The sequence below is a fragment of the Saimiri boliviensis genome, chromosome X, assembly GCF_048565385.1.
Source record: "Saimiri boliviensis isolate mSaiBol1 chromosome X, mSaiBol1.pri, whole genome shotgun sequence".
Lineage (NCBI taxonomy): Eukaryota > Metazoa > Chordata > Mammalia > Primates > Cebidae > Saimiri > Saimiri boliviensis.
This window is the reverse complement of record NC_133470.1, coordinates 117297868-117442046: the sequence shown is the minus strand read 5'-3', so window position 1 is coordinate 117442046 and position 144179 is coordinate 117297868. Positions and strand designations below refer to the sequence as shown.

The 144179-nt window shown below is 38.7% G+C and overlaps 1 protein-coding gene across 1 annotated transcript; it reads left to right on the top strand.

The window, feature by feature from the left end:
• Window positions 1-49193: 49193 nt before the first annotated feature.
• On the top strand, window positions 49194-143917 carry WDR44 (WD repeat domain 44). The gene is made up of 20 exons (XM_003931059.3): window positions 49194-49684; window positions 79063-79096; window positions 87865-87939; window positions 93190-93826; window positions 94613-94743; window positions 95810-95905; window positions 97531-97667; window positions 98898-98981; window positions 104325-104431; window positions 106546-106697; window positions 109155-109293; window positions 110538-110602; window positions 125746-125859; window positions 129208-129330; window positions 134068-134259; window positions 134951-135052; window positions 135271-135386; window positions 136893-137020; window positions 137384-137518; window positions 141759-143917. The coding sequence occupies exons 1-20, from the start codon at window positions 49608-49610 to the stop codon at window positions 141851-141853; spliced, it is 2739 nt and encodes a 912-aa protein (XP_003931108.1). The 5' UTR covers window positions 49194-49607; the 3' UTR covers window positions 141854-143917.
• Window positions 143918-144179: the final 262 nt, after the last annotated feature.

Here is a 144179-nt window from a genome sequence, read left to right as displayed (position 1 = left end):
TAACTTTTACTGAGCATTCACTAAATACTAGACACTGTGTGAAGTGTTTTATATATATTAGTCACATTTCAAGCTGATGACACCCTATGAAGCAGAAAACATTATCATCTATATTTTAAAGAAGAAATAGACACAGAGAATCTAAGTAATTTGAACAAGATCACATAGCTAATAAGTGGTAGCACATGATATGAAATCACACTAATTTCAGAACCTGAACTCAACCACTATGCTGAGAAAGGAATTTGGCATTTCTGCTCGTGATAAATGCGGAAGTAGATAACAATAGCAGCAACTTCGTTTAAAAAAAAAAAAAAAGATTTGCTGTTTGTATTTTACTAAATGCATAAATTTCTTGATTTCAAAGTTTCTCTAAATCAATCACCATAAAATGAGAGACATCTAACTACTCAGGCTGGACTCAGTCACGATTCTCTGTAACTGTAAATGGCTTTTAATTAGATTGTAATTGAACCCTCCCCTCAATATAGTAGCTTTGATATCTTTATGGTAAGTGACCAAAGAATGCATTGCTATAGAGAAGGGCTAGGAAGAGAAATGAGAAAGATTGTTTTCCTGATGTTTGACTGAGAGATATGGCAAGGAAGGTCCAGAGGTACAATTACTAGGAGCACATGAGACCAGTGCTCTAAAGACTCAACTCTCTTTCGCATATAAATTATTTAAAATTTTCATACAATTGTAATAATAATCCTCATTCTATACTATATTCAACAGAACACAATTCCAACCAAATATGTTAATATACCTAACACTGATATTTAAGATTCTTATTTCATAGTTGAGAAGTCATATGAGAAATAAAGATTTCAAAATAGTAATCTTGATTTTTTTTTTTTGGGTGATGTACTAATAAAAATATGCTAAAAAATTGAGCTGGATCCTGACATCCTCTGAATTACACACAGATCCTGTCTTTTTTTTTTTTTTTCACATTCTCCCCAGTTTTCAAAATGATCTCTCCTCTCTGTATGATCTCTCAAAATCCCTCTTGAATAACAATAAACTGATTATCACAAAACCAATCTTACATCCTTTCCCTTAAACTATATGCAAATTACCTATTTTTCATTCTCACTCCAAAAGAAATAAATCTAGCTTCTACATCCCGAATCAGTTACTGCTTTTATGCTATTTCTTCTGATTTAAGGGCGGCAACAATTATTATTTCTAGTATTAGACATGGTCTTCTAGAGACTAGCAAGGCTATAATTCATGCTTTACTGCAATCGGTAAATCAGGCAAGTGAAAAACAGCAAGAGCCCATAATTTAAGTCCTCTCTGGGTTCTTAATCTAAGACTCTGGCATTTGAATTAGGATCAATAATACATGGGTAAAATTAAACCATGAAGCCAGCGTATATAAATTACTATAAAATCTATCACCCTGAAACTCGTAAATTAAGAATGGAGATGGAAATTCTACTTTTAATCCTTTGTATTAATCTTAATACTACAGCATACACTATACTACATAGATGTATATCTTGTTTTCATTTAAACTGCATGTTAACATAGATTTTGTCCTTTTTTTTTTTTTTTTTTTTTGAGACAGAGTTTCGCTCTTGTTACCCAGGCTGGAGTGCAATGGCACCATCTCGGCTCACCGCAACCTCCGCCTCCTGGGTTCAAGCAATTCTCCTGCCTCAGCCTCCTGAGTAGCTGGGATTACAGGCACGTGCCACCATGCCCAGCTAATGTTTTGTATTTTTAGTAGAGACGGGGTTTCACCATGTTCACCAGGATGGTCTCGATCTCTCGACCTCGTGATCCACCCGCCTCGGCCTCCCAAAGTGCTGGGATTACAGGCTTGAGCCACTGCGCCCGGCCGATTTTGTCCTTTTGATCTAAAACAAAAGCCAATAATGTGCAGATAACAAGTTATTCCTCTGAAAAAGATATTTTTCCAGTTAAAGAAATTCCAGAAACATTTTTATGTCATCAAATCTATATGCCATTAATTCTAAGCAATGGGAATGATATCCTATTTTCTCTTAGTTATGATTTAGTTCTGGACTCTTTTCATTCCCATCCTCTCCTTTTTCCCTTTGATTCCTGTTTTCAAAGAATTGTGTATAAACTAAAATTTTCAGATTGAAATACCGCTGAAAAACAGAAGAATGGCCAGCCTATTTCAGATGACACAAAGGAAAGTGATCTTTAATTATGTGTCCCCAAATTACCTATGAATGCCTGCTCCATGGGAATGGAAGTGAATATTCCTCTTTCCTTTCCTATATTACTAGAGTTCTCCTCCTCTATCTCTTTTTGTCCACCACTGTGTTTCCTTCCACTACCTAGTATCTCTTCTGCCCAGTCCTAGTCCAATTTTGTCTAAGTGCTGGCTTGCAAATGGAGACAGGAAAAAAAAAAAAAGAGGGGGGATGTTACCAAAGGAAAGGGAGGAACTAACATTCCTTCAACATCTTTTTTGTGCCAGACACTGAACCAAGCATTTTACACATGCCATCTCATTTAATTCTATCACAGGCCTGCAAAATTATGCTACTGTCTTCATTAGACAGATGATGAAACTAAGGTTGAAAGGCCTCAAGAAATGCACCCAACACTTACACAGCTAGCAAATGTCAAGAAGGAAATAAGAGGGATTGAAAAACTGAAGGGTAAGCAAACTCTGTTCACTTTACACTTTACTCCATCTCTCCAGCCCTCACCCTGGGTTCACCTTCATGGGAACAGGTGCCAGTTGCTGCCAGCCTAATATCTTCAATGAACCTTAAACAGTAACTCTTAATGTTATCTTAAACGTAATTCTCAAATGTTGTTTACAATAATGCCATACATACAGTCTCAGAGACAAAAGAAAGGATGAGAGTACCTTTGGACTTCCATTTCTGGGAATATGGAGCACTAGATCTTCTGAAAAATCTTCTGCTACAAAATAACTATAAATTCTGTAGGTTTATTTTTAATCTTTTTGATATATAACATAACACAGCCAGCAAAAGAGAGGAGAAAATCTCCAGAGATCAAAAAATGAAAAAGAAGCTGAGAACATAACTGTAATGGATGCTAATGCTTCAACAGCTCTAGGTGTTTATGCACTTGTCAGTAATCAATATTCAAAAAGATATTAGCAGAGAACTTAGAGAATTATGAAAGCTATAGATCTCCAAATTAAAAAAAACACAAATCTTGTAATAGAATTTTTAAAAGAAATTTTACATCTAAACACATTGATGTTAAATATCAAAACAAAATATTTTAAAGCAGCCAGAGAGAAAAGATAGATTATCTAAAAAGGAAAAACAATTAAACTGACGGCAGGCATCCCCACAGCACCAATAAAATAATATCTTCAAAGTGCTGAGAGAAAATAATTGCCAACTTAGAATTGTGAAACACAGCAAAATCATCTATCAAGAACTAGGGCAAAATAAAGACATTTTCAGACAGAAGAAAACTAAAAGTTTCATCAATAGAACCTCATCAAAGGAAATTCTAATGAATATACTTCAGAAAGAAGAAAAATGAACCCAGGACTAAGATACAAGAAGAAATGGCTTATAAAGAAATTAAAAACATGTGGTTAAAGCCAAACAATAATTGACTGCATAAAACAGTAATAATGATGTATAATTTGGATAAGGATGAGGTACAATATTGGACAGCAACAACAAATAAAATGAGAGGAGATTGAGTGAAGTTAATGCATTCTAAAGTTCTAGTTTTGTTTTAGAAGAGTAGAGATGTTTATTTCATTAGCAAAGAGACTTTATTCAATCAAATATGCATGTTAAAAATTTAAGAGTAATAGTAAAATTAAAAATGTTTGAAAATTAAAACCAAACAGCCTTCATCAAGCCAAAAATAGACCAGAAGAAAGAGAAGAAGGAAATGGGAAAAAAGCAGAACAAATAACATACAATAACACAGGGAAAATATATCCAAATATGTCAGCAAATATAGCAAATATAAATCAACTTCAAAATAAAGATTTTCGGGTCAGATTAAAAATAAATTCAGTCTATTTCTAGGAAGATAGGTAGATTTACTTGTTTTATATATATTACATTAAAGTATATATAAGGCTATGAAAGGAGGAGAAAAGAAAACAGAGGGGTTAGGAACATTGGGGTCTAAGATATGACATGATGCTAATTTCCTTGGGTGGTTTTTTTGCCTTATACATACCAGACTTCAAGCTGAAGAAGCCAAAAACCCAGAAACAAAAATGGGCAGAGACATAAAAAGCCCTAACAAAACACTGCTCTCTCTTTCTAAAGACCTAGGAAACCAGGCATGGTAGCTCACGCTTGTAATCCCAGCACTTTGGGAGACTGAGGTGGGTAGATCACAAGGTCAGGAGATTGAGACCATCCTAGCTAACACAGTGAAAATCCCATCTCTACTAATAATACAAAAAATTAGACCAGTGTGGTGGCATGTGCCTGTAGTCCCAGCTACTCGGGAGGCTTAGGCAGGAGAATTGCTTGAACTCAGGGAGCAGAGGTTGCAGTGAGCTAAGATCATGCCACTGCCCACCAGCCTGGGTAACAGATGAGACTTCATCTCAAAAATAAAATAAAATAATAAAAAATGGCTTCTGCAAGCAATTATGAACACAATTGAAACAAATAAAAAAGCAGGAAATTTTTAGCAAAGAAACAGAATATATAAAGAAGAACCAAATAGAAAACTTGGAACTGAAAAATGCAATAGCTGAAATTTAAAAATTCAATGGATGAGCTCAACAGCAGAATAGAAGGGATAGAAGGGAAAATATGGCTGGGCGCGGTGGCTCAAGCCTGTAATCCCAGCACTTTGGGAGGCTGAGGCGGGTGGATCACGAGGTCAAGAGATTGAGACCATCCTGGTCAACAAGGTGAAACCCCGCCTCTACTAAAAATACAAAAAGTTATCTGGGCATGGTGGCGTGTGCCTGTAATCCCAGCTACTCAGGAGGCTGAGGCAGGAGAATTGCCTGAACCCAGGAGGTGGAGGTTGCGGTGAGTCGAGATCGTGCCGTTGCACTCCAGCCTGGGTAACAAGAGTGAAACTCTGTCTCAAAAAAAAAAAAGAAGGGAAAATATAAATGACCTCAAAGATAGAACAATGAAAATTACCCAATGTAAACAAGAGTAAGAATAAAAATTGGGAAAAAATGGCTGGGCGCGGTGGCTCAAGCCTGTAATCCCAGCACTTTGGGAGGCCGAGGCGGGTGGATCACGAGGTCAAGAGATCAAGACCATCCTGGTCAACACGGTGAAACCCCGTCTCTACTAAAAATACAAAAAATTAGCTGGGCATGGTGGCACGTGTCTGTAATCCCAGCTACTCAGGAGGTTGAGGCAGGAGAATTGCCTGAACCCAGGAGGTGGAGGTTGCGGTGAGCCGAGATCGCGCCATTGCACTCCAGTCTGGGTAACAAGAGCGAAACTCCGTCTCAAAAAAAAAAAAAATTGGGAAAAAAATGAACAGAGGTTTATGGGAGTCTAACAAAAGGTGTAACATGTCATTAGAGCTCAAGAAAAAAAGGAGAAAGAGGGCAGGTTGTAAACTTCCCAAATTTGGCAAAAGACAAGCCTACAGATTCAAGAAGTGAGTGAGCCTCAAACAGGGTAAATTCAAAGAATTTCACACCAAGACACATCATGGTTAAATTTCTGAACATTGATAACAAAGAAAAAATTCTTGAAAGCAACAAGGGAGAAAAGATACTTTATCCAGAGGGGAAATATAATTTGAATAACAATGGTTTCTCATCTGAAACCATGCAGTTCAGAAGGAAGCAGCATGCTGAAAGAAAAGAATTGTTAACCCAGAATTCTATGTCCAGCAAAAATATCCTTAAGGAATAAGCGGAAATCAAGACTTTCTTACGTGAAGAAAAACTAAGAAAATTTATCACTAGCTGCCATACCCAAAAAGAACGGTGTTGCGAAGTTCTCTAAATAAAAAGGGAATAATTTTTTTTAAACAAATGAATCTTGGAACATGAGAAAGGAAGAAAAAATATGGGTAAGCAGAATTTTCTTCTGCGTCTTCCAAATTATGCTGAAAAATTTGACGCTCTTGAGTCTTCCAAATTATGCTGAAAAATTGAAGCAAAAATTATAATGCTGTCTGAATTAGTTCTAAATGTATGTAGAGAAAATATTTAAGACAAATTTATTGTAATGAAGACGTGTAAAAGAACATGAAGAGAAGTAAGGTTTCTATACTCCACTCAAACTGATAAAGTAATGACACCAGTAGTCTATGACAAGATATAGGATGATGATGATGATAGATAGATAGATAGATAGATAGATAGATAGATAGATAGATAGATGTATATATGTAATGTAATATCTAGAGCAGTGACTAAAACAGCTATACAAAGGGATACACTCACAAACACTGTATACACATTACAATGGAATTCTAAAAAATGTTCAAATAATCTATAGGAAGGCAGGAGAGAAAATGGAAAAAAGAAATAAAAGAGGGGAAGAATAAAATGGCAGCTTTAAGTTTAAAGTAGCAATAATTATATTAAATTTAAATTGTATAAATGCACCAATTAAAAAACAGAAACTGGCAGGTTGTGTTAAAAAACATGATCTAACTATATGCTATCTATAAGAAACTCACTTGAAATATAATGATATGATTAGATTGAAAGTAGAAGGATAGAAAAGTAATATCATGAAAACATTAAGCAAAAGAAAGCAATAGTGGCTACATTAGTATTAGAGTATATATAGAGACACCACATACACACAAATATATTAGCTATATATGTAATATGTCATTATATATAATCATATATATTTTATGTTGAATTAAATACATAACATACAAATAATAATAAACATATAGACAGAGTATACAATAAAATTCATTTCAGACCCCAAAGATTTACCCAAGACAAAGAGGGATATTACATAATGATAAAAGGGTCAGTTCATCATGACATGACAATCCTAAAGTATATACACCAAACAACAGAGCTGAAAAATATGTAAAGCAAAAACCAATTCCAGGAACAGAACAGGGACTCCAGAGAAGGAATGAGGGACTTGGCATTTCATTGTCTGGGTGTGATGATTTGGTGAGTTTCAGTTCTTTGATACTTTCGAGAGGCCTGAGGGTCCTTTCCTGAGGAAAGAACTTAGATAAAACAAATTTTCAATCTTTAAAACAAGAAGGGTTTTAATATTCCTTATAAAGGGTTGTAATATTCCTTGTAAAAGAAGGGTTGTAATATTCCTTATAAAACTCGTTTTAAAAAAAGAGCAGAAGGGTCAATTTCTGTGTTTCACCAAGAAAAAAAAATGTCTATGGGACTATTGTATTGGGTCAGTTTCATAACATTCATAGCATTTAGGTTGTTTCCAGATTTTCAAGTTTTAAAAACCTATGATGAATAATCGTAGTGCAGTGGGAAACTAGGGGATAATTTTTGCCCTCTTCCAACTTATTATGCCATCATACCATTTTTATTTATTTTATTTTATTTTATTTTTTCAGAGAGGGTCTCACTCTGTTGCCCAGGCTGGAGTTTAGTAGTGTGATCATGGCTCACTGCAGTCTCAACCTCTCCAGGCTCGGGTCACCATCCCACCTCAGCCTCCCAAGTTCCTGGGATTACAGGCACATGTCACCATGCCTGGCTGGTTTTGTATTTTTCTAGAGATGAGGTCTTACTATGTTGCTCAGGTGGTTCTCAAACTCTTGGGCTTGAAAGATCCACCTGTCTTGACCTCCCAAAGTACTGGGATTACAGACATGAGTCACTGCACCTGTCTACTGTACAATTTCGAATCTCTTATCTGGGTGGCATCATGTTGGATGTGGTACTTGTCCGGAGGAATTTATCATTTTCCCAGCCTGCACTTGGGGATGCAAGGAACTGGTTTTAGTGCTCTAAGAATCTACCAAACTTACTTGGAACCACCCCTTTCTCCTTCCTAGGCACCCTCCTTTAGGAACCAGAAAGGGCTATATATGACTCCCTCTTCCTATATAGATGAGATGAAATGTACCCTCCTTCTCAAGATGGCATTCACCTTCTCCATTCCCTGGTGCCTTAATAACGGAAAGTTATCAGATTACCAGAAGAAACACATTGAAAGTATTTGACAAATTATTCCTGCAAAATATGACACCAACTTAAACTCTCAGTGGCAGTATACAAAATGTTGTTTCCCATTGTCCTTCAACAGTGAGCACAAAACTTGGCCAACCTGTTGGGCAAAATCTTGTTATCTCAATCTTTTAATTTGCATTTCTTTGAGTTCAGTGAGGTTGATATTTTTGATAGGTTTATTTGTTTTGTAAATGTTCTATTCATAATCTTTGCTCATTATTCTTTTGGTCTTTTTATATTTTTCTTATTGATTTATGACAGCTCTATATAGTGTTACACTATTAACCCAAGTTTGCCTTTGTCTTTACATTTTACTTGTGACATTTTTTGCTTTTCAATTTTTAAAAAAATTTGTATGAAGTCAAATCTATTGGACTTTTTTTCCTTTTATGTTTTCTGGTTTTGTTTTCATGCTTAGAAGGGTCTTTCACATATAAATATGATATAAATATATATGTACATATCATTCTGTACTTAAATATTTTAATATTTTAAATTAAGTATTTAATATATTTGAAGTTTATTTTGGTGCAAGATATGAAGTAAGGTTCATTTTTCCCAAATGATTAACAAGTTGCCTAATGTCGTGGTGCCCTTTTGTAGGAAGAAAAATATTATGTTCTTAATTTTCCAGAACACTGTGACCTCAATATAGCAATTCTTTTTTTTTTTTTTTTTTTTTTTTTTTTTTTTTTTTTGAGACAAGAGTTTCACTCTTGTTACCCAGGCTGGAGTGCAAGGCGCGATCTCGGCTCACCGCAACCTCCGCCTCCTGGGTTCAGGCAATTCTCCTGCCTCAGCCTCCTGAGTAGCTGGGACTACAGGCACGCGCCACCATGCCCAGCTAATGTTTTGTATTTTTAGTAGAGACGGGGTTTCACCATATTGACCAGGATGGTCTTGATCTCTTGCCTCGTGATCCACCCGCCTCGGCCTCCCAAAGTGCCGGGATTACAGGCGTGAGCCACGGTGCCTGGCCCAATATAGCAATTCTAAATGACTAACATAAACTGCCCTTATTTTCTGACATTACGCCAACTCTGAGGAACCTAGATCTAACCAAACTAATCTAACCTTCTAGGCAGGCACACATTCATCTGGATTTAGGTGAGTGGTAAATAGAAAGGGCTCTTCCAAATTAATTTTAGAGAGGTGGAATATCTGATAATGCCCTTTGCCCTATGTAACACACCCTAATCAATCAATGGGATTCCTCACAACCTCCTAGTCAGAGTTTTACTAGTCCTGAAGAATATCTTGAGCCTCAGTTGTTATGATACAATCCCTGAGCCGAGCCACAGATGTTTCTTTTGGCTAGGTGCAGTGTCTCACACCTGTAATCCCAGCAATTTGGGAGGCCAATGTGGGCGAATCACTTGAGCCCAGAAATTCAAGACCAGCCTAGGTAACATGACGAAACCCTGTCTCTACAAAAAGAAAAAAAAATTAGCCAGGCATGGTGGTGAACTACCCAGGAGGCTGAGATGGGAGGGTCACACAAGCCTGGGAAGTCAGGTGCCACTGCACTCCAGCCTGGGCGACAGAGTAAGACCTTGTCTCAAAAAAAAAAAAAGATATTTCTTTTAGAAAACATAGAATTGCAAAAGACATTCAAGATACTGGACAATGTATCAATTATATTGAAGTGGAAACTTCCCTGAACTATTAACAACATCAATCAATTACTGGAGTTCCCCCTATTTTCCATCCTAATAACTCTTGTACTAGACCTATTAAAAAGGAAGGAGGGCTTTTTTTTTTTTTTTTTTTTTTTTTTTGAGACGGAGTTTCGCTCTTATTACCCAGGCTGGAGTGCAATGGCGCGATCTCGGCTCACCGCAACCTCCGCCTCCTGGGCTCAGGCAATTCTCCTGCCTCAGCCTCCTAAGTAGCTGGGATTACAGGCACACACCACCATGCCCAGCTAACTTTTTGTATTTTTAGTAGAGACGGGGTTTCACCTTGTTGACCAGGATGGTCTCGATCTCTCGACCTCGTGATCCACCCGCCTCGGCCTCCCAAAGTGCTGGGATTACAGGCTAGAGCCACCGCGCCCGGCCGAAAGGAGGGCTTTTGATGAGGACCCTGGCTGCAGCCACAGTATGCCAGCATCTGAAACCTCTGTTTATCTTTCCCTTTATCCTTGCCTAGCCTACACCAACATGGTCCTAAGTTATTAAAACCAAACTCTGATTCTATGGATAGAGCCATTTAATCCCTTAATTCCTCCAAAGTATATTATCTTACTCTTTCACCTGCTTTCTTCAGGAATCTGGCTTTGGTTGAAGTTAAGTACATGCTGTCTTCCAGGTAGAAATATACTACTTCAAAGTCCTCAAGTCCCTGTGATTCTAAGGTCAGACATCATTGATTAAGTAACTAGGCAAATCAGAAAACTCAGTTTTTGACAAACAGAGTAGTATTTGTAAAGATATTTGAGTTTCACATCTAATATAGGTGGAATCACTAAGCAAATGCCCTGTCACATAAGCCAAATTCAAGCTCCTTGGTTAGTTTGGCAACCAACATCCTTCACAATTGGGACACAATCTGTTTTCTTTCCAGGTCTGTCATTCTTCTCCAGGTCTCTCCCAGTAGGCACCACACTAGCCCATCCTACTCCCCAAAGACACCATGACTTTTCAGGTTTCGTCCCAAGCCGACTTCATATTTTAAATTTGCTCATTCAAATCTATCCTCAACATAGCTAACATAATGATTGCAAAATGCACATCTGATCATGTAGTTCCCCTCCTTTAAGGCTTTAAGCCTCTCCATGGTTCCCCTTCACTTGAAGGATGAGGTTCAAACTTTATTTCATGGTATGCAAGGCTGTCCATGATCTAATCTCTTACTTCGCTAATCTAATTTCTCACCATTATCTGCCTTGTATTTCACGAACTGGCAATTCAAACTGCTTGTAGTTCTCCACTTGCACCATACTACTCTTATTTCCCTGCCTTTGCTGGTGTTCTAAGAATGCTTCAGTCACCTATTCGCTTCAGTCACCTATTCCCTTCATCTGCCTAATTGCTATACATTCTTTAACACTCAGCTCAGATATCTCCTTTAGGAAATATTCCTTAGTACCTTCTCTGCAAAGGCTGGCTTCAGTATCTCTCATACATCCTCCAATAATATAAAATGTAAAATTCTATCACAGTTTTTAGATCATTATATTATGACTATGTTTTAGTATGCCAGTGAAACCATTTGATAGGTAGCTCTCTAAACGGAGAGATTTTATCTTATCTCTTGCTGTATTCCCAAGGTCTAACAATATATGGCACAGACCGTCAATAAATGCTCACTGATTAAATTAACACGTAAATGAACTGTCATTTGATAGGTAAATTAACAAAGAAATCCTACCATTTGATAGATAAACCAACCCCCCCCCCCAATCCAACAATAAAGTGCCTTGAGGGAAGAAAAAAGTCTGCTACAAACCCAGTCATAAACATGTTTTGAAAAACTTGTCAGCTGGGTGCAGTGGCTCACGCCTGTAATCCCAGCACTTTGGGACGCCAAGGTGAACTGATCACTATGTCAGGAAATTGAGACCAGCCTGGGCAAAATGGCAAAACCCCATCTCTACTAAAAATACAAAAATTAGCCAGACAGGGTGGCACGTGCCTGTAGTCTCAGCTATTCGGAAGGCTGAGGCAGGAGAATCGCTTGAACCTGGGAGGTGGAGTTGCAGTGAGTGGAGATCATGCCACTGCACTCCAGATTGGGCAACAGAGCAAGACTCTGTCTAAATAAATAAATAAAATAAACAAAACAAAACAAACTTGTCAAATTTGGCTAAGACTGTTTAGTATTGTACATATATAGCTTCCAACCCAAATACTTGGCCATAAGGACGTCTTCATCGCATGAAATTATGTAATGAAGAATAATTTGTGTTCTACCAAATTTCTTTTTCTTTTTTTTTTTTTTTTTTAGACCAAGTCTCACACTGTCGCCTGAGCTGGAGTGCAATGGCGCAATCTTGGCTCACTGCAACCTCCACCTCCCAGGTTCAAGCCATTCTTCTGCTTCCTGAGTAGCTGGGATTACAAGCGCCCGCCAACATGCCCAGCTGATTTTTTGTATTTTTAGTAGAGACAGGGTTTCACTATGTTGGCCAGGCTGGTCTCGAACTCATGACCTCGTGATCTGCCAGCCTCGGCCTTCTAAAGTGCTGGGATTACAAATGTGAGCCACTGCGCCTGGCCGCTACATAATTTCTTATTGTAATTATCTGTGTATGTGTCTACATTTCCCTCAAGAGACTTGGACCATAATCCCAAAAGACACAATCCTTGATGCCTTAATCTTGAATGTTAAAATCCTGAAAGATCAAAATCTCTAAAGTCCAAAATAAACAAACAAAAAATTTAAAAATAAAAATAACAAAATCTCCAAAGTCTAAAATCCCAAAAGACCAAAATCCTAAAAATCTAATTCCAGAAAAAATAATTTTTAAAAAATTATTTAAAAGACATTTATTTACATTTTCAAAAGATATTTATATTTTTTCTTTTCTTTTCTTTTCTTATCTTATCTTTTTTTGAAACAGGGTCTCACTCTGTCACCCCGGCTGGAGTGCAGTGGAGCAATCTCAGCTCACTGCAACCTCCACTTCCTGGGCTCAAGTAATCCTCCCACCTCAGCCTCCCAAGTAACTGAGACTACAGGCTTATACCACCATGCACCTCTGATTTTTGCATTTTTTGTAGTAACAGTTTTCACCATGTTGCCCAGGCTGGTCTCAAACTCCTGAACTGAAGCAATCCACCCACCTCAGCTTCCCAAAGTGCTGAGATTACAGGTATGAGCCATCGCACCTGGCCTAAAGAGGATTTGTCTCAGAAACATATAAAACCATGACAAAACACTTCAATAGGCAACAATAATAATACATCATTTAGCAAGCACACACACTCAGGCATACTAACAACAGTTACACGGGTATTAATTTTAAGCAGACAAACTGTGTTCATAAAGAAATCACTTATATAACTTCATTTAACTAAAATATCATGAGAGACAACCTGTCTTTTGATGAGATCTATCAAAAACTTCAAGAAGTCACCACTACATATTTAGTCACCCAAAGAGCTGAGATCTAGACAAACTATCTTTCACAAATGCAGATGTATTTAATACAAAAAGGATATCTCTTTATTTATTGAGGAAGCTTCAGCATTTTTATGTACATGCACAATGTGTACACATAAAGTCTATGTTGTGATAATGTACTTTCATGCAGTAAAATTTGCAAAAAAAAATGCAAAAAACAAACAAGAACTCTCTAAAGTCTTTACACAAGTTACACTTTCAATATTGGAAATGATGTGAAGATAAAACACATTGCATAATGAACTGTAAAAAAAAACACTGACAATTTAAAATAGTGGGGGGAAACTAAACTAAAAAGAAAACTTGACATATGAAGAAGTGTATTACAGGGAGAGATTATGGGCAATTGCATAAAGGTAGTCCATAAGAGCTGACCAACTTTCACAATCATTAATTATATTTTGAAGTCTTGCATGGCAATAAATAGCTGCTTTTTTTTTTCTTTTAGGGCATGACTATCTTCATAGAGAACATGGTAACATTCATTTTCTACATGGCACTGCTCTTTTTGAAATTCTTCTGTAACTCAACATACACCAACATGAGCATTCCCTATTAAATTCTGTGCCCTGCTGAAACGTTGTTCTGGGTATGAGGAAATTCACTCCACATGCATTCATTGGTGGAAACAACACCGTGGCATGTCTTTTTATCCTACCATGCACATAATTATGTTTTAATCAGTCAGTAACTGCTGCTTCTTCAGGCAAATGTGGCTTTAATTCATTGAATGCTCCCTGAATTTCATCAGCTGGCAGGAATGACAATGCAGACAAATGATACTTTTTTTTTATTGCATTTTAGGTTTTGGGGTACATGTGAAGAACATGCAAGATTGTTGCATAGGTACACACATGGCAGTGTGGTTTTCTGCCTTCTGTCCCCTCGCCTGTATCTGTCATTTCTCCCCATGCTATCTCTTCCCACCTCCCTACCCCCCCATCCCTCCCCCATTTCCACCCAATGGACCCCAGTGTGTAGTGCTCCCCTCCCTGTGTCCATGTGTTCTCATTGTTCAACACCCACCTATGAGTGAGAATATGCGGTGTTTGATTTTCTGCTCTTGTGTCAGTTTGCTGAGAATGATGGTTTCCAGGTTCATCCATGTCCCTACAAAGGACGTGAACTCATCGTTTTTGATGGCTGCGTAATATTCCATGGTGTATATGTATCACATTTTCCCTATCCAGTCTATCATCGTTGGGCATTTGGGTTGGTTCCAGGTCTTTGCTATTGTGAACAGTGCTGCAATGAACATTCGTGTGCACGTGTCCTTGTAGTAGAATGATTTATAATCCTTTGGATATATACCCAGTAATGGGATTGCTGGGTCAAATGGGATTTCTATTTTTAGGTCCTTGAGGAATCGCCACACTGTCTTCCACAATGGTTGAATTAATTTACATTCCCACCAACAGTGTAAAAGTGTTCCTATTTCTCCACATCCTCTCCAGCATCTGTTGTTTCCCGATTTTTTAATGATCGCCATTCTAACTGGTGTGAGATGGTATCTCAATGTGGTTTTGATTTGCATTTCTCTAATGACCAATGATGATGAGCATTTTTTCATATGTTTGTTGGCCTCCTGTACGTCTTCTTTTGTAAAGTATCTGTCATATCCTTCACCCATTTTTGAATGGGCTTGTTTGTTTTTTTCTTGTAGATCTGTTTTAGTTCTTTGTAGATTCTGGATATCAGCCCCTTGTCAGATGGGTAGACTGCAAAAATTTTTTCCCATTCTGTTGGTTGCCGATTCAATCTACTGACTGTTTCTTCTGCCATGCAGAAGCTGTGGAGTTTGATTAGGTCCCATTTGTCTATTTTGGCTTTTGTTGCCATTGCTTTTGGCATTCTGGTCATGAAGTCCTTGCCTACGCCTATGTCCTGAATGGTTTTGCCTAGATTTTCTTCTAGGGTTTTTATGGTATTAGGTCTGATGTTTAAGTCTTTAATCCATCTGGAGTTAATTTTGGTGTAAGGTGTCAGGAAAGGGTCCTGCTTCTGCTTTCTGCACATGGCTAGCCAGTTTTCCCAACACAATTTATTAAACAGGGAATCCTTTCCCCATTGCTTGTTTTTGTCAGGTTTGTCGAAGATCAGATGGTTGTGGGTATGTTGTATTTCCTCTGAGGCCTCTGTTCTGTTCCATTGATATATATCTCTGTTTTGGTACCAGTACCATGTTGTTTTGATTACTGTAGCCTTGTAGTATAGTTTGAAGTCCGGTAGTGTGATGCCTCCCACTTTGTTCTTTTTGCTTAGAATTGACTTGGCTATGCGGGCTCTCTTTTGGTTCCATATGAAGTTTAAGGTGTTTTTTTCCAGTTCTGTGAAGAAGGTCATTGGTAGCTTGATGGGAATAGCGTTGAATCTGTAAATTACTTTGGGCAGTATGGCCATTTTCACGATGTTGATTCTTCCTAACCATGAACATGGAATGTTTCTCCATCCGTTTGTGTCCTCTCTTATTTCGTTGAGCAGTGGCTTGTAGTTCTCCTTGAAGAGGTCCTTTACGTTCCTTGTTAGTTGTATTCCTAGGTATTTTATTCTCTTTGTAGCAATTGTGAATGGCAGTTCATCCTTGATTTAGCTCTCTTTAAGTCTGTTACTGGTGTATAGGAATGCTTGTGATTTTTGCACATTGATTTTGTATCCTGAGACTTTGCTGAAGTTGTTTATCAGTTTCAGGATATTTTGGGCTGAGATGATGGTGTCTTATAGATATACAATCATGTCATCTGCAAATAGAGACAATTTGATTTCCTCCTTTCCAATTTGAATACTCTTTATTTCTTTTTCTTGCCTGATTGCTCTGGCTAGAACTTCCAGTACTATATTGAATAGGAGTGGTGAGAGAGGGCATCCTTGTCTAGTGCCAGATTTCAAAGGGAATGCTTCCAGTTTTCGCCCATTCAGTATGATATTGGCTGTTGGTTTGTCATAAATAGCTTTTATTGTTTTGAGATACGTTCCATCAATACCTAGTTTGAGGGCTTTTAGCATAAAGGGCTGTTGAATTTTGTCAAAAGCCTTCTCTGCATCAATTGAGATAATCATGTGGTTTTTGTCTTTGGTTCTGTTTATGTGGTGAATTACGTTTATGGACTTGCGTATGTTGAAACAGCCTTGCATCCCTGGGATGAATCCTACTTGATCATGGTGGATGAGCTTTTTGATATGCTGTTGCAATTGGTTTGCCAGTATTTTATTGAAGATTTTTGCATCTATGTTCATCATGGATATTGGCCTGAAATTTTCTTTTCTTGTTGAGTCTCTGCCGGGTTTTGGTATCAGGATGATGTTTGTCTCATAAAATGATTTGGGAAGGATTCCTTCTTTTTGAATTGTCTGGAATAGTTTCAGAAGGAATGGTAGCAGCTCCTCTTTGTATATCTGGTAGAATTCGGCTGTGAACCCATCTGGACCTGGGCTTTTTTTGGGTGGTAGGCTCTTTATTGCTGCCTTGACTTCAGACCTTGTTATTGGTCTATTCACGGTTTTGGCTTCTTCTGGGTTTAGGCTTGGGAGGATGCAGGTGTCCAGGAATTTATCCATTTCTTCCAGGTTTACTAGTTTATGTGCATAGAGTTGTTTGTAATAATCTCTGATGATGGTTTGGATTTCTGTGGAATCTGTGGTGATATCCCCTTTATCGTTTTTTATTGCATCAATTTGGTTATTCTCTCTTTTTTTTTTTTATTAATCTGGCTAGTGGTCTGTCTATTTTGTTGATCTTTTTGAAAAATCAGCTCCTGGATTTATTGATTTTTTGAAGAGGTTTTTGTGTCTCTATTTCCTTCAGTTCTGCTCTGATCTTAGTTATTTCCTGTCTTCTGCAAGGTTTTGAGTTTTTTTGATCTTGCTCCTCTAGTTCTTTCAATTTTGATGATAGGGTGTCAGTTTTAGATCTCTCCTTTCTTCTCATGTGAGCACTCATTGCTATATGTTTTCCTCTAGAGACTGCTTTAAATGTGTCCCAGAGATTCTGGTATGTTGTGTCTTCGTTCTCATTGGTTTCGAAGAACATCTTTATTTCTGCCTTCTTTATTTCTTGCCCTTCTTGAGGAATATCTTTGTGGAGTTCTCTGTATTTTCCTGTATTTGAATATTGGCCTGCCTTGCTAGGTTGGGGAAGTTTTCCTGGATAATATCCTGAAGAGTATTTTCCAGCTTGGATTCATTTTCTTCATCACATTCAGGTACACCTATCAAACGTAGATTAGGTCTTTTCACATAGTCCCACATTTCTTGAAGATTTTGTTTATTCCTTTTTGCGCTTTTTTCTCTGTTCTTGCCTTCTCTTTTTATTTCATTGAGCTAATCTTCGACCTCTGATATCCTTTCTTCTGCTTGGTCAATTCGGCTGTTGAAGCTTGTGCATGCTTCACGAAGTTCTCATGTTGTATTTTTCAGCTTCATCAATTCACTTATATTCCTCTCTGTGCTGTCCATTCTCATTAGCATTTCGTCCAATCTTTCTTCAAGGTTCCTGGTTTCTTTGCGTTGGGTTAGAACATGTTCTTTTAGTTCACTGTAGTTTCTTACCACCCACCTTCTGAAGTCTGATTCTGTCATTTCATCACCCTCCTTCTCCATCTGATTTGGTTCCCTTGCTGGTGAGGAGTTGTGATCCCTTTTAGGAGGAGAGGTGTTCTGGTTTCGGGAGTTTTCATCCTTTTTGCACTGGTTTCTTCCCATTTTTGTGGGTTTATCCACCTGTTGTCTTTGTAGTTACTGTCTTTCAGATTGGGTCTCTGAGTGAGCTTCTAGTTCGTGGATGCTGAAGTTACTTCTTCTTTTTTTTTTTTAAGCTTTCCTTCTAACAGTCTGGCCCCTCTGCTGTAGGACTGCTGAGGTCCTCTCTGGACCCTGCTTGCCTGCAGCAGCTGCAGAACAGTAAGGGTTGCTACCAGTTTCCTCTTCTGCTATCTTTGTCCCAGAAGGATGCTCGCCTACTGTCAGTCCGTTCTCTCCTTTAAGAGGTGAGTCTTTGGATCTATGGGGGTCAGGGAGCTACTTGAGGAGACAGTCTATCTTCTATTGGGGCTTAAGTCCTGAGCTGTGAGCTCCATTGTTCATTCAGAGCTGCTGGGCAGGTACGTTTAGGTCTGCTGCAGCTGAACTCATAAAGCACTTTTTGTTCCCAGGTGCTCTGTCCTAGGGAGTTGGGGCTTTATGCGTTTCCGTTGCATTACTGCCTTTTTTGATTTTTCTTTCAGGTCTAACCCACCCAGCTAGCAGCACGCCTAGCCACTGCCTGCCCGCAGAGGCTTTGCTGAGCTGCTGTGGGCTCTGCCCAGCTGCCCTGTGCTCTTCCCTGCAGTCCTGTTTCTATGGGCGTAGTTAGAACTGTCTCTGCAACGGTGGCCCCGCCTCTGTTATGGCGGACTCTCTCTGTTGTTGCAGGTTGCCTCAGCAACGGCGGGTTGCCTCGGCAACGGCAGCCTGCCTCCGTAGTGGTGGAGAGTCTCAGTAATGGCGGACGCCCCTCCCCCACCGAGCGGAACCATCCCGAGTTCAGCTGTGCTTGGTTTGAAGGGCTCAACCCAGAGGGTTTCCATTTACTGTTTTTGTTTTCGTTGTTGTTGGGGGTGGGGGTGGGACCAACCGAGCCTGATCACCTGGCTCCCTGACTCAGAGTCTTTTAAGTTGAACGACCCCGCGTTCTGGTCGCTTGTTGAAAAGGCGCCGGGATCTCCCGTGCTGCGACTAAGTCGGCTCAAACAGCGGAGCCGGCTCCTGGCGGATTTTTTGCCTAGGAATCTCCTGGCCTGACTCGCTATTTCAGATGAATGGGCAACTCTGCCGTCTCAGGGCTCTGCTCGCCAGCTAAGAGGGCTCCCAGACCAGTGGCTTTTGTACGGAGAACCGCAGCAACAGGGTATGGTCACAGCAGCCGCGCGGGCGGAATCAGCCCCATGAGGGCCAAAACAGCCACACCGGCTGGGACTGCGACGCTGGCGACCCCTCTGCCTGGGTATCTCCTAGTCTGTGGGCAATAAAAATTTGTCTGGAAATGTGGCGTCCACTCACCCTCTGCACTTTCACTGGGAGCTGAAGTCCTGAGCTGTTCTTAGGCGGCCATCTTCCCAGCATTCCCTACTTTTTTTCTTTCTTTCTTTTTTTGAGGCAGCGTCTTGCTCTGTCGCCCAGACTGGAGTACAATGGCGCGTTCTCCTCTCAGTGTAACCTCTGCCTCCCAGGTTCAAGCAATTCTCCTGCTTCTGCCTTCCAAGTAGCTGGGACTATAGACGTGCACCACCATGCCCGACTAATTTTTGTATTTTTAGTAGAGACGGTGTTTCACCATGTTGGCCTGTCTGGCTTTGAACTTCTGACTTTGTGATCTACCCACCTCGGCTTCCCAAAGTGCTAGGATTACATGAGTGGGCCACCATGCCTGGCTGACAAATGATATATTTTCAAACTGGAGTTTTTGTTGTTGCTGTGTTGCATGGCCAATCCACTCATCTTTATTTGCTGCCAAATGCATTGGGCTGAACAGAAATAAAATCTATTGGTAACACCTTAAAATTCACTTTTAGAAGCCTTGATTGAACCTAATTTCAAATCTTCTGTTGTGTTTTGGGGATTCCATTAGATGTTAGAAATTTGACATTTTAGGAATTTAGGCTTTAGGAATGGTGTTTTTCAGATTACTATGGGCAATGCCCACAAGATTAGGAACTTCTTAAAGCTACACATTCAGTGCAATGCTTGACACATAGTAGGCACTCAATAAATGCTTGTTGAATGAATGTGTAAGACACACATTCACACTGTTTCCTCTACCACAGATGCCTCTTCTCCTACTTTAACCTGAAAAAAATTATACTTGTCTTTTAGGCTTCAGCTCAAATGTCAACCTTTCTAACTCAACAGAAACAAAACTAATTACTTCCTCCTCTGTGCTACCATAGTTCATTATACATATAGTTCTTGTAGCACCTATTACATTGAAGTATAGTTGAATTTAAAAACCATCACGCCTCTACTTGTGAACTCCTCAAGAGTGGGAACTTTGTTTACATTTGTATCTCTCTATACTATACCTAACACATAGAAGATCCTAAATAATAGTTTGTCAAATTAGATTGAAAGCAATGACAGTAGGAATAGAATGGAGGAGATATGTGTCATAACACTGGGAGAGAGACCAAATCAAGAATTTCTGAATGATGACTTAAGGTTTTGAACTTGAATAACTAGAATAATTGAGTCATTTGAGTCTGAGTAGCAGAAATAAACAAATGAGTACTTGGCACAAGTTTGGGCAGGTGTGGGCAATCAGGAGTTTACGTTCAATCTTGGACATGCTGAGTTCAAGGCTCCAGGAAACATCCAGCCAACATTGAAATATGGACCTGAATTTAAAGTGCTAGAAATGTAGGCTCAGAAGTCATCTATGGTTGGCACTATAGGAACTAAGAGACAAGAAAAAAAAATACCCACTTTCATTACATTGATCTAAGTAAAAATAATAAAAAGAAGAAAAAGAACTGAGTGCTGAATATTGGAAAGGAAGAGAATATGTATTTGCCGATAATATCATAGTCTAATTGGGAAAGTGAAAAGTCTAAAATGAAAACTATTACAATCACAAGAGTCAAGATGAATACACAAAAATATACTTCTTTCAGTATAACTAATTAGAAAATGCAACAAAAAATATTTGTGATAAAACTATAAAACACTTAGAGAAATGTGTAAAATCTATATTAGGAAAGCCATAGAACTTCACTGAAACACATAAAGGAACATGTTTTAAAATGGAAAAGCATAGGAGTTCCTGGAGGGGAAGATGCAATAGCCTAAATAAAACAATTCTTCAAAAATTAACGTGTGGAGATCGAGACCATCCTGGTCAACATGGTGAAACCCCGTCTCCACTAAAAATACAAAAAAATTAGCTGGGCATGGTGGCGCGTGCCTGTAATCCCAGTTACTCAGGAGGCTGAGGCAGGAGAATTGACTGAACCCAGGAGGTGGAGGTTGCAGTGAGCCAAGATCACGCCATTGCACTCCAGCCTGGGTAACAAGAGTGAAACTCCATCTCAAAAAAAAAAAAAAAAAAATTAAAAAAAAAAAAAAAATAACGTGAATCTAATGTAATTTTTATCAAAAACCTAAAGAACATTTTTGGAAACATGAAAAATTAATTCTAAAATTCATCTGTAAGAGTGTATTCCAGAAATTTTTTGGAAACAAAAAATATGATGAGAATGGGCTTGCTCTGCCAGAAAGCAAAACTTACGTAAGGCAACAACAATGAAAACAATCCAGAACATATCTATGTTTATCTGGAGGGTTTGTATGTGATAACAGTGAAGTTTCATATCTGAGAGAAGACAATGATTATTCAGTAAATGGAGTTAGAACAGTTTTTTATTCATTTGGAAAAAATTAAGATCTCTCCTTTAAACCATACACAAAAATGAATTCCGGATGAAGTGAAGATCTAAATGTAAAAAACGAAATACAGAAGGATAGAATACAGATGACTCATGACAATATTGAGGTAGGAAAAGCTTTCTAAACAACTCACAACACCTCAAGGCTATAAAGTGAAAAAAAAGATAACTCTCACTGCACAAAAATCTAAAATTGTAGGACAAATGACAGCATAAACAAAAATCAAGAGTTTTTAAAAAGTAAAAAAAAAAATCGGAGAGAAAATATTTTCACAAATTAAGGGATTTAAGATACATAAAAAATAGAGTTATTTCAAATCAATAGGAAAAGAGAATCCACATGAAAAACTACACAAACAGGCAATTCAAAGACAAGTACAAATTTTTCATAAAACATTTAAAAATATTCAGCCTTGCCAGTAATAAAAAATGCAAGTAGAAACAATGAGATCTTTTCGTTTTACTTGTTACTATTTTCTTTTTACTAAACACTAATTAATAACCAGTGCTCTTGATGAGGGTATAGAGAAATGGACTGCTTTAATCCCATTCCCTCCAGTCATGTTTCTGCAGGATGTTCAAAATCTGGTCTACACTGTAGCCTTGCCAAACATCCTGACCATTGTGAGTCCTGTGTTTCTTAGGACAAGTGATGTCAGGTTAGCTGGCTCTCCGAAAGTATTTTTTAATTAAAAGAAAAAGCCCTGGCCAGGTGTGGTTGCCCACACCTGTAATCTCAGCACTTTGGGAGGCTGAGACAGGAGGATTGCTTGAGCTCAGGAGTTCAAGACCAGCCTGGGCAACATGGTGAAACCCCGTGTCTACTAAAAATACAAAAATTAGCCAGGCCTGGTTGCACATGTCTGCAATCCCAGCTACTTGGGAGGCTGAGGCACAAGAATCACTTGAACTCAGTGGGTAGAGTTTGCAGTAAGCCAAGATCATGCCACTGCACTCCAGCCTGGGTGACAGAATGAAACTCTGTTTCAATAAAAAAAAGAAAGAAAGAAAGAAAGAAGGAAAAAAAGAAAGAAAGAAAGAAAGAGAGGGAGGGAGGGAGGAAGGGAGGAAAGAAGAAAGGAAGGAAGGAAAAGAAAGAGAAAGAGAGAGAAAGAAAGAAAAAGAAAGAAAGAAAGAAAGAGAAAGAAAGAAAGAAAGAAAGGAAATAAAAGCCCTTATTTTAGTTTGTCAATTTTAACGACATAAACATTTCCATTATGGGCAGTTTTTAAAATTTATTTTTTAATTGACAGACTAGTATATATGTATTATGTACAACATGATGTTTTGAAATATGTACACACTGTGGAGTGACTAAGTTTAGCTGATTTACATGTGCATTATCTCACATGCTTATCATTTTTGTGAGAATACTTACAATGTACTCTCAGCATTTTTTAAATATACAATACATTGTTATTAATTATAGTCACCATCCTGTACAACAGATCTCTTGAATTTATTCCTCCTGTCTAACTGAAATTTTGTATCCTTTGACCAACATTTCCCCATATCTAATCCCACCCTCACCCCATTCCCTGCTGTATGGGCGATTTCAAGCTGCTAATATAGCATCAGTTTCCTGAAACCATCAGCCACCTCCAGCACTCCACTGTGTGACACAGCAGCTCTCACAACTTTGCCCACTAATTTCCTTAGAAGGAATTCTCATAAACTCTCAGGGAAGCAGAAGACAAGCTGTGCCTGGGAGACTCTTCCTCTGGGATCCTTTATTTAATAGTGACAATATTGCCCTTTCCTACCACAGCAAGCTTGGTGCTTGAGACTCATTTTTTTTAAATAAAACAATATAATATACATATATAGTTAATACATAAAGAAAAAAACAGAAAGAAATGTTTAAAACAAAAGACAAGACATCAATTGCCTCTGCTGGTGATGGAGGGGGAAGTAACTGAGGAGGAGCTCACAGAGGCCTTCTAAGATACTGAAACTGTCCCATTTCTTAAGCTGTATGGTGGATACATAGGTGTTTATTTTATTATTATGCCTATATTATTTTTATGTGAGATAAGGTTAATACCTAAAAATAATAAAATAGAAAAAAGAAAGAAAACACAAGTGAAAAATTATGTATTAAAACAAAATAAAGTAGAATATTTTTATATAATCTTCAATTGCGAGGAACTTCCTTAGCAAGACTCCAAACCCACAATCCAAAAAATTAACAGATTTGATAACATAAAAATTTAAAACATCTGTACAACAAAAGATAACCAAAAGAAAGTTTGAGGGTTTTTAGTTACAGGGTCTCACTTTGTCACCCAGGCTGGAGTGCAGTGGCTCTGTCATAGCTCACTGAAGCCTCGAATTTCTGGGCTCAAGTGATCCATACCCCCGCCTCAGTTTCCCAAGTAGCATGTGCCACCGTGCCCAGCTAATTTTTTTAAGCTTTTGTAGAGACAGGGTCTCGCTGTGTTGCCCAGGCTAGTCTTGAAATCCTGGCTGCAAGCAATCTCTGTACGGCCTCCCACAGTGCTGGGATTACAGACATGAGCCACCACACCTATCCTAAACAAACTTAAAAGACAAGTAACAGAGTAGGAAGGAAGATTTTCTACTATGTGAGAAAATAAGTAACACTTTAAATATCTGACAAGACCCTATAAAGCAATGAGAAAAAGACCAAAAAAAAAAAAATCCATGAGAAAAATAAGTTAAAGAATATCAACAGACAATTCACAGAAAAATGTGCAAACCGTAAATATATTTTAAAATGGTTAATCTCATTAACATTAGGGAAAATACATTGAACAATAACGAAATGCCAAATTTCACCCATCTTGTTGGAAAACATAAAAAGGATCAATAAAATCGAGTGTTGGTGAGGGTGTAAAGAAACAGGGTATCTCAAACACCAGTGGCAGGAGTGTAATTGGGTACCTTCTTGGAGGACAATCTGGTTTTATTTCTAACAATATCTTAAATGCATTTTCAACCTGCTAGAATTCAGGTTGAAAATTCCCCTGCTAGAATGGTAGCCTTCAGATGCACTCAGAGAGGGGCACAAAGTATAGATGAAAAATAAAACTGAATGGCCCATCAACTGATTAAATGGATTGCAAAATATTCACACAATGAAATTCATGCATTCGCTTAAAAAAGAAGATGGGGTGGGTGCGGTGGCTTATGCCTGTAATCTCATCACTTTGGGAAGCCAAGACCAGGGGATCACTTGAGCCCAGGAGTTCGAGACCAGCCTGGGCAACACAGTGGCACCCAATCTCTACCAAAAAAAAAAAAGGTCTTAAATTAGCCAGGCATGGTGGTATGTGCCTATAGTCCCAGCTACTCTGGAGTCTGAGGTGGGAGGATCGTTTGAGTATGGGAGGTCGAGGCAGCAGTAAGCCATTATAGCACCACTGCACTCCAGCCTGGGAGACAGAGTCCCTGTCTCAAAAAGAAAAGAAAAGAAGAAAAGAAAAGAAAGGAGGGAGGGAAAGAAGATGCACAAACATGGAAAGACGCCTCTAGTTTATGGCTATATTTTTAGAAAGCGGCATGCAGATGAATACTTACAGTATGATTTAATGAAAAAAACTCTATATGAATATATGTGCATTTGTATGTATACATATGCATATATATAAAAGAAAAGAAAAATATTTTGAAGGAAACTCACTAAACTATTCATTATGGTTATCTCTTGTGGGGGAATGTGACTGCAGAAAGACTGTCAGTTGCCTACCGACACCCGACACAGTGGCTCATGTCTGTAATCCCAAAACTTTGAGAGGCCGAGGCAGGTGGATCTCTTGAGCTCAGGGGTTTAAGACTAGCCTGGGCAACATGGCGAAACGCTGACTCTGCAGAAAATATGACAAATTAGCTGGGCATAGGGTGTATGCCTGTAATCTCAGCTACTCCGGAGGCTGAGGTGGGAGAATCACTTCAGCCCAGGTGGTCAAGGCTGCAGGGAGTAGAGATCGCACCACTGTACTCCAGCTGGGATGACAGAGTGAGACCCTGTCTCAAAAAACTAAAGAAAATTGTAATATTTAACGTCTATATTGTTTGAATCTTTATCAACCTATATCTGAAGATTCTTTTTGTAATTTTAATTTTAAAATGTTTATATTTGCATAGCTGGGAAGGAATTTTTACCAAATAATGTATTTGACAATGTATAATTTGGTATACATTTGATTGGGACCTCTTTTGTGAGTAATCCAGATTACTTTTGTCAAAGTAGACTGGGGATAATATGAGATCACAATTATGACAAAATTACATATCTCTGACTCTGATCTGCTCTGCAGAAGTTATAAATAACCATTCTTAAGTTTTTCCCAAATATTTATAGGAATAAGCTCTTAGAGGTTATTTTACATGTGTTCTAAAATGAATCAGTTTGGCTGCTGTGTGGTGCCTGCCATTTCCTCCAATAACGGTGTCTCCTGTTCTTGTCATCACCAAGAGCAGCTAATATGTCAACAATGTCCATGAAGGCTTCATGGGCTGATGTCTGAGCTGAAGGCGCCAATGCTGTTTGTCAAAGTTCCTGAGGGTACTATTGCCATCAGAGTTACTTCCCTCAACAATGCCACTACCAATACTGCTGCCAACATCACTATAATCTGGGTACCTATTTCCCCTCATTCCGACATCCAATTTGTCTAAAAGTTCTATGGATTTAATCTCCAAAACATACCTCAAATATGCCAACTTATTTCCAAGTTCACTATAACCACCTTGGCTCAAGCCACTACCATATCATATTTGGGCTACTGCAATTATCCTATTAATTGATCTCCTTCTTTCTGCTCTTGCAGTAATCCAATACATTTTCCACAATAGTTATATGAATGATCCTTTAAAAGATAAATTAGGGCCTAGCATGGTGGTTCGTGCCTGTGGTTCCAGCACTTTGAGAGACCAAGGCAGGCAGGTTTCTCAAGCTTGGGAGTTTAAGACGAGCCTGGGCAACATGGTGAAAACCTGTCTCTACAAAAAACACAAAAATTAGCTGAGCGTGGTAGTATATGTCTGTGGACTCAGCTACTTAGGAGGCTGAGGTGGGAGGATTGCTTGAGCCTGGGAGGTCAAGTTTGCGGTAAGCCATGGTCGCACTACTGCACTTCAGACCAGGAGACAGAGCGAGACCCTATCTCTCTCTCTCTCTCTCTCTCTCTCTCTCTCTCTATATATATATATATATATATATATATATATATATATAACTTCCCTGTTCATATGGTCATATATATGGTCTTAACAGTTCTCCGCTCAAAACAATTCAGTGACTCTCTGTCATACTTAGATTAAAATTTAGGCTCCTTATCATGATATCCTTGGTTGTATATGATCTGCCCTGACTACCTCTAGAATCTCATCTTGTGCCACTCTCTCCTCAATCAATTTGGTCCAGCCACACTGGTTTCCTTTCTATTCCTCAGACATGCTAAGCTGTCTTCTACCTTGGGGTCATTGTATTTGAGTTTATTTGCCTAGAAAGTTATTCACCCTATTCTTCATGTGGTTGACTCCTTCTTGTCATTCATATCTTAACTCAAACATTACCTCTGCAGAGAGTAACTTTCCCTGACTTACCAATCCACATGGGCACCCACTCATTCTCTACCATATCACTCTATTCCAGGCTGTGCACAGCATTTAACACTGGCTGGCCTTGTTTTTGTTTATTCGTCCTTGTCTGTCAACAGACCCACTAGAGTCTGTGATCCAAGAAAACAAGAATCTTGTTTATCCTGTTTGCCACTGTATCTTCAGCACCTGTGTACCTGGTGCATGGCACAGGTTCTCAATAAAATTTGGCTAAATGAAGGGGTCATCATCACTGTGATGGTTAATACTGAGTGTCAACATGAGTAGATTGAAGGATGCAAAGTATTGTTCCTGGGTGTGTCTGGGAGAGTGTTGCCAAAAGAGATTAACATTTAAGTTGGTGGACTGGGAGAGGCAGACCCACCCTCAACCTGGGTGGCCACAATCTAATCAGCTTCCAGCACAGCTAGAATAAAAGCAGGCAGAAGAACGTGGAAGGACTAGACTGGCCGAGTCTTCCCATCTTCATCTTTCCCCTGTGCTAGATGCTTCCTACCCTTGAACATCAGACTCCAAGTTCTTCAGCTTTTGGACTCTTAGACTTACACTAGTGGTTTCCAGAGGCTCTCAGGCCTTCGACCACAGGCGGAAGGCTGCTGTACTGTCGGCTTCCCTACTTGTGAGGTTTTGGGACTTGGACTGGCTTTCTTGCTCCACAGCTTGCAGACAGTCTGTTAAGGGATTTCACCTTGTGATCATGTAAGTCAATACTCCTTAATAAACTCCCTTTCATATATACATTTATCCTATTAGTCTTGTCCCTCTAGAGAACCCCTGCTAATGCAATCACCAATACTGCCAGTGTTGTTGTCAATGCCAATGTCAAGCCTGGCTGCACATAGAATTACCTGAGGAAATTTAATAAATATTAATGCCTGGCCCGGTCCCACCCTAAGAGGTTCTCATTAATTGGTATGGGATGCATCCTGGGCATCAGGAGTCTCTAAAGTTCTCCAGGTGATTATGATGTGTAGCCAAGGTTGACAACCACTGCTTAAGAACAGATTCTTTCACAGGGGACTCTAATTCCTCATATAAATGGATTCCTCATATAAATAGTAGAGCGATGTTAAGTCCTCTTGACTCCCTTTGAATTACAACAAATAACAACTCTAGGCTCAAGCTGGAAACCTTGGTGGGTAGATGTGCCACCTCTCACTAATATGATTATTAATAATTATTAATACATTAATATTTTTTGAGATGAAGTTTCTCTCTTGTTGCCCAGGCTGGAGGGCAGTGGCATGATCTCGGCTCGCTGCAACCTCCGCTTCCCGGGTTCAAGCAATTTTCCTGCCTCAGTCTCCCAAGTAGCTGGGATTACAGGCATGTGCCACCACGCCCAGCTAATTTTGTATTTTCAGTAGAGACAGGGTTTCTCCATGTTGGTCAGGCTGGTCTTGAACTCCTGACTTCAGAGGATCCACCTGCCTCGGCCTCCCAAAGTGCTGGGATTACAGGCGTGAGCCACCGCGCCCAGCTTACATTAGTATTTTTACCAAACCCAGGGGCTTCAATATCTATTTCATAATCACATTAACTGAGATGGGGCACTTTATAGAAATGTAGTGTGTACTTGTCACTAGAGAGCTGTCAGGTAAGGTAAGCAAAAGTGCAAGTAAAGAAGAAAGTTTTCAAATTTGCAGAGAATTCATCCCCCACCCCCACCCCCACACACACCCGCCGTTAGTTCCTGTCATTTTGATGAGTACAAACCTAAATTTCCCATCTCAGCCCTGTCCACCATTTAAATCTACAGCAGTGGCTCATGCTTGCAATTCCAACACTTTGGGAGGTCGAGGCAGGTGGATCACCTGAGGTCAGGAGTTTGAAACTACCCTGACCGACATAGTGAAACCCCGACTCTACTGAAAACACAAAAAATTAGCTGGACGTGGTGGCGGGCGCCTGTAATCCCAGCTACTCGAGAGGCCGAGGCAGGAGAATCACTTGAATCCGGGAAGTGGAAGTTGCAATGAGCCGAGATGGCACCTTTGCACTACAACCTGGGCAACAAGAGCAACACTCCATCTCAAAAAAAAAAAAAAAAAAAAAAAATCTACAGCGTTGTATATTCAGATGCATCCTAGTGATGCCTTCCTGATTGCCATCACTCGCATTTAATCAAACACAACCCTCCCAAAACTTACTTCTGAATTCTATTTTTGTCCATGATGTTTTTATTCTTCCAGTCACCTAAATGGCAAACTCCGCATTCCTGTGCCTCTTTTTGCCATGTGCCTCCTCCCTCCATGCTTCAAGCTGATTTTATTTCCCAAGTATTTCTCACATCCATTTCTTCGCCTTTATCCCTATTGCTATGGTCTAAGTCCAGACCCCCAGCACTTTTCACCTGGATTATTGTAATAACCTCCTGAGTCTGTCTGACCCAGTTTGGGGTCATCTACTCCTTCCTTAATACTGCCACCAGAGTGAGCTTTTAAAACCTAAAAGTTGGCTGGCCACAATGGCTCACACCTGTAATCCCAGCCCTTTGAAAGACTGAGGCAGGCGGATCACCTGAGGTCAGGAGTTCAAGACCAGCCTGGCCAACATGGTGAAACCCCATCTCTAGTAAAAATACAAAAGTTAGCCAGGCATGGTGGTGGGCACCTCTAATTCCAGCTACCCAGGAGGCTGAGGCAGGAGAATCACTTGAAACCAGGAGGCGGAGGTTGCAGTGAGCCCAGATAGTGACACTGCACTCCAGCCTCCACAACAGAGTGAAACTCCATCAGAAGTAAACAAATAAAAGCAAAAAGTTGATTGCCCTGGAACTAAACATAAAATTTAATTTAATTTAAAAGTTGATCATGATTATGGCAGTCCATTGCTTACAACCCTTCACTGGCTCCATAAAAATACATAAAGTACAAATGCCTCTTCAGGGCCTTTTAAGATCTGGCTCCTGCCTACTTATTCAAACACATCTTTCATAGCCCCTTCTTTTGCATGCTAATATCTGACACTTCTGAACTTGCAGTTACTCCATCTATGCGTTTGCAAGTGCTACTTCCTCTGCCTATAATGCCCTTCCTCCTCTTTTCAGTCCGGTGAGCTACTCAGCATTCAAGATTCAGCTAACAGGGTTCCTTCTCTTTCCAGGCAAAAGTAGTCACTTTGGTGCTGCCTGGGCATCAGGATTTTAAAAAGGCCTCTAGGTGATTCTGATGTGCATCCCAGATTGAGAACCACAGTCACCATATATCTTTAACACTATATTGCATTTCAGCTAGTTTTTAGCATATCTGTCCTCCCTTCTAGACTATAAGGTCTTTGAGGGAAGAAACCATGTCATATTCAATTTTGCAATCCCAGTTCCTGTTGAGAATATATGATTGAGTGCATAGATTATACCAGTAATATAAAAGCACAAATTTCCTTTAATATTCTTGTTATATCATAAATATATATAATTCTCGTTTGTGAAATATGATGTAGCGTTACCTTATAAGAGTACAGGTATAGCAAGACAGTACTCTTGCTATACCTGTACTCTTATAAGGTAACGCTACATCATATTTTACAAAAAGTGTCTTTCTGATTTAGACTAAATACTGTCATCAATACTGTAAAAGAAATGGCTTTTCTCACTGACATCAACCTCAACCTGCTCAGAAACATACCCATAATAATTCCAACTTCCTGTAATAATTTATTATAAAACCATCATAAGTGAATTAATAAATCTATTCAGAAGCTATTTATAATTTCAGTTAGTCCTACTTCCTGGGGATAAATTTACTATTGGCATGCAGCAACATTCCAGGGCCTGGTAACAGATTCAGAGTGCAGTGAAGCCACCTAAAATTTTCTTTTTTAGACAGAGCTCAATCCTGGCACCAAGGACAATTTATCCCAATAGCAGTTTCCCTAGATGGCTTCATTACACCATCACATTCTTATCAACAGCTGCTTAGCTAAAAAGTTCTGAGGACAGTTCAGCCAGCCCAGCTCAAAAAACTTGAAGATATTTCTGGAATTATAAGAGAGATAGTTAGGAGGCCACAGAAATAGAGGACACCTGTTGTTGTCATTTCACAACAAAAAAAGACACTAGAAAACTTGATTCTTTATCCTATGTAGGAGTGCCTAACCATAGGTCGGAGGTCTTTGGCAATGGGGAAATGTGAAGATCTAGCTTGAGTTGAGTCTCAGACATGTATTCTTCAAACCTGCACCCTGCTTTGGCAGGGGTATCCTGTTAAAGAGCCCTCTCAACTCCTTTCACCACATTTACCCAGACACATATACGGTACATATGGGCCAGGACCGTTACCTCTTCCCAAAAGAACAGGGACCTGAATATTTTCTAGGGCCATGAGCTGGTAGCAAGAAAGTGCTTTGTTTACCTGTAGTCAGTTCAAGAAAGCCAGGGTTCAAAAGTTGGCTGGGTGTGGTGGCTCAATCCCAGCACTTTGGGAGGCCAAAGCAGGTGAATAACCTGAGGTCAGGAGTTCGAGACCAGCCTGGTCAACATGGTGAAATCCAATCTCTACTAAAAATACAAAAAAAGTAGCCAGGCACGGTGGCGCATGCCTGTAGTCCCAGCTTCTTGGGAGGCTGAGGCAGGAAGATCAGTTGAGCCCAGGAAGTGGAGGTTGCAGTGAGCTGAGATCACACCACTGCACTCCAGCCTGGGCAACAGAGAAAAAAAAATTAGTTGAAAAAAAAATTAGTTGAAATATATATCAACAAACTTTTATGTAGGAACATAGTCTTTTTTTTTTTTTTTTTTTTTTTTTTTTTGAGACAGAGGTTCGCTCTTGTTACCCAGGCTGGAGTGCAATGGCACGATCTCGGCTCACTGCAACCTCCACCTCCTGGGTTCAGGCAATTCTCCTGCCTCAGCCTCCCGAGTAGCTGGGATTATAGGCACGAGCCACCATGCCCAGGTAATTTTTTGTATTTTTAGTAGAGACGGGGTTTCACCATGTTGACCAGGATGGTCTCGACCTCTCGACCTCGTGATCCACCCGCCTCGGCCTCCCAAAGTGCTGGGATTACAGGCTTGAGCCACCGCGCCCGGCCTGGAACATAGTCTTAAGTTACAGATACAAGGAAGCTAGACTTTGCCTCAACAAAAGTCTAACAAGGACTCTTTGGGATAAAAATGACAAACATTCTTCCTATTTTCAGTACTTAAGGGGTAAGCATCTTCGTTCTTCAACTGAAAGCTTGATTGGGGTTGCAGATGCAGTGAAATGGACATGGACACCCTCTAGCTGACTCCAACTGGCTCCCTCAGTCTATTCCAGAACGTAACTAAACTGAAAGCAGTGAAAGGAGATTTTGGGGAAGAGCTACTTATATTTGTAGTGATGACAAATGATTGCTTAACTTTGCACAGGTGAGACTAGTAACAAAGTCTTTTGAATATTCACTGTTAACACTCCCTCTAATACAGTGACGATAGTCACTACACCTCAAACTTGAAGTTTTAGTTTTTCAAATTAATCTTCCCTACTTCCAATTTTCAGTTCCAGATTACAATACAGGCTTTAACTTCCTTTTTGGTCTCTCAAGAGGCAAAGTCCTTTGTTATCTGGTCTTCAACAGACACAGTTTTTTGGCTTCTGATTGAAAGAGCACTAACTTCCTGGCTACCTCTCATCACCCGCTTGACTAGTTTCCCTCTGGCTGCTCCTAGGATGTCCTGTTTCTCCCTATCTCCTCCTCCCTGCTTGTGATAGAGGCTCTGCTCCCACACTATTCCCGGTCGCTGTCCACAGGGTTATAACATACTGAATGTCTGCCACCATGCCTGGATCCTGCACTTTGCAGCCACACTCATATATTCTGTACCCAGCTCTCATAAGCTTCTTCCTGACCCTGATACTGATCATCTCATGTGTTTTTTGTCTCTTCCTTTTTTCCCAAAAACACTCTGGAATTTTGGATTTGATTTTTTTTTTTTTTTTTTTTTTTTTTTTTTTTTTTTTTTTTGAGACAGAGTCTCACTCTTGTCACCCAGGCTGGAGTGCAGTGGTGCAATCTTGGCTCACTGCAACCTCTGCCTCCCGGTTCAAGTGATTCTCTTGCCTCAGCCTCCTGAGTAGCTGGAATTGTAGGCCTGTGCCAGCACTCCCAGCTATTTTTAGTAGAGATGGGGTTTCGCCATGTTGGCCAGGTTGGTCTCGAACTCCTGACCTCAGGTGATCCACCTGCTGTAGCCTCCCAAAGTGCTGGGGTTACAGGCATGAGCCACTGCACCCCGCCTTGGATGTGATTTTTACAAGCCTACACCTATGAATCACTCACCTGCCATGTTGGGCTGCATGTCCTTACCTTCTTCCAGTTTATACTTTCCTCCCGTTCAAAAATTAACAATACACATCTTCAAAAGTATGCCCACCACAAGCATTTATAGATACTTAAGTTTCTTATGTTTATATTTTAGCACTTCCATTTTCTGAACTCTCCTCTCCAAATTTCACAGTCACTTGGAGGAAGGAAGGCATTTCTCCATAGATGTCTCTGAGTATTATGGCTGGAATCCTCAACCTGGCAATGAAATGGCAAATCTTCACATCACAAAAATACAATGCAATGATTCCTCAAATAAACTTTGTTTAAAGTGTTATCTAAGGACCACCTGCATCACAGTCATTTTGGGGACGCTTCTTAAAAATGCTGATTTGGGGGACCTCCCAGAGGTCAAAATTCACTAGATCTGGAGTGAGGTCCCAGAATCTGTATTCTAAAAGTCTCTCTAGTTGAGTATATAGTTTGAAAACCACTGTAATAAGAGATGCTGTTTATGTAGCTTTGTTTACTTTAGACATCAGGATCTTGACAGTGGTCAGCAGGCAATGCACCTGTGAGAGTGTGTGGTGTGTGGAAAGTTCTTTAACTTGAGACTTTATGAAGACAGAAGAGATATCTGTTGAGAGTAACTGAAACTGGCTGGGTGTGGTGGCATGTGCCTGTAATCCCAGATACTTGGGAGGCTAAGGCAGGAGAATTGCTTGAACCCAGGAGGCAGAGGTTGCAGTGGGGTGAGATTGCACCAGTGTGCTCCAGCCTAAATGATGAGCAAGACTTTGTTTCAAAAGAGAGAGAGAGAGAGAGAGAGAGAGAGAGAAAGAAACTAAACTCCAAGAACTAAATACTTGCTCATGTACACACACAGATACACACTACTTATTTACTTATTACATATATTTCAATAAAGCAAACTATAAAGGTCTGTGGTGGTTTTTTATATCAATCTCCAGGTCCTCTTTTCTCAGGAACAGACCCTGTATACATTTTTCTTTTAGAGTCTGGGAATCATCACCTATGTCTCCCAAGTTGTCATCCCAATGACTGATGTGGGAGATCCAATTCTCACTTCAGCGTGCTTATTAGGAATCCCCTGCACTTGCTCTAAGTATCAAAAATTTACGTATTCTGATATTAATCTTTATTTCCTTCTGATGCGCTCTGCAATTGGTGGGCTACCTGCTGTACCAGCTAATAGGAATTGGCAATAGTTTCAGTCGATGTCTAATCCAACAGTTCCAAAAGCAGGAATTGGCTGGAAGGGAAAATCATCTGAGGAGCTTTTTCAAGTGACACATGCTTTCTGCCCAGGATATATGAGATTTTGGCAAGACCCAAGTTTGTTGATGGGGAATGGGGGTCAAGAATCCCTGGTCTAACCAGCAATCTGCATTCTCTGAAGCTGTTACATTCTGTCATTTTTAAAATCAGCACTCTTCAAGGTGAAACCATGGGAGGTGCATTTTAAATTCCTTTTGCTTTTTTGTTTTTGTTGGAAAAGCCACTCCTGTTTGGAGTATAAGCTGAAAACAAAGTCTCCCATTTTCTTCACTACATAGGTCCATAACACAACACTTCCTGCATAACACCATAAACATTCCTCCACTACCATCCCAATCCTTACTCCTGGGGGAGCACCAGCTCAAGGTATTACTAATCACTTCTTGCCTTCTACCCCCTAATTTATAGAATGACTTCTGGATTTACAATAGGCATCCTCGGAGACGGATGGGTTGAAAGTCTTTCCCAGGGCTGGTATGATACATGGCCTAGACGTCAAGTTTCCTACCTATAATATATGACAAGGGGAAACTGGTTTCTGTTACTGGCCTCATTGACTTTCATTTGTCATTGAATGGCTGTCCACTAACAAATGTAGACTCAATGGAAGAAAACTTGGATTTCAAAACCATCAATGACACTTTTTATTCATTTATTTAAGACAACATAATTAATAGGTTCAGACTCCTTTTTAGACAGAAGTTATGGATCCTCAATAATAAATTAGCTCAGTTTCAAATGGATTGAAACTCTACCCTTTCTGGACAGACTAGATATCCTCACACTCTCTTGGGAAAAAAGAACTCTCACCTTTTACCCAAACAGTGTTTGATCCACTTTGTGCAGTTACCCAGCCCCAAGAGTAACTGGTCTCTTCAGGACCTGCTGCTAGTAGAAGTAGCTATCTGATCCAGGACTTCAAACACCGTTATTTCCAAATATATTTTATATAGTTTGGATCTGTGTCCCCACTCAAATCTCATGTTGAAATGTTATCCTCAAGGCTGGAGGTGTTGCCTGGTGAGAGGTGATTGGATCACAGGAGCGGTTTCTCACGAATGGTTTAGCACCATCTCCCTAGTGTTATTCTTCTGATAGAGTTCTCACAAGATCTGGTTATTTAAAAGTTTGTAGCACCTCCTCCCTCTCTCTCCCTCTCTTCCTCTTGTTCCAGGATGTGAAGTGCCAGCTCTACCTTAGCCTTCCACCATGATTGTAAGTTTCCTGAGGCTTCCCCAGAAGCTGATGCCAGCATGTTTCCTATACAGCCTGTGGAACTGCAAGCCAATTAAACTTCTTTTCTTTTCTTTTTTTGAGACGGAGTTTCACTCTTGTTACCCAGGCTGGAGTGCAATGGCACAATCTTGGCTCACTGCAACCTCCACCTCCTGGGTTCAAGCAATTCTCCTGCCTCAGCCTCCTGAGTAGCTGGGATTACAGGCACGTGCCACCATGCCCAGCTAATTTTTTGTATTTTTAGTAGAGACGGGGTTTCACCATGTTGACCAGGATAGTCTTGATCTCTCGACCTCGTGATCCACCCGCCTCGGCCTCCCAAAGTGCTGGGATTACAGGCTTGAGCCACCGCGCCCGGCCTAAACTTCTTTTCTTTGTAAATTATCCAGTTACAGATATTTCTTTATAGCAGTGTGAGAACAGATTAATACTACACTATAAATAATGACATATCCACTGCAACAACTATGTAATATCCTAATCAACATAGTCCCAAAGCAGAACTTTTACACAGTTTTACTTTCTGCCTAAAAGACTGCCTCCATGTCAACTCCATCAGAATTTAATTCAACCTATCCAAATCTCTTATCTTTTTGTGGAATAGAATTTAACTGAGGTTATATGGCAGAAGAAATAGCCAAAGAAATACCTCCCAATATAGCACATCTTAAAATGATGATAAATTATAGATAGTAGATAGATGAATATATAGATAGAATATATCCTTTTAAATGCATGACTGATAGCTGAGATGGTGAGAATAAGAGCCAGTAAGGATATGTTAATATTAATCCAGAAGGAAAAGGAAGCTATGAATCTGGCTTTTGCCTTTGGATAGCTACTGGTTCCTAGTAACCCTAGAGAGTAGTGTTGTATTGTGTTTTGTTTTGTTTTGTTTTGTTTTGTTTTGTTTTGTTTCATTTCGTTTTGTTTTGTTTTATGACCGAGTCTTGCTCTGTCGCCCAGGCTGGAGTGCAGTGGGGTGATCTCAGGTCACCAAAGCCTCCACCTGCCGGGTTCAAGCAGGTCCTGTCTCCACCTTGGTCCTGTCTCCACCTCCCAAGTAGCTGGAATTACAGGGATGCACCACCACAGCTGGGTAATTTTTGTATTCTTAATAGAGACAGGGTTTCACAGCATTGGCCAGGCTGGTCTCGAACTCCTGACTTCAGGTGATCCACCCACCTTGGCCTCCCAAGGTGCTGGGATTACAGGCATGAGCCACCACACCTGTCCCCAAGAGAGTAGTTTTAACGGATCACTCAAGTGCATAGGACAAAGGAGACAAATCCCAGAGCTCAAGCAAGGTTATACATTGGATCAGACACACACCATCCCTGTTCTTCTCTGGTTAAAATCAGACACCCAGATGGTAATGAATGAACGTGGAGTAAAACTACCACTCAGAGGCAGATGGTAGAGGTATGGGCATGCCTCAATTTTAGCTCTGTGAAGTATGGGAAAAAAATGCTTCATAACCCCAAACTTGTACTCAGGTCTAGGTTCAACTTTCACATTATCTGTATGGTCAAGACATTTCACATTGGAAATAAGGCTTAAAATCAATCTGGATTGATAGTATTCCCTAGTCACTAGTAGGGTTAAGTGCAACTCTTCTCTGGAAGTATACACTTTATTTATTTATTTATTTTGAGACAGAGTCTTGCTCTGTTGCCCAGGCTGGAGCACAGTAGCATGGTCTCAGCTCACTGCAACCTCTGTCTCCAGGGTTCAAGCAATTCTCCCTGCCTCAGCCTCCCAAGCAGCTGGGATTACAGGTGCCTGCCACCATGCCCAGCTAATTTTTTGTATTTTTAGTAGAGACAGGGTTTCATCATGTTGACCTGGCTGAACTCCTGACCTCAGGCAATATGCTCCCCTCAGCCTTTTGAAGTGCTGGGATTACAGGCATGAGCCACCATGCCCAGCAAAGAATACACTTTAAACCTTGGTCTCAAAGAGTTTCCAAAGAGGAAGTTCCAATGAATATATGTTCACAAATAAAGATCATAGTACACGTTTTAAAAATACAAAAGACAGGTTAAGGTATATGGGTGATATTATAATCTAATGTGTATCTAATGTGAGTTCCAGAAGAAAATATTAAGGAGAATAGGAGAAAGGCAATATCAAACAGTTAATGGCTGAGAGTTTTCCAAAATTAGCAAAATATACAAATCTTCAGATTCAGGCCATATTTAATTAGCATCCTCACTCTTTCTACTAAACTAATTAGGCTAATGCCAGCCCTTCATTAGCCTACATGAGAATGCTGGATTGACCACAGTCAAGGTACCAGTCATGATGTCAGCCTCTAAAAGAGCAAGGGACAATGAGTGCACTTGATTGAATAAGCCTCACGGGTTGTTTCAGAACACTAGAATTGAAATTACGTATGGTCAATGTAGACCTTCTTTTCAGAATCAGAAGCGGCATCTGGTAGGTGAACTCTTTTAATTCTAACTCCTAGCTCTAAATCTGCAATTTCCAAAAGGAAAAATGGAGATAAAAGCATGCATTTGGTGTGGTATACCAGGAAAAGCATGCACTTAAGGCTCAGGACTCACCTAAGTTCAAATTTTGACTCTGTCACTGTGCTTTAGATTCCTATCTACAAAATGAAAATAAAAATACAGTGGGGAAAGGTTTGAGAATTAAATGATTGAGATACCTTGTAAAATATTAGTTAGATCATAGGTACAGACTAAATTATTATTCCCTTTTTACCCTCATCCCTCTTCTTAGGTTATGACTTTCAGACTTTTGCCCAAGACTGAGGCCAGATCCATGTTTCATTTTTAAACAAGTTGTCTACTCTTTTGTTTTGTTTTGTTTTGTTTTGTTTTGTTTTGAGATGGAGTCTCGCTCTGTTGCCCAGGCTTGAGTGCAGTGGTGCAATCTCTGCTCACTGCAACCACTACCTCCCAGGTTCAATTCTCCTGCCTCGGCCTCCCAAGTAGCTGGATCTAGAGGTGTGTGCCACAATGCCTGGCTAATTTTTGTATTTTTAGTAGAAATAGCATCTCACGGCTGGGCGCGGTGGCTCAAGCCTGTAATCCCAGCACTTTGGGAGGCCGAGGTGGGTGGATCACGAGGTCGAGAGATCGAGACCATCCTGGTCAACATGGTGAAACCCCGTCTCTACTAAAAATACAAAAAACTAGCTGGGCGTGGTGGCGCATGCCTGTAATCCCAGCTACTCGGGAGGCTGAGGCAGGAGAATTGCCTGAACCCAGGAGGCGGAGGTTGCAGTGAGCCAAGATCGTGCCATTGCACTCCAGCCTGGGTAACAAGAGCAAAACTCTGTCTCAAAAAAAAAAAAAAAAAAAAAAAAAAAAAAAGAAAAAGAAATAGCGTTTCACCATGTTGGCCAGACTAGTCTTGAACTCCTGACCTCAAGTGATCTGCCTGTCTTGGCCTCCCAAATTACTGGAATTACAGGCATGGGTCACCGTACCTGGCTACAAAGAGTTGTCAACTCTTCACAAAATGATCATTCTTGGTATAAAACTTTGTCAGAAAAATTGAAAAACTAAAATTATGTCTACTGTTTCCCAACTTCAAGAGGTATATGGCAGGTCTAAAAGAATAGATATTCCTAACCATACCAGTCAGCCACTGTGACTTAGGTGGGCAGTGTGTAAAGGTGGACAGGATGATAGAAGAAGGCAAAAAAAAAAAAAAAATCCAGCAGGGCAAGCTAGGTTTCAAGTCCAGACTCAGTATTGGCCAGGGAACATAGGAAGACAATACTCATAGCAGTCTAATATGCAGAATATTTGGCTTCAAAGATGAGGAACACAGAAAAAACCATAAGTGAAAAGTTAGGGAATTCATTTTTCAGGGACTGGACAATGTCAAATTTTGGGTTTAAACAACAAAGATGAAAAGGTCAGTCAAGGACTGGGTCATACCACTGTTAACCCAATATGTAGTACAATACCTCGCATATAGTGAGCCCTTAATCTGTTGCTAATTCTGTTAAAGAAGGGATGAATGATAAGGCAACCACAGTGACATCAATTAATGACACCAGAAGGTTATTAGTAAGATTAACATTGAGGAATACTATTCAGCCTTTAAAAAGAAGGAAATATAGTCATTTGTGAAAACACAGATGAACCTGGAGTATATTACACTAAGCGAAATAAGCCAGGCACAGAAAGACAACTACCGCATGATCTCACTTACGTGTGAAATCTAAAAATGTCAAACTCATAGAGACAGAAAGTAGGATGACAGTTTCCAGGGCCTAGGAGGAGTAAGGGACCACAGCCAAGAAATGGGAAGATATTGGTCAAAAGATATAAAGTTTTAGTTAGGCAGAAGGCATAAGTTCTGGAGATGTATTGCACAACATGGTGAGTATGGTTAATAATAATATACTGTATACTTGAAAATTGCTTGTAGCCATAAAAAAGAATGCAATCATGTCAGGAACAGAAAACCAAATACTGCACATTCTCACTTATAAGCGGGAACTAAATGATGGGGACCATGGACACAGAGGGGAATAGCACACACTGGGGCCTATCAGAGTGTGAAGGTTCAGAGAAGGGAGAGGATCAGGAAAAACAGCTAGTGGGTACTAGGCTTAATATCTGGATGATGAAATAATCTGTACAACAGACCTCCATGACACAATTTTACCTATGTAACAACTTGTGTCAGCTAGGGGCACTTGTATCCCTGAGCTTAAAGCTAAACAAAGAAAAAGTGAAAATAAACATGGAAAATGAGACCAATGACTAATATAAATTACAGAAAAGAGAACAGAGAAAAATAGGAAGCGGGAAATTAGCAAACAAATAATGGAGAATTTGCCTGATTTGAAGGATGTGAGTTTTCAGTCTGAAAGAATTCTGCAAGTGTTCTGCATAACACACACACACACACACACACACACACACACACACACACACACAAGTACAACATTAGAAAGTCTAAGGTATGAAAAATAAAGAAAATTGCTAAAAGTAGATCTTAAATGTTCTCATCACAAATAGTGATATGTATGTGAGGTGATGGATGTGTTAATTCGCTTGATTTAATCATTTCACAATGTGTGTATGTATATTTAAAACATCACATTGTACGCCATAAATATATACAATTTTTGTTTGTCAATTATACCTTAAAATCTAAAAGTATCTGGAATGAAAAAAATAAAGATTAACATTGGAACTGAGCTCAAGTTCTAAAGGCAAGCGGATTCACCCAATGGGAAAAGACCTCAGAGGCAGGGATCAGACAGTCCTTAACATCATATGCGTAGCAGGATTGCTGGGGTTCTGGAGAAGGTTTTGTAAATGGGGTTGAATTTGGCGTACAGTGTGTGTAGTGTATATGACACTAAACATTTCTTTCATATCTTAAATGCATGTTAGGTTATTTTTTCTGAATTCACTGTTTCTCTCTTAAGAGAAACACACCATAATGTTCACTCCAGTGTTACATTTATTCCCAAGTGCACCCAAGGACTTCAGAAAGCAAACAGTCCATGTTGATGTATTACACGTGCTTTTACCATGACCTACCTAGATCTGTGGTTCTTAACCAGGAGAGAGGATAGGGACATGTACCCCTGCAGTAGTTTTCTATTGCTTCATAACAAATTACCACAAGGTTAGTGGCTTAAAACAATGCCAGTTTATTAGCTCACAGTTCTGTAAGCCAGAAATCTGAGTACAATGTGATTCGCAAGGCTGAAACCAAGGTGTCAGCCAGGCTGTATTCACATCTGGATCTTGGGGTCCTCTCTTAAGCTCCTGCTGGCTGTTGGCAGAATTCAGTTCCCTGCAGCCACAGGAATGAGGCTCCCATTTCCTTGCCGTCAGCTGGGGGTTCATTCTCAGCCCTTAGAGGTCACCCACAATCCACACCACATAGCCCTCATAGGCAGTTCATAGCATAGATGTTTGCTTTCTTCTAGGCCAGCAAGAGTGTACTTTTCTGACTTCCTCTTCACCATCGGCCAGAAAAAAAAAAATCTCTCTGCTTTTAAAGAACTCATGTAATTAGGTTAGATCCACCTATATAATCTACCTAACCTTAAAGTTAACTGATTTAGGACTTGAATCACATCTGACAAATCTCTTCACAACAGCGTCTAGATTAGTTTTGGATTGAGTAACTGGGAGATGTGTGTATACCAGGGGCTTGGAATCCTGGGGGCCATCCTAGAATTCTGCTTACCACAACCCTCCAATGTTGAGATGTACCCATTTAGATAAAACATATCATAAAAAATGAAAAAAGAAATATCAACCAATTGCTTTTTTACTTGTTGCAATATTATTATTTTAGATACTTTACTCATTAACATGGTTCATTTGCTGCAGGCTAATGAAACTCCAAACTCTGGAGAGGTAATGAAAAAAATAAAATAATAAAATCAAATCAAAGTGTAACCTTAGGCATATCATCACTTTCAACATCTCAGTTTTCACACTTGTAAAGGTGATACCACGATCTTTCCTACCCTCAAAGTGCTTAAGAGTTCAGGCTCTGCACTCAGAAGTCCTTGGGCTCAAATCCTGACGATTAAAAACTAGCTGTGAAACATAGGGCAAGTCACTTAACTCTTTTGAACTTCGATTTCTCTACCTGTAAAATAGGGAAAATAGTAGCATCTTCTTCAAATGGTGTATGAATTAAGCTAAATAATATATGCAAAGCACTTAATATGGTGCCTGTTACCTAGTAAGCAGTAATTTAATGATAGTGATTATATTATCATTAAATCATAGATGAAATTGTCTTAGAAAATAGTTTTGTAACATATTATTACTATGCACACATAGAGAATATACCATTATACAGGTACTGTTCACATATGGTGGACATATATAGTATCTACACATATTATTGCATGTTTATTTAATGCACCATCTTAATTGTATAGTCAAAATTCCCATTTATCTGTCTCTAAACACATTCAGTGTAAGCGTATCAGTATATATTACCAAGATAAGTATACTACAGAGACTTGATAATCATCTTTGAAAAAATGAAAGGTTTTGTATGGACTTAGTAACCAGAATCATAACCAGTGGATGAAAATTGCAGAAATGTAGATTTGGGTTAAATAAAATGAAGAAATCTGCTAACATTAGAAGTTATCAAAAAATTGATTGGATAAATACTAAACTCTATGTCATTGAATGACCATTTATTGGTGAAGTTTGTAGAAGGAGTTCATGTATGAGATATGAGGCTTGGACTAAGTAACCTTAGAAGTTCCTTCGCACTTCCAGATACCATCACATTGGGGATTAGATTTCAACACATGAATTTTGAGAAGTCACAGTCTGTAACACCAGAAAATTTTAGTTGTTGCTATTGAGTGTGTGTATGTGTATATTAGCCTGGTGATTGACGTTTCTATATAAATACTTGCCATTACATTGAGTTTCAAGCAATTAAAAAAATAAACAAAGATGCCATAGTGGTGGACAAAAGATGTCTTCTCCAGTTTGTGACCCAGAATAATTTTGTTGAAGACTAAAGTTCACATGTCTTTATTTATTTCTCTTTAGATCATGCCATGTATACTCAGTGTTTTGAAAAATAAAACTATGCTTAGTCCATATTGTTAGAAGTATACCTCCACCATTTTACCTTGCTGCAAAGAGCTACACATCTGTTTAACAGATTCACCATTTCTAGTTGCTTTAGAAATTACCATTACTTATTCTCTTTATGTATCAGGCTTGCAGTGCAGAAAACATGACTTTCGAGTGATAGACTAACTGCATTTCAAGATTTGCTTTGTGGGTATTTTTTCGAAGTTCAGCTTCTTGGTGGCATTTATTGAAGTGTTCCAGAAACCATTTTACATACAATAGGCTCAGCATTCATAGTTACGCACTATGTTGGAAATTAATTTTAGATCTTAATCCTCGATGCAAATCTACCTTGTAATATGATAGGTTATATATTTTCTTTTAATAATTCCCCCTTATTTACAAAGTAATACATATTCATTGTAGAAATTCAGTCATTACACAAAGGTACAAATAAGGCACAAACCTCATATTGTTATTTTAATCAGTAACCAAAGACAAAATAAATCTTTTGTGAATATTTTTCCAGAATTCTCCATACACATAGGTATACATATGTGCATAGATAAATGATTTACATGAATGGGATTTTTCTATACACAGTATTTTGTAACAACTGTTTTCATTTAACACTTTATGAGCTCTTTTCATGTCAATGAATATGAAGACTTACCCCTTAATAACTTATATAAACATGTTGTTACTGTCTGCTAGTATCCTTTGTGTCCTTTTGTTCGTTTGTTTGTTCGTTTTGCTAGTATCCTTTCCTTGAAAAAAACGTCCACTGACTATTCTACGCAGTCCTAGTAAGGAAGATAATCACAACAATCTCTCCTAATTTGGCAAGTGGCAAGGAATCAGCCGACCCAGACCCGAGCAAATGAGAGTTCTGTATGCTCCTAGTTAGATGGGCCTCCTAAGGACAATCAGTATCCTCTCTGAGATTTAATATATAAACACTGACAGAGAAAGTCTCCCTTCCTTTAGGACTGAGAGTTATTCATTATAAGCTAACATTTCTTGCAGCTGTCTTCACTAACTACAAGAAAGAAGTTGTTTGCAATAGGAAAATTGAAGTCAAAGCACAAAATGAAGGAGATGGACAGAAGGAAAGAGTATTGATATATCTTGGGCCCTGGATACAGCCATGCCTGAAGCTACCACTTCTGGACTACAATCAGTTCTGCTATAAAGCGACCTGGGCATTCCTAAAAATCACTCTGCTATGCAAATTTATTCAATAAAAACCACAAGGTTGCCGGGCGCGGTGGCTCAAGCCTGTAATCCCAGCACTTTGGGAGGCCGAGGCGGGTGGATCACGAGGTCGAGAGATCGAGACCATCCTGGTCAACATGGTGAAACCCCGTCTCTACTAAAAGTGCAAAAAATTAGCTGGGCATGGTGGCACGTGCCTGTAATCCCAGCTACTCAGGAGGCTGAGGCAGGAGAAGTGCCTGAGCCCAGGAGGCGGAGGTTGCGGTGAGCCGAGATCGCGCCATTGCACTCCAGCCTGGGTAACAAGGGCGAAACTCCGTCTCAATAAAAAAAAAAAAAAAGAAAAAAAAACCCACAAGGTTTATGGGGAAAATGGGTTAGGGGCACTACATTTAAAAATTTCATCAGTGATATCAACACAAAAAGATATGAACCTAATAAAAATGGTAGCACAGTTTTACATATGTAAAATGATTAGGAAATACATAAATGCTGCAATAAAGTCGGCACTTTATTTTCAAAAAGTCCTGAAATTTGCTTGTGGAAGTAGGTATCAGAAGGGTTGCAGGTTGTAGACCAGGCACAGTGGCTGACACCTGTAACCCCAACATTTTAGGAGGCCAAAGCAAGAGGATCACTTGAGGCCAGGAGTTCAAGACCAACTGGGCAACATACTGAGTAATATTAAATCTTTTATGTCAACATTGTGTCTCAAGTCACCTAACATTGTACATTAAAAAATATCTATTTTTCCTGAGTTATCACTTTAGCTCTTGTTTGTAACAAAAGGCTACACTTATTAGGATGTACTTGGAACACTGATGTTCTAAGTGATTGGTTATCCTTGGGGTTGGGGCAAAATTGGCCTCAAGGATGTTGCCAGTTTGTATTATTCTTGCCAAGAAGAGAGAATTAACATCCTACAGATAATTTTTCCACACAGTGGCTGTGACCTCTAGTCTTTGGAGGGTAGAGTATATGCTATGCAGATAAGGAATTTAGTTAAGCATAAAAATTTTCCTTAAACTCACCTTACCCTTAGATCTATGAATTTTTATAGTCATTGGGAATGAACCAGCAGGGAATGGTTTTATTCTTATTTTTATCTACACATATGATTTTGCAACATCATATGATCTGCTGAAACCATTTAATTTGAGGGTATTTTTAATTTTGAGGTACCCTAGAAAATAGTACCTTATGGACCAAGGATCTATTAAATTTTTCTGTAAAAAAAGCCTGATAGTAAATATTTTAGGTTTGGTGGGTCACACAGTCTCTGTCCCAGCTACTCAACTCTGCCATGATAGTGGCCATATACAATATATAAACGAATAGTCCTGGCTATGTTCCAACAACATGTCATTTACCAAAACAGAGAGTGGGATGGGTTTGTCCTGTGGAGTATAATTTGCCAAACCTCTGGTTTTCCATTTCTTCTTTTTCTATGAAGCCTTGGGACCGTCTCTGGAGATTCAAGGGAGGTGAAACAGACAGGGACCTCAACTTTGAAACCCTGTTCCAAACAGCAGTTTTTATTTGTATGATATATGAACTTTTGCATAAAATTAAGTTTGATTAAGGTTCCATTTCTAATACAGAGAAAAGCTTCAGAATTGCTGCCTTGGATGATACCTAAAATCTGCTGTTTTAAAACCCAAGAACTAATATTTCAGGCAAAATAAACACATCTTTTACATCTTCAAAAGTGATGCTAGGTGGTATTTATATGTGTTTTAATGTTCCAGCAATTCATTCTAGCAATTCACTTTCTCATACAACTGATAAAAGCATTTAAATCGGCAACTTTAAAAGCTCTAAAAATATTACCACTTTATCATTCTTATCCATTTTATCTTTTTCTAAGTATAATGTTTAAGGCAACTTAAAAGGTCCAAGAGATCTGATATGATATATTAAAAAATAAAAAAAGCACCAAACTAGGACTCCATATTTGTCTCCACTACTAGATTATTAGCTCCTGATAGGCAGAAACTGAAGTTTTCTTTCTCTGTTTTGTTTTTGTTGTTTTTGAGACAGAGTCTCACTCTGTCATCCAGCCTGGAGTACAGTGGCATGATCTTGGCTCACTGCAACCTCCGCCTCCCAGGTTCAAGGGCTTCTCCTGCCCCAGCCTCCTGAGTAGCCGGGACAACAGGCAAGTGCCACCATGCCTGGCTAACTTTTGAATTTTTAGTAGAGACAGGCTTTTGCCATGTTGGCCAGGCTGGTCTCGAACTCCTGACCTCAAGTGATCCATGTGCCTTAGCCTTCCAAGGTGCTGGGATTACAGGTGTGAGCCACTGCAGTGGGTCTACATTGCACCAAATTGTATATGTTTACTGAACTGAGTGACTAGTTTTCACACATGGCATTTGTGGGGTGTGTGTGTGTGTGTGTGTGTTTGTGAGAGAGAGAGAGATAGGGTGTGGCTCTGCTGCCCAGTGTGGAGTGCAGTGGCACTAGCTCAGCTCACTGAAGCCTCAATCTCCTGGGCTCAAGTGATCCTCCCACCTCAGCCTGCAGAGTAGTTGAGACCACAGGTACATGTCACCACACCCGGCTACATTTTGAACTTTTGTGTGGAGACAGGGTTTTGTCATGTTGCCCAGGCTGGTCTGAACCTCTTGAGTGCAAGATATCCACCTGCCTTGGCCTTCCAAATTGCAGGGATTACGAATGTGAGACACCGTGCCTGGAGCTAATACCTCTATCCTATAGAGAAAACTAACTTTTTTTCTTTTTCTTTTTTCTTTTTTTTTTTTTTTTTTTTTTTTTGCGAAACCATAAATTCACTATTAGATAACTAGGAAGAAAATATATTCAGGTAGCTATATCTTTCCGTAAATATATCTTTCTTTACCTTATACCGTGTATCTTTCCATAATCCAAAAAGAAAAAAAAAAACTATCTTAGTGAACAAAACGTTTTTAAAAGTTAGTATTCTGAGGTACATTTTTATATCTAGGAAGTGAATTAACATGTTTAAGACACATAAAACCTAATAATTTTTAGCTTTTGACAAAAGTCAAACTCTCACAAGGATCCACAAATCCCTTGTCTCCAATCCTGAAACCCAAAAAGCTCTGGAAACCAAGTTTTGGGTTTTTTTTGTTGTTGTTGTTTTAGTAATTTATTTGACAGTCAAATGGATCTATCCTAAACTTATTTCTGAATGAGGCTATTTACTAGCATTTATTTATCCCATATGAACGATCATATGTCTTGCTGCAAAAATATTAATATATTTGATTATGCGGTGTTTTCCCTAAACTCCCTGGAATATTATAGAATATACAGTATATGACATTTGGTTTTACCCAAGTCCAGCAGACCACAGCAGACCTTGTCCTGATTGCTTGACAAAGTCTAGTGCTCCTTTCCAGCCTGAGGCCATGCCCTTGGCTCCAATCCAGTCTTTTCTTGAGTAGTAATTGAGGCTGCACGAACAGCTCAAAATGCCTATTATAATGTCATTTGGAGAACTAAATATGCTTTGTGATCATATTGAGTCAATGCTATCACCTTGATGGTCAATTACCCGTGGTTTAAGAAGGAACATCTCGGTTTTTTCAAAAGTACCTTTCTATTTTTATCACCGGACACTGGGCAGTTGAGGATGAGAATTAAGCCATTAGCTCGTAGCCTTGCAATGATATCTGCTCAATAAATATTTACCATTTAGCTGACGCACATCTTGGGCAGTATGTAAGAACTTCTCTTACATCAAGTGTCGGCAGCGACAGAGATGTGCGGACAAAAAGTAACCGGAGGCCTTATACTGGCTCAGCTCCAGGAATAAATCCATCATTACTGCATGGAACTGGCACACTCCCCGTGTATATCTCAAGGACCCCACCTTCTGGCCGGCAGGATCGTATCTAGGGATCTCAATTATAACTCGTAGAGAATAAGGGCGAGTTATTCTTGCAATAGCTCGCTAGAGGTGGTGGACCTGCCGATGCCCTAGGGCGGGACATTCCGGGCTTGGATAGTAAGACATTGTAAATAGACGCCAAAATGTTCCCACTAACGTTTCCCGAGAGCATTTCTTTAGAAGAAAAAAAACCGACACAAAATCGTCCCTCTCAAAATGCGTCTCTTTGGAACTGCAGTTAGAGAGTAAGACGTTCTGCCCGACCGCACCTACGTCGGGCGCGCGCCCTCACAGTCCGGGCACCACGCTGCTCCTGCGCAGGTCCTAGACTCCTCCCATCGGGAGACTCACTCTCTCCCTTCTCGGCTACTTCCGGCCCTCACAGAGCGCCCTCAACGCGCTTGCGCTGTTTTGATAGGCTTCTCAGGCAGAAGTAATCGGAGCGCTGCCTCTCTGGAACCGCCCCCGCCACCTCTTCGCCCCGCCTACGTGTTACCGCCCCTCCCGAAATCTCGCGATGGTAGGTGCGCGTCGGTATTTTGCGGGCAACTGGCTTTCGCAGCTGCTGTAAATTGCTGCTGCGGGAGAAACTGGAGCCGCTGTCGCCGGCGCGCCCTCCCTCCCCCACTGCGAAGAGCCACCGCCTCTTTCGCGCTCCTTTTACACCTATCACTGGGAGCGGTGGCAGCAAGTCTCTGGACCCACCGCCGCCTCTTCAGGCGGTCGCTCTACGGGTTATTCCCGAAGCCCGGCAACTGAGGGCGGCCCCCTTTCCTTAACAGTCTCCTCGCCACAGATCGTCCGCTCCCTCAGCCTCGCCCGGGACCCACTTCCCCAGTCTCGCCCGGGCGGAGGTCGACTAGGAGAAGACGAGAGTCACCCTTCCTCCAGGCGGCGCCGGCCCCCTCACCCGCGGGTGTGTCCTATAAATGGCGTCGGAGAGCGACACCGAGGAATTCTATGATGCCCCTGAAGATGTGCACCTAGGGGGCGGCTACCTCGTGGGGTAAGTAACCGCAGCTATGTCCAGGAAGCCGTACATCCCTAGCCCCCTGCATCTTCTGTGCCTTCCCCTTACACCCCTCCCAGGTCCCGCTGTGTCCGCCACCGCTGTTCCTCTCCGTCTCACTGGAGCACTTCAGAACCCAGACCTTGGGCTTCTTAGGGCGGGGTGACTCGGAGAAATGGGAGTCGCCCACCTCGGGCAGCCTCCAGGCAGTTTCCCTACTGAACGGTCCCAGAGTCTCTCTCAGAGCCCGTTTCTCGTCTGGTCCAGCCTTCTGTGAGGGGAAACAGCTTACATGCCTGAGAGCCAGAGATTTGTATCTGTGGGGTTCCGAGCTTACCTTTCAAACATCCGTTTTGGCCTCGGGGACCGTAGATTAAAGGAGCGCTAGCAGGAGAAATGTAACTTGTAGTTTTTTATTCTCCCCTTTACCGCTAACTTACCTATTCATTTCAGAGGCGGCTGTAACTCTCCCCTATTTGCCTTGCACACAGCGAAAAGGAGCGGGGGAAAGGTTGGGTATTTGCTTAAGAAAGTCCTCTAGCTGATGTACTCTAGATCAACAGTGTTTTATTAAAGTAACACCTTGCCGTGAGATAAAGGAGATCGAATACACGGTCCCTATCATTAGGAAGAATGCGGTTTAAAAGGATGGCCAGACAGAAATGTACACAACTGACTACAGAGGGACAAACAAGTGCTGAGTAATCTGGTGATTGGAAGGAGAGCCCCAGCTTCGTGTTCTTTATCTAATTCTGCAGGATGTTTTAGTGGTGATTAATATGGGTGATTCTGAATAGGAAGTACAGTAGTTGGAATGCTCGCTTGACTAGGACTTATATTTACTTACCCACTTCTCCACTTTTCAAAGTTGAAGTAGTGCTTTAAAACGATTTCACCGAACTCCCCTGCGAATGTTCGTGGAATTAGAGGCAGTTAAATATGTTTTCATGCTGTAAGAACTTGAAGATTGGTAAAATTTGTATGTTAGTATAAATGACCTAATATGATTACAGAAGTGAACTGGCTTCAATTCTCGAACTTACTCCGTGGGAGAAATGCCCCCTCTGATGCAAGTACAGTTAGCCGTGCATGCCAGAAGTCATTCTAAAAACTAATGTATGTTTATACACAATATACACCAAAAAGTTACAGTACAAAATCAGAAAGCAGTGTACGTTGGTAGATTTCAGATGTGTGTCTTTCCACCAACCTTTGGATTTTGGGGTGGCAGTGGCCAATCTTGAGATGGCACTGAATCTCCTTCAAGTTCAATATCTGAGACAAGTTTAGAGCTAGGTAGTAGAGGACAGGAAATACATTTGGGTTTTGAAATACATTAGATTTCTGTGAAGTTTAACTTTTTTTCTGTGTGGTTTTCCCTTCAAAGTAATGAACTAACAATTCAGATTAAATGAGAGACCAAGTCCTTTGGTACTTTTGTGTGTGTGTATTGGGGTGGGGGAGGGAAATAATCAGTTTACGAGATGATCAATTTACGAGATGATCAGTTTAAAACTACTCTGTGGATGTTGTTTCTTTCCATTGAATAAGTTTAACTTCAAAGCACACAAGTTATATCAGGACCTGTGTAAACTGTCTAGTCTAGTACCTGGGCACAGAGAAAGCATTCAAAATGTTCATGATCTTCTCCTTCCTTTCTTGGCATTGGCAAATTCGTTAACATTACACAGAGCTTACTTTGGGAGATACAGAACTTGGAGCTATTTTAACTTATCTAAACCAGATGAGTCATTTTGATAGAACTGATAGTCACTTCTCTCGTAAGGTAATATAGTTTCTCAAGCACTTTGATCCTCTGATATTAAGTGAAAACTAAAAAAGTTGCTTGGAACTCAGCTTTCTAATTTTATCTTTAACCTGCCCAATTACTAAGTGTGTTGAGCTCTGTGGGTAAAACTACTACAAAGGGTCAGTTTGTGGGTTTCGGAGTTCCTTACTGTATTATAGGATTGGAAAGAGAATAGACTAATCTGGAGAATTGCATCTGAAAAGAACTGGCAGGACTGAGAGGGCAATAAAAGGTTAGCATCATTTACATTTTCCTCTATCCTTTGTGGAAGGTTTTATCATTTGCATAAGACACTGTGAGCAGATCTGGCTGGGCAACTTAGAACCTAGAAATGTAGTGAGAAATCTTGATTTGTGGAAACAGATTGCCTTACTAGATATTGGTCGTCAGAAATATGTTTTGTTCCAGCCGGGCGCGGTGGCTCAAACCTGTAATCCCAGCACTTTGGGAGGCCGAGGCGGGTGGATCACGAGGTCAAGAGATCGAGACCAGCCTGGTCAACATGGTGAAACCCCGTCTCTACTAAAAATACAAAAAATTAGCTGGGCATGGTGGCGTGTGCCTGTAATCCCAGCTACTCGGGAGGCTGAGGCAGGAGAATTGCCTGAGCCCAGGAGGCGGAGGTTGCGGTGAGCCGAGATCGCGCCATTGCACTCCAGCCTGGGTAACAAGAGCGAAACTCCGTCTCAAAAAAAAAAAAAAAAAAAAAAAATGTTTCGTTCCTTGATATGACCTGGAGTGGCAAACCATACAATTTTTAAAGTTAATAGACTGAATTTGGTCACTTAGAAATGTTCCTTGCTGTTGTGTGTTTGGGAGTACACAGACTATGCCATCAAATTGTACTAAACTGAGTAGGCAGTGGAGATTTGTCTCATGTGTTGTTAATTAGTGCAATCCTAATACACAGTCCATTTCCTAAAATTAATTTATTTCTTGCATTTCCCTACAGTGTTCAGCTTTATTAATCTACTCTTTGAAAGCAAATTTAATATGTTAAAAATCAGCCCAGTTTTTTATAGCGAGTTTTGATTACAATACAGCCTACTGTATTGTAGATCATCTTCACTTGCCCAACTTTGCAATATATACCATATTTATAATGCTTTTTTTAGTTTATATTTTAGGTCAGGTTTTCTTTATTCTTTTTTTTTTTTTTTTTTTTTTTTTTGAGACGGAGTTTCACTCTTGTTACCCAGGCTGGAGTGCAATGGCGCAATCTTGGCTCACCGCAACCTCCGCTTCCTGGGTTCAGGCAATTCTCCTGCCTCAGCCTCCTGAGTAGCTGGGACTACAGGCACGCGCCACCATGCCCAGCTAATTTTTTGTATTTTTAGTAGAGAGACGGGGTTTCACCATGTTGACCAGGATGGTCTCTTGACCTTGTGATCCACCCACCTCGGCCTCCCAAAGTGCTGGGATTACAGGTGTGAGCCACTGTGCCCGGCATTTTTTTTTTTTTTTTTTTAAGACGGGGTCTTGAAAAAAAAGCCTGTTGCCCAAACTGGAGTGGTGGCGAGATCATGGCTTACTGCAGCCTCAAACTCCTAAGCTCAAGTTATCTTCCCACAGGTGCACACCACCCTGCTTAGAGAAAGGTTTTTTAGAGATAGGATCTTGCTGTATTGCCCAGACGGGTCTCAAACTCCTGGCTTCAAGTGATCCTCCCACCTCAGCCTCCCAGGGCACTGGGATTACTGTTAGGCATGAGCTATCTCGCCAGGCCCAGGTTTTCTCATTCTTCATTTTTATGTGTGAGGAACCTTAGACTCAGAGACGGTTAAGTGAATTGCCCTAGGAGACACCTTTCAAGTGGCAGAACTGGGATTTGAAACAAGCTCTTCAGACTCCTAGTCCAGTATTTTTGTTTTGTTTTGTTTTGTTTTTTTCCTGTGGAGGGTGATGAGGGGAGTGATAAAGAGGTAGAGAGAGATCCTCTCTTAGTGGATTCTGGAGTTAAATGCTTTAGGACCAAATTGCTGAATTGAACTGATACATGTTCTTTAAAACCAGCAACCCAAACTCTTTCTCTTGGTTAAGAAATTCCATTTTCTTTCAGGAAAGTGTATTTTTGTTTTGTCAGGAGTTTTGTAAGATCATAGCCTATTGTAGCTAGAAGGTTCATCTAGTTAAACTCCTTCATGTAATACGTTGTGAAAACTGAAGCCTAGAGAAAGAAAGGAACTTGTAAAAGCTGCCACAGCAAATTAATGGTGGAACTAGGTCTAGAACCCGGTTCAGTTTGACAGTCTGGCGTTCTTTCTGCTACCGGGCTGTCTTTTGATACAGCAGGAAAGAGAGGAGGAACTGTGTGTTATGCTAGAAAAGAGCCCTGGAGTGTGAGTCATTTTATTTCCTCATCTTTAAATTGAGGGATTACACTCCTGAGAACCCTTCTAACTCTAAATGTCTTTATAGCGAGGTTTAATAGTGTGCTTGTATTGATAAGCTTTTGTTCTTGGTAAATCTCTCCGTGATTTTTTTTTAACCTTATAGTTTAACTTAATGGTGTTTGGTACATAGTTCAAGACTCATAAATTTGAAATAAAGTATTTACTGGGCAAATTATATATGAGACGAATGCCCCTGCTAACTCATGTGGTTTATACTTACACATACTAAAGGCAGGCATCGAGAACATGTTGTAAAAATAAATGTAACATTTTCAGCACTCTTTATTTTTTTAGTGGCAGCCAAAATATTTTTGAGACCTTGGAAGAAGGCTAGAATCATAACACTTTTAGAGTAGGAAGGGATTGGAGATCATTTTAGCCCAGCCTTCCTTTTTAACTGAAAGTGAAATTTAGCATCTGAGAGGGGAGGTGACACATTGCTAATAGGGGCAGACTTGGAACTAGACCGCAGGTCTCTTGATTCCTCACTTATACCACCTCCATCTGCGGAAGGAGGGAAAGTATTGCTGAGTATTCCTGTCATAGTTTTCTGGCGCCTACATTATTAGCTGGGCTCTTAAGATGGTCTGCTTGACTGTTTCTTCATACCTTGTCTATCAGAGACCTTTAACTGTTCTAGGATCCTAACTTTCGCTCTCTAGTTTTCTCCATGTCAGGGTGAAAAACAATGGCAAAATAGCTTGTCTAAGAACAGTGATTATTTGTATTATTTCACTTTATTCTTAAGGATTTAGTTGCTATTAACTGCAATCTACCATATTCAGACTGGAATAGTGATAAAATCTTAAATCATGGGAACCCAGACCAAACTGTCCTGAAGAACTGTTAGGTCTGAAAAATAAAAAGGTATGTAGCTGCCTTTGTTGAAAACTCAGCCTCTCACTTTACTTAGGTGTCAGAAACATTTCTCTCTGAATTGAACATTGATACAAGTTTTAATTTAAAAAATAGCTGTGCTATTTTTATTTCTTTAGGAAAGTTTCCTTAAAAATGGCTGTTGATGAGTTGACATTTAATCATATATATTTGATCACAATTAAATTTGATTAATGAAGACTTTGTGGAGTGATAGAAATATATTTACAAATGCTGTTTTATCACACTCATGTAACATATTGAAGTGAGAAAAAAATCCCTCTGCATATTAATTAGTAAATTCAAGTTCTAAATTTAGTGACATCTAGCTGAGCACTGTGGCTTATACCTGTAATCTCAGCACTTTGGGAGGGTGAGGTGGGTGGATCACCTGAGGTCAGGAGTTTGAGATCAGCCTGGCCAACCCCATCTCTACTAAAAATACAAAAATTAGCCGAGCATGGTGGCATGCACCCATAGTCCCAACTACTCAGGAGGCTGAGGCAGGAGAATTGCTTGAATCCGGGAGTCGGAGGTTGCACTCCAGCCTGGGTGACAGAGCAAGACTCCATCTCAAAATAAATAAATAAACAAACTATATTTAGTGACATCCAACTGTCAATTGGTAACTCATGGGGGCAAGACAGTCCATAGTGGCATGGCATTTGGGGGCTCAATTTGAATCTGTATAAACTCCTGTAAATTAAAAACTTTATTCTGTTCTTGTGATAATCTACTTCATAAGATAGGGCAGATAATTTTTTTTTTTTTTTTTTTTTTTTTTTTTTTTTTGAGACAAGGTCTCACTCTGTCACCCAGGCTGGAGTACAGTGGTGTAATCTTGGCTCACTGCAGCCTCAGCCTCCCCAGGCTCAGGTGATCCTCCCAAGTAGCTGGGACCACCATGCCCCGCAAGTTGTGTGTGTGTGTATGTGTGTATGTGTATTTTGTAGAGTTGGGATTTCACCATGTTGCCCAGGCTAGTCTCAAACTCCTGGGCTCAACTGATCCACCCAACCTCAGCCTACCAAAGTGCAGAGATGACAGGTATGCACCATTGTGCCTGGCCCTTGATTTTTAAAAATATTAAAATCCTAAATAGCCGGGCGCGGTGGCTCAAGCCTGTAATCCCAGCACTTTGGGAGGCCGAGGCGGGTGGATCACGAGGTCGAGAGTTTGAGACCATCCTGGTCGACATGGTGAAACCCTGTCTCTACTAAAAATACAAAAAATCAGCTGGGCATGGTGGCGTGTGCCTGTAATCCCAGCTACTCAGGAGGCTGAGGCAGGAGAATTGCCTGAACCCAGGAGGCGGAGGTTGCGGTGAGCCGAGATCGCGTCATTGCACTCCAGCCTGGGTAACAAGAGCAAAACTCCGTCACAAAAAAAACTATTTCTATAGGTTTTAGAAATAATGTTTGGCCTTTAGATTAATTCGTTTGAATTTGAGAAAACTGTTTAGAAAATTAATAGCAAGTGTTATCTTTCTTTTGTAGCCCTTGAATAAACAGGAAGAGAACAGTAAAGACTAAATAGTTGTATGGGTCTTTATTTTTTAAAAGCCATATGCCTTTAATATTTTTTATATTTATTTTCTCTTAAAAACCTCAGAATTCATATGACTAAAATAGTTTTAAATTATAATATGTTTACCTGTTTTCCTTAAAATAAGGATTGGCTAGGTACAGAAGCTCACACCTGTAATCTCAGTGCCATGAGAGGCTGAGTTGGGAGGATCACTTGAAGCCAGGAGTTCAAGACCAGTCTCGTCAATGTAGCAAGACCTCATCTCTACAAAAAGTTTTTAAAAATTAGCTGGGCATGATGGTGCATGCCTGTAGTCCTAGCTTTTTGGGAGATTGAGGCAGGAGGATTGCTTGAGCCCAGGAGGTTGCAGTTGCGGTGAGCTGTGATCACGCCACTGCAGCCAGACTCTGTCTCTTTTAAAAAACAAAAATAATGGGCTGGGCATGGTTCCTTACACCTGTAATCCCAGCACTTTGGGAGGCCAAGGTGGGCAGATCATGAGGTCAGGAGCTTGAGACCATCCTGGCTAACACGGTGAAATCCCCGTTTCTACTAAAAATAACAAAAATTAGCTGGGCATGATAGCATGCACCTGTAGTCCCAGCTACTCAGGAGGCTGAGGCAGGAGAATCACTTGAACCTGGGAGGCGGAGGTTGCAGTGAGCCAAGATTGTGCCATTGCACTTCCAGCCTGGGTGACAGAGCGAGACTCCATCTCAAAAAATAAATAAATAAAATAAAATAAAGTAAAAAAACTATAGTTAAATTCTGATAATGCTTCAAGGAAATCTTTAATTGTACAAACAGACTTAAGAGCAGTTTCAGTTTCTCCACAGAGTCCTGATCTTTAAAATTTTTAAAAGGAGGGGAGGGGTCAGCTTTTTAACAAATCTGAGGATGAAATATACGATTTTTTTGAAACTTCTGAGGGAAAACTTGAATGGTATTTTCTAATAGATATCCCATGCAGAACAAGCCATACCTGTAACAAGCTATCTATACCTGTATAAAACCTACTTGTCCACTACTAATCATGATAGACTATTCCAGTACAAAACTCAGTGAACCATGGGCATTTTTATGAACCACAGGTCAAACTTTCTGGAGAACCAATAAGTAGTATGTAGTGCTGTGTGCAAATTCACTGTCTCAAAAGCAAGCATCCTGATTACTAAGCAAGCTCAAGAGAAGAGGTGGGAGTGTTCTTTCTGACATTGTTCTTGAACTGGTAAGAATAGATGTGGATGAACTTAATATCCATAGTCCTCTTTTCATTCTGTACTTGAAAGTCTTTATTGAAATTGGAAGACTGAGGGAATCATTTTTCTGGTTATTAGCAGTACTGTTAACAATTGAATATTTTTTAAAAATCTGTCCTTTAAAATATGCTTACCTACCCATACCAAACTAAAATGGCAGGTGGACTGAACATTTCCCTCAGCCCCAACTCCACCCCTTTCACTGCCTAGCTTACCCAATGTCATTAGTACAGAGGTTTCCTAGTATAACTACTTATTGTTCCTTAAAACTGAAAATGGTCAGTGATGGATGGAAGAGACATAAAGGCTGGGAACTTTTGGAAGGAGTGAGGCAAAAATTGTTTAAATTGTATATGGTGAACAAGTTGGTAAAGATTGTTTAGTGTTACGGGGGTGGGAGGGTTACTCATTGAATTAGTGAAAGATGGGTGAGCAGAATGAACAGGTAGCTTGATAAAACTAGTACCTTTGTGAGTGAAAGGAGGTAGGTTTGTCTGTATTTTGCAATGGGTATTTTATCTTTATTAGCTTGGGTTAAGATTAATGATTGAGATCAGTCCTTTTTCCTTTGGGAGACTACCATGCCTATTATGTCCCAGATCATAGCCCTCAGCTGTTGACTTTTAACCTTTGCCTTATTTCCCAGCATAGTCCACAGTTATGTGTAGCAGTGCACAGAAGGTTTAGTTGGGGAGATGGGTGGTAAGTAAGCATGCTCTATGGCAGCTACTACTCTTCACAGTTTCTTCTGTTTTTGAACTTCCTGATTCTATCCAATCTCCAGTCATGTCTAACCACACACAGGTACTAGTTCCTATAAGAGGAGGGCGGTAAGGGAGCTGAGGCAAGGAGAGTGCTTTGGATGTATAGGATCTTCATAACTTGGGGAGATCCTATATCCAGTAAATATTAAATGTTAACAGTGAAACCTTGGGAGGTGTTGCCAGTTATCCTGTATTCATATCAGTTCCTTGTTACCAACTTTTTTTGGGGGGGGAATGAATGTATTCACAGTAAGAAAGAAGTATTATAGTGCTACATGTTACATGCAAAGAATGATAATGGCATAATGCTAACTAATGGTGGGCATTTGTTTTCAAAGTTCTTTTACTCATGTTATTGCTTCTGATTATTCTGCAGTTTTATAAGATGGTCAGGACAGTTTTTGTGAGATAAGTAGGGCAATTGTTGACAGCTCAAGGTGGGTAAAGCACAGCCATCAAGAGGTGATGCTTTGCAAACTTGTGGTACTTAAATGAATGGTTTTTAATGGAGATGTAAAATGTTAGGTTCCTCCCTACTTTTGTTTTCTAAACTGTAAACATTGTGTGATTCACATTTTAAATGTGAATCGTTAGAATGGCAATGCCAACCCTACCATTTAGGTATGTATAATTTACTGTTTAAAACAATAAAAAGCAGTATTTTTATGCCCCTTATTTTAAGTTTTGACATAATTGATTACAGTATGGTAGCCAGGTCAGAAAATGACCTTGCTACTGAAAGAGCTGGAATCCTAGACACTGCTCACTGAATTTCAAAGGGTTATTTATGTTCTTTGATCCTAAGGGAAACCCCCTCAGGATGTGAGCCATTGCTGAGTTGGGCTTCAATGCCATGTGAAAAAGTCTTAATCCCGGATTTTTTTTCCCCACTATACTTGTTTTATAGATTGTTGGCAGTTGCTTAGTTAGGCCACAATACTGTGTTGTGTTTTGTTTTTATTTTGGTATAACTGATTCATTTTTTTTGGCCACAAGCCACTAACTAGATACACAATGTTTCTTTTTCCCTTTCCCTTCAAATGTGTTTTGTAGCAATCGCGAAGAGTGTAGTTATTAACATTTTTCCCCCCAATCAAACCTCTATTGGCTATCAAACTAATAGGAAAAATGCATTTCTGACAGCTGGGTGATTATAATTTTAAATCATTAGTAATTACTATTTAAGTTTTAAATAAGATTGAATAATTTTTAATAATAAATAGTAAAGGACTTAAACTTGGCCTACATAATGTTTTCTGTAGGTAAGCATTCTAGATAATTTAACATTTTTGTAGAATATATATATCAATTCATTGATAAATATTTCATAAAAGAATATAGAAGTAGAAATTCAAGTGCGTAAACCATAGAAATTAAATTTAGAAAATAAAGTACTTAATAGTAAATTTTACAGAAATATCTTTGAGTTTCAATTATTCATGATATTGCAGGAAAACATGAATAATTAAAAGTTACCAGTTACACCAAAATCTCAGTTCAGTCATTAGTTTATAACTTTCTTTCCCATCAAAACTTTTATCAGAGACAGTAACAGTAGGTTTTCTTTACTTTTCAAAAATAAATAGTTTGGTTTGAATTTTGTTCCTCTGCTCATCTTTGGTGATGAGCAGTATATTCAGAAGAAGAAAAATAAGGAATCTTGAAGTCTGAGTAATCAGTTCACTGGTAATAGAATTTTTCAATTTAAATTTTTTAAAAGGGGACTTCGGATAGGTACTTTAGAATGCTAATTTTTATTTGGAAGTTACTGACACTTACTTTTTAAAATTAGTACCCCACCAGGTATACTCATGCCTGTAATCCCAGCTACTCCAGATGCTGAGGCAGGAAGACTCCTTGAGACTATGCTGGCCAACATAGTGAGACCCTGTATCTAAAAATACTTTTTCAAACTTAGCCAGGGATGGTGGTGCTTGCCTGTAGTCTCAGATAGGTGAACATGGGGAGGGGGGATCACGTGAGCCCAGGAATTCAAGTATATAGTGAACCATAATCCCACCGCTGCATTCTAGCCTGGACAACAGGCTCTTTATTAAAACACGCACACACACACACACACACACACACACACACACACATTAGCACTCCATTTAATGTTTTAGGTAACTTATAAAATTAATATGGCCAAGCACGATGTATCATACCTGTAATCCCAGCACTTTGGGAGGCCGAGGCTGGTGGGTCACTTGAGGTCAGGAGTTTGAGATCAGCCTGGCCAACATGATGAAACTCTGTCTGTAATAAAAATACAAAAAGTTAACCGGGCGTGGTGGTACACAGGAGCTCCTCCAGCTACTCGGTAGGCCGAGGCAGGAGAATCACTTGAACCAGGGAGACAAGAGGTTGCAGTGAGCCAAGATCACACCACTACACTCCAGCCTGGGCGACAGAGTGAGACTCTGTCTCAAAACAACAAAAAAATCTTATTAGCACTTTAACTTGATAAAGCTTTTATAATACAGCCTGTAGCCCAACATTTTGTTTACTTTTTAGAATGTAACCGTGATCTAGCATGATTGCATTAGATATTGATTTCTCTAGGCAGACATAAATTTAGCTATCTGTTTCTGTCTCGATTTTACTGGAAATTACGTCAATAATAGATTTGACTTTTATTCTAACCTACTTTGACAAATTGGGACATTGTGATATAGCTGCCTTACCTTGGACTTACATTTATGAAATGGTTTGTGAACGTGTAGAATAGAATGTTTAAAGTTTGGAATTCTTGAGTAGGCCCAGGAAAATGGTTTTCTGTTTATGTCAGTAAATATATTGTCGAGCTGTTCTTTTTTTATTTTTTTACAGTCCAGAGGTCTTTTATATTTTTAACACCTATTATGCCATGAATTCATAGCGAGTAGGTTCCAGCAGCTCAGGCTCCTTCCCATTGGTTCTCACAAAGTGTGCTTCTTTGGGTGGAGCAGGCTGGTGCTTCAGTTCAACCCAGGTCCCTTTCTCTTCGGCTTCTTTCTTTTTCTGATCATTTTCTTTCGCGTGTTTCAGGAAGCTATTTCGGCTCTTAGAATGCTTGACGTGCTCAATACGCACATTAATTCTCTTGGCAAGAGTCTTGCCCTTAACTTCTTTACAACAATGCTAACAGCATGCTGGGTAACATTGTAGACTCTTCCAGTTTTGCATGTGAGACATTCCTTTTTGAACAGTACCCATTCCCTTGATGTCTACAATATCACCTTTCTCATAGATTCGCATATGTGTGGCCAAAGGAACAACTCCATGTTTTCTAAAAGGCCTAGAGAACATATATTGAAGGCCTCTCCTCTTTCCCTTTGTGTTTGTCATTTTGGCAAATTACTGGAAGATGGCAGTTCTGGCCGAAAGGCTGTCAAGCTGTTCTTTTAGGAATATGGCATAAAACTGCACTACATATATCATTTTTTAAAAATCACGTCATTTTAGATAAGATAATAGTTGTTTAAAGGTCCACTTGAAGTTTTGTAATTACCCTGTATGTGAACAGATGTATATTTCCTAACAAAGTTTTTTTTTATTTCATTGAAGTTCATTTATAAATATTCATTGAAGATCATTTGCAAATATTGCCACAAAACCTTTCAAAAGACATACGGCCATTATGCCAAATTTTCTATCTATTTCTATTAATATCATTGATAAAATAATTATTAGTTATTTTTAGATATTTTCTTCTATGCTTTCATAGTATTTAAAATTTAAATGTCCTTTCAAAAGGTAGTAAAAGTCATAATTCACATCTTGAAGATTCAGTTAATTTCCTATTAGATAATTGTCATAACTATATTCTCAGCTTTTTGTGAATGTTGTTAATAAACCAGTATTGCTTTGTTTTCAAGGAAATTTGAGTGGTTTCTATTTTCTGCTGCCTAGTTTACATAACATTTTGGGATATACTAGGAAAATCAGACTAATTTATGATTGCCTAGCACTTTTTTTCCTGCTGTTTTTAGACTTTTCAGGTTTAGTTGGGATTATCACTTTTGGTAGTCAACTTAAAATATTTGTAGTCATCTTAAAACAGGACGGTGAAAATGAGAGTGGTACTGTTACAAATGATTTGGATTTGAAAGGCCAGCAGATGATTTTTCTCTTAGTTGCCATTTCTTCAATTTGAGTAGTACTGTCTTTAGGTTGAAGGTGCTTATATACATTTCAACTCCAGTGTACAGTATTACATACCAAACTTAAAAAACTGTGCACTTAGAGCAAGATTTAAGAACAAAGCAAAACAGTCCTCTTCTTCTCTAAACTTGAAATGTTTTTAATTTTTGGTTCAACCTAGGGTTAATTGCTTTATTTGTTTTTATTTTTGGTTTTTGCTTCATTTTTTGTGTCATTTTTCTGCCTGGCCTCAGTGGGCCCAAGAAAGAGTGCTTGTTAAGTGTTTTCTGAGCACCAAACATATCTGATTCCCTGTTTAGACTTAGCAATTCAGTGTTGGTCTTAGTTTGTTATCAGATCTTACTGTTTCAACTTGCTGGGCTTTGGAAATCAAAACCCTTAAATTAGTTGCTTACTTTAATGACTGGCTAAGTCCTTATCTATGCTCATGCCCTGTTCACCTCAAGGACCTTAGAATCCTGGCACCTTCTCTGTACAGGCAAGCTATTCTTTGCTCTGCTTGGTTCAGTTCCTTGGTGCACTGCTTAAGCTCATCTTACTTTTATATTTTCCTTATAACAAAGCATAGAGGGGATAAAAACAAAATCAAGCTGTAGGGTAATGCCCTGGTGAACCTTTTGTAGTCACTTTCATGTAAGAAAAATGTTTCCCAAGCAACCAGCTTTATTCTAGCTGACTCACTCCATACTCCCTCCTTCCATGTCATTGCTCCTTTTTACCTCTTTAGGAATCTGTTAGGAATTTTGCAACCTGACAAAAGGCTTCTACAGAGCCAACCACCTTTTTTTTTCCCCCCTCAGGGCCTGAAAAAAAAGTGAGTCTTCTTACTGTTAGAAAAAGACAAAGAGAGCTTGTTAGTCAATTTTTTTCTGTATGTTCATTTGTTCTGGTATATTCTTTTCATTGAGTATAATGAAAAGACTGAAAATAATGGTAAGCATGAGATTGCTCTCGTATTTCATTTTTGTACTTTAGGAGGTGGTTCTTTGAGTTTCTAGTTGTTCAGTTGAATTTGAAGCAGATGGCAAATGAAGATTTAGTCTACACACTGATTCCTTCCTATTCGCAGAAGGGTTTGTGTGTTTTTAGATAATCTTCAGGTAAGGAATAGAGAAACCCCAAGCCCAAGAGGCAGAAGGATCTGTCTATAGCGAATAAGTGAGAAACTGGTATATGGTCTCTGGCTCTTTGAAACCACAGAAATTTAAAGTTCTTTTTAAAAAGCAGACTTGGCTGGGCACAATGTCTCGTGCTTGTAATCCCAGAACTTTGGGACGCCAAGGCAGGCAGATTTCTCAAGCCCAAGAGTTCGAAACCAACCTAGGCAATGTGGCAAAACACCATATCTTCCACCCCCCAAAAAACTTAGCCAGATATGGTGGCACACGCCTGTCGTCCCAGCTATTCTGGAGGCTGAGGTGGGAGGATCGCTTGAGCCTGAGGGGCGAAGGTTGCAGTGACTTGAAATCATGCCACACTGCACTACAGTCTGGGCAACAGAGTGAGACCTTGTCTCAAATAAAAAAATTAAAAAATAAAGGAAAAAAAACTTGACTTAAGTACTTACACCATCATTTTAAGTCCTGAAGGCCATAACACGAGTGCTGAAGATCTGAGTTTAAAATTGGAAAAGGTGCTCTATAATTGCCTGGAGAAAACCAATAATTGCCTGTAGAAAAACCACTTGGAGAAGCTATAAAAAAACCAAGTTAGATTCCTACTGTAGTTGGCCATGTCAGTAGCTGATTTCAGAATATGAGTTTTGCAGTAAGCCAGGCAAGACAGTGCAAGTAGCTTCTATTTGGGGAATCTAATCTATACGGGTTGTTAATATATACTTACATCGATTGCCATTCAAATCTAGGAGCTATTCGTGCTTCAGTTGTGGGAAAATTATGTGAGATTATGCATTGACAGAATTGGGAAGCAAATTCTACTTCATACTGCAGAAAACTCATCAGGGTTTAGATTGATATAGAAATAATATAACTGAAATATTTCTAATACCCTTTTTGTAAAGTAAGGAAACTGTTCTAAAATGACTTTATATATGTAATAACTGAATCTCTTTTTAATGACAACTTTAATTGGCATTTATCTAGAAAGTTGGCTGTTGATGGTTATTTGACCTATATACGTTAACTTCATTTTGAACGTGTTGACTGAGGACAGTTTCAATGATTATAAGTCACTTCACATATCTAGAGATTTTGTCAATGTATTAGAATAGCCATCTTGTTTCTCTGGGGGCAGTCTAAGCCAAAAATAATAAAGCTGTTTATATACCTTCCTGGTTTTTGCTGAGCATTTTTGATGAATGTACATAATACTGTACATACAGTATTTGCAGGGTTGCTGGATAAAGTACAGGACACTCAGTTCAATTCCAATTTCAGATAAACATACTAAAAATGTATTCATTGTTTATCTGTAATTGGAATTGAACTGAGCATCCTATATTTTTAGTTGTTAAATCTGGCAACCCTAGATTGGGATGAAGCGGGAGACTAGTACATATAGGCACAGTTGTGAGACTTAAATACACCATGCAATGACAAGAGTAACCTTTACTCCCACAGGAATACTAAGTTTTGTGGGGGTTTTTTTAGTGCAGTGGTGTTTTAGTGTCCAACACTCTTTGTTTTTGAAAACGCATCAATGCTCAAAGCTCAAAAATAGTAAAATGTGGCTCACGCCTATAAACCTAGCACTTTAGGAAGCAGAGGCAGGAGGATCACCGTAGGTCAGGAGTTCAAGACCAGCCTGATCAACATGGCAAAAACCCATCTCTGCTAAAAATACAAAAATTAGTCGGGCATGGTGGTGGGTACCTGCAGTCTTAGCTACTCAGGAGGCTGAGGCAGGAGAATCGCTTGAACCTGGGAGGTGGAGATTGCGGTGAGCCGAGATTGCACCATTGCACTCCAGCCTGGGTAACAAGAGCGAAACTGTCTCAAAAAAAAAAAAAAGAAAAAAATTGTAAAATGTAGCAATATATTGTTTAGGGATACATGCATGTATGATGAAACTATTTTTGAAAACAAGTGACAGAACAATAAATGAAATTTCGGTTAGTGGTTACCTCTAAGGGAGCGGCAGGTAGATGGAATAGAGCACATAGTAACTGCACTGGTATTAATGCTAATTCTCAGGTAACGTGGTAAGTGACAGGATGTATTTTTTTATGCTATATAATTACATGTACACATTGCACATATCAAATACAGAATAACAGTTTAAAAGATAAATTAAAACAGAGACTTCAATAAGAAAATTAGCCTATGTGCAAAATTTAACTGTATATACTTTCCGAAAAGGTCAAAAGGCATTCCAAAATTTTACCAGTTTGCTAAAGATCATATTGAGTAATTCGTAGATTCTAGAATGATTACTTGTCTGCTGTAATACATGTAAAATAATTAAACTCTTTGGTTTGTGAAAATTTCATTTTTATTATTTGAACTCTACAGTGGTGAAGCTTCAGTTTTTGTCTTTACTTGGAAAGATTACTAATTGTTCAAATATATACCAAGTTAAAGGAAAGAAAAAAAAAACAGCTAGAGCCTGCATGATGTGATTAATTCAGATGAACTAGGCATAAGAATTAGGATTCCTAGAACAAAAAATCAGAAATCTCTGTTTTCCTTGATTAATTTTTAAAAATTAGATTTCTAACCCCTCCTTTGTAAAAACTATTATGACAGTCTACAAAATTCATCAGTAAGCAGAAAAAATCATCTTTAGCAAATGCCAGTTTAGAGCATTAAGCTGAAGTTAGCGTGTAGTGTATATTTATTTAGTGTTTTAAAGCACTTCTAGTTCTCTATATAGTCTTATACCATTTTCTCTTGTAGAAATAGTTGGAGTGTCTATTCCAGAAAGCCCGTCCAAGTATGTTTCCTTCCCCCACTTACATACACACTTAGGGGCCCCTCCTCTGTGCTTCAGGGTTATTGTGTGCTTCTGTCTCTCATTGCAATTGTTACATTATATTGAAATTATCTGTTATATTTTCCTCAACGTATCAGATTGTGACCTCTCTTTGGGCAAGGGCTGGATCTTTCTCACCCTTTTCATTTCAGTGCCTGAAAGTGCCTGACACATGGTAGATAACCAGAAAGGATTTGTTGACTGAATGAAGGGACCTAAAGGCTCAACTAATACACCTCCTTCATTTTACTGGTGTGGAAACTGAGGTTTAAGGAGATTGTGACTTTAGAAATAGAAACGAGACCACAGAGATTATCTGTTTCAGCCTTCTGCAATATCCCTGTTGGGACATCATTCAGTTTCTGTTTTAATACTTTGTCAGGGAAGCAGCTCGTTGCTTTTTCTAAACTCAGGTTGTTACTGAGATTGCTAGGTTGAACAAAAGCCTATTTCCTTGTAATTTCTACTCTTGGTCCTAGTTCTGCTGCATGGTGCTTCAAACATTTGAAAACAACTACTTTTCTTCCTTTTCTTCTTCTGATCTAGCCATCCTTAGTTCTTTATATCATTCCACTCAGTTTCTAGACCATTCACCAAATTGATTTCTGTCTTTTGGGTATGTTCCATTTCATCAATGTTCCTTTTAAAATGAATCTCAAAAAGTATATGATGTTCCTAAGTGTGCTTTTATCAGTGAGAAGTAGAATAGAATTTACCACTCCCCTCACTCTGGACATGATAGTTCTGAGAATTCAGCCTAAAAACAGTGGCTTGGGCAGCCATATCACAGTCTTTGTCTGAGCAATCAACCAAAATACCTAAATGTTTTCACATGATTTACTGTTAAGCTATGTCTCTCCCATGATGCATTTTACATTTATCTCTACTACATTTCATGCTGTTAAGATTTGACACATTGTTCTAGCCCATTGAAATATTTTTGTGGCTGGTTGCAGTGGCTCATGCCTGTAATCCCAGCACTTTTGGAAGGTCGAGGAGGAAGGATTGCTTGAGCCTGGGAGGTCGAGGCTGCAAGTGAACCATGATCGTGCCACTGCACTCCAGCCTGGGCAGCAGAGCAAGACCCTATATCCAAAAAAAGGGAAATATTTGCTGTCAGCCAGTATATTACCTGTCTCTCCCAACTTTGTGTTATCTGCAAATTTAGTAGATATGCTATCACTGTCCTCATCCAATAAATTAGTAAGAACATCAAGTAGGGTAGAAAATTTAGTGCTTAAAACCAAATTTTTGTGTGTGTGTACAATATTCCTTTTATATTCTAGGCCAGTAACCCTATCAGAAAAGGAAATTAGGTTATCTTGTATGATTGGCTTCTGTGAATGCTTGCTGACTCTTAATATCTTTTTCTCTTGCATAGGGCACTTAAACAATTAAACAGTGTTTAAAAAAATTGTTTGGAATTGACATCAAATCAATCTGTCTGTCGTTGGTGGCATCTAGGCATCTATGTGCTTTACACTGTTGACTATTAGTGTTTTCTTTACATCATCCCCTTCCATTCCCCTGATTCTTCAAAGGTTTTAGATGGAAATTGAGTTCTGTAAATTTTCAGATACACTGGGACATAATTTGGGAGGGTAGAATGGAAGTCACTTATAACATTAATAGTTACGTACTTTTATCTCCTTGAATGTTTTGGGATTCTGTTTCCTCATTCTACAATTTGTTTTTCCCTTTCTGGGGTTTTACTATCAGTAATCTTAACAGAAAAAATAATCTTAACAGAAAAAAAAGAATCGAGATAGCCTTTTACATTATAATAATTTATACTTATCCGCATATAAGTAGACCTGCACTTTATTTTTGTTGTGCTTGTTCTGAGTATAAATTAAAGAAAATCTTTGTCTCCAGTGTTTTTTAAAATCTCATTGCATTCTGAGTGCCAGCCTTTCTGATAATGTTCTTACAGGTTTTTGCAATTTTTCTTGGATATGTGCCTATTCCATCCCTCCAATCTCTCCTGCATGGTTTTTTTAAAAAAAATACTTCTTCTGACATGTCACCATGGAGATACAGTCAACAAAATTCAGACATGAGAATTTCTACAGGATGAGCAACCTACTTTCTTCAACACATGAAATGCAAGAAATAAGAGAGATTCAAGGGGAACCTGCTGATTTATTGAGAGAGAGACATATCAACTGATTGTAATATATGGACCTTATTTGATTGACATAAACCAAATGTAAAAAAATTAAGGCAGTCTGGGAAGTCTGAATGTTATATAACAGCATGTTATATATAATAAACATAATCTATTAATATAATATATTGTATATAGTAAGGAACTATTCGATTTTATAATAGTGTTGTGGTTATGTTTAAAGAGAAATCTTCATCCTTTTTAGATGCATACTGAAATGTTTATGTTTAAAAATGAAATCATTTCTGGGATTTGCTTCAAAATAATCTGACAGAGAAATAGAAGGGAAGTGCTGATATTGATCATTGTTGAATATGATCAATATATTGAATATGATCAATATATTTTCCCAATTTTGTATATGTTTGAGATATCCCTAAGTAAATGTTGGAAAAACTCCCCCTAAATATTTAGTCACGTGGATTGTTACTGGCAGACTTGGGAATAAAATTCAGGTCTCCTGATTCCAGCTCTTTAGTTTATTTTGTAGCTAAAATTACAGCTCTTGTACTTTCAGATTGATGTCATGTTGTCCTTTCAGTCTCCAGAACCCACAAGCTTTCCCTGAGAAATTTGTGGTGGTACTTCTAGATAAATTAAGGCCTTACTAAAGGTCCACAGTTTCACTTGACTGGCTACCTACCTATGTGAAACCATAAGGAACATTAGACTTCTTAGTGTAGGGAGGCTGCATGGGTTATTAGAACCAGCAAAGAAACTTGGGTCCTAGTCTTCACTAGGTCTTAGCATAAGTTCTGAGATGGCAGAGACCATGTCTGTTTTGTTTAGTACTTTATACCCAATACCTGGGACCATGCCTGGTACGTGGAAACCGTCAGTAAATGTTGAATCAATGGATTAATTTAACATCTGGCATCATTTCCCTCACATGTAAAATGAGACAGTTGGTCTAAATGATTCTTAAGTTTCCTTCAAATACTAGAATAAAAGTACTCTTGCCTTCTGACTAATTTTTTAAAAAGCCTTTTAGGATTTTGAAAAGGATTACTGTAAATTTAGCACTAGGTAACATCGGTAATATGCTCACTTTGAATAACTGTGATAGAAAAACCACAGTTGTTATATTACATCAAAATCTCTTTAAAAATAGACTACTGCTATGTATTTTCTGTTGGATTGGTATTTATTTCTCTAAAGTACATAGGTACTGTTCTCAACATACTAAATTAGAGTCAGGTTTAGCAAGTTCCAGAGCGCAGCCACCTAAGAGGGTTAATAAAATGTTGCCTTTGCTTACATATTTGTACTTTTTCTTCCAGTTGTATTGAATGCAGTACTATTATATCAGAGTTTATAAAGGATTTGAGATTTTGCTTCCCATGGAAAAATCAGTAGGCCGCTTTTGGTTAAGTTGCAGTTATTGTCATCACATCAGTGACTAGGCTCCTATCTTTGGGAGTAATGACCTTATTATGAAATTTTGCTTCAGGTATCTGAAGGTTATCACTAAATCAGGTCAGAGTTTATAAAAGAAAAATAATAAAACTACCGGAACAGTGTTTTGAAGCCATGTAAATTTTTTTGAAATAGTGACTTTCTGTGATTTTTTTTTTTTTTTTTTTTTTGAGATGCAGTCTTGCTCTGTCACCCAAGCTGGAATGCAGTGGCATGATCTCAGCTCACTGCAACCTTTGCCTCCCAGGTTCAAGCGATTCTCCTGCTTCAAATTCCCTAGTAGCTGGTACTACAGGTGTGCCATGGCTGGCTAATTTTATTTTTTATTTTTTTATTTTTAGTAGAGATGAGTTTCACCACATAGGCCAGGCTGTTCTCAAACTCCTGACCTCAGATGATCCATCCGCCTCAGCCTCCCAAAGTACTGGGATTATAGGCATAAGCCACCATGCCTGGCTATAAAAATTTCTGTAATTAAAATGCTAAATGAATAGAGACTGAAGAAAGCATGTAACAAATTATTTTATATTCAAACATGAGTTTTGTTAATATAAACTAAATGTAAGCTAGTGTATGAAGATAACTTTGCAATAGAAAACAGGATATAATACATTAAAATGTTCTATTTATATTGAAAGTTGCTAAAGTACTAATCGTAAAATTGCCTTTATATTCAAAACTTAAGTGGAAGACACATTAAATAATTTTAGTATTTGATCTGTAAGCCATGTGGGTTTTTAAATAGAATGTCAGTACTTATTTGAAGCAGAATTTATTTTGAAGCTGTTTCAGACATTGCTTTCTATGTTTAAATTCAATAACAGCATTGATAGACACCATCTTCAATTTCATAAATTATGCTGCAAAATTAAAAATTTGCTGTTTTTGACATTAGTCTAGGCAATGATTTTTTTTTTTTTTTTTATTTAACCCCAAAAGCACAGGCAACAAAAGGAAAAATACACAAATGGGATTATGTCAGACTAAAATTGGTCTGACAAAATTGTACAGCAAAGGAAACAACAGTGAAAAGATAACCCACAGATTGGGAGAAAATATTTGCAAAACATATGATACAGTTTAGATATTTTGTCCCCTCCAAATTTCATGTTGAAATGTGACCTTCAGCACTGGAGGTGGGCCCAGTGGGTGTTTCAGTCATGGAGAAGATCCCTCATGAATGTCTTGATGCTGTCCTCGCAGTGAATGAGTTCTTGCTCTGAGTTCATGCAAGATCTGGTTGTTTAAAAGTATGTGGCAAAGCCAGGCACAGTTGCTCACACCTGTAATCCCAGCATTGGGGAGGCTGAAGTGGGCAGATCATGAGGTCAGGAGTTTGAGAGCAGCCTGGCCAGCATGGTGAAACCCCATCTCTACTAAAAATACAAAAAAATAGCTGGCATGGTGGCTTGCCCCTATAATCCCAGCTACTTGGGAGGCTGACGCAGGAGAATTGCTTGAACTAGGAGGTGGAGTTCATATGGGTGAACCTAGAGGACATTATGTTAATTGAAATAAACCAGGCATAGGAAGACTACTACTGTATAATCTCACTTATATGTGGAATGTAAAAATGATGAACTCATAGAAGCAGAGAGTAGAATAGTGGTGCCAGGGGTTCGGGGAGTAGGGAGCACCTTGGAAATGGGAAAATATTGGTCAAATCGTACAAAGTTTTAGTTAGACGGGAGGAATAAGTTCTGGAGAACTATTGCACAGCATGATGACTATAATAATAATGTATATTTTGAAATTGCTGAGAGTAAATTTTGATTGTTCTCACCACAAAAAAGATCAGTATGTAAAGTGAAGAATATATTAATTCACTTGGTTTAAAGATTTACCATATTTATAATTGATTTGTTAGAAGTTTGAGTTTTGTTTTGTTTCTGCTATTAGGTGAGCGAGGAAGCCTAGCTCTTGAAAGTTACATTTTTGTTCAACTTTGTAAGTAGCATATTTATTATTTAAAGATTTATTGATACTAAATGCATCAGAAATACTTGATTTAAGGGCGTCCTATGTTGAAAGCTTTGGAAAGGAAAAGTGAACTTTTGAAGCTCTCATTTTGATTTGTCGCGTTTTCTTTAAAGTGGAACATATCACCAGTACTCAAATATGTCTACATGTATGTGTGGTGTAATAAAGTTATTTTATGTAGATATTTGAACTATTTCTGGGAAAAATTACTGACCTTAATATGTAAAAAGGATAAATCTAATTTACTCCATTTATTATCTACAGAATATTTTGAGAAAATATTTTTCTATGTTTCTTTTTTTAATTTCTTTTTTTAGCTCCCAACTATCACTGTAGAAAACATATTTTTCTAGTTAACTAGATATAGCGAAGTATTATTGGACATTTCTGGGTATGCGTGTGTGTGTCAGATTATATCCATGTTTAATATATTTCAAATATAGGGAAATTAGAGGACATAATATTTAGATCATTAATCATGGTGCAAATTTTATCTTCACTCTCAAACTAATGAAGGGTGTTAAGACAAAATTCTCTAAAATTACAGGAATTCTAAAACCCCTTGCTTAAGATCTTTCTGCTAGTTAGTGGGAGAGCCAGGGGTAGAACTTAATTTTCTTGACATCTAGTTACTCATTTCTCCCTCCCATCCCCAAACTTGAACATGAATAATTGTTTTCTCTAAGCATATAAACACTGAAATAGTCTACTGTTATTATCTCTACTTTGACATTAGAGACTTATTTACAGAGAATTGTTGAGTTGTCTAGGGATACTGAAGATTAATAACACCTCACTTATCTGGTGGCCACCTCTGTGGTAATGACAGTTCTCAAGATACAACTGAAAACAAGAAATAAGCATTTAAAAAGCCTCTGAATAGTTCAGTTTTTTTTTTTAAAGTTCCACAAAGTTCAAATAAGGTTATGTACATAAAGTCTTGTAGGAAGATCCTTAGGATCCCTAGATTCTTCATTCACCATACAATTTCATGTTAAGGAAATCTGGTTTCCTAGCTCAATGCGAATTTGAAGCACAAATGAGGACGGTGGGGAAAAAAGCTTTTAAATGCAGGCACATGGCTGACTTCTTTAAGAAGTGACCACTTATTGGCCAGGAGCGGTAGCTCATACCTGTAATCCCAGCACTTTGGGAGGCTGAGGCGAGCGTATCATCTGAGGTCAGGAGTTCAAGACCAACCTGGCCAATGTGGCGAAACCCCTTCTCTACCAAAAATACAAAAATGAGCCAGGCATGGGGCTGGGTGCCTGTAATCCCAGCTACTTGGGAGGCTGAGGCAGGAGAATAGCTTGAACCTGAGGGGTGGAGGTTGCAGTGAGCTGAGATTGCACCATTGCACTCCAGCCTGAGCAACAAGAGTGAAACTCCCTCTCAAAAAACAAAACAATGTTGACCACTTAAGTGAGGAAGGAAGTATAAAACTATAAAACACAGACATTCTAGGCCTAGGGTCCTTTACTGTGAAGGCAAATAAATCTGTACTTTAGGGTCCGTAAAGTGTATTAAAATATAGTATAGTATTTGAGCATGATAATTAAGAAGGAAAATTGTATATCCTTTGTTTAAGAATATATTTTCAGGGAAAGAGTACTGAAACTGCAAGGTTTAACCTACTCATGTACTTACTTACAAGTTGCTTTTGAGATTTTAAATTCAAAAATAGTTCAAATATTATCAAAAGTTTGGCACTTGAAAGCTTCATCTCTCTGGAAATTTTCCATATGGAACATTTCATTGTTTCATTCCCTAGCAGTGCCACAGCAATTGGGTGTTGATTGTAGCTGTTAAAGGCAGGTCAGGATTCAGAGCCTTTGACTTAATCAATTTAGTCCAATTAAAGAAGCAGTTCTAATTGCCTTTAGTTTGGTGCTGATATACAACACCAATTACAATGTTTTCATAATTATCTTTTAAATCCTTACCCAGAGAGAAGGCAATATTGCAAAGTGGTTGAGAGAATGGGCTCTGGAGTCAGACTGCCTAGGGTCAAAATTCTGGCCCAGCTGTTTACTAGCTGTACAGTGTAAATGATCTAATCTGACTCAAGCCAGTTTTTTGTTCTGTAAAATAGAGCAAGTAATATAAACACCTAATAGGAGGGCTATGAGGACCAAAGAAGCTTAAACATGTTAAGTGTTAATAGTTTTTGGCAAATCCTTAATAAATGATAGCCAGTTTTATTTATTTTTTTCTTTTTTTTAAATTACATTTTAAGTTCTTGGATATATGTGCAGAACGTGCAGGTTTGTTACATAGGTGTACCTGTGCCATGGTGGTTTGCTGCACCCATCAGCTGGTCATCTACATTAGGTATTTCTTCTAATACTGTATCTCCCCCTAACCCCAACCTGACGACAGGCCCCTGTATGTGATGTTCCCCTCCCTGTGCCCATATGTTCTCATTGTTCAGCTCCTACTTACGAGTGAGAACATGCAGTGTTTTATTATTTTTACAAGGCCCCTGTTAGGAAAGTTTGGTGTGGTAATACTAAATAATGTTTTTATTGCTTCTTAGGATGAAATGAATTGTTCTTTTTTCATCTTGGCACATGATACAAAGCATTTTAGTCAACTTTGCAAGTTATAAATATGCCTTTTTTTAAAATTAGTCATTAATGTTCTATAAATGGATTTAAAAATTTGACACAAAAGAATTCTCTTATAGACTATCCTGTTAAAGACATTTTTAGGCTTAATAAACTTGAAACTATAGTAGTTTGAAATGTTCCTACCTACCAAGGCCTTAAAAACTTTGTAACATTTAAAATACGCTTCAAACATGAGTGTCTTTTGTTACTAGTTTTTTATTTAGTGATGTCACCCAGTTGCAAGGAGGATCCCATTTTAATCACCAGCTCAATATGATTAGGCTTTTTCGTGTTCCCTGTTGTTAAATGTGCTGGAGTTTTACAGGCTGTAGGGAACCTTTTCTGTATTCCAGAAATTGGTCTCAGGCTCCCCACTACTGACAGACTGCCAAAGTGCCTTTAAGAAACTGAGCATTTCAGAGCTGCTGAAGAGGCTACACTATTGTGTGTCCCATGTACTCACTCACTTAATCCTCATAGCAGTTCTATGAAACAGATGGTTTTACCCCCTTTTGCAGAGGATGAGATTGAGGTTTGGAGAAATTAAATGATTTCATCACACATAGGATAAATGGTAGAAACAATATTCAAACAAGGTTCATCTGCTCAAAAACCTGTATTGTACTATCTCCTTGTCTCTTGAGAAGGAAATAATAAATTATTCTATATAGTTTGTATACAGTTATATGTAAAGCCCCACCAGAGTCAATCTAGAATATTTCCATACGTGTCAATAACTAGCCAGTAACTTTGATCCTATGAATCAACAGCCAGAGAGTGTTGTTTTTGAAGCCAGTGACATACAAGAAATGTGGTTTCCTGTTCTTTTTTTTGACAGACAGCTAAAAAGCCTGGTCAGATTTCTCAAGGCATGAGCGTTGCTAGAAAGGCCAAATTTCTTCCCATCTCTACCTCATATGGGGCATAATTTTAAAATATCTTACCCTTCTTGCCTGTATGCCTTTGTTACAGGTGATTGGCATTCTAAATTTGTACCACATGGAAATTTATGCCCCTTAAAGAATTTTTGGGCTAGGTGCAGTAGCTCATGCCTGTAATCCCTGTACTTTGGGAGACTGAGGTGGGAGGATTGCTTGAGGCTAGGAGTTCAAGACTAGCTTGGGCAGCAAAGTGAGACCCCATCTCAAAAAAAGAAAAAAAGGTTTTTCATTTTTACTTTTTAATATTTGTTGTTGTTTTGATTGCACTTGTATTATTTAAGACATCCATTTGTGTGGAATCTTTTAGTGAATATGGATTAGCCTCAGTCCTAACTAATCAACTCTAGATAAACAGGATTTTGATACATTGCAGTATAAGTTTGTTAGAGGACCCAAATAGTTAGCAATATAAGTTTTCATTTCTGAAAATTGACCTTTGTTAACACATATTTATGTTGACAGACATTGTAATTAAATGGGTACTATTTTATGACAACTACTTTTTTTTTTTGTTTTCTAAACAAACTTTAACCCCCTCCTGCAAACTAGAATTGTATCTAATTTATCTTTGTATCTCTAGTCTTGGTACATAGTAGGTAATTCATAAATGTTTGTTTTGGGGGTCTGGTTTTGTTTTTTGTTTTTAGACAAGGTCTCACTCTGTCACCCAGGCTAGAGTGCAGTGGCACAATCATGGCTCATGGCTTCTGGGCTCAAGTGATCCTCATACCTCAGCCTCCCAAGTAGCTAAGACTACAGGTGTTCAACCCCACGCCTGGCTGGCTTATTTTTATTTTGTAGAGATGGGGTGTCACTATATTGCCTAGGCTGGTCTCAAACTCCTGACATCAAGTGATCCTCCTGCCTTGGCCTCCCAAAGTGCTGGGATTACAGGTGTGAGTCACTGTGCCCAGCCCATAAATGTTTGTTGAATAAAGGAATTGATTTTCTGTTATTCAAAAGTAATTTTTTATCAAACTAAGTTTTTATTAGAGGTCAAGGATTCCTCTACCAAATGTCATTACCCAATGTGGCATATAAAAAACATGTTAGTAGGACTCGATGCTTTTCTTGGTTGTGCTCCAAAATATGACTTTGGGGAAAAGTGACTTAATCTCTCGGAATCTGTTTCTTTATTTGTAAAAAGAAGCTATGTGATTAGATCATCTTAAAGGTGCCTTTCAAGTCAAAGTTGCATCATGTAATCATTGGATTTTTAAAAAAAATTAGAAATGGTATATTATATAAAACTTTTTTATTGAGTAACTCCAAGGTATACTAAGTAGCCTTATGCTTTGAAGCAGATATCAGACTGTTTCTATTCAAAAAAAAAAAAAAATGCCAGGGAAGGGGTGAAAATAATTGGTGAAAAATTACTTTTAAATATCATTACATCCAGGCCATGCTCGGTGGCTCCCTCCTGTAATCTCAGCACTCTGGGAGGCCAAGGCAAGCAGACTACTTGAGCCCAGAAGTTCGAGACCACCCCTGAGCAATATGGCAAATCCTGTCTCTATAAAAAAAGGTACAAAAATCAGCTGGGTATGGTGGCATGTACTTGTAGTCGCAGTACTTGGGAGGTTGAGGTGGAAGGATTGCTTGAGCCTAGGAAGTTGAGGCTGCAGTGAGCCATGATCATGTCACTACACTCAAGCCTGGGTAACAGAGTGAGACCCTGTCTCAAAAATACATATATTACATCCAGAGTACTCTATGTTTCAGAACAGTCTTGCTCCAGTAGAAAAATGAGCTGAGAGCGGGGCACAGTGGCTCATTCCTGTAATCTCAGTACTTTGAGAGACTGAAGTGGGAGGATTGCTTGAGCCCAAGAGTTCAAGACCAGCAGGGGCAACATAGTGAGATGCCATCTCTACAAAAAAAAAAAAAAAAAAAAAAAAATACAAAATATTAGCTGGGTGTGGTGGTGCATGCTTGTAGTCCCAGCTACTTGGGAGACTGAGGCAGGAGGATCTCTTGAGACCGAGAGGTGAAGGCTGCAATGTGCCAAGATCACACCACTGCACTCCAGCCTGGGCAACGGCAAGATTCTGTCTTTAAAAAAAGAAAAGAAAAAGCTGAGAACAAAAATGATATCTCTCTTCAAAAGCAATGTAAATATCTAATACGTATGACAATTTTAATCTGCACTAGAAATTGAAGTATATATTAAAACACCAATGAGATATACTTTTGCCTGTCAATTTGGTAAAAAGTTTAAAATAACAGTTTTGGTGAGTGTATTAAGAAACAGGCATCCATAGAGCAGTAGGAGTGTAAACAGGTACAGCTGTTCTGGTTGGCATTTGAGAAAGTTTCTAAAAATTCTGGAAAGTTTGTATACTTCTGACTTCTAATCCCACTTCTAGAGAAATTTATTTCAAGGACATGTATTATGGAAATACACAAATTTTCATTTACAAGGATATTTGTTGTATGTAATATACAACTATACACACACACACACACACACACACACACGCACACATATATGAAGATGAAAGATACTCAAATCTCTAGGTGATAAGATTATATATGAATCACTTTAATTTCTTCTACTTCTCTCTCTCTCTCCTTTTTTTTTTTTTTTTTTTTTTTTTTTTTTTGAGACGGAGTTTTGCTCCTTACCCAGGCTGGAGTGCAATGGCGTGATCTCGGCTCACCGCAACCTCCGCCTCCTGGGTTCAGGCAATTCTCCTGCCTCAGCCTCCTGAGTAGCTGGGATTACAGGCATGTGCTACCGTGCCCAGCTAATTTTTTTTTTGTACTTTTAGTAGAGACGGGGTTTCACCATGTTGACCAGGATGGTCTCGATCTCTCGACCTTGTGATCCACCCGCCTCAGCCTCCCAAAGTGCTGGGATTACAGGCTTGAGCCACCGCGCCTGGCCCTCCTTCTTTTTAAGAGATGGGATCTTGCTCTCTCACCCAAGCTGGAGGGCGGTGGCACAATCATAGCTCACTGCAACCTTGAACTACTAGGCTAAAGCGATTCTCGTGCCTCAGCCTCCCAGGTAGCTGGGTCTACAGGCAATAGCCACCACACCTGGATAATTTTTAAGTTATTTATAGAGACAGGGTTTCACTCTGTTGACCAGACTGGTCTTCTCCATTTTTTTCATTTTTGAGATGGAGTCTTGCTCTGTTGACCGGGCGGGAGTGCAGTGGCATGATCTCAGCTTGCCGAAACCTTTGCCTCCTAATTCAAGTGATTCTCCTGCCTCAGCCTCCCAAGTAGCTGGGATTACAGGCATGCACCACCATGCCTGGCTAATTTTTGAAATTTTTGTGGAGGCAGAGTTTTGCCATGTTCAGGCTGGTCTTGAACTCCTGACCTCAGGTGACCCACCTGCCTCAGCCTCCCAAAGTGCTGGGGTTACAGGCGTGAGCCACTGCACCTGGCCTCTTCTCCACTTTTTAATGTTTTCTATACACACACAAGACTTTTCAATCCTAAAATATATACACGGTTTTTAAATGTGGACTTGTCTGTGATAAGTGTATAGAAGTATTTCTCTTCTCATCTCCTCTATTCAACACCTCCTTACTTTTATTTCTGAACAGGTCTCCAGGAAAAGTTGGGCTTTCAACATTCAAGGTAAGTTGTACTTTCTGAAAGTTATGTTTTTAGAAATTGTATCGTTTTCGTGTTTATATGTAATTCTTCATTTTCTTGGTTTTGCTTTCTTTTACTTATTTTGTGCTCAGTAATACTGTCATTATGTCCTACTTGGTATGAATAGATACTCTAAAAATACCAAACTAAATATTATGCTGTAAGGAAGGAACTGTAAGTATTTTTTATTTTAACTAATTTTTATTTGGTCTATAATATCTAGAATAAAAGAACACTATTTTCTATGTGTGTGTGTTTTATAATATCTAGAATAAAAGAACATGTGTGTGTGTGTGTGTGTGTGTGTGTGTGTGTATGTTGAAAAAGTAATACTTGGCCAGGTGCAGTGGCTCATGCCTGTAATCTCAGTACTTTGGGAGGCTGAGGTGGGCGGATCAGTTGAAGTCAGGAGTTCGAATCAACATGGTGAAACTCCCATCTCTACTAAAAAAACAAACAAACAAAAAACAACCACACACAAAAATTAGCTAGGTGTGGTGGCACACACCTGTAGTCCCAGCTACTTGGGAGAGTGAAGCAGGAGAATTGCTTGAACCCAGGAGATGGAAGCTGCGTTGAGCTGAGATCCTGCCACTACACTCCAGGCAGGGTGACAGAGCAAGACTCTGTCTCAAAAAGAAAGAAAAATTAATACTTGCATGACAAAAATGTACAGTAACTGAAACGCATGTATACTTCTTGTGGGTTCATGTACCATCATCACTATATTTAAAAATCAATTCCAGCTTATATTCAGGCAGAGGAGTTTGGTATTGAGACAATATGCCACTGAGAGCCCTTTTAAGTATATCACCAAACAGAATTATTTATATCAGATAGAGTATTTATTGTATATGTGTATATGTATATTCATATGTATTGTGTAATCTCAAACATGCTGTATTTTTTTTTCAGTTTCCAGTATACTGACCTTCTATTTATACACATTGGATACCAGTCTCTTTGATAAATTATGGTATATTATATGGAATATTCTACAGCAGTAGAAATGAATGAATTAGTTATATACAGTGACATGGATGAATTTCAGCACTAGACTGTTGAGTGGGGGGAACTACTCGTAGAAAAAATATACCGTAACATTCTATTTATATTAAGTTCAAAAGCATGCCAAACTAAAGAATATGTTGTTTAGAGAACAGATTGTTTAGAGATACAAGCATGGTAAAACTGAAGAATTACAAGGGAATGATAAACACAAAATTTAGGATATTGGTCATTCTTTGAGGGGGAGAGATTGTAATAGAAATGGAGAAGGATACACAAGAGACTTGAAAACTAGTAATAATGTTCTCTTTCTTAAATTGAGTGCTTAAGAAAGGTTATTCTTTTCCTACATTAAATAAAAATTATTTTGTATTTACTGAATATTTAATAAGAACAGTTTTAAAAGTAATATATGCATAGGGTTGAAATTTACTCAGGACAAAAGGTATATGGTTGAAAATGTAGCTTTCCCTCCACTTCTTATCCCCCACCTCTCAAACTTCATATCCATAGGCAATTACTGTTTATGCTTATAGATCTTAAAAGTCATTTAGCTCTAAGATATTTTTAGATGATAACAAATAGATTTGGAGAATTTACTTTCCCCAGTAATTATAGATTGTCCTTAACTTGAATAAAATTAGATAACGAGTATACATATTTAGTAAATAAATATGAAGTTGGATATTGTTCAGTGTTTTAACTTTTTATTTTGAAATAATTATTGGTTCACGGGAAGTTTTAAAGGTAATGCAGAAAGGTCCTGTATGTTCTGTATATTCTTCACCATTTCCCCAGTGGTTATATCTTAATTATAGTACAATTTTAAAATGAGGAATTTGACATGGCAATGTGAGTGTATAGTCTGCACCAATTTATCATATGTGTATGTGTAACAAACAGTCACATCAAGATGCAGAACTATTACATCATCACAAAGATCTCCCTTGTACAACCCCTTTATAATCACACCCACCACCTTCCCCATATCATCCCTAAATCTGTTTTCCATCTCTATTAATTTTCTTACTTGAGAAATGTTCTGTATATGGAATTATATACCATGTGACCTTATGGGATTGGCTGAAAGGATTGTGATCCATCCAAGTTGTTCAGTGGTTTGTTTCTTTTTACTGTCAAGTAGCATTCTGTGATAAAGCTGTACTGAGGGTATTGAGTGTATATTATGAATAACAATATATCTATTGATGCCTTAATATAAAGAAAGGCTTGATATAGTTCTGATTGTTTGTGATTTTACAGTCTGATGGAAGAGACATGTATACGAGAGGATGATTTATGAGGTCTCAATGTTTGTAAAATAGGTTAGACATGTTAAGTGCCACAAGGGGTTTGGAGAAGCAAGAGGAAGATAGAGTTGACATGAGAGCACTGTTACCTGGAATAGCAGAGAAAAGGGAAATAGAACTTTTGCTGAGCTTTGAAAACTGGGAGAGTTTTGTGTAGGTAGGTAGAGAAATATTGGGAAAGTATTGTAGTTAGGAAATGGTAGGGACTAATTAAGGTGTAAAATCATGGGATTTGCTAGGAGGATTGAAAGACTAGTGTGACCAATGTAAAAGCTTCAGTGGTAGAGTATTGGAAAAGTAAATTAAGGCCAGATTGTCATGAGCCTTGAATGTCAGGTTACCCGATTTGATCATAATACTATGTGTACATGCATTGAAACATCACATTGTACCCTGTAAATATGTATCATTATTATATGTCAATTACAAATTAAAAATTAAATAATTTAATTTTAGAAAATTAAATTTTAATTTAGAAAAGGGGCTGGGTGCGGTGGCTAACACCTGTAATCCCAGCACTTTGGGAGGCCAAGGCTGGCAGATCACCTGAGATTAGGAGTTAGAGACCATTCTGGCCAACATGGTGAAACCCTATCTCTACTAAAAATACAAAAATTAGCCAGGCGTGGTGGTACATGACTGTAATCCCAGCTACTTGGGAGGCTGAGGCAGGAGAATCACTTGGAGCTGTGAGGCTGACGTTGCAGTGAACCAAGATTGTGCCACTGTACTCCACCCTGGGCAATAGAGTGATACTTTGTCTCAAGTTTTAAAAAAATTTAGAAAAGTACTCTGATCTTTAAACTTTTGAAGCAGATTATTTTTGTGGATTTTTTGTTGTTGTTGTTTTTGTTTTGTTTTAAGATGGAGTCTCCCTCTTGTCACCCAGGCTGGAGTACAGTGGTGTAATCTTGACTCACTCCAACCTCCACCTCCCGGGTTCAAGTGATTCTCCTGCCTCAGCCTCCTGAGTAACTGGGATTATAAGCACCTGCCACCACACCCAGCTAAGTTTTGTATTTTTAGTAAAGAGAGGGTTTCACCATGTTGGCCAGGCTGGTCTCAAATGACCTCAAGTGATCCACCCTCCTTGGCATTCTAAGGTGCTCGGATTGCAGGTATGAGCCACTGGGCCCAACCAGGATATTTTTGTTTTTTGAAGGTCTCACTTTGTCACCCAGGCTAGAATGCAGTGACACAATCACAGCTCACTATATCCTCAAACTCCTGGTCTCAAAGACTCCTCCCACCTAATACTCCCAAGTAGCTAGGACTATAGACTCACAACCCCACACCTAGCTAGTTTATTTTATTTTTATTGCTTAGAGACAGGGTCTTGCTTGGTTGTCCAGACTGGCCTGAAACTCCTGACCTCAAGCGATCCTCCTGCATCAGCCTCCCGAAGCATTGGGATTACATGAATGAGTCACTGTGCCAGGCCTAAAATGGGACATTTAAAAAGTCGATTTTTATGTGTCTTACAACTGTGTTGCCCAAGGTTTTTTTTTTTGCTGGGCAATTAAGAAAACTGGTGGAAGGGTGGAATAAAGTTTGGAGGAAAAAGACTAAAGTGCAGAGAAAGCTGTCAAGAGGCAGTTAAAATGTCAAGACATAAGACTACAACAAAGGGAACAGCATTAAAAGGAATGGAAGTATGGATATGATAGCGATTTAAGAATTGTTTACTTTTTTAAACAATTGTATCAGCAAAAAGAGTAGAAGTCACATTTCTAGTTTTTGGTTTGTTTTTTTTTTTTTTAATTTTCACTTTAGTAGCTTCCCTTCCCTTACTACTAAAAATTACAAGTTACCTGAATTTTTCTGTAATTAATGTTTTTAGCTTAATGTTCTTTAGTAGGTAATAATGAAGATTTCTGTGAGTGTAGATCACTTTCCTACAAATACTTTATTGGGAGTGTTTATTAAAATTAAAAAGCTGAAATCTTATAACCAAATACTGCAAGGGGGTTACAAACAGCTCTCTACTATCTAACACAGATGGAGGTAACTGTGATATGAATTGCTGAAAATTGAATACGCTACCATACCTTTTAAGGAAGCAAACTTTTGATATTGTGATAGATAGGAGTTAAAGAAATGGCCTGCTAGTGGGGAAGCTGGGATTTAGTAAGTACTGCATTTTAATAATGGGTCAGCACATCACCAGAAGTAGGTAATGGACTGTCTCACATATAACTAAGTTGGCATTGCTTGTCTGTGCATTCTTGGCCTCCATTCCTTTGTCCCCAAAGCCTGATCAAAGTATTAGAAGGACCTGGATCTTATACATCACTGAAAGAGAATCATAGTTGACTATAAATCGTAAGTCTGATTTTATTAAGAAATCTCTGGAGATCAGGCCCTCTGGTAGGTGCCATATCACTCCTTTAAGCTTGTGACTTAAAACAAGAGTACCTTAAAGGAGTTGCTGTCTTTTAAAAGTTCAGACTCCAAGACAGTTTTGTTAAAGCCAAATAAAATAGAAGTCTAATCACTGCTTGACAGTTTTGGCCAGTGTGGGAATGTTAATCTTTTATAAGTAAAAAATTGAAACAAAATAGACCGGGTGCAGTGACAAATAGGCCAGGTGCAGTGACTCACACCTGTAATCCCAACACTTTGGGATGCTAAGGTGGGAGGAGCACTGCATTCCAGCCTGGGCAACTGGAATTGGGCAACTGAGACCCTGCCTCTAAAAATCAGTCAATTAATTAATCAAATTGAGGTCCAGAGATTATTAATGTGTAATTTTGTGTAGCTTAATTTAGAGAAAATAACCACAGAATTGTGTTGTATAATGCTTCTGATTTTCATACTGATAAACAGTTACTAGAAAATAATTGGATAAAAATAATTAGTAGGACAGCTGAAGATGTTTCTCTAATATGCGTCAACTGTTATTTTATTTTTTTATGGTTTCCTATGGACCCTGTTCTGCTGAGAGTATCAACTATTCTTACTGGTGATCAGCTTTCAAGTATTCTGCCTCCATCTTGTCAAGGTTATCTTACCAATTGGTATTGGTTAGATTTTTATTTCTTTTTTCTTTTTGGAGACAGGGTCTCGCTCTCTAGCCCAGGCTGAAATGCAGTGGCATGATCATAGCTCACTGCAGCCTCAAGCTCCTAGACTTAAGTAATCCTCCCGCCACAACCTCCCAAGTAGCTGGGATTGCAGATGTGTACCACTTTCCTTCACGTTTTTTTTTTAAGAGGCGGGGTCTCACTATGTTGCCCAGGCTGGTCTCTAACTCCAGGTTTCAGCCCATGCCTGGCCTTCTTTCATATAAAATCAGGATCCAATTAAAGCCTATATATACTTAAGATGTGTGTATTAACTGAAGAGAGAGCATGCATCATTCAACATTCATTCAGCAAATGATTATTTAGTATTGAACACTGTTTTAGGTACTGAACAAACTATAGCTAGAGCAAACAAGATCCATGCTCTCATGGAGCTTACATTCTAGTGGGACAGGGAATAGACAAAAAAATAGGCAAGTAAATAAGGTTATTTCAAACGATAAGTGCAATGAAGGAAAATAGGATAAGGTTATCCCAGCACCATTTATTGAATAGGGAAGCCTTTCCCCATTGTTTGTTTTTATAAGGTTTGTCAAAGATCAGATAGTTGTAGGTATGCGGTCTTATTTCTATATTTTCTATTCTGTTCCATTGGTCTATGTGTCTGTTTTTGTACCAGTATCATGCTGTTTGGTTACAGTAGCCCTGTAGCATAGTTTGAGGTTGGGTAGCATGATGCCTCCAGCTTTGTTCTTTTTTGCTTAGGATTTGCCTTGGCTGTTCAGGCTCTTTGTTGGTTCCTTATGAATTTTAAAATAAATTCTAGTTCTTTGAAGAATCTCAATGGTAGTTTAATAAAAATGTCACTAAATCTATAAATTGCCTTGGGCAATGTGGCCATTTTAACACTATTGATTCTTCCTATCCATGAATGTGGAATGTTTTTCCATTCGTTGTGTCATCTCTGGTTTCTTTGAGCAGTAGTTTGTAATTCTCCTTTCACCACCCTAGTTAGCTGTATTCATAGGTATTTTATTCTTTTTGTGGCAGTTGCGAATGGAAGTATGTTCCTGATTTGGCTCTCGGCTTGACTGTTATTAGTGTATAGGAATGCTAGTTATTTTTGCACATTGATTTTGTATCCTGAGACTTTGCTGAATTGTTTATCAAATTAAGAAGCTTTTGGGCTGAGACTATGGGTTATCTGGATATAAGATCATATGGTCTGCAAACAAGGATATTTTGACATCCTCTTTTCAATCCTATTATTTGGTATATACCAAAAGGAATATAAATCGTTCTGTTATAAAGACACATGCACACAAATGTTCATACAGCACTATTCAAAATAGCAAAGACATGCAATCAACCTGAATGCCCATCAGTGGTAGACTGGATAAAGAAAATGTGGATATATACCGTGGAATACTACACCGCTATGAAAAAGAAAGAGATCATGTCCTTTGCAGGCACATGGATGGAGCTGGAGGCCATTATCCTTAGCAAACTATGCAGGAATAGAAAGCCAAATACAGCATGTTCTCACTTATAAGTGGGAGCTAAATGATGTGGCACACATGAAGACATGGGGGGAACAACACATGTTGGGGCCTATAAGAAGGTGAACAGTGGAGGAGGGAGAAGATCAGGTTAAATGACTAATGTGTCCTAGGCTTAATACCTGGGTGATGAAATAATCTGTCCAACAAAACCCTATAACACAAGTTTACCTATGTAGCAAATCTGCACATGTACCCCTGAATTTAAAACTTAAAAAAAAAAAAAGAAAAATAGGATAGTATGATAGAAAGTTAAGGGGTTAGATAAGTCTGTTTTGAGATGGTTAAGGAAGTATTTTCTGATAAAATAGCACTTGAACTGGGACCCTGATGGCAAGGAACCATCCTATTGGCCAGAGTGTAATTGTGGGGGAGTAATGTGTGAGGGAGATGAGGAATGTAGAAGATATCAAAAATGTAGGCAGAGGCCATGTCTTGTTTGGGCCTTCATGGGCCTTGGTAGAGTTTGGATTTTATCTAACACTTAAGAGTCCTTGAAACAATTTTTTTCTGGAAAAATCTGTGTAAGATTGGTAGTATTCTCCAAATTATGAAGAGGAATTCAGTGCTTGAAGATATTGCAAGTTCTACAGAAATTTCACTGCCACGTTAAATCTTTAACATTTTAATAATCTCCGGAGTAATTTTATTAATGAGCCTGTCATGATTGTATCCTGATACTTGTATAAGTGTATAAATAATTACTTTGCCTTGGGTTCCTTATCGGTCTAAAATGGTTATAGTGACCTTCCTCTAACAAGCTCTGTGATGTGTACAAAGAATTATGATTTTTTTCTTATTATCAAGAGTAGCATTCAAATTGCTGTACTTCCATAAGTAGAAAGACAACTTAAGATTGAGTAGAGTATTGTATTGAGATTTGCAAATATGATTGCCTTATTTTACGGTATTTTTTTCCAGCAGAAATGCAGTACCAATTTCTAACCTCCCAAATATATATATATATGTACGTATGTGTATATAAATGTATACGTAGATATATATGTATTTTTGGTGGGTTTAATTTTTTTCATCTTTTTTCATACTTTTAGGGGCTTCATTTAACTTCTGGTTAAGTCTTGATTTCTTTTATCTAAAGTATGCAGAATGTTAGGAAAACTATTCCCTAAATGTGGTTTTCTGTGTTGCATACTTTTGTATTTGTGCATATTTTTGGAGCAATGCTTTGGGAAAAACAATAATTTTGATTCAACCCCTTGCTTAAATCCTTAATCCTTTTTAGCTACAAAGGTACTTAGAAGTGCTTATCTTCCATTACAGTTTTCTAATGTTAAAAAGTTGAGCAAGTTTTCACATTGAAAGGTAAATATCCTATTGCAGAATAATAGAATATTGCTGATTGATAACTTGCTTATGCAAATTACATGGGCCCATTTGGCATAAAATTTCTGGGCATCAATCAGTATTCAAAAATCTAAGCCCTTTAGGCTGGGCACAGTGGCTTACGCCTGTAATCCCAGCACTTTGGGAGGCTGAGGCGGGTAGATCACTTGAGGTCAGGAGTTTGAGACCAGCCTGGCCAATAAGGTTAAACCCTGTCTCTACTAAAAATACAAAAATTAGCCAGGTGTGGTAGCACATGCCTGTAATCCCAGCTACTCAGGAGGGTGAGACAAGAGGCAGAGGTTGCAGTGAGCAAAGATGGTGCCACTGCACTCCAGACTGGGTGACAGAGTGAAACTCCGTTCCCCCCCACCAAAAAGAAGAAATCTAAGCCCTTTAAGGGCCTTTGATTTATTAATGCAACATTTTCTCATTTGTCCCCCTTTAAAGCATATTTTTAAAGAAAAGATGTCATTTGGTCTCTATTTCTTTTCTTTTTCAAACAGGAAACAGAGAATACTGCATACAAAGTTGAAAATGAGTCACCTGTACAAGAATTGAAACCAGATGTGTCTAAAAAGGTTGGAAAGATATAATGTTAATATTAGTTTATAGCACACATATTTATATGGTATATTTCCAACAGTTTTTATATTCTTTTAGTATAGTGCTCTGTACATGGTTGATGTTCAGTAAATATTTCATGAATCTGTCAGATTTGTGGTTGAAGACATTTCAGGCTTTTTAGAAGTCCTTTTCATAGTCTAATTGGTAATTTATCCTTGTAACAGTATTTTGTAAAATATTTTATTTTTTATTGTATTTTCATCAGAATAAGCCCTAACTATTCCTGAGATTACTACCAGGAGTTATGGGTATTGAAAAGCTCAGAGCAGCAACATTCTGATGTCTTTAGGAATCAGAAGTTATAAGAAGTCCTTATTCTGATAGTACCTTTGATACCTTTTTAAAAATTGATGCTATGAAGCTTCAAAGGTTGGTTTACTAGAAGAGACCAAGCAAAAGATCAGTAATTTGAAAATGGGCAGTTCACAGTGTCAGAATAAAACTCAAGGAGAAAGACAGGATGGTGTGTTTTTATTCATTTATAAATGTTTTAAGTGTTTTTTGTGTCCTAGGCAATGTTCTAGCCAGTGGGTCTCCAGAGGCTAACAGAATGACACATTCTCCACCCCAGAGTTTCTCCAATAGTGTTACCTGACATTTTGGACTAATAGAGAGTAGGGCCTATTATGTGCATTTTAATATGTTTTAGCAATATCCCTGGCTTCTACTTACTAGATGCCAGTAGCATCCCCAACCCCCAATTATGACAACCAAATATATCTGCAGACATCAGCAAATGTCTGGGGAGGGGTATGGAACAAAATAACCCCTGATGGAAAATCATTGTTCTATCCTGATGGAATTTAGAAATTTAATGGACTGTGGGTTTTTTTGTTTTTTGTTTTGTTTTGTTTTGTTTTTTTGAGGCAGGATCTCACTCTCGCCCAAGCTAGAGTGCAGTGGCACGATCATGGCTCTCTGCAGCCTCTACCTCCTGGGCTTAAGTGATCCTCCCACCTGAGCTTCCCGAGTAGCTGGGACTACAGGTGTGTGCCACCACACCTGGCTAATTGTTGTATTTTATGTAGAGACAAGGTTTTGCCGTGCTTCCCAGGCTGGTCTCAAAATTCTGAGCTCAGGCAATCCACCCACCTCAGGCTCCCAAAGCACTGGGATTATAGGTATGCAACACTGTGACCAGCCAGACTACATATTTTAATATTGATCATACTTTTTCCTTTAAAAGAAAAATATTCCCTTTTGGAACAAATGGTGGATTGCTTGCCAGTGTACATTAACAGGAATTGAACCATTTTTAAAAAAAAATAAGAAATTGCCTACAGTTCTATGCTGTAACACACAATTGTCTTGATTTTTCAGCATTTCCTTCTGATTCTCACCCATTAGCATACATTTTTCTGCCTAATTATAGTGTAGGTAGAATTTTATATTCTGTCTTTTACTCTTACCATTTTTAGATTTTCCTCATATTACTATATGATTTCCATACTCAGATGCATCGATTTCCATCAAGTAAATGGATTACAATGTATCTAGCTATTTTTATTGTTGAAACTTAAAATATTCCTGTTTTTTCCACTATAGCTTTTCTCATCTTTTTAAAGAATGTTTTTCTTAGGAAAAATTACAAATGGGTAACTATTTCTAGTTAATGGAGAAAAAAGGGATTTTTTTTGTTTTTGTTTTTGTTTTTTGAGACAGAGTCTCGCCCTGTCGCACAGGCTGGAGTGTGGTGGCACAATCTCGGATCACCGCAACCTCCACCTCCCAGGTTCAAGCGATTCTCCTGCCTCAGCCTCCCGAGTAGCTGGGACTACAGGTGCGTGTCACCATGCCCGGCTAATTTTTTGTATTTTTAGTAGAGATGGTGTTTTACCATGTTAGCCAGGATGGTCTCGATCTCCTGACCTCATCATCTGCCTACCCCATCTCCCAAAGTGCTAGGATTACAGGCGTGAGTCACCATGCCCGGCCAAAAAGATGTTTTAAGGAGAGTTTAAAAGTTGAAAAAGCAGTGAGAAAACACTATGGAGAAGAGTGAGGTTTAAGATGCTAAATAATCGCTTTTTACGTTCTAGCCTTTTCAATTAAATTAAGTATGAATCGCTAATGATAAAAAGACTATGGGGATATACCCTGGATGACGGCACAGTCTGCTTTCAAGTAGCTTACATTTTAGTAGAGGAAATTGGATAAACACAAAACTAAATGCAGTGAGTGTTCAAATAAACTTACAAACTATTGTAAGAACACAAAGGAAAGGAGACTTCTTGCTTGGGGGTGGGAATGAGGATGACTTCATGGAGGAAGTAGCATCTGAGCTGTTTCTTAAGGAATACATAAGATTTGGACAGACCGAGATGGGAGAGGAAAGGCCTTTCTAAAGGCATGGAGGTAGGGAACGTGCAGAACATTTGAGGATGAGCTAGAGAGAAAAGTTAGGGCCAGATTATAGGAATGCCTTGTGTCATACTAAACTGCTTTTTACTTTGTAATCACTGGGAAAGCAGTGAGGTTTTTGTTTTTGTTTTGAGATTTGAGTCTCATTCTGTTCCCAGGCTGGAGTGCAATGGTGTGATCTCAGCTCACTGCAACCTCCACCTTCCAGTTTCAAGCGATTCTTCTGCCTCAGCCTCCCAAGTAGCTGGGATTACAGGCACACACCACCACGCCAGGCTAATTTTTTTTTTTTTTTTTTTTTTTTTTTTGGTACTTTAAGTCGAAACAGGGTTTCACCATGTTGGCCGGGCTGGTTTTGAACTCCTGACCTCAGGTGATCTGCCCACCTTGGCCTCTCAGAGTCCTGGGATTACAGGCGTGAGCCACTGTGCCTGGCTGCAGTGAGCTTTTGGAAGCAAACAGTGCTTTAGCATAATCATCTCTATGTATGTCTTGGTTCTCACTGTTCCTTAGTTTTAACTGCCTCCTAAAACCCAGAAAAAAATGACAGGGCCAGGCACCATAAGAAGGCATCGTGGAGCATATCAAGAAAACATGGACCTTGCTCTCCAGGAACTAATTATCTGGTGTAGAGAAAGTAAATAGAGCTAGCCCATATACTGCTCTGTATTTGTTTTATAGTTCATACTATACTGAACAGTAAGAAGAAAAATAGAAGTTCAGAGGAGGGAGAGATTGTTCTTAGATAAGGGATTGGGGAAGACAGGATTTTCAACCACATTTTAGACCCCTCTTATGGCACAGACATTTCCATTATGCGTAGTGATTATTTCAAGCCTTTATACTCTCCTCATGCTCACTGTACCCACTCATACCCCACCTTACTTTTGGCAGATAACCTTGTTTCCTACTCCACATAAATATTAGAGGCTAATAAGCCTGAACTCATTCCTTTCTATCATCTCTCACTTCCTTTACCTACATATTTATTTTCATTTCCTACCTCTTTTTCATGTCATCCATCACTGAAGATTTAGTATTCTTGTTTTCTGTCCAAAGTAGCATGGTATAATACAAAGATCGCTGGGTTTTTAAGAAAGACCTGGATTTCAGTCTTGGCTTTGTAGCTTATTAATTGTGGGATTGGCACAGTTCTTAATGCCTTTACCTCGGAGTCCTGCTTTTCTAGAAGGGAGGTAATCCAGCTACCTCACAAAGGCCTGTATGACAAATGAGAATGTGTATACTAGGTCTAATACACAGTAGGCCTTCTTTCCTTTCTTTTCCAGAACATTGCTCTGTTATCTTCTTTTCCAGTGGTTTCTTCCCTTCAGGTTATAAAAGTGCTAGGTCACTTTATTGAAGTCTTTTTGCATTTATAGCTAAGTTTTTTGAAAATGCAGACCGTGCTAATGTCTCTATATCTTTACCTCTTATTAATTCCCAAATCCATTGTGATACGACTTCAGCTATCACTGTTATCGTTGAGGTTCTCAGTGCTCAGTAACCACCTAATTGACAAATTAGTTGGACTCTGGTTAGTTCTGGTGAAAACAAGGTCATTTCTAAGGTTAACAATTTGAAGATTGAGAAAAACTAACATATCAAATATGCTAAGGAATTAAGGATGAATATTACTGAGCAGCAGTAATATCCAGTTCAAGTTTGCATGAAATTGTAGTAAACCAGATTAGGATGGTTCTGTGATACATCCCAACTTTCTGAAGCCAAGGAATTGAGAAAGCAGAAGTTATTCATGGTTGGACATAGTGGCAGGATAAGTGATCTGGGAGATTTAATGACAAGACGGGGGAGAAAATATCTTTTTTTCTAAATGTTAGTAGAAGATAATAGAAAGCTTGCTTATATTTTCAGCTACGTGTAAGAAATAAAGGGGGCCGGGCACAGTGGCTAATGCTTGTAATCGTAGCATGTTTGGAGGCCGAAGTGGGCAGATCACCTGAGGTCAGGAGTTCAAGACCAGCCTGACCAACATGGTAAAACCCCATCTCTACTGAAAATACAAAAATTAGCCAGGCATGGGGCACATGCCTGTAATCCCAGCTTCTTGGGAGGCTGAGGCAGGAGAATTAATTGCTTGAGGGGAGGCAGAGGTTGCAGTGAGCCGAGATCGTGCCACTATACTCCAGGCTGAGTAACAGAGTGAGACTCCATTTTAAAAAAAAAGAAAGAAAGAAAGAAAAGGAGGGATAAGACAAGGTTAACTGGGTCTTTGAACTCTTTTCATGGTCCTGCCATCACTCCAAATAGTGGAGTTTAGGTGTAGTCTGTTTAAGAATGTTAATCTCCCTGCATCTGCTGGTTTTTGCGTCATAAGCTTGAGTTCAGAGCTAAACAACTTGAATTCTTCTCCTAGGTGGATTTGGATTATCATGGTTTTATTAAGTAGGCTCAAACCAGTAGGCTGGTATTACAACTAGTTTCACATAAATATGTAAATGAATCAGGATATTGAGTCTTAATGTAAGTTTAGGATTGAACTTGATTTTATAGGGTTATTTGACCTTTTGTGCCTAAGTATTAACACAAATTTCTTATTATGAGGGTTAAGAGTATAGATTCTGGAATCAAACTCCCTGGGTTTATACCTGCTTCATCACTCACTTGCTTTGTGACCTTGGACAAATCATTTGATTAGTTCCCTCATTTGTAAAATGGTGACAGTAGGAGTGGAATCTCATAAGGTTGTTGTGAAGATTAAAATATGTAACATGTTAAGAACATTGCCTGGCATGTACTAACTACTATGCAAATGATTAGCTGTTATTATATTCTTATAAATAGCCTTCATTTTAAAAAACTGCTTTTAACCCTTTCATCAGATTATTGAAAGTATTATTGAGGAGAGTCAGAAAGTACTACAGCTTGAAGATGACTCTTTGGATTCCAAAGGAAAAGAACTCTCTGATCAGGCTACTGCCAGTCCTGTTGTGGCTAGAACAGATCTGAGCAATATACCCGGACTGTTAGCCATAGATCAAGTACTACAGGAAGAATCCCAAACAGCAGAGAGTCAGAATACATTTGAAGAGACTGAATTAGAATTAAAAAAATGTTTTCCTTCTGACGAAACCTGTGAGAAACCAATAGATGAAACCATGAAGTTAACTGAAGTAAGTTCAACTGAGCAGCTTAATGTGCCTGAAACTGAAACAGAATTATTGAACAAGGAAGCAGTGGAAGTCAAAGGAAGTGATGTTCTAGAGCCTGTGTCCTCAGACTCCTTATCTACTAAAGATTTTGCCACTGGGGAAGAAGTGGCCCCTGCCAAACCCCCAAGACACCTTACTCCAGAACCGGATATAGTGGCTAGTACAAAGAAGCCTGTTCCAGCACGCCCACCTCCTCCAACTAATTTCCCACCTCCTAGACCTCCACCTCCATCTCGACCTGCTCCACCACCAAGAAAAAAGAAAAGCGAACTGGAATTTGAGACTCTGAAAACGCCTGATCTAGATGGCAAGTATTAATTGAGAAATAACTGTTGGTTGGGCACAGTGGCTCACGCCTGTAATCCCAGCAATTTGGGAGGCCAAGGCAGGCAGATCGCTTGAGTTCAGTTTAAGACCAGCCTGGGCAACATGGCGAAACCCCATCTGAACAACAACAACAAAATACAAAAATTAGCCAGTCATGGTGGCACGTGCCTGTAGTCCCAGCTAGTTGGGAGACTGAGACAGGAGAATTTCTTGGGCCTGGGTGGCAGAGGTTGCAGTGAGCCAAGATTACGCCATTGCACTCCAGCCTTTGTGATCAGAGTGAAACCCTGTCTCAAAAAAGAGAGAAAGAGAGAGAAATAACTCTTTGTGGTGAAATTTTGGAGTTGAAACTATTTACCTTTCTGCTTTTATTTCAGTTTATTAAAAAAAAAACACTGGCAACCAAGTTATTAAAAGTATTTCTTTAGTAATAGACAAAGTGTAAAAATGTTTGCACTGGTGAAAGTTACTTTACTATAATTGAACACTTCAGCAGACTCAAACTTTCAAATCTATTGCCATCTGAGAGAGAGTGGCATGGTGACAAAAACATGGGATTTGGAGACCTAAAGTCTGAATTCAAGTCCTGCATCTTTTTTTGTATGAGCTGTCTAGTCTTGAGGAAGTTAAATAACTTGTTTGAACCATGGTTTCCCTGAATAGGAAATGAGAGTAATCAAGCCACTTTCCTCACAGGGTTGTTATAAGAATCAAACAAAAAAGGTTGTAATTGTTATTATTATTATTATTATCATTATCATTGCAGTTCCCAAAGAGAATATTACGTCTGATTCTCTCCTAACTGCAAACATGGCTTCAGAGAGTACGGTCAAGGATTCTCAGCCTTCTCTTGATTTGGCAAGTGCTACCAGTGGAGATAAAATAGTTACTGCCCAGGTTGGTGAATTAGTGTTCTATTCCACATAGGCTTTATCCGCTCTCTTCAACTGACTGGTTTATTGATTGTTGAGGCTTCTGTGTTCTGCATACCAAATATTTCTTTATTCCCCAAACCTGGCCTCCTTACTTCTCTTGATCAGCTCTGCTGCAAACTAACTGGGTGAGCCTAGCAAACTGTTTAGCATCTGGATCTCAGATGCTCCATCTATAACATGGAGGAAAAATCCTTCCTTGAGGGTTTGAAATGAGCTAAAATATGCCAAGTATCTAGCAGGTAATAGGTATTCCAAGAATGTCAGATGCTACTATTTGTAATATTGTTGGTACTAATAAACACCAACTGTAGTCTATATTTACCTGTCCTGTATTGCTCAAAATTGAAGACTTTTTTTTTTTATAATTTTCTTTTCCCAATCAGAAAAAACTTTATATATTGGCAGTGGGCTACACAAAAGACTTGATAACATTAGTTTTACCACAGCTAGATTCTGCATCTCAGAGCTACTTACTTGGTACCTATGGTGGGCCGGGTTACCGGACTAGAACGTATGACACTATACTCTTGTTATAGCCTTAGAGCAAGGATCAGTCGTGGCCTGCTTTGGTAGCGTCCCCAAGCTAAGAATGTTCTTTATATTGTTAAAAGTTGTTTAAAATAAGAATAATATTCAATAAAGACTCTATATGAACAAAAAAAGCCTAAAATATTTACTGTATGGCTATTTATAGAGAGAAGTTTTCTGACCCCTACATTTGAGATAGTGACATACAGTCCAGATTAATAGCACTCTTAGTAGAGAAATGCTTTTTTGGTCAGGTTCAAGTAGAATATTTATTTGTTTTCAAGAATACTAAGACATTATTTCATGGGCAGCAATAGTTTTGGTTCCTAATGTTTTTCAGCATGCTGGGAAAAATGAAGGACTGAAATGTAGTGTTCCATTTAGATTTTCAGCAGATTCCATTATCTGAATTATGATTCTTTAGAACTGTGTGTGGTAATAATTGAAAGTTTATAGAAATTGATTCAGTCTAATTTCTGTTTATAAAATTATATTTCCAGGAAAATGGAAAAGCACCTGATGGGCAGACGATAGCAGGTGAAGTGATGGGCCCTCAGAGACCTAGATCCAACTCTGGGAGAGAGCTTACCGATGAGGTAGAAATAGATTATTTTGTTCTTAAAACATGAAGTACAAAAGACATAATGGGAAGATGAAAATGTTCTGGAGATGGATGATAATAATGGTTACATAACAACGTGAATGTATTTAATGACCCAGAACCATACACTTAAAAATTGTTAAAATGTTAAACTTTATGTTATGTGTAGTTTATAACAATTTAAAAATTTTTTTTAAGTTTATTGCTTTTAGGCAAAAAAAAAAAATACAGAAGAAAAAAATGAAGATTGAAGATTGTCTTTGTTTTGTTAATATGTTGGATGTTGCATCTCTGACTTAAACTTGCCCTTTTTTTATATGGTAGAATAAACATATTAAAAGCAAGGTTCATATTTTATAGAAAGTGAGCTTTAAAAGAACATGATATTAAGGCCAGGTGCTATGGCTCACTCCTGTAATCCCAGCACTTTGGGAGGCTGAGGCAGGCAGGTCACTTGAGGTCAGGAGTTCGAGACCAGCCTGGCCAACATGGTGAAACCCTGTCTCTACTGAAAATACAAAAATTAGTCAGGCATGGTGGCGTGCGCCTGTAATCCCAGTTACTCAGAGGCTAAGGCAGGAGAATCACTTGAACCCGGGAGGCAGAGGTTGCGGTGAGCTGAGATTGTGCCACTGTACTCCAGCCTGGGTGACAGAGTGAGATTCTGTCTCAAGAAAAAAAAAATTGTTTAAATAATAATAATAAAAGAACTTGATATTATAAATACGTGTTATACCAACATAATTTTTTTAAATTATTTTAATGGTTTCTTACCATTAAAATTTAGTATGCACCTATTAGCCAACTTATTCAGAATTAAATTTTACAGTAAAATTTTAGTTTATGTTTCTTTAAAGCAATACATTTTTTTAAATATTGCACTTTGGAAAACAGTTTGGTAGTTCCTCAAAATGTTAAACATAGTATTACCATGACCCAGCAACTCCATTCTTTTGTATATACCAATGAGAAATGGAAACATATGTTTATACAGCAAATGTACACAAATATTCATGGCATCATTATTCATAACATCCAAAAAGTGGAAACAACCCAAATGTCCATCACTAATTAATGGATAAATAAAATGTAGTATATTCATACAATGTTATATTTTTCAGCAATTAAAAGGAATGAAGGAATAAAGTACTGGTACATGCTACAGCATGGATAAACCTTGGAAACGTCATGCTAAGTTAAAGAAACCAGATGTAAATAAAAGGCCGTATGATTTTATATGAAATGTCCCGAATAGGCAAATCTATAGAGACAGAAAGCAGATTAGTATTTGCCAGGGGCTAGGAGGAAAGGGAAATGAGGTGTGACTGCTGATGGGTAGTGAGTTTTCTTTTGGGGTGCAGAAAATGTTCTGACTTAGTGGCGATGGTTGTACAACTCTGTGAATATACTAAAAACCATTGAATTATATGCTTTAAATGAGTGCATTTTGTGGTATGTGAATTATATCTCAATAAAAATCTTAGAATTTATTGTGTGCAGTACTGAATGTATCTAAAAAGCCTTTAGCTTACATTTTGGGGGATTCTGTAGACTCAAAAAGATAATTAAATTATAGGTCATCTTGGTGTGTTTTTTTTTTTTTTTTTTTTTTAACTTCAGGAAATTTTAGCCAGTGTAATGATCAAGAACCTGGATACTGGAGAAGAAATACCTTTGAGTCTTGCAGAAGAGAAACTACCAACAGGCATTAATCCTCTCACTCTACACATCATGAGAAGGACAAAAGAATATGTAAGGTATGGCCTAATGTTGTTATTTGTCTTTTGTCATTTATAGTATTTCGGAGTCATTAAGATTTCTCTGTTAATGAACTATGACAATCCCTAATTTGGTTTCATTCACCCTTTTTTAAAATTCTGGAATTAAAATAGAGTTAGATAATGTATGTATTCTTTAACTTGGCTCTCCATTATGACTGTACAGTTACTTGGGAGAAATAGTATAAATATTAAATCCCATAGCACTTAGTTTCTTTTTTTTAATGATTTATATTATACCTGAGACAATAAAAAACAGTGAGGCAGCCAGGTGTCGTAGTTCACGTCTGTAATCCCAGCACTTTGGGAGGCTGAGGCAAGAGAATAACTTGAGTTCAGGAGTTAGAGAGGAGCCTGGGCAACATAGTGAGACCTCATATCTACTAAAAAAAAAAAAAAAAAAAAAAAAATCATAACAGCAACAACAACAAAAACACGTTGAGGCCAAAAAGCTGTGTAGAATGAACACTTAGTCTTCTGAAACCTTGCTTTAAGGATCATAAATTGTATAAATATTTGTACTGTTTTTGTAGGATCAGAAAATGGCTTTAAAGTGAAATGAGTGGCTTTCCTATGAGATGTATGTTGACCTAAGGAATCATTTCTGCAAAAGCAGGAGCTATTTTTATTAAATGTAATGTATGTTGTACCTAATGAGTAGCAAGGAAGACGCCCTCAAGTTACTTTATTATTTCTCTACAGCACATTTTGCCAAGCAAAAGCCTTGTTTGTAGGTTTTTCATTAAGTTTCTAAATTGCATTCATTTATATGTTGTACATTGTACCTTGCTTAAAGATTCTTTTCTTCAGTTTCTGAAGCCTTTCAGTTCTCAAGGTCCATCGTTTAAATTAAAATTATATAGGCCAGGCACAGTGGCTCACGCCTGTAATCCTAGCACTTTGGGAGGCCAAGGCGGGTAGATTGCCTGAGCTCAGGAGTTCGAGACCAGCCTGGGCAATACAGTGAAACCCTGTCTCTACTAAAATACAAAAAATTATCCCGGCATGGCAGCATGCTCCTGTAGTCCCAGCTTCTCAGGAGACTGAGCAGAAGAATTGTTTGAACCCAGGAGGCAGAGGTTGCAGTGAACCAAGATCACGCCACTGCACTCCAGCCTGGGCAATAGAGTGAGACTCCGTCTCAGGAAAAAAAAAAAAAAGAAGTGTAGAAGAAATGGTTTCTTGTAAAACAACTTCCTCTTCTTACAGTAATGACGCGGCACAGTCAGATGACGAAGAGAAGTTACAGTCTCAGCCAACAGATACTGATGGTGGAAGGTTAAAACAGAAAACGTGAGTTACAGTACATCCCTTTTCTTTATTTCAACTTTTTATTTTAAAAAAATGAGAACTACCATACTATTTTAAATCGTGCTCCATATAGTTTTTATGACTACCCACCACCAATCCTCCCTGCCCCTTGCCGATGGATTATGAAGTTGTATTAATTAGTTTTAAAACATCTGGGCCGGGCACGGTGGCTGACACCTGTAATCTCAGCACTTTGGGAGGCCAAGGCAGGCAGATCACCTGAGATCAGGAGTTCAAGACCAGCCTGTCCAACACGGTGAAACCCCATCTGTACTAAAAATACAAAAATTATCTGGGCATGGTGATGGGTGCCTATAATCCCAGCTACTCTGGAGGCTGAGGCAGGAGAATCACTTGAACCCGGGAGGTGGATTTCACTGCACTTCAGCCTGGGCGACAGAGCAAGACTCTGCCTCAAAAAGAAAATGTAATATAATAAAGCATCTGACATGCAGAAAATGACAAATAAGTGTTGCACAATACCTGTGTTGTCTTTCTACTGGTAGGTAGGTATCAGAAGTGTTAGTAGGGCCGGGCACAGTGGCTCAAGCCTGTAATCCCAGCACTTTGGGAGGCCGAGGCGGGTGGATCACGAGGTCGAGAGATCGAGACCATCCTGGTCAACATGGTGAAACCCCATCTCTACTAAAAATACAAAAAATGAGCTGGGCATGGTGGCACGTGCCTGTAATCCCAGCTACTCAGGAGGCTGAGGCAGGAGAATTGCCTGAACCCAGGAGGCGGAGGTTGCGGTGAGCTGAGATCGCGCCATTGCACTCCAGCCTGGGTAACAAGAGCGAAACTCCGTCTCAAAAAAAAAAAAAAAAAAAAAAAGTGTTAGTAGAAGAACATGATTGTCCTTAAGGTTGTCTTTTCTCTTTCTCTTCATCTCTGCAATCCTGTTTGTCTTTCTAAACCCAATTATAATGAGATTCTTCCTGACTACTCCAGTCCATAGCAATTTTCTTTCTTTTCTCAATTTTGACAATACCTGTAGTGTATAACTTACTTTTTCCCTTTATCATATATTATCTTAAACTGTTTTCAGACAAATACACATTAAAGAACCAAAGCGTATGTTGCAAAAGGATTGTGATTATGCCATCCTTCTGTTTCTCCTACAAACTTCTAGATCAATGACGGGCCTATACATTTTGTTTGATTATACGCAAGTCACTAAATTGATAATAATTAAGTCTAAGGTTCAAAGTAAATTCTCCACTTGAGTCTTATCTTTTCCTAGTGTGTATCAAAGAAAGCATTGAGAATTTTTAGGAAAGATGTACCTAAAATGTAGGCATATGATAGTACATCAGATATTTTGAACTTGGCCATCTAGTAGTTGCAGTTATTGGGAACCTGAGAATTAGGAATTACTATAATTATTCAGAGACAGGTAAACATCCAGGAGAGATGTCACATAGTCCATGCACTAAAACTCATTAATTTTCTAAGAGAAAAGTTCCTCAGGTTTATTCAAAGCCATTATTGCTTATTTCTTACATCATTTTTTGAAAACTCTGGTCATCTAGGGTCTGAGCTCACTGCAAAATAGAAGCAGTAAGCTGTAGCCGGGCACGGTAGCTCACACCTGTAATCCCAGCACTTTGGGAGGCCAAGGCGGGTGGATCACCTGAGGTCGGGAGTTCAAGACCAGCCTGACCAACATGGAGAAACCCCATCTCTACTAAAAACAAAAAACAAACAAAAAAAAAACACCAAAGAAAAAAGCAGCAGCAAACTGTGACAACATGTAAGTTGACACATAAGAATGTCAGGTAACCAGAAAAATGATAAAAGAACTCATAATATAGCCAGGCACAGTGGCTCATGCCTATAATCCCAGCATTTTGGGAGACCAAGATAGGAGGATCACTTTGAGAGCAGCCTAAGCAACATAGACTCACTCTTTACAAAGAATTTTTAAAAATTAGGCAGACATGGTGGCACACACTTGTGGTCTCAGCTACTCGGGAGGCTGAGATGAGAGAATCGCTTGAGCCTGGGGGTTATCGAGGCTGCAGTGAGCCATGATTTCATCCTGGACTCCAACCTGGGTGACCAAGCCAGACCTTGTCAGAAAGAAAGAGGAGAGAGAAGGCCGGGCGCGGTGGCTCAAGCCTGTAATCCCAGCACTTTGGGAGGCCGAGGCGGGTGGATCACGAGGTCAAGAGATCGAGACCATCCTGGTCAACATGGTGAAACCCCGTCTCTACTAAAGGTGCAAAAAATTAGCTGGGCTTGGTGGCGCATGCCTGTAATCCCAGCTACTCAGGAGGCTGAGGCAGGAGAATTGCCTGAACCCGGGAGGCGGAGGTTGCGGTGAGCTGAGATCGCGCCATTGCACTCCAGCCTGGGTAACAAGAGCGAAACTCCGTCTCAAAAAAAAAAAAAAAAAAAAAAAAAAAAGAGAGAGAGAGAGAGAGAGAGAGAAGGGAGGGAGGGAGGGAAAAAGAAAAGCAAGAATTCATAAGGAAGGAAGGAAGGAAAAGGAAAAAGAACTCATAATATAGCACAATCAGAAAGGAAGGAAGGAAGGAAAAAGGAAAGAAAGAGCTCATATCGCAACCAAAGGAAGGATGGAAAAGAAAGAACTCATAAGGAAGGAAGGAAAAAGAAAAGAAAGAACTCATAATATAGTACAGTCATTTTGTACCACAGTGCTTTTCAACCTTTTCTCATTCCATGACACACAGAGAACATAGTAGTATTGGCACTGAATGCTGGGGTAAGCTAATAAGACAACTGATGGCCAGAGAAGTTTGACCCAGGCTTCCCTGGGTCCTGCCCTGTTGCCTTGAAGGCTGAGTGGGGAACCAGTACAGTAGTATAGCCCACCTGCAATGCATTAGAAAGGCTCTGAATGTATTAACCAACCAAAAAGATGGTAACAATGATCTTATTCATCAAAGAATGAAATTTAGAGAACGTTAAGTGCCATTTAAGAAGGCATAAAAGTAGATATTTTAGAACTATTCTCATCTGAAATGATTAAAATGTCTGTTTTCTTGGCTTTTAAAGTGGTACTAAACCTATAATTTTCCAGAAAATACAGTTTCAATTATAGGTAGCAGAGACCTTATAATGGTTTTAAAAATGGTTTCTTTATCATCTATGTTTTCTGGTTATCAAAAGAAATACAAAAATATGTAAAATAGAAAATGAAAGTTTCTCATAACCTCAGCCCCAGAAATCAGTTTTAATAGCATGGTGTATTCTCCATAGAATTTTTTTTTTCTCACAAAAGCAGGGCTACTCTATGTCTATAGTTTGCCAACTTGCCTTTTTTTTTTTTTTTTTAAGAAAATCAAATATATTATGGACATCTCTTTATATTAGTACCAATAATATATATATTGCAGTCTTTCTGTGAGCCAGACATGAGAGTTAAGTGCTTGAGCTATAACAGTTAAGAAGACATTCAGGACAGGTGCAGTGGTTCATGCCTGTAATCTTAGCTCTTTGGGAGGCTGAAGCAGGCAGATCACTTGAGTCTAGGAGTTTAAGACCAGCCTGGGCAACATGGCAAGACCCTGTCTCTCAAAAACATACAAAAATTAGCTGCACATGGTGGTGTGCACCTCTATTCCGTTACTCAGGAGGCAGAGGCAGGTGGGTCCACTGAACCTGGGTGGTCAAGGCTGAAGTGAGCCGAAATTATGCCACTGCACTCTAATCTGGGCAAGAGAGCAAGACCCTGTCGCAATTAAAAAAAAAAAGACATTCATAGTCTCTGCCTTCATAGAACTTTCAGTTAAATGGGAGAAATAGGCATTAAACGCATAAATCTAGCTACAGATAAATCTAGTTACATTTGTAGTGATTGCTATAAAAGAAAAGTTTCAGGTGCTGTGGAAGTATTACAGTAGTCCCCTCTTATCCACGGGGTATACATTCCAAGATCCCCCGTGGATGCCTGAAATCATGGTTAGTACCAGACTCTGTATCTACTGTGTTTCTTTGATCTGATAACCAAGAAGGCTACTGAGTAACTAACGAATAGGTATCATATACAGTGTGGAAACACTGGACACGGGGATGATTCACATCCCAGGTAGGATGGAGCAGGATGGTGTGATATTTCATCATGCTACTCAGAATAGCATGCATTTTAAAACTTATGAATTGTTTTATTTCTGAGATGTTCCATTTAATATTTTTGGACCATGGTTGACTGGAGTAATTGAAACCATATAAAGTGAAACTTTGGATAAAGGAGGACTATGTAACAAAAACTCAGTCTAAAGTCAAAAAGGCCATTTTGAGAGAGAGCTGTTTGATCTGAGACCTAAAAAGTGAGTGGGAATTAGTCAAGGGAGAGGCGTTCAGGCAGAAATAACCACACATGCAAAGCCTCTGAGGTTGCTATAAGAGCTTGGCACATTTAAAAAGCTGAGGTTTGTTTCATTCATTTTATTGTATTTCATACGAGCACTTATTTATCTGTTCCTATATTGACAAAAATTTAGTTTATTTCCACTTTTTAACTATTTTAAACAGTGTTACATTGAACATCTTTGTATATACAACTTAACAACTTTTAAAAATCCTATCCCTCATGAGCTCCCATGAATCAGTAAAAATTTATTTCTGATTCATATTTCCTTTGGCTTTAAATATCATCATGTACTGTGTTTTGCTTTTTATAATCTTAATATATGAACTCTGAGACTTAGCTAATTGAAAAAGCAATAAATAAGTCCTATTTATGGAAGCTTGAGATGCATACTTGCATTACCTTGTGTTTGGGAATACCTGCCAGGAAAGCTCAGCCATGGGTAGCATTACACGCAACTACCCAAACTGAAAGGGAAGGGACAAGGGACCATCTTAAGCTACCAGAGCATCTGTTTTATAAGTAAATATCTCTTTGCCCTTTCTTTCTATTGGTAAAGTGTTTTTTTTAAGGACAGCTCTCTAAAGCAGTCTTCTCAAAGCAGTTCTCACTGTAGATTCCTGGCTTCACCCCCAGGCTCTCTAAATTGGATTATCTGGGGGTGGATCCCAGGTATCTACACTTTAAACACTTCCCTCCCCTCACTACCTCTGCCAATCAATTTTTATTTACCATTGAAAACCAAAGCTCTAGAATATATGAATATTATAAATTGGGGGAAAGGGCATGTGTTTCCTTTGCCATATTGACTTAAATCTGTTTATTCCATAGAATAAGGGATTTGGAACTCAAACACCTATTATTTATGGTTTAAAAAAAAAAGGTTATTTCAAAATAGTGTACTTTATCAGTCCGACCTGATACATTTATCTGCAAATTGATGAACTTTTACAGTTAACTGAGTTGATACCTTTTTCATTTTTGTTAAGGACTCAACTAAAGAAGTTTCTTGGAAAATCAGTAAAGAGAGCAAAGCACCTTGCTGAGGAATATGGTGAACGTGCTATAAATAAAGTTAAAAGTGTTAGAGATGAAGGTGAGTTAAAACAGAACATTTCAACTGAATATTCAATTAATTTGTAATCACCTAAATTTAGCCTGTAGTGTATAAAAAGCACTCTATTTTATTTAAAATAGTAAACCTTTATAGCTGACATCTGTTTCAATAAAAAAGGTATTCTAGCTCTTTATTTTATGAGTTTGAAGAAAAATGAATTGATGCATATTTTGTGACTTTGACAGTCTGAAAGGGTTGAGTGTTCAATAATCAGTTATAAATTAGTTTTTTAAGGCTATTTGGTTTCGGTTTTGGTTTTTTTGTTTTTGTTTTTTTTTGGTTTTTTTGAGACAGAGTCTCGCTCTGTTGCCCAGGCTGGAGTGCAATGGCATGATCTTGGCTCACTGCAACCTCCGCCTCCTGGGTTCAAGAGATTCTCCTGCCTCAGCTTCCCAAGTAGCTGGGATTACAGGCACACACCACCATACCTGGCTAATTTTTCTATTTTTTGTAAAGACAGGATTTCGCCTGGCTGATCTCAAACTCCTGGCCACCTCAGCCTCTCAAAGTGCTGGAATTACAGGCGTGAACCACCACGCCAGACCAAGGCTATTTTGTTATTGTTATTATGATTATTATTATTATTTTTGCGATGGAGTCTTACCTGTTTCCTAGGCTGGAGTACAGTGGCATGATCTTGGGTCACTGCAACCTCTGCCTCCCAGTTTCAAATGATTCTTCTGCCTCAGCCTCTGGAGTAGCTGGGATTATAGGCATCTGCCACCATTCCCGGCTAGTTTTTGTATTTTTAATAGAGATAGGGTTTCACCATGTTGCCCAAGGGGGTTTCAAATTCATGACCTCAGGTGATCTGCCTGCCTCAGCCTCCCAAAGTCCTGGGATTACAGGTGTGAGCCACTGTGCCCAGCCAGCTATTTGGTTTTTACAAATAAAGTCAGTCCTCCATATCCATGGGTTCCACATGCAGGGATTCAAACAACTGCAGATAGAAAACTATTCGGGGGGAAAAAACCATAAAAAATAATAATACAACAATAAAACATAATACAAAAAATAATAAAACAACTATTTATATCACAGTTACACTGCAGTATGTATTATAAGTAATCTAGAGATTATTTAAAGTATACGGGGTCAGGCATGGTGACTCATGCCTATAATCCCAGTACTTTGAGAGGCCAGGGCAGGAGAACCACTTGAGACCAGGAGTTCAAGACTAGCCTGGTCAAACATAGCGAGACCCTGTCTCTACTAAAAAATAAAAATTAGCTGGGTGTAGTGACATATGCCTATAGTCCCAGCTACTCAGAAGGCTGAGGAGCAGGATTGCTTGAGCCCAGGGGTTCAGGGCTACAGTGAACTATGATTGCACCACTGCACTCCAACCTGAGACCCTGTCTTTAAAAAAAGAAAGTACATGAAAGGATGTGCATAGGTCATATGCAAATACTGTTTTATGTTAGGGACTTGAGCATTCGTAGATTTTGGTGCCCATAGCAGGTCCTGCCATGGACACTAGGGAATTACTATATTTTCAAAATTAGGTAGGGCTGGGTATGGTGGCTCATGCTTATAATCCCAACACTTTGGGATTAAGGCTAAGGCAGGAGGATCACTTAAGCCATGGAGTTTGAGACCAGCTTGGGCTACGTAGTGAGACCCCCATTTGTATAAAAATAAATAAATAAATAAATAATTTTTAAAAATTAGGTAAATTTTCAAAATTTGTTAACCTCCTATGCCTTTGTCATTATTGTGCTCATTTGTTTAATAAAACATACATAGTACTTATTCAGTGCCTGGGACTATACCAGGCACTTTTACCTGTATTCATTTAATCTCATAAAAATCCTATGAGGTAAGTACCATCATAATCCCCATTTGATAGATAAGAAAACTAAGAGAAATCAAAAGTTAAGTAACTTGCCTGTGGTCACACAGATAATAACTGACAGCTGGATTTGAACCTGGCAACCTGGTATTAGACTCCATGTTTTTAACCAGTATGGTATATAATAAATAAATTTTGCTCTTCCATTTTATGAGTTTTCTTGGTAAGCAGGAAATATGAAAATATGATAGTAGCAGTATCTATATTAGCTAGTAGTGATTTCTGTTGCTTTTCTGTTCAGTGTTTCATACTGATCAAGATGATCCTTCATCAAGTGATGATGAAGGAATGCCATACACAAGACCAGTTAAATTCAAAGCAGCACACGGTTTCAAAGGACCTTATGATTTTGATCAGATCAAAGTGGTGCAAGATCTTAGTGGTGAACATATGGTAAGCAACTTTTTCATTTTTTAGGATTGATACTGTCTTTGTTAAGAGAAACGCTTTGGCTTCTACAAAACCGATCTCCTCCTATGTATGTAACTTTGCTAGCCTGACTCAAGAACAGTGAATTTATGTTAACATGATTTAATGAATGGGTAACACAGAGTCTGTCTCTAAATTATTCCAGAAGTGACTTATTGGGTCGGGTATGGTGGCTCACGCCTGTAATCCCAACACTTTGGGAGGCCAAGACAGGCAGATCACTTGAGGTCAGGAGTTTGAGACCAGCCTGGCCAATGTGGTGAAACCCCGTCTCTACTAAAAATACAAAAATTAGCCAGACATGGTGGCCTGTGCCTATAATCCCAGCTACTTGGGAGGCTGAGGCAGGAAAACTGCTTGAACCTAGGAAGTGGAGGTTGTGGTGAGCCAAGATCATGCCACTGCACTCCAGCCTGGGCTAAAGAGTAAGACTCTGTCTCAAAAAAAAAAAAAAAAAGTGTTATTGGTTATTGTGAAATTCTCAGCCTGTATCACTAAGAAGGCTATGCAAAGGCACCAGACTTTAAAGCAGTTAAATTAGAGGGTGGTCTGTAACTTCAGAAAAATGTTTAAAATGTTCCCAACCATATTTTAAATAATTTATAAAATATTTCAGAAGCTCAATATATGTTATAAAGTGAGATATTTAGCTAAAACAGGGAGAGAGGTAGAAGTTCAAGTTCTCCTTTAGATTTCAGATGTACCAATGTAGATGAAGTGCATGAACTATATTGCAATGAACCCCTGAAAATGCTAGGAACACAAGGAAGGCAGTGATAAAATTAAGAACTGAATAAATAATACTGTGCCCTTCATTAGGGAATCTATTTACATTTTAAGTCTAAAAGTTTGCTTAACTGAAAGGAAGCAACCATAAATATATTGGATGGCAACCAAATTCGAATTTAAATGTTGATACTTACAATCTACAGATATAATGTTTGAGTTGATTCTAGTATTTTCCTTAAGGAAATTGGTGAATTTCCTAGTACTGTATTTACTCGTTATTTCCTGTTTTTAAATAAAATCTCATTATAGTAGACTCTAAATGACTCATTTTTTAATGCACTTGAATTTTGCAGAAGTAAGTGGTTATTTCAATAAATGGGCTGTTGCATAATTTTTTGATACACCTGGATCTGTATATAATAGTATTTATTGTAATAAGATTTGCTCTTTCCAGTTTAAGGGGTTCATGTTCTTTCCCCCTGCTCCTCTACCCCCGCTATACACACATACTTTCCTACTGTTTTCAGTATCTAGAGATTCTGGCCATATACGATGAAACCTTGTTTATAGCGAGAGAAGTAGGATGAGACCACATCATTGCAATACTACTACCTTTTTTTTCTTTTAGAGGCAAGGTCTCGCTCTATCAACCAGGCTGGAGTGCAGGGGCGGGATCTTGGCTCACTGCAGCCTCATTTGCTCAAGCAGTCTTTCCACCTCAGCCTCCTGAGTAGCTGGGACCATAGGTGCACACCACTACGCCTGACTAATTTTTTGTATTTTTTGTAGAGATGGGATTTGGCCATGTTGCCCAGGCTAGTCTTGATCTCCTGAGCTCAAGTGATCTGCTTGCCTAGACCTCCCAAAGTACTGGATGGGATTACAGGCACGTGCCACCACACCCAGCCCACTGCAATACTGTAATACTTCTAAGTGCCTGATGCTGTGAGGGTCACTGCCAAGGTGGGCTTTAGTCTTCCTCAGTCCTGCTCAGTTGTTAGAGCTATGCTGAGGGCTCTGCCACCCGTCTTTACATTCAGCTAGGGCACTGAGATCCCCAACTAGGATTTGTGCTTTTCCAGTTAAGATTTCTGACCACTTTAGAACTCCCATTTTCATGAATATGTGGACAAGGTTTGAAATTGTTAGTTTATATTATGGAACACTACGACTATCTTATTCTGCCTTTCTTCTGGAAGTCTCCTTTTGTGGTATCATAGCACCACTGAACCAAAAGCCTTAAGTACCTGTTAGCAATGTGAGTATTATCTTAGTATGTATAATTTGGCATAATTTTAAACTTTGGCTGTAAAGTAATGGCTTTATTTTATTTTATTTATTTATTTTTTTTAGATAGAGTTTTGTTCTTGTTGCCCAGGCTGGAGTTTAATGGCATGGTATCAGCTCACTGCAACCTCCACCTCCTGGATTCAAGTGATTCTCGTGCCTCAGCCTCCCAAGTAGCTGGGATTACAGGCACCTGCCACCATGCCCAGCTAATTTTTATATTTTTAGTAGAGACTGGGTTTCACCATGTTGGCCAGGCTGGTCTCAAACCCCTGACCTCAGGTGATTTGCCTGCCTCAGCCTACCAAAGGGCTGGGATTACAGACATGAGCCACTGCGCCCAGCCAAAAGTAATGTCTCTAAAGTTGTAAAGTATTAACTTTGAACCTTCTTTTGTTTTCATAGGGAGCTGTTTGGACCATGAAATTTTCTCACTGTGGCCGATTACTTGCCTCAGCTGGACAAGACAACGTAGTGAGAATATGGGCCTTAAAAAATGCTTTTGACTATTTCAACAATATGCGAATGAAATACAATACTGAAGGTATTTTTCATGTATTTAAAAATTTACAGCAATCTGAAATTTTTGCATTTTAGGTATACTAATGCCCTACTTTTCTGGCAGTCATTTGCAGCAACCATTACTTACATAATAGCCAAAAACTTGAAAGTAAGACAGACATCAACAGCAAAAGTCTCTAAACCCAATGAAAAGAGTTTCCACAAAGCTTTTGATTTATCCCTTTCAGGTGTAGTAAGTAGTTAATTTCATCAACTATTGAGAACATATTATTTGGTTTCCTAGGTTAAAATAGAATTGCTAATTAAACTAGAAAAAGAATGAAAATCATATATATATCCAGTAAGTAAAAATGATTAAGGAAAGTCATGGAAAATAAATGTGACTTGTCAGTCTATCAAGGGATATATGAAAAAAATGTTGAAAAGAGAAGGCTCAGAGCATTCTGTATATACACACTGATTACAGCTATGTACAGATATCTTTGTATCATGATGTTATCGGGAAAATATGTAGAACTGATGTAAATTTGGGCTTTAAGTTTATGGGATTCTTTTCTAATAACTACTTAACCATGTAATAAGTTTTTTCCACACCCTCTCCACTATCAAGTAAGGCTGCAAACAAGAAGTAAGGCATAGGAGAAAGGAGAAAAAAGGTGGCCTTGAGTGAAAGTATATAGTCCAAGCACCAATTTGAGGAGCATAGAAGTCTAGGGAGATTCACTAAACTGGCAAGCTAGGCCTCATATACTTGAGTAAACCCTGTGAGTAGTGCTTGCATTATGTTGCAGTACTTAGTTGAAGATGATGGTGATTTGACAAGAAGTTAACCCATGTTTATTATATGGTGAATTTTTCTAGTCCTAGCTATTTGTCATTTCTTTTACTGCCCTGCCAGGAGCAAAAAGACTATTTTCAGTGGCCCTTGAGACTAACCCCAGCCCTGACCCTTTCTGCCCCTTTATTGTTCCTCTTCCTACTTGTTATGATTAATAAGAATGTATTCTATTTGAATACTGAGAATTTAGTGGTATTTTGTTTATTAAATTAGGGAAATAGTTAAGCCATTTTATGAAGTTTTTGTGTAAAAATGATCGAAACAAATATTTTGGTTCTTACAGGGTTATGCCTCCCTTGTTAGTGTTTTTCAAGAATACTATGTTCTCTAACTATTAGACATTGCCGTATCATTACTTTTGAATGCTGTATGTTGGTGGGTCTTTGTGTGTACATACATGCCTTTTTTTATAATTATGTTGGTTTTAGGACGTGTGTCTCCATCACCCTCTCAGGAAAGTCTAAGTTCATCAAAATCGGATACAGATACCGGGGTATGTTTATTGTTTTATGGTTACTACGTGAAATGGTATGATTTAATTTGTTTACCGTAAAGTATTTTTATTTATCAGAAATTATAGTTGCATAAAGACACCTTATTAAAATTAAGATGTATCACTAGAAACAAGAGTTTCTTCAATTAGAATAAATTGACAAATAAAAATTTTTATGTTTAAACATTGCCAGACAGTGAGTAATATTCCTCAGGGTACTATACCACTAATGAAAACTTAAATAATACAAAACCCCCTCCCCTTAAATCCATGTTAGATATTTTTAAAATAAGGATAATAGATACCCAAATAAGAGGTAATTAAGGAAAGAAAAAAGATATTTAAGCATTTTAATTTTCTAATCTTCTTGGTTTAATAAACACTTTATCACAGTTTCAGATAAGGTAACTTAATGATTTTCATTTGGTTTTAGAGCTGGAAGGTTAAACAAAACCAATTTTAAACCTAAAAAGCAGAATACACAATATTGTGCTAAGTTGTCACCTGTGCCTCTTGTGTATTACATTCGGTAAGGGTGATATAAATAAGAGAATCTAAAACGTCTACCTGCTTAACAGTATTTTCCTGATATTTCATTGGCTCCAGTATTTGACGCTAGCTTTGCCCCTTTTCCTGGCTTTCCATGGTTCTCTTTTCCCTTGTTCTCTTATATTCCCACTGTTTCTTCTTCCACCTCCTTACGTTTACTGTTTCTCAGGGTCTGTTCTTGGCCATTCTCAATAGACATATTTGTGTGCTGCTTCTAGTCCTAAGCTGGCTTTAGATCTGTAATTCTTTGTTTACTTTCAGTAACTTTATAATTTTTAAACAAGAATATTATTGTGCTTGCTGCCTTTTCACATAGCAGTATATAGGATCTCTCCACCTACATATAATTCAAGCATATCAACTGATAGGTCCAAAAATAAACTCCTTCAACATACATTTTTTGAGTGTCTGATATATGTGGCAGACACTGCTACATGCTGTAAAATCAAATGAGACATATTCTCTGTTCTCAGGGATCTTGTGGACTAGTGAAATGGGTAAACTCACAATTACAGTGTTAGATGGTGATACTCTACAGAAGGCACTACACAAGTATAGGTTAGCCTTGACAGAAATCACAGTGTCAGGAATAGTTTCCTGGAAGCTTGTTATGTAAGCTAGGACTTAGCCATATGAGAGAAGAAAGGAAGGAGCGTATCAGACGCAGAGAATAGCAAGTGCAAAGGTATGGAGAATAAAGTAGCATGGTAAGTTAAAGGTATTACAAGGAATTACACATGACTGGAAAAGTTGCATGTGTGAGATTGGTGGGAGAGGTAGGCAGGAGTGGGATTTAAAATGGCTTTTTGTGTTAAACCAAGACATTGGAACTTTATCCTGCAAACTACTGGGAGCAGGGTGGGGCTTCGAAGGATTTCACTCAGAGATGTAATTACCATGTTCAGATTTTTGTTTTAGAAAGACTATTCATAGCTACTTAGGAGGCTGAAGCAGGAGAATCACTTGAACCTGGGAGGCAGAGGTTGCAGTGAGCCAAGATCACGCCACTACACTCCAGTCTGTCACACAGTAAGACTCCATCTCAAGAAAAAAAAAATAAGAAGAATATTCTGGTAGTATTGTGAAGGAATAGACTAGATGGGGGCTTCAGGTTAGAGACAGGGAGACCATGTAAGAGGCTAATAACCCAGAGAAATGGCTAATTCCAGTATAATGATTATGATAGCAATAGAGCTAGAAACTGTAAAGATAAGCTAAATTGAGAGATGTAAAAGAAGTCTAATTTCTAGGACTTGGCGACTGGCTAGCTGGGGTAGTAAAAGTGAATCGCCTAGGATGAATCACAGGTATCTGACTTGAGTAGTTAGCTGAATGGTAACGGTCATTCATAGAAATATTTTTTTATTTTAATTTTTCTGTAAGTTATTGGGGTACAGGTGGTATTTGGTTACATGAATAAGTTATTTAGCGGTGATTTGTGAGATTCTGGTGCACCCATCACCTGAGCAGTATACACTGCACTTATTTGTAGTGTTTTATTCCTTCCCCCACCGACTCTTCCTCCCAAGTCCCCAAAGTCCATTGTATCATTCTTATGCCTTTGCGTCCTCGTAGCTTAGCTCTCACATATCAGTGAGAATATACAATTTTTGGTTTCCCATTCCTGAGTTACTCTTCTTAGAATGATAATATCCAGTCTTGCTGCAAATGCCATTAATTCATTCCTTTTATGGCTGAGTAGTATTCCATCATATGTATATACCAGTTTCTTTACCCACTTGTTGGTTGATGGGCATTTGGGTTGGATCCATGTCTTTGCAATTGCGAACTGTGCTACTATAAACATGTATGTGCAAGTATCTTTTTCGAATAATGACTTATTTTCCTCTGGGTAGATACCCAATAGTGGGATTGATGGATCAAATGGTAGTTCTGCTTTTAGTTCTTTAAGGAATCTCCACACTGTTTTCCATGGTGTTAGTAATAGTTTACATTTCCACTAGCAATGTAGAAGTGTTCCTTGATCACTGCATCCATGCCAACATCGACTGTCTTTTGTTTTTTTATTATGGTCATTCTTGCAGGAATAAGATGGTATCACGTTGTGATTTTGATTTGCATTTCCCTGATTATTAGTGATGTTGATGATTTTTTCGTATGTATGTCTGTTGCGATTTGTATATTTTTGTTGAGAATTGTCTGTTTATGTCCTTAGCCCACTTTTTGATTGACTGTTTTTTTCTTACTGATTTATTTGAGTTTGTTGTTGATTCTGGGTATTAGTTAGTCCTTTGTTGGATGTATAGATTGTGAAGATTTTCTTCCACTCTGTGGGTTGTCTGTTTACTCTGCTGACTGTTCCTTTTGCTGTGCAAAAGCTCTTTACTTTAATTAAGTCCCAACTATTTATCTTTATTATTAGTGCAGTTCCTTTTGGGTTCTTGGTCATGAAATCCTTGCCTAAGCCAATGTCTAGAAGGGTTTTTCTAATGTTATTATCTAGAATTTTTATGGTTTCAGGTCTTAGATTTGAGTCCTTAATCCCTTTTGAGCTGATTTTTATATAAGGTGAGAGATGAGGATCCAGTTTCATTCTCCCACATGTGGCTCACCAATTATCCCAGCACCATTTGTTGAAAAGGGTATCCTTTCCCCACTTTATGTTTTTGTTTGTCTTGTCAAAGATCGGTTGGCTGTAAGCATTTGGATTTATTTCTTGGTTCTCTATTCTGTTCCATTGCTGTATGTGCCTATGTTTATACCAGTACCATGCTGTTTTTGTACTGTGGCCTTATAGTATAGTTTGAAATCAGATAATGTGATGCCTCCAGATTTGTTCTTTTTGCTTAGTCTTGCTTTGGCTATGTGGGCTCTTTTTTGGTTCCACATGAATTTTAAAATTGTTTTTTCTAATTCTGTGAAGAATGATAGTGGTATTTTGATGGGGATTACATTGAACTTGTAGATTGCTTTCGGCAGTATGGCCATTTTCACAATACTGATTCTATCCATCCATGAGCATGGGATGTGTTTCATTTATTGGTGTCATCTGTGATTTCTTTCAGCAGTGTTTTGTAGTTTTCCTTGTAGAGGTCTTTCGCCTCCTTGGTTAGGTATATTCCTGCATATTATATTTTTTGCAGCTATTGTAAAAAGGATTGAGTTATTGATTTGATTCTCCATTTGGTTAATGTTGGTATATAGAAGAGCTACTGATTTCCATACATTAATCTCGTGTCTGGAAACTTTGCTGAATTATTTTCTCATTTCTAGGAGCTTTCTGGAGGAGTCTTTTCGAAGTAAACGATCATATTGTCAGCAAACAGTGACATTTTGACTCTCTACCAATTTGGATGCCCTTTCTTTCTTTCTCTTGTCTGATTGCTCTGGCTAGGACTTCCAGTACTATGTTGAAGAGAAATGCTAAGAGTGGGAATCCTTGTCTTGTTCCAGTTCTCAGAAGGAATGCTTTCAGCTTTTCCCCATTCAGTATTATGTTGGTTGTGGGTTTATCATAGATGGCTTTTATTACATTGAGGTATGTCCCCTGTATGCTGATTTTGCTGAGTTTTTATCACAAAGGGATACTGGATTTTGTTGAATGCTTTTTCTGCATCTATTGAGATGATCATGTGATTTTTGTTTTTAATTCTCTTTATGTGGTGTATTACATTTATTGACTTGCATATGTTAAACAATCCCTGCATCTCTGCTGTGAAACCCATTTGATCTTGGTAGATTATCTTTTTGATGTTTTGTTGATTTGGTTAGCTCATATTTTGTTAAGGATTTTAGCATCAATGTTCATCAGGGATATTGGTCTGTAGTTCTATTTTTTTGTTATGTCCTTTCCTCAATTGGATATTAGGATGATGCTGGCTTCATAGAATGAATTAAGGAGGATTCCTTCTTTCTCTATCTTGTGAAATAATGTCAAAAGGATTGGTAACAATTCTTTGAATGTGTAGTAGAATTCTGCTGTGGATCCATCTGGTCCTGGACTCTTTTTTTTTTTTTTTTTTTTTTTTTTTTTTGAGACAGAGTCTCACTCTTTTGCCTTGACTGGAGTGCAGTGGCGCGATCTCAGCTCACTGCAACTTCAACCTCCTGGGTTCAAGGGATTCTCCTGCCTCAGCCTCCCAAGTAACTGGGATTATAGGCACTCACCACCACACCCAGCTAATTGTGTTTTTAGTAGAGGTGGAGTTTCCCCATGTTGGCCAGGCTGGTCTTGAACTCCTGACATCAAGTGATTTACCCACCTCAGCCTCCCAAAGTGCTGAGATTACAGGCATGAACCATCACGCCCAGCCTTGTGGTTTAAAATCTTTTGATGGCCCTTTATTGCCTCCACAACACAGTTCTTCACTATATTGCCTAATCTTAACTTTCAACTCAGTTCTAACTCCGTAGTGCCTGTGCATCCTATCTGCATGCCTGATACAGGTCTGTGCACTAAACACTTTCACCTTCATGTCTCTGCCACTGCTGTTTGCTTTGCCACAGATGCCCTGTGTTTCCTTCACAGGGCAAAGCCCTACTTACCCTTCAAGATTCAACTCAAACATATTATTTCCCCTGAGTCCAGCAGGTAAAATTGTCCTTCATTTGTATTCTAATAGTGCATAATAGGTACTTTTGTACTGATATCGCCATGTCTTTCTTGTTAGTCTCCCTGGCTAGGCTGTGGGCTGACTTAAGGCAAAGAACTGTACTTCACAGATTTTAGTACCCTTTGAATCTAACTCCATTCCTGACTGTACTAGGCCTGTAATCATGTTGAATTCCTGCCTGTGGACCTTTATTCCTGTTGTTCCCCTTATTTGGATGCCTTGCTCTTCTTTCTATTCAAAGCATGCCCATTCTTCATGGCCCACTTCCTCCATAAAGCCTCACTGACTAATGTAGCGATGATAATTTTAACTGCTTTGCTTTAGGGAAAAGGGCTTACTTTTATTAGTTTAATTTACCATATAGTTTCCAGGCATTGATTACTCTTAAAAGTAGAGACTATCTGTACTAGCTTTAATTGTGCTTATTTCAGCAGTCCTACTTACAGATTCTTAACTATGTCTGTCTAACCCCAAACAAACCTAAGTACTTCCAATTTTATTGAATACAAAGCCTTTTAAGTGAGAAATAACATTTATATCCATGGTTTTTGGGAAGAGATCATTTGGGGTTTGTTTCCCTTCTGTCATTTTATTTGGGGACAGTTAAAAGAGGCTTCTATTGCACATACCATTAGAGTTTGCCACCAGGAATTATCTTTTAACCTAGTGCTAGCCACAGTGAGGCACAGTAAACACAATGGAGTTTATTTTCCTAATGTGTATATTCCTTTTTTCCTTGTGATAGTGATATATTTTTCATCTCTTTTGAAGCACTTTTTCCCTCTTTTGCCTTAGCATCTGTGTGAAATATAATATATAAAAGTATTATGCCACTGAACATACAGATTGATGTACCCAAGATTGCTCACCTACGCATTGGTAATGCCAAGCCTAGAATTCTGGCTATTCTCTGTTTCTGTTAATTTTCAAAATTAGCTCAATAAATGTCAGAAGACAGGAAGAATTTGCTTCATTATCATAGGGACTTAACAAAGTAGGGATTTTTTAAATAGTTGCCTCTTCCAGAGACTGTTAGACCTCATGGTTTATAAGAATTGATAATTACATCAGATTGCAAATATCAATACTATATCCATTTTAATAAGTATAAATTTTCTTTTTGATACTAGAAGCTGTAAGTATGCTCTTTACCTAGCAATGTTTTTCTTGCAAATTTATGTTTAATGTGCATGATTAGGGGAACATCAGCATAAGTGTTAATAGCATTTAACTGCTGCTTAAAATTTTTGAGAAGAGGCCAGGTGCATTGGCTCATACCTATAATCCCAGCTCTTTGGGAGGCCCAGACAGAAGGATCACTTGAGGCCAGGAGTTTGAGACCAGCCTGGGTAACATAACAAGACTGTCTCTATTTTTTAAAAAAATACTCAAGCCTGTAATCCCAGCACTTTGGGAGGCCGAGGCTGGCAGATCACAGGGTCAGGAGATCGAGACCATCCTGGCCAACATGGTGAAACCCCGTTTCTACTAAAAATACAAAAATTAGTTGGGCATGGTGGCACGTGCCTGTAATCCCAGCTACTCGGGAGGCTAAGGCAGGAGAATTGCTTGAACCCAGGAGGCGGAGGTTGCAGTGAGCCGAGATTGCGCCACTGCACTCCAGTCTGGCACCTGGCGATGGAGTCAGACTCTGTCTCAAAAAAAAAGAAAAAATAGCCAAGCATGGTGGCATGCTCCTGTAGTCCCAGCTACTTGAGAGGCTGAGGCAGGAGGATCACCTGAGCTGAGGAGTTTTAGATTACAGTGAACTGTGATCACCATTGCACTCCAGCCTGGGCAGCAAGAGTGAAACTCCATTTCAAAAAAAAAAAATAACCTGTATTACAAAATTTACTTAATTTTCTGTCTTCTTCCACTATAATGTGTGCTCCATTCTGTTTTTGTCTCTTTTGTTCACAGGTATTTTTGTCTCTTTTGTTTACTTACTATATGTCTAGCTCCTGGAACAGTGATTAATAAAAAATAGTAGTCACTTAATAAATATCTGTAGACTGAATGAAGACATAGTCCCAGACTTTGAGATGTCAACTATTGAAGCATAATGGTTAAGAACATAAGCTCTAGAGACAGAGCTGGGTTCTAATTCTGATGCTATGACTGTGTGAAATTGTCGAGTTACCTAACATCTCTAAACCTTCATTTGTAAAATGGAGCTGTTAATAGTACCAAGACAAATCTGTATCAAATGCTGCATACCTACATTTCACAAAAATACTCTGTCTCATTCCCTTATAGTTAGCTTCCTTTACCCAAGTTCTAGAGTCTAATGATCTCTTCTCAAAAAACAAAAAATTTTTTGAAACGGAGTTTGGCTTTTGTCACCCAGGCCTGGAGTGCAGTGGCGAGATCTCTGCTCACTGCAGCCTCCGCCTCCCGTGTTCAAGAAATTCTCCTCTCCCAACCTTCTGAGTAGCTAGGTTTACAAGCACACACCACCATGCCTGGCTAATTTTTGTATTTTTAGTACACGTGGGGTTTCAACATGTTGGCCAGGCTGGTCTCAAGCACCTGACCTCAGGTGATCCACCTGCCGTGGCCTCCCAAAGTGCTGGGATTACAGCAGTGAGCTACCACGCCTGACTTTAATTTTTTAAACTACTTTATTGAGGTATTACTGGTGTACGAAAAGCTGTATATATTTATTGTATATAACTTAATGAGTTTGGAGATAAGTATACAAACATAAAACCAGCACCACAATCTGTACCATAACCCAAGCATCACATGTAAAAGTTTCTTCTTATCCTCTTATTTATTAAGTATATGATACAGTATTGTAAACTGTAGGCACTGTGCTATATAATAGATCTCTCAAACTTAATGATTTTGAAAGTGAAACTTTGGACCTTTTGACTAATACCACCTTTTTCTCCAGCCCCCAGGCCCTGGCAGTCACTGTTCTACTCTGCTTTGATTTTTCTAGATTCATCACATACATGGTATTATGTAGTATTTGTCCAAAAAGTATCTGGATTAATTTCACTTAGCATAATGTCTTCCAGTTTCATTCATGTTATCACAAATGCCAGGATTTCCTTTACTGAATAATATTCCATTGTGTGTATATGCCACATTTTCTTTATCCATTCATCTGTCAGTGGACATTTAGGTTGTTTCCATGTCTAGGCTATTGTGAATACTGCTGCTCTGAACATGGGATTTCAGATACCTCTTTGACATACTGATTTTATTTACTTTAAATATATACCCAGAAGTGGAATTGCAGGATCATATGGTAGTTCTATTTTAAATTTTTTCAGGAACTTTCATCCTGCTTTTCATAGTAGGTGCACCAATGTATATTCCCATCAACAATGTACAGGGTTCCCTTTTATCCACATCTTAACTAATAATTGTTTGTTTTTTTAGTATAATGGTCATCCTAACAGGTGTGAGGTGATACATGATTGTGGTTTTGATTTGCAGTGCAAATCAAATTACCTGGATAATTGGTGATGTTGAGCACCTTTTCATTTCCCATTGGCCATTTTTTTTGTCTTCTGTGGAGAAATGTCTATTTAGGTCCTTTGCCTATTTTAAAAAATGTGTTATTTGTTTGAGTTTTGGGGGTTTTGGCATTCAGTTGTAGGAGTTTCTTATGTATTTTAGATATTAACCATCCATTCATAAGTTATAAGGTTTGCAAATATTTTCTCCCATTCTTTAAGTTGCCTTTTCATGTTGTTGGTTGTTTCTTTTGTTGTGCAGAAGCTTTTTAGTTTGATACAGTCCCATTTGTCTATTTTTGCTTTTGTTTATGGTGCTTGTGGTGTCATATCCAACAAATCATTGCCAAGGCCAATGTCAAGAAGCTTTTCCCCTGTTTTCTTCTAGGAGTTTTACAGCTTCAGGCCTTATATTTAAGTATTTAATCCATTTTGAGTTTATTTTTGTATATGGTGTAATATAGGAGTCCAATTTCATTTTCTTGCATGTATATCTCCAAAAGTAATCCGTTTTGTTAAGAAAAATAAAGTGTACAAAGTGGGATGGCAGGGAGTAAATAAGGTGGGTGAGCAAAGCTTCATTGAGAAGTTGTTTGAGCAAAGTATGAAGGAGGTAAGGAAATGATCATATGATAAGACTGTTCCAGGTAGTAAGAACAGCAAGTGAAGGTGCTATAAGGCAGGAGTTCAGGTGTGCTCAAGAAACAGCAGCAAGGCCTGGGCAGCTGGAGCCAGTGAGTAAAAAGGAGAGGAAAATATAAAGGGAGAACACAGAGGTGTGGAAGCGGGAATCAGAACATATGGGCCATTGCAAGAATTTTGGCTTTTGCTCTGAGTAAGATGGGAATCAATGGGTTTTCAAACAGAGAATGACATAATCTGATATATTTTAAAAGGATCATTCTGACTTCTATACTAAGAACAAATCATAAAAAGATAAGGGCCGGGCATGGTGGCTCACGCCTATAATCCCAGCACTTTGGGAGGCCAAGGCAGGAAGATCACCTGAGGTCAGGAGTTGAAGACCAGCCTGTCCAACATGGTGAAATCCCATCTCTACTAAAAATATAAAAAGTTAGCTGGGCATGGTGGTGTGTGCCTATAGTCCCAGCTACTCAGGAGGCTGAGGCAGGAGAATCGCTTGAACCCAGGAGGTGGAAGTTGCAGTGAGTCGAGATCACACCACTGTACTCCAGCCTGAGTGACAGAGCAATACTCCATCTCGTGTATGTGTGTGTGTGTGTGTGTGTGTGTGTGTGTACATATATATCTTTAGATGATCAGGATATTTGAGTATGGATTAGATACTAGATGATATAAATGGTATTTTTAAGTATGAGAATGGCATGGTAATCATATTTAAAAGAAAGGTTATCAGTTGGAGGTATATATAGCAGTATCTGCTGGTAAAATTATTAATATCTAGATCTTGTTTTCAGTGCTGCAACAAAAATAAACAAAAATGGGAGGACTGATAAAGCAGGTAAAATGTTGATAATTGTTAAAGCAGGTGATGGATGCATGGGATTCATTATATTATTATATGGAGTTCATTATACTCTTCCATCTACTTTTGTATATATTTGAAATGCCCATAATAAAAAGTAGACAGTGGCCGGGCATGGTGGCTCATACCCATAATCCCAGCACTTTGATAGGCCAAGGCAGGAGGATCACTTGAGCCCAGGAGTTCAAGACCAGCCCAGGCAACAAAGAGAGACCCTCTCTCTACAAACAAACAAAAAAAATTAGCTGAGTGTGGTGGCACATGGCTGTGGTCCCAGGTATTCAGGAGGCTGGGGTGGGAGGCTCGCTAGAGCCCAGGAGGCAAAGGTTACAGTGAGCCAAGGTCGTGTGAATGCATTCTAGCCTGGGCGACAAAACAAGACCTTATCTCAAAAAAAATGTAGAGAGAAAAAAAAATGTATATAACATTTTACTTAGTAATTCTACATTCAATAATTTATCGTAAAGGAATAATCAAGAAAAAATAACAAAATAAATACCAAAAAAATAGAACAAAACCCAAAAACAAACCAAAAAATTATTAGATATTCTGAAAGATAAGTAAAAAGATTCTCATCTTAGTGTTCTCATAATAGCTAAAATTTGAATAACCTAAATTTCTAACAGTTGGAAAATAAAAACTGTGGTATAACCCATGCGGTAAAATACATGCAGTCCTTAAATTGTTTTCAAAGACAATTTAATGTTGTTAAAAATTGTCACAATAAAACATAAATTGAAAAAAGCAGAATGGAAAATTGGATACAATTTTATCACAATTTTGACTAAAAAGTATCTATAAATATACGTATGTATTCTAAGGAATAAGAGTCTCACTCTGTCACCTATACTGAAGTGTTGTGGCACCATCATAGCACATTGTGACCTCAAACTTCTGGATTCAAGCAGTCCTCCCACCTCAGCCTCCTGGGTAGCTTGGACTACAGGCAAGCACCACCATGCCTGGCTATTTTTTTTAATTAAAAAAATAACTTTTGGGCTAGGCATGGTGACTCACACCTGTGATCCTAGTACTTTGGGAGGCTGAGGTGAGTGGATCACATGAGATCAGGAGTTTGAGACCAGCCTGACCAACATGGTGAAACCCTGTCTCTACTAAAAATACAAAAGGTAGTCGGGTGTGGTGGCAGGCACCTGTAATCTCAGCTGCTCAGGAGGCTGAAGTAGGAAAATCATTTGAACCCAAAAGTCAGAGGTTACAGTGAACCGGGATCACACCACTGCATTCCAGCCTGGGCGACAGAGTGAGACTCCATCTCAAAAAATAATAATAATTTTTCGTAGAGACAGTCTCACTATGTTGTCCAGGCTGGTCTCAAACTCCTGGCCTCAAGCAATCCTCCCACCTCAGCCCCCAAAGCACTAGGATTACGGGGGTGAACTACCATGCCTGGCCCTACAAATATTTATAGATAAAAGACATTAAGGAAATATGCTAAATGATTAATAATATTCTTTATCTCTAAGTGATAAAATTTTAGATCTTTTGATCCTTTATACTCTTTCTAAAATTTTCTTTGATATACTTAACCCGTTTTATTAAAACAAACAGAAGAGGGGAATGTAAATTAGTTCAACCTTTGTGGAAGACAGCGTGGCAATTCCTCAAAGACCTAGAACCAGAAATACCATTTGACCCAGCAATCCCATTACTGGGTATATACCCAAAGGAATATAAATCATTCTATTATAAAGATAGCATGCACGCACATGTTCATTGCAGCACTGTTCCCAATAGCAAAGACATGAGGTCAACGCAAATGCCTGTCGATGATAGAATGGATAAAGAAAACGTGGTACATGTACATCATGGAATACTATGTAACCATAAAAAGGAATGAGAAGATGTCCTTTGCAGGGACGTGGATGGAGCTGGAAGCCATTATCCTCAACAAACTAATGCAAGAACAGAAAACCAAACACCACATGTTATCACTTATAAGTAGGAGCTGAACAGTGAGAACACATGGACACAAGGAGGGAGAGCATCAGGAAAAATAGCTGATGCATGTGGGGCTTAATAGCTAGGTGATGGATTGATAGGTGCAGCAGACCACCCTGGCACACGTTTACCTATGTAACAAACCTGCACATTCTGCATATGTATCCTGGAACTTAAGAAGTATTATTTTTTAAATTCAGGACATCAAAAAAAAAAAACAAAAAACAAGAGAGACTGTAAAAGTTTCAGGTTTAAACCTTTTGATCCAGTAATAAACCTAATATAAGGATAAGGAAATAGGCCAGGCGCAGTGGCTCACAACTGTAATCCCAGCACTTTGGAAGGCTGAGGCAGGTGGATCACTTGAGGTCAGGAGTTCAACACCAGCCAGGCCAACATAGTGAAACCCTGTCTCTACTAAAATACAAAAATTAGCCGGGTGTGGTGGCGCATGCCTATATTCCCAGCTACTTGGGAAGCTGAGACAAGAGGATCACTTGAACCCAGGAGGCAGAGGTTACAGTGAGCCAAGATCGTGCCTCTGCACCTCAGCCTGGGCAATAGAGCAAGACTTAGTCTCAAAAAAGCAAACAAACAAAGGAAATAGTCAAATATGGATAAAGATTCCAAGATTCATGTTCCAGGGCATTCACTGAATTGCCGGGTTTTATTTGTTTGTTTGTTTTTCGAGTTCCAGTGATTCTCCTGCCTCAGCCTCCCAAGTAGCTGAGATTACAGGCACACACCACCATTCCGGCTAATTTTTGTATTTTTGGTAGAGAAAGGGTTTCATCATGTTGGCCAGGCTGGTCTTGAACTCCTGACATCAGGTGATCCGGCTGCCTCAGCCTCCCAAAGTGCTGGGATTACAGGGATGAGCCACCTTGCCGGGCTGAATTGCTGTTTTTATTAGCAGAAAAGTTGGAAATGTCTAAGTGACCAACAAAGGAAGAATGATTAATTGTGATCCATCTATATTATGCAACTACTAAACGTTTTCAAAGTATGAAATACAGAAAATGCTCACGGTATAATAAAAAGAAAGCTTGGTAAATTACATGTTCAATATGATTTCAAATACATTTTTTAAAAATGAAAGATTGGAGACAGACAAAATGTGAGCAGGTTTGTGGTGATTTTAATTTTTCTGTTTTTTATTTCTGAATTGTCTACACTGATCATATATTAACTTTATAATTTAAAAAATTTAGTCTGATCGTGGTGGTGCATGCCTGTAATCCCAGCACTTTGGGAGGCCAAAGCCGGTGGATCACCTGAGGTCAGGAGTTCAAGACCAGCCTGGCCAACATGGTGAAACCCAGTGTCTACTAAAAATACAAAAAATTAGCTGGGCGTGATAGCATGCATCTGTAATCTCAGCTACTCGGGGGGCTGAGGCAGGAGAATGGCCTGAACCTGGGAGGTGGAGATTGCAGTGAGCCGAGATTATGCCATTGCATTCCAGCCTGGGCAATATGAAACTCCGAATCTGATTTGTATATAATGAGGGAAGCCTTTTTAGCTGTATGTCTCCTGGCAGTGCTCACTAGTCTGGTAGCAAAATTGGGCAGTAGGGGATGGTAGTCATCTAGCATTAGATGTGCTTGGCAAAGGTTACAGGAATCCGTGTTGCTCATCTACTTCCATGGTCAGCGTGAAGATGTTTTTTTTATAAACTGTAAAGTTCTACACAAATAGTAGTGGTAGTTTTTGATCTATCCCCATGCCACTGTCCTAATTCAAACCCTCATTATTCTTACCTGAACTTATTGACTGCTCTTCCTGCCTTCACTCTCTCTCCAAATCGTCTTTTACATTACTGCCCAGAGTTCTTTTTCTGAAGCACTGGTAAGATGGTGGTGATTCTTTTTTCCCCCTTCAGAAACCTGCGTTGGCTATCTATGTCTGAACTTTTAAGCCACAAATTTGAGGCCTTTTGAAATGTGATCTCAAACTACCTTTCTACCTTAATTTCCTACTACATCTCCATGTACTGTTTGCTTTGTCCTCATCATCCTGCCTACCTTTCCCTAAATATGCAAGGCTTAGCTAACACTCTGTTCTTGCTCATGCTACATCGTGTAAAACATGTGAAGGACAAACTTTGGACTTAGAGTTAAGATGATTTGTATTACTGCTTTGATTCTGCTGTTCATAGGTGGCTATGTGGCTTTTATTATTTTAACCTCTTTGAGCCTCAGGGTTTTTTTAAATTAATTTCTTCATCTTTATAGTGTTAATACCTACCTCAAAGAATTGTTAGAATTCATTCAGATAATGAATACAAACGCATGTTGTAAGTAGATGCACAGTACATATCTATAGCATTATTTTCTACCTACCTCTGTCAGTATGCTTTTGACCTCAAATAACAGAAATCCAACTGAAAATGACTTAAACGATGAGGAAGCAACTCTGGAGGTAAGGCAGTTCCAGGGTTTTTTAATTCAGCAGCTCATAGCATCGTCCTACTATCTTCCTGCTTTGTACTCTTTGTTTTGTTCTTTTGGGCTTGTTACGCTCATGGTCCTAAGATGGCTGCTAATACTCTTAGTTGTCACATGAAGACAGCAATGTTCAGGTACAGGAAAGGAGAAGTCCCATTAGTATGCCCTTTTTTAAGAGTGAGGAAATCTCTCTAGAAGCCTTTCCCCCACCCCCCACCCCATAAACTTTGCCTGATGTCTAATTCATGGAAATTGTACCAACGCCTAACCAGTCATCAAATCAGCTAATCTTCATTAGCTTAGACCAATCATGATTCACCCCCTGGTACTGGCCCTCACCTCTCCTGAAGGAACAGATGCTCAGGAAAAGGACAAAGTGGGGGCTTTGTTAGGGAGGGAAAAGATTACGATAGCATGATGTCTTCGGGGTTGACCCAGGTTTGTTAGGGCAAGGAGATGAAAGGAAGAAGTGCTAAGTAGTAAATCAGCATAAAGGGGAGCTTGCTTTTGGTGACTCAAGATTTCACTTAGGCATCATACAAAATGATGAAAGAACAGACGGGGTGGGAATAATGTGAACCTTTGGTTTCACTAGCTTTACATTGCAGTTTCAAAGTTTATCTTTATGTCCAAGTAGGTATGCGGTGGAACTGATGAAGACCCTGATGATAAAAATGCACCCTTTCGGCAACGGCCATTTTGCAAATATAAAGGACATACTGCCGATCTCCTTGATCTTTCATGGTCTAAAGTAAGAAATTCTTATTTGAATCATATTTTAATTCTGTTTATAAGGAGCTGATGCTGTAGTCTCAAAGCACAATTTCTTCTCTGGGAAACGTCAGATTTTTTATCTTACGGCCTTCAACTGATTGGATGATGATCATCATCATCATTATCACTATCTGCCAAGTAGCATTTTAGGCACTGAGGACACAGACAAAAGTTGAGTACTTGACACGTGCCCTGTTTATACCCTCAAAACAACCTTATGAGATTGTTGATGTTTCCTTATCAAGGATTTAAAAAACCAAGGATCATACATGTTAAGAAACATGCCTAAAGCCGTATAGCTACAGTTAGGGGATTTTAGGTTCAAACCATGTGACTTTGGAGCATTACTCTGTAGCCCATTCCAGTGTCACAACAGTTAATCACTACAAGGAAACAGGATGACAAAAATAACAAATGTGGTGGCATACGCCTATAATCTCGGCTATTCGGGAGTATATTTTCTTTCCTGATGTTCTTTCCATTCTATCTCTTAGGACACAACAGTAATATGATCTAGTATCTATCCAGCTACCTAATTGTCTCAAGTGAGTAATGTGCATTTTTAAGGACTGGTGCCAGCCTATAAACAACCTGGTCTTTCTGGTCCCTGATGATATGAATATAGAACACCAGTCTGTGAAGGGATAAGTACAGACACCAAGAGTAAACTGTTTAGAAGTGTTTATGGCAGTTTTTCAGAATAAGTTTATGCCTGTTTAATCTTTTAAAACCTAGGCTTCTATTTTATATAATAATTATAAAATGGGGCTTATATTTTATATGCCTTTTATTTTTATTTCATTTTTGTAGTAATTGTTTTCTGTATTTTAAAATAGTTTCAGTCCACAACTCATTGGAAATTTAAAAAAAAAAAAAAAAAAAACAGTCCTTCACCAGTCTGAGAAGCCCCAGTCTAGATGAGTTATTTCAATGAGGTGCTGCCTCATACAGGAATGGTTCCTAAGGATCTATCCTAGTATCCCCAGCCCCTCCACCCCACCCCCATCCAGAGGAAAGGAACAAAATTTCTGCAGCAAGATTCTAAGCCCCTCCAGAGTAGGAACCAGATACTATTTTACTGTTTGTTTGTTTTTAAACACCAACTCAAACCAGATATTGTTTCTCTTTAATGTCTAGCACAGTGTTTATAGTCAGTTTTTCTTTGTCGAAGATGTATTTTGTGCCATTAACAATAATTATTACCCTGTTAATTCTTACAGTAACAACCCCATGAGGCAGACAAGCTTTGATTTTTGTCTCGATGAAGAGATTGAGCCCCTGTGACCTATCTAAAATCACAAAACTAGTTATGGGTAGAACTTAGGTTTTAATCTAATTTATCTGACTTCCAAAACCAGTGCTTAGTTTAAGAAAATTATTTAATTTTGTTTATTTAATAAGTATTAAATTATTATAAAAGAACAAGTCTTTCTTAAAGAATACTTATTAAGAACAAGTCTTAACATGTCTTCTGCCCCTTCACTTAATATTTTAGGGATGTCCACGTACCTCTTTCATATGCTCAAAGCAGTGAACTTTCGCAGGAATTTAATACAGTCAGTTTTTGGTTTTTTGTTTTGTTTTATTTTGTTTTGTTTTTGTTTTTTTTGTTTGTTTGTTTGTTTTTTTGAGACGGAGTTTCGCTCTTGTTACCCAGGCTGGAGTGCAATGGCGCGATCTTGGCTCAACGCAACCTCCGCCTCCTGGGTTCAGGCAATTCTCCTGCCTCAGCCTCCTGAGTAGCTCGGATTACAGGCATGTGCCACCATGCCCAGCTACTTTTTTTTGTATTTTTAGTAGAGACGGGGTTTCACCATATTGACCAGGACGGTCTTGATCTCTTGACCTGGTGATCCACCCGCCTCGGCCTCCCAAAGTGCTGGGATTACAGGCTTGAGCCACCGCGCCCGGCCTTGTTTTGTTTTTTGAGATGGAATCTCACTCTGTCTTTAGGCTGGAGTGCAATGGTGCGATCTCAGCTCACTGCAACCTCCATCTCCTGGGTTCAAGCAATTCCCTGCCTCAGTCTCCCGCAGTAGCTAGGATAACAGGCATGGGCCACCACACCCAGCTAATTTTTTTGTATTTATAGTAGAGACGGGGGTTTCACCATGTTGGCCAGACTGGTCTCAAACTCATGACCTCAAATGATCCACCTGCGTTGGCCTCCCAAAGTACTAGGACTACAGGCATAGACCACCACGCCTAGCCAAATAAAGTCAGTTTTCATGAACATAAGTTCATAACTGTTTTTATACAGTTGTTATTAACCAACAGGAAATTATAAGGCAGACTGCATTTATTCTTCAAAACTTTTCTGGAACTGAGTGGATCTTGAAAATTAAAGTTATTATTATTATTTCAAAGATTATTATAGATCTTCTAAATTCTATTTTTTAATTCCTTATTTTTAATCATAAAGTATACCATCTATTTGAAAACAGGTATACCACATAAAATGTGTCTACCTCACAGGGTTGCTATATAATGTGAAGAACAATGCTTTACACATCGTAAGTATGTAATAAATGTCATCATTGCCTTGATTTGTTTAGCACCTTTAGGCACATCAAAGAATACAGGGGTGTCAGTTGAGTTTTCTCATTCAGTATAACTCATAGTTCTCCTCCTTAAATAGATTATGTTTAGGAATTAATGAGCTTCTGCCAGCTGAAAGCTTTTGATAGATAGATGGTTGGTTCCTGGACAATGGGCCCATCACAGTGCCTAAGTCAGTTACACTACCATCTTCTAGCCTTGAACATTCTATAATCTATTCTGAAAGATTTGACAATTGCTCTTCTCTAATTTTCTTGCCTAGGGTTTGACAGGTACACGATAACTTTTCATTTCCATGCTGCATTATAGGATAATCTTTTGAAGACATTTTAAATGACAATTAGAGATCTTTATGAGTTAAAATTCACCAGTGCTATCAATGTGAAAACAACTGAACTAAAGTGACAATAAAATGAATAGATGCCTTATACGGATAGCTAAGTTCCAGTTTATGCAGGCAATAATAACTGAGGCACACCATAGTTCTCTGCTGCTGCCTGGCAAATTTCTTTAGACATTGACAAGATCCATCCTAATTTCAGAACAGGTAATGTGAAAAAGTTTTACAATCAGTGAAATATGGTATTTAACTGTTTGCGAGAAAATAGGATCATCCAAGTGAATTTGATAATCTTTTGTTCTTTCTAATGCTGCATTTAACAATAACAAAACTGTTGGGATACAAAAACCAAAAGTTCACTTTTATTGTATAAATAGGGTTCTTTTTCATATAGTGATAACCTAATCAGTGTCATTTTCTTCATAGAACTACTTTCTTCTTTCTTCTTCAATGGATAAAACAGTCAGATTGTGGCACATTTCTAGAAGAGAATGCCTTTGCTGTTTTCAACATATAGATTTTGTCACTGCCATAGCTTTCCATCCAAGAGTAAGTAACTGTTTATACATGTTTTTGTTACCCTATAAGGAAGGTGAGAGAACCTGGTTTCTCTAGAGGGCAATTGGATTACAGGAAAAAAAATTATTAACAGCTACATAGTTATGAGCAATTTAATTTTGTGTTTCATTTTGCTTTAGAAATGAGAAAGTAAATATTCTGCTGATCTACAGTAGAAAAACTGGGGATGTTATATTCTAAATGTAACAGTAAAAAGTTATCCTAAATCTTTATTAAGACATGCAAAGTATAAATAATGAAATTAAGTATCCTGTTAAAGATGAGAGATATTGCAGATGGAGGAAGAAGAGACAGCAGATGGATAAATGAGAAAGGGAAGTACCTCAGCAGAAATAGAAGACTGGGGAGGGAAGAGACAGAGGAAAAAACTGAAAGAGGCAAAGACCAAAATACAAGGCATACTGAATTTGTATTGTTGGTCTTGATATCTCTTCTTTATTCCTTTTCATTATGAAAATTATTTCATATCTTTCCCCCAGAAAGCAAGCATTTCATATGATTTCAACCAAAGAAGAAAAATCTGCTGTCATGGAATTGCAGACCTATTATATGCCCTTAGAGGAGAGAGCCACCAAATGCTTAAGGCTAAATTAGTTATAGTTTTTTGCAACTGTAAGCAAAAAGGAAATCACATGTTGGTGCTGACTACACTAGCTTGATTAAAATAAGCAGAGGTCTCAAGCTGACCCTAGTGACAAGTTTCCCTCACCTATGTTGATGTTACGGTCACATTTCCAGTGGTGTCCTGAACTTTATATGTTTAACACCCATTATCTTTTTAATCATATTCACATTTCTTCATCTTTTCCCCCAGATGAAGGAGAAGACTGACTTGTTTTCAATATGCTTTCCTTCCCTGAGCAGGCTTATAACATAAGCAGTGATAATTCTGAACCCTTAGAAGACTTAGTTAAAGATTTTTGAAATTTACAAACATTTAATCTAGGCCTGGCATGGTGGCTCACGCCTATAATCCCAGCACTTTGGAAGGCTAAGGTGGCTGGATGGCTTAAGGCTAGGAGTTCAAGACCAGCCTGGGCAACACAGTGAGACTCCACCTCTTATCACATACATACACAATTATGTTAATACTTACCAGTTTTGATGATCGAGTCATTAGAATCTTCTTTCTGAAAAACACCCCCATCCCTGTCCCCTATACATATAACAAAAGGATGCATTTACCCCGTCAGCCACTGTGAGCAAAATCTTTCTATCCATAAATCTTTCCTAACTCTGTTTTAACTATAAAGTATCAGGGTGGAAAGAGATATTTGGTTGTGATCGTTTTCTTTCTCATTCTTTTTCTTTTCTTTTTTGTTTGAGACATGGTCTCACTTTGTCACCCAAGCTGTAATTAAGTGGTGCAGTCTTGGCTCACTCCCACCTCAACTTCCCAGGCTCAAGCGATCCTCCTGCCTCAGCTCCCCAGGTAGCTGGCACTACAGGCATGCACCACTATGCCTGGATAATTTTTGTATTTTTAGTAGAGACAGGGTATTGTCATGTTGCTCAGGCTGGTCTCAGATTCCTGGACTCCAGCAATCTGCCCATCTCAGCCTCCCAAAGTGCTGGGATTACAAGCGTGAGCCACCCCACCCATCTGACTGTTTTCCATGCAGTATTTTATTATTTATTAAAGTTTCTGTTCAGCCAGGTTTTTGTTATTGTTGTTGTTGTTGTTTTTGAGACAGAGTCTCTAGACTGGAGTGCAGTGGTGAAATCTCAGCTCACTGCAGCCTCAGCCTCCTGTGTTCAAGCAGTTCTACCTCAGCCTCCTGAGTAGCTGGGATGACAGACATGCACCACCACACCCAGTTAATTTTTGTATTTTTATTAGAGACAGAGGTTCACCATGTTGGCCAGGCTGGTCTCCAACTCCTGACCTCAAGTGATCTGCCCACCTCGACCTCACAAAGTGCTGGGATTACAGGCATGAGCCACTGCACCCAGCCCAGCCAATGATTTTTCACAGTGCTTTTATTTGATTTTATTTTGGAAACTATAAAGCCCTATTTCTAAAAATTTTACTGACCTGGAGTGTTTTTAAGAAGGGCTGGGATTAGCCAGGCGTGGTGACACATGCCTGTAATCCCAGCTACTTGGGAAGCTGAGGCAGGAGAATCTCTTGAACTTGGGAGGTGGAGGTTGCAGTGAGCCGAGATTCTGCCATTGCACTCCAGCCTGGGCAACAAGCAAAACTCTGCTTTAAAAAAAAAAAGGCAGCGGTGGCAGGGGAGCTGGGAAAGAATAGGGTAGTGATGAGTTGTTTTTTTTTTTTTTTTTAGGAAATAATATGACTCTTACTATAATGTCAAAGGAAGCAAAGTAGCAGAGGTATAAAAGAAATAGCAAATCAGGCCGGGCATGGTGGCTCACGCCTGTAATCCCAGCACTTTGGGAAGCTGAGGCAGGTGGATCACCCGAGGTCAGGAGTTCAAGACCAGCCTGCAACATGGTGAAAACGCATCTCTAATAAAAAGACAAAAATTAGCTGGGCATGGTGGTGCCTACCTATAATCCCAGCTACTCAGGAGCCTGAGGCAGGAGAATTGCTTGAGCCCGGGGAGGTGGAGGTTGCAGTGAGCCAAAATCCCGCCACTGTATTAGCAAAATGGAGACACAGACACAGACACACACACACACACACACACACACACACACACACACACACGTAAAAATTCTGAATTAGAAGACTAAAGTATTTTTACCTGTTTGGCTCTTCTACTGGCAGACATTGAATAGAGCCTACTATACGATAACACGGAAATGTCCATTATTTATAGCTTCTCTTAGACAGGTTTCAGAGATGGGTAAGAATAATAATCTTTTGCAAAGAACAGAAACTCTTAGGGTGGAGGGAAAGGGGAAAAAAAAGAATAATCTTGGCTGGGTATGGTGGCTTACTCCTGTAATCCCAGCACTTTGGGAGTTTGAGGCAAGAGGATTACTTGAGGCCAGGAATTCGAGACCAACTTGAGCAACATAGGGAGACCCCATTTCTTTCTTTCTTTCTTTCTTTTTTTTTTTTTTTAGATGGAGTTTTGTGTGCTTGTTGCCAGGCTGGAGTGCAATGGCATGATCTTGGCTCACCAAAACCTCTGCCTCCCAGGCTCAAGTGATTCTCCTGCCTCAGCCTCCTGAGTAGCTGGGATTACAGGCATGCACCACCATGCCCAGCTAATTCTGTATTTTTAATAGAGATGGGATTTCTCCATGTTGGTCAGGCTGGTCTCGAACTGCCAACCTCAGGTTATCCACTTGCCTCGGCCTCCCAAAGTGCTGGGATTAAAGGTATGAGCCACAGCACCCGGCCAGGGAGACCCCATTTCTATAAAAATTTTAAACATTAGCCAGGTATGGTGGTGTGCTTCTGTTATCCCAACTACTTGGGAGGCTGAGGTGAGAGGATCACTTGAGCCCAAGAGGTTTTGGCTGCAGTAAGCCGTAATCAAGCCTCTGTACTCCAGCCTGGGCAACAAACGGAGACCCCATCACCAAAAAAAATACATGTATATATATATATCTTATGTTGCCAAAATCAGAACAAGCTTAGTGGTAGGACTGATTTAGTTTAAAGCAGGTGTCTCAACCCTAGTACTATTGACATTCTTTGTTATAGGAGGAGTAGGCTGTGCGTTATAGGATGTTTAGCAGCATCTGGCCTCTCTACCCACTAGATACTGGTAACATCCTGATCCTCCCACCAGTTGTGACAACCAAAATGTCTCCAGATAATGCCAGATGTCCCCTTTGTGATCAAATTGCCACAGGTTGAAAATCCCTGGTTTGAGAGCAGAATTTGAATAATGAAGCAATTATCCGTTGACATGGTGTTAGAGTTCCAAAAATGACTGGTTTTGGGGGCCACTAACCGATGTTGCTCTTTTATCCAAACATTACATGTATCCCAGAGGAAGGTATAATATAGGATAGATTTCCCATAGCATGTTCCTGAAAGGTATAGCGCCTCCCCTAACACGCCCCCCCAAAAAAAGTCTGTGGTTAAATATGTTGAAAAATGCTACCTACTTTATCCTCTTTTTGGAGGTTCAGAATGCAGGTTAACTGAGAATCATGCTTAACTTTCTGTTACCCAGAATTTCTCAAAGTTACTTGATCACAGAACCTTCTTCCATACACTACACACTCAAACACATTATCTGTTACCATCCGTATCTTGCGAAAGGTAGTTTAAGGATATGATAAACTGATTAGAACCTTATTTCTGCAAAATGAATAGTGAGGTTTCTAATTGTTACTGCTTTCGGTGCATAAAATAATGCTTGCTTAAAGAATAGTAATTTTTAAATGAAAAAAATTTTTTTTTGACGGAAGTCTGTCGCCAAGCTGGAATGCAGTGGCACGATCTCAGCTCAGTGCAAACTCCGCCTCCCAGGTTCGAGTGATTCTCCTGCCTCAGTCTCCCTAGTAGCTGGGACGACAGGCACGTGCCAGCATGCCTAATTTTTGTATTTTTAGTAGAGATGGGGTTTCAACATGTTGGCCAAGATGGTCTCAATATCTTGACCTTGTGACTCACCCACCTCAGCCTCCTATAGTGCTGGTATTACAGGCATGAGCCACTACACCCGGCCCTGAAATCTGCATTTTTAAACTATTATAATAGACTTACTGATTTGACATGCTAATGAGTTTTTTCTTGATGGGGTAAAATGGAAGCTTTCTCTTTTGCCACCTTTTTAGGATGACAGGTATTTTCTAAGTGGGTCATTGGATGGAAAGCTTCGCCTTTGGAACATACCTGACAAAAAAGTGGCTTTGTGGAATGAAGTAGATGGTCAGACGAAATTGATCACAGCTGCAAATTTCTGTCAAAATGGCAAATATGCGGTAATTGGGACATATGATGGCAGATGTATTTTCTATGATACAGAGGTAAGTGATTGTTTTATGTAAATTATATAATTTTATACTTAGTAAACACTTTCATGATTTTGAACAAGTTGTTTATCCCCTCTGAGCTTTAACTGCATTTTGTCTAAATTGGGACAAATAATACCATGTCTGTCTTAAGAGTTGGAACAGATGACTTTTGAAATTTCTTCTCATTTGAATTTTAAAAAAAAATTTTTTTTTGAGATGGAGTCTCACTCTGTCACCCAGGATGGAGTGCAGTGGAGCTATCTCGGCTTACTGCAACCTCTGCCTCCCGGATTCAAGTAATTCTTGTGCCTCAGCTTCCCAAGTAGCTGAGACTACAGGCACATGCCACCACACCCAGCTAAATTTTGTATTTTTTGGTAGAGACAGGATTTCACCATGTTGGCCAGGCTAGACTTGAACTCCTGACCTCAAGTGATTCACCTGCCTCAGCCTCCCAAAGTGCTGGGATTACAGGTGTGAGCCACCACTTCCAAGCAAAAAGAATTCTTTTATAGAGACAAAGTCTCACTCAGTCTGTCACCCAAGTTAGAGTGTAGTGGTGCATTTATTGGCTCACTGCAGCCTCAAACTCTTGGGCTCAAGCAATTCTCCTGTCTTAGCCTCCTGAGTAGCTAGAATTACAGATGCAAGCCACCACACATGCTCGTAATTCTAATATGTTAAATGTACGATTCATTTTTAGCATTTGAAATACCATACACAAATACATGTCCGATCTACTAGAGGGCGCAACAAAGTTGGAAGAAAAATTACTGGCATTGAGCCTTTACCTGGAGAAAATAAGGTACTACAGTATTCAAAACCATGTCTCTCTATACTATATGCCTAGATTCTTGAAAGTTAGTTATTAATATCTTGACAAAAAATGTACTCTTTTTCTTGTAGAATACTACTTTTTCTAGTTTTGGGGTACATTTGTATGTATGTAACACCCTTTTTGGGTTGTAGTTTAACTTGTATTAAAAGATGGTATTTTTAACTTCTCATTTGATCTACTTTTAGATATTGGTAACCTCAAATGACTCCAGAATCAGACTATATGATTTGAGAGATTTGTCACTCTCCATGAAGTATAAGGGTTACGTCAATAGCAGCAGCCAGATCAAAGCAAGTTTCAGGTAAATTGGCAATGAGATATTCCCAAAAGAGATCAGAACATTTCTCACTACTTCTATTTTTCCATTGGTCTATGCCTTATGTTTAATGGGGTTTTTCTTTTCACTTTTGCAACTGGTATTTTATTATCATGCAATACTTTACCTTGTCCACCTATATAATCTATAGGATTAGAATTTCCCCTGTTCCACAGATGAAGAAACCAAGACTCAGAAAATTAAGTCATTGGTCTAAAGTCTTAGTTGTAGAGCCAGGATTAGAAAACTCTCATCTCTAAAGTTTTCGCTTTTGTACCTTTGTTTATGCTTTTAAGAGGGGGCTCATTCTGCCACTCCCCTCCCTGCCACGTTGTCTTGAACCTTTTAGGAAAGGAAGGAACCTTTTAGGACACTAAGAAAGCATTTTAACACCACACAGCCCAGTGTCCTCTATTCAAAACTTTACATATCATTATTATTTAAATTTCTAATTTGGGGCCAGGTAAGGTGTTTCACACCTGTAATCCCAGCACTTTGGGAGGCAGAGGCAGACGGATCACCTGAGGTTGGGAGTTCCAGACCAACCTGACCAACATGGAGAAACCCCGCCTCTACTAAAAATATAAACTTAGCTGGACATGGTGGCACGTGCCTGTAATCCCAGCTACTCGGGAGGCTGAGGCAGTAGAATCACTTGAACCCAGGAGGTGGAGGTTGCAGTGAGCTAATATCACGCCATTGCACTCCATCCTAGGCAACAAGAGCGAAACTCTGTGTCAAAAAATAAAGGGTAGGGGACCGGGCACGGTGGCTCACGCCTGTAATCCCAGCACCTTGGCATTTTGGGAGGCCTAGGCAGGTAGATCACAAGGTCAAGAGATCGAGATCATCCTGGCCCGCATGGTGAAACCCTGTCTCTACTAAAAATACAAAAATTAACTGGGTGTGGTGGCACATGCCTGTAGTCCTGTCTATTCAGGAGGCTGAGGCAGGAGAATCGCTTGAACCCCAGAGGCGGAGGTTGCAGTGAGTCGAGATCATGCCACTATACTCCAACCTGGTGACAGAGGGAGACTCTGTCTCAAAAAAAAAAAAGAAGAAAGAAAGAAAAAGAAAATTTTGGGTTCTGGATACTCTCCTGAAATTGGGTTAGCTGTCTTTTCTTCTTTCTAGACCTCTTCTTTCAGCCCTTCTCTTAACCAATTCTTTTTTCTTGAATTATACAGTAATTACCCAATAATTCAACTGGTAAAGTATTCTGCTTCTGTCTTTCACACCTTAAATTATCGTTCTTCCCAACGTAAATTAACTAACATCATAGTTACCTAGAGCATTGATGCAAATACAAGTGCCAGGCCACTACATCATACCTAACACATTTAGAACATCTTGAGTGACACCATGAGTCTACGTATTCGACAAGATCCTTCGTGTATTATTTTAGGTATCACAAAGTAGGAAGCACTGATAAAGGAAACCTTTAAACATACACACTCACATTTTGTTTTTTTCTTTCTTCCCCAAATTCAGCCATGATTTTACTTACCTCGTTAGTGGTTCAGAAGATAAGTATGTTTACATATGGAGTACTTACCATGACCTAAGCAAGTTTACTTCAGTCAGGAGAGATCGTAATGACTTCTGGGAAGGTATTAAAGGTAAGTAAATACTTGCTTTTGTGTGTCTGATAAGAGAATCAGGTTAAAGTGGATATATACTAGAAGTAAATTCATTTAGGCATTATTTTAGAGAGGCAGTTTGACAGTGATAAACTGCTTTGCATTTGGCTTTGCTTGTTTGATTTATCTATACTAAGGAAGAACTTTGGTCTAAAGTTTGAGAAGTCAGGGAATTTCAGAACTTATATGTGGCATTTTTTTAGAAAATATTTTTGAGTTTTAAATCGGAGTTACTTCTATGTTAGTTTTTAAGGATATTTGGTATATAACATACACTGTCGTGTTTATCTTGATGTTTGGTATTCCATTTGTCAATTATCTCGAAGTAAATTTTTTCCACAGCCCACAATGCAGTTGTTACATCAGCCATCTTTGCTCCAAACCCAAGTTTGATGTTATCTTTGGATGTGCAATCTGAAAAATCAGAAGGGAATGAGAAAAGTGAAGATGCTGAAGTTTTGGATGCCACACCTTCTGGTAAATCTTTATTTGTCCTATATTGTTTCTAGTCAGCACTTAGTAGCATCATTTATCTCATGTCAATATAATGAGGTTTTCACTAGTATAAAGAATTTTTCTTTTTTCTTAAGGCAGCGTCTTGCTCTGTCATCCAGGCTGGAGTGCAGTGGTGCAGTCACAGCTCACTGCAGCCTCAACTTCCCTGAATTCAGGTGATCCTTCCACCTTAGCCTCCTAAGTATCTGAGACTACAGGCCTATGCCACCATGCCCAGCTAATTTTTGTATTTTCTGTGGAGATGGGGTTTCACAGGCTGGTCTCAAACTTCTGGGCTCAAGAAATCCACCCGACTTAGCCTCCCAAAGTGCTGGGATTACAGGTGTGAGCCACCAACGAATATTTCTTGTTTGCAACTTAATGGTTGTCAGATATCCATTTCTGAACATGTCAGTAATATATTTCCTGAAAGTTTTACTTCTTTTACATTCGCCTGAGAATTAAAAATGAAAAATTTGGATGTTTATAACTATTTATAACTAACCATTCTCTTTAGAGAAGTGCAAACAATATATACAAATGTAAACCTTCTTTATTATCTGTCTCTTCTACTAGTCTGTAATCTCCAGAAGACAGAGAGTTTTCATGTCTTATTTATTGCTGTATTGCCAGTGTCTTACACAGTGCTTACCTACATATAGTAGGTGCTTAATGAACAGCTGTCTTATGAAATGAATTAAACCTAAATGAAGCAGGGCTAATTTTTCTACTTGCCGCAAGTTAACAGCTTCTCGAGATAGGTGGCTGTTTACAAGTTTGTATATTTTTAGTAGAGACAGGGTTTCAACATGTTGGCCAGGCTGGTCTTGAACTACAAATTTCTTGCCATTTGTAGCATATGCTTTGAGAATGAGTATTAATTCCAGTTTTACAAAGTGCTCATATTAGAAAGGAAGAAGAAACTCAACAAGTAATATTGAGTGCCGATCAGTTATATAAAAATCTGTAATAGTCCTGCTAGTCCTTAAGAGTATGGTAAGACTATGAAAATTTGGACCAACTATTAGTGAAAACAAGTTTGTATTATTAATACCAATCGTGGCTGAGCATGGTGGCTCATGGCTACAATCTCAGCACTTTGGAAGACCAAAGTGAGCAGATCACTTGAGATCAAGAGTACAAGGCCAGCCTGGCCAACATGTTGAAACCCCGTCTCTACTAAAAATATAAGTAGCCAGGTGTGGTGGCACATGCCTGTAATTCCAGCTACTCAGGAGGCTGAAGCAGGAGAAGTGCTTGAACCCAGAAAAGTGGAGGTTTCAGTGGGCTGAGATTATGCTACTACACTCTAGTGTGGGTGACACAGCAAGACTCTGTCTCAAAAAAAAAAAAGAAAAGAAAATTGTGCCAGGCATTGTGGTGTGTACCAGTAATTCCAGGTACTTGGGAGGCTAAGGCAGGAGAATTGCTTTAATTTATATATATATAAATTGTTTTTAATTTTTAAATCTATTGCATAATAGTTTATTGACTGTATTGTCTCACACTACAGATTACAAACAGGTCATAAAGCCACAAGAATAGATACAATATACAAAGAGTGCTTCTAAAGTATTTGAATGCTAAAAAGTTATCAAGTACTTTAATCTCAAGTAATTTTTCTTGTACTATTATTTACACTATCTACTCCACTCACTACACTATTCGTCTTTGAAGAAAAATTTTGATAACAAAGATGAACTTCAGTCTAGCACTTCTCAGTGCAAGATACAAAAATAAACCAAGTTAGAATGATTAAACCTTTACTAAATGCCTATTTATGTTGTTTTTCTTTCCTTCTCAGAATCAAATCCAGCTTCTCTCTTCTAACTTAAGTCATTTAAGTTTTTCTTTCTTTTTAATTACCTTTGTTTGTAGGTAGGTAGGTAGGTATATATGTATGTATGTATGTATGTATGTATGAAGGAAGGAATGACTGGGTCTCGCTCCTGGCTAGAGTGCAGTGGTGCAATCATAGCTCAACTGCAACCTTGAACTGTCCTCAAGCAGTCTTTTTGCCTCAGCATCCTGAGTAGCTAGGGCTACACGTACTACGATGCCTAGCTAATTTTTTTTTTTTTTTTTTTTTTTTTTTTTTTTGCTTTTTGGTAGAGACAAGTTCTCATTATGTTGCCTGGGCTGGTCTCAAACGTCTAGCCTCCAAAAGGTTAGTCCTCCTACCTTGGCCAAAGTGCTGGGATTACAGGCATGAACCATCACACCTGGCCTATTTTTTTTTTCTTTTCTCTTTTCCCCAGTGCTACCTTTTTACATTCTATATACCTCCCCTGCACATTCCACAGGAGGTTCTAGCTTTTAAAACAATTTGAGAAAAAGTAAAAAATACAGGTTTTTTTTCTTAACTTCTCAAAAATGTACCACTTTAATAAGGTTCAGTTAACTAACTGGGTCCTTTTTGAAGAGCCAGAAATTTTAGTGGATTGTACTCAGATTTGTGTTTGTCATTTGTACCCACGTAGGTGTAGTCTAAGAATAAACTCTCAGGCGAGGCACGGTGGCTCACGCAGGTAATCCCAGCGCTTTGGGAGGCCAAGGCAGGCAGATCACGAAGTCAGGCATTCAGGACCAGCCTGACCAACATGGTGAAACCCCGTCGCTACTAAAAATACAAAAATTAGCAGGGCGTGGTGGCCCATGCCTGTAATCCTAGCTACTTGGGAGACTGAGGCAGGAGAATCGCTTGAACCTGGGAGGCGAAAGTTGCAGTGAACCAGGATCGCACCACTACATTTCAGTCTGGGCGACAGAGTGATACTGCATCTCAAAAAAAAGAAGAATAAACTGTCTTAAACCCAAAGTGTGGGATCAGAAAATACATCCAATTGCCCTCTTTCTTTGTTCCTGACATATTTAGCAATTTTAGCCCAAATTTTCCTTATGTGTAAAATGATAACCTAGTTTACAGGGTTTTATTAAGAATTAAATATGACATGTATAGGCTGGGCATAGTGGTTCATACCTGTAACCCCAGCATTTCGAGAGGCCAAGGCAGGAGGATCACTTGAGGCCAGGAGTTTGAGACCAGCCTGGAGAGCATAGCAAGACCCTGTCTCCACAAAAAATTAAATAACTAGCTGGGCACTGTGGTGTATGCCTTAGGGAGGCTGAGTTGGAAGGATCCTTTGAGCCCAGGAGTGTGAGGTTACAAGTGAGCTATGATGGTGCCACTGCATTCCAACCTGGGCAAAAGAGTGAGACTCTGTATCTAAATATATATATATATACTTGTATGTGTAAAAGTGCCTGGCAAAATGCCTGGCATGTAGTAGGCATTATTGTTATCATTTTCATTATTATGTGTCTTACAAAGCATTTTATATTGTTTGATGAATTCTTTTCTTCTCTATCCTTTCTCATATCCCTAAGTCCTTTGCTGCTGCTGCTGCTACTGCACAGCACTGCTATGAGATATACCAAAAGGGTGGTAAAGGAATGTTCAAAGGCTTAGGATATGTTTTTAGCACATCTAAGTGAAACCATTTTGTGTGACTCATCCTGTACACAACTTTCCAATTAAAGCTTGGATTATTTTCTTTTTTAAATCTGAAGTTAAAATCTCAGTTTTTACCTATGTATAATAGAGTTAGTTAACACTGAATTTGTTTATTAAATGTTTTTATGCAACTGGCAAATGTAAGAGGTAAGCATCTGTGCCATTCAGCATAGTTATATAGCTTTACAGTAAGGACCATATGGCAAAAGGTTCTGTCAGCATTCACACAGCGAATGTGTCTACTTCATTTCATGGCAGTTTCAGTGTGTCTGCTATACAATAAACCTTACTGGCAACCTTGTTAGACACCCCTGTTAGCAACAGACTTGCTAGCTGATCCCATCCTGCCAGTACTCTAGTCCTGGGGCTGAATGACACACTAGCTTTTTGCCATGCAATGAAGCATTAGATGTCTTAGATGCCCAGGTTGCCTAGGAATAAATCCAAGCATCCAGGCCCCAAGAGACTATAATATCCTCAAGCCAGGGAAAGACCAGGTAAGACAAGGCAAGTAGAAGTGAGCCTCAGAGAGGAGAAGAGATTCAGCAGAATGAAAGAATTACAGGAGCCAGCCAGAAAAGGAAACTGAAAAGGTGGGGAGACGATCTTCTCCCCTGAAGGTGGAGGGTCATGGGCATATGATAATTGTGGCAGCAGATTTCATATTCCTTTACAAACCAACTTAAAACTTTTTTTTGTGCTTTTAAGGTATTATGAAGACAGATAACACAGAAGTTCTTCTCTCTGCTGACTTCACTGGAGCAATCAAAGTGTTTATTAATAAAAGAAAAACTGTATCTTAATTTGAAGTGACATTTAAAATAGACATATCAGTAAGTTTCTATATGTATCAGAACTGAAAAAATATAGTGTTCCAGGCTAACATACTTTTTAAATTTTTATTGAAAGTTGTTCAAATATAATATATTTTTTGAGAGGCAGTGTTAATGATCTAGGAAACCCTGGGGTGATAGAATAGAAAGGAATATGGCTAGAATAACATTGCCAGATATTAGGCTTTATGTTGTGTTTTGTTTGTGTTTTTGTTGTATGATTATGAACATGCACAGGTTTCTGCATGAAAAGATATTAATATATTAATCACATGTGTGTGCCTTTTGGTTACATGCATTAAATCTAACAGAGTTAAATTATTTCAGTGGCTCTTTTGGCCCCTTACTAGGGAAGATAGTCTTGTTTCTAGCTTAAACAATTTTTTTTTTTGCACAAAATTTCATTTTTAAGACAAGTGGTATCTTTTGACTGAGTTATTGTTTTGAAAATGTTATATAGGTTTCCAATAGGTCAATAACCATGTGTAAATGGTTTTTATAAATTTCTCAATTTGGGGACAAGATTTTTTTGTGGTCTAAATTGTGGGCTTAAGATTCTTTTCTTTATATGTGTACATATAATTTTTTTTCTTTGCCACACTGGAGCACAATGTTTCTATGTAAAGAATTATTTTCATTCTTTATCCATGAGCACCAGGCTTTGCTCACTTAAAAAAAAATTAAGCCACATTAAGGAGTGAGTCTTCTTTTTTACAATAATGTAAAAATGAAACTGTTTACATTTTTTTAAAGCATTGTAGTTTTTAAAAATTAAGCTGTTTTGTTTTGTGTTGTTGAATTTGAAAGCCTTTGTAAATATCAATACAATGTACCAATGAAATAACATCTGGGGCAATGGAACCCTGATCATGTTGTTGATGGTTAGCATATGTTTCTGAAAATGAAATATGTGTTATTAAAAGTTGGTCTCCAACACTTGTTTAAACATGGCTTTATTTTTAATTGACTTCAGTAAATGAAGGAATGCAAGAAAAATAAACTCTTGTTTTAATCATTTAAATTTTAGCAAACAGAAGGCCAGATTTAGATCCCTAAATTATAATGCATTAGTTACATACCTTTAAACATTTTTTAATTCTAGCTTTAAATTGAACATGGCTAAGAATTCATCTATATGCTTATATGTTCCTTACTGCATTTGTTTTCAGCATGTAATTGAGAAGTTGCAGGGCCACAGTCATATCCTTGTTAATCTAGCATGGTCTTAGAGTGTTCTGGGCTTTCTAGTAAATTACGTATTGTTTGCTGCTTTCTTCTTGCCAGTGCTGTGCCCTCTCCCTCTCCCCTCCCTTCCCTCCTCCCCTCTCCTCATCTCTCTTTGGTTACTTTGGCTCCCTCATTCTCCTGCACTAACTTCTGCCTGAGAACTTGCAGTCTGCTGCAGTGTTGTTTTAACTGCAGATAACCAGGGTATTATTATATGACTGTCTCCTGATAGGTTTTATACGGTTACTTGAACAAAAAGACAAAACGAGTTAGGATGGAAGCTTAAAGGCATAATACTGACACATGTTATTGCTATATGAATACACTGAATTTGAAAAGGTAGCATCAAAATATATACCCAAAAAATTGAACACTGTTTCTCTTTAAAATGACTATTAGATGGCCAGGCGCGGTGGCACATGCCTGTAATCACAGCACTTTGGGAGGCCAAGGCGGGTGGATCACAGGTCAGGAAATCGAGACTAGCCTTACCAACATGATGAAACCCCATCTCCACTAAAAATCAAAAAATGAGCCAGGTGTGATGGCATGCACCTGTAATCCCAGCTACTCAGGAGGATGAGGCAGGAGAATTGCTTGAATCAGGGAGGCAGAGGTTGCAGTGAGCCAAGATTGCACCACCAGTGCATTGCAGCCTGAACAAGAGTGAAACACCATCTCAAAAAAAAAAAAAGACTACTAGATATTCTCTATACTAAGTGATACAGTATTATTAAAAAGAGCACAGGTTCTAGAGTCAGGTAAACTTGGATTTGCTTCCCTCCTGTTAGCACATTACTTGGGCAAGTTATTTATCCTATATTACTACTACTTTCTTATCTGTAATATGAGAATGCCTAACTTAAATTGCAAAGATTTGCTAAGAAATCATGTACATGTGAAGCTTCATGCCTAACCAGTAGGTATACTCAACAGATGTACGTTTCTTTCTTTTTTTTTTTTTAATTCAAGCTCTGGGGTACATATACAGATCTTGCAGGATTGTAGCCTGGGTACACACACATGCCATGGTGGTTTGCTGTCTCCATCCCTCCATCACCTACGTCAG

Coding starts and splice junctions, on each gene's coding strand:
- WDR44 (XM_003931059.3), top strand. CDS start 49,608: ATGGCGTCGGAGAGCGACACCGAGGAATTCTATGATGCCCCTGAAGAT. Junction 87,940..93,189: donor AACCAGATGTGTCTAAAAAG/GTTGGAAAGATA, acceptor CCCTTTCATCAG/ATTATTGAAAGTATTATTGA. Junction 94,744..95,809: donor ATAAAATAGTTACTGCCCAG/GTTGGTGAATTA, acceptor TTATATTTCCAG/GAAAATGGAAAAGCACCTGA.